Genomic DNA, 144,179 nt, shown 5'->3' on the forward strand with positions numbered 1-144,179 from the left:
TTCTCTGTACGCCACGTGTCTGTCCCCTGGAATAGGCTATATCAAAAGAACAAGCCAGGATAAATTTGTTATAGCCTGTGAATCCATCCAGCCCAAATCTCCTGATACATAAACAACACCAGGTCCAAACATCTTGTCACATCTGCTTTGTACACCAAACAGCTGGGTGCACAGATGCTTTGGTCTACTGGAGCCTCTTAGGCTGAGTGCATTCTTCTGTGTGCTTAGTTATTTGTTTTAATTGGTTTTGATGATTTGACTTAAATCACTTCAGATCTAGCTGGAGTACAGGTACTTTTGTGGCTGATTGTGACAGCTGCCACGGGCGCATGAGAGGCAAAACTTCTGGGTGAGAGTTCACCACAAGCAGGCCAGTCAGGAAACTGAGTTTAAGGACACTGACTTCAGAAGCAGAAGCATTTCTCTCTGAGCTAGAAAAGACACTTCATCACACGCAATGAGGCCCTGCCCCCTGGAGAACAGTGGAAAATCACACTTAGAAACACACAAACATTTTCTGGGGAAGGAAGTGAAAGCTAAATAGCTAAATTACATAACTCTTTGTATACATTATGTATAGATCAGATATACACACACATATATACATTTTTTTATATATATATATACATACGTGCATATATATTACATACATACGTATTTTTAATGACTGATAGAACACCTTGTTGATTTCTCCCTGCCCTTCCTCCCTAAACCCATTCTGTCATGCTACCACAACATATCACACCACAATTTACTCTCAAAGCTGTTTGAAGGCAGAATTGGGTCTCCCTCACCCACGTGGGTAAAAAACCAGAACACCAATGAGGACTATAAGTATTAGAGAGCATTTATTCTGAAAGGGGATATGCCCAATGGCTCAGTGATTCCCCATGCTACCAATCTTTTCATGATCCATTTGAGACTGGAAAGAGCCCTTTTGGAAACAGCACCTCCTCAAGCACCTGGCATGTGTGTCAGTACTCCCTCACTGGAAATATTGAACCAGTCCAATGTTCCTCAACTAACAAAAGCAGAAACAATCACAGAGTTAGACGGCCTGGCTTCTGGCCAACTTTAATTAATTAAGTTCTACCAAGCATCACACTTTAACCTCCAAAAAAATTTCAGTTCATATTAAAGGAAAATCTCCTGGGAAATAAGCCACCAAATCCCTGTCAGTACCTAATCCCAGTGTCTCCCATTGCAGGACAGTACCTCATAATTGCCAATTCAACCTCAGGCTGCTCCCACATGGTGCTGAGCCCACTCCCTCAATCCCATGTTTGTTTTCTCTATCCCTTTGGGAAGCTTCATGCTTGAGGACACACCACACGTGTCATCTGTGCCATAAGCATCTACGCAGAAATGACCCAGCTGGCACAGACCTTTGCAAGTTTTCTAGCAAGCTCCATAAACATGTGAACAGTTCTTTTTTCTTTTGATGTGCTTATTTTAAAATCTATAAAACAAAGAGGAAGGGATAGTGCTGGTTGGAGAGGAACTTTCCATAACTTGCAGGCCAGGGAAAGGGCTTTGTGTCTATTGCCAGTAAACAGGCAGGAGGGAATCCTGTCCTCTGTGTCCCCGCCAGGACATTGGCTCACCTCTGGTCATTCTAGATGCACCCTGACATTTGCTAAGTCAGACTTCTCTCATGTCTCCGAGCACTGTCCACGAGGCACCAAATTATTCACTTCTGTCTCCTGGGAACACCTCCCTGTCATCAGTCCTGTGCCACAGTGATACTGCATCACGAGTCACTTAAGATTAATTACAATTGCTCCACATTTACTGAACCTTGAAGGATCAGATATCGCTCCTCCTCCTCCTCCTCTTGCCTTGCTGTGATTGGGAACTCACACCGAGTCCAGCACAGCTACCCGATATTCTTTGAAGTTACCTGCTGTTATTTATAAACTTTGAGACCTTTGTAACATACTACTAAGTCTTGCTTTGACTAAATTTTTCATTAAATTTCATTTTCCTGATTTCTGACACAAACCACAGGGGAAAAAAAAATCAGTCTTGTTTCATTCAGTCCCAGAACTTGCACAAGGGAAAAGAGCACAATGCTGTCCCTTGATGTAAATGGTGGAAAACTACCTTTGCATTCAGCACTATTTGTGTAATTTTTTTTAAAACATTAGTGCAGCCAGTTAATTGTTGAGCTCACCATGCACCAGGAGCTGTACTATGCCACCAAATTAGAAAGGCTGATAAACATTTTTGCCTCGGGTAAATAATTTGCAACAAGAAATGTATTCCGTGAATGTACTTTCTTTTCTGTTCAAGGATTATCTCTGGGAATGTTGCTGTTTCCTGGAGATGGCTGTAATAAAAGCTAAAATTAACAAAATAGGCGTTACTATAGGCATTGCCAGTAATCTTGCAGGAAATGAAATAAAACCCCTCAATCTATGCGTATTTGTGCATGTAAGATCATGGTTTGATTTCCTCCCATTGCTCAGGGTAGTTAACCTCCATCACCCGAATCATCATGCAAATCAAACAGGAGCCTTGTGAGAATGCTAGTAAAGCATCTTGAATCTGTTCAGACACCATAGGCTTATCTTTATCCTTTGAAAGGCTGTATTTTGTGAGGCTGGGATGGTGCTAAATGGTAAAATTTCTACTTCACAGGGGTTTGAGTGCCAAATAAAGGTAATGCACAAGTATGAATGTTGCTATTTCCCGCTGTGGAAAGATGACTACATTTGCAGTGCTGGAGGTTCAGATGGGAATGGCAGAGAACGTATGGCTGATATTATATATTATCATTTTGTGTCAAGGATTTGGAATGCCATCTCATGGGTGATGGGGTGGGCAGGAGGGTGAAGATAGAAGAGTGTTAATAAACAACCTTATTGCTTCCTACTCCTCATAATTTGTTTGCTTTTTTACAGAAGAAATCCTCTTCGTACCTTATGTCAATCATAGCTGAGAATATGAACTATTTTTCATGTGAATAAATGAATGTGAATGTATGTGAATAAAGTAACATGCCATTTCCTATCTGGAAATTATGCATACAGTTCATATGGTGAAAATCCATTTTCTCCTTAAGCCCACATTGGTTTTTCAAATGCTGATGTTCTTGTAGACGCAAGGAAAAAAAAATTGCTAGTTGGCTTAAAGGAAAACAGTCAAGATTCGCAAGACCATCATTTGGATTGAGCGAAGTCCTTTTCCTTTCCCCTCCTTAGTTGTATTCAAACAGCCTGTCAGTTTTTAGCCTTCTTTCGAAAGTAACAGTCAACAGTCGTAGCTCTGCCATGCCCGGGGACCAGCAGCTCCCAGCCGTCTGTTGGCCGGGATGGAAACAAACCTGGGGCTGGGATAAGTGTGAAAATTCTCAGTAGGGAAGCAGCTGTGTTTTGATCCTCCCAGAGCATCTTGGAAACTAGCAAGGGGAATGATAATTATGAAGACAATATTATAATATTCACATTTAAATATATAGGTTTTATAGTTGCTCCCTCTGCAATATGCATTTGCTTAGGCACAAAAGGTCACATGTGTGCGAGCTGCATATGTTTTTCCCTGTGCCACAGCAGACAGGAATCACATGGATTGTATGTGAACATAGCTGTTACAAAATAAATACCCAGAATAGGGTTTGGGGGGAAGTTTGTTTCCCCATTCCTTGGTAAGCGCCACAGTCATATCAAAATTCAGTCAGTACCCACGTTTCTGATGCTGTGGAGTGCCTTGGAGCCTGCTTGCAACATGGAGGCTTGTTTTGAGCACAGCTGCATCACCACAGCAGATGGATGTACAACATCCATCACCTCTGCAAATGGTAGAAACTTACCCTATCCCCACAGATAATGCTGCATTGCATTAATTGGGTAACACCTGGTAAGAAGAAGGGGAATTGCATTGGCTGCCAACAGGGAAGAAAGGACATTTTATAGGCACCATGGACTACTGAATCAGATTTCAGACAGCCACTTTGTTTTGTAAAGTTTTAAGGCTTGGCCCACCCATGAAGAAAGACAGAGAGCTTCATACCTGCCTGATGAAACACACACTGAGAGCATGCATGCAATGCAGTTAATGTATTCATTAACTACACATATCAAATGGGCAATATCTGTACAGGACACAGGTAAATGTGTGCCTTGGAGGGGGCAGGGAAGAAAGGTGAACAAGAAGGGCTGATATAACACGTACCACATCACTCAATACTGACAGAAGTAGAACTGCCCCAGTATTTCTGTCAGTTTGATTCTCCTTTTAATTCCCCTCCGGAGCTTACAGTATGTTAGTTTTTGGAGCTTGAACTTTTACACCTGTTGTTTGTTCACAGAGTATTAACACAATACTCCCAGATGTGTCTGACTTTAAAACTTTGTGTTGTCATTAGGCTATTTCCCTTTCTTTTTGTGAGAGACGGACAATTAAAAACATTCCCACTATTTGTAAATTCTCCTTGTGAGGAACACAGCAGATTGCCTGGATCTTCTGCTTGTTGTTCTGGCTTCAGTTTCAGAACTGAATGCACTCCTTCTGCTCCGTCTGTTTGAGTTTTGACAATGCAAAGGATGAAGCTGGAGGAAGTCCCATATATAAGTGAGGTCTATGCTTCTGCTTTATCTCATTTTTAATTGAATTTCAATTGGATTCTGCTCACTTTTATGTAACTCAATGCAAGAGGATACAGAATTTTTGTAATACACTTTCTGCAACTACAAGTTTTCTCTAGTCACGGAATGATAACATAGAATGGGCATTATATTTAAGCACAGCTGATGTTTTCAACTAGTACCCTTTTCCTGCAAAATAAGTTGTTTTGCACACATTTGATTTCTAAAACATATATAGGAATAGCTAAATACTTCACTTGAATGCATTAGCATACATTTTTCCTTTTAATTAACTGCATGTTAATTATTCATCCAGAAGAAGACAAACTAGTGCATTTCCTTCAGCTGACTATGCAGTGTGCTTCTGTAATATGCCTCTTCTTGCTGGACAAAGGAACAAATCTTCACTTAGTTGATGTATGTAGGTGTTCCCCTTCACTGCAATGTCTCACTAGAAGCTTTTTCTTTCAATTGGATTTTTTCTACTAACTTCTACTTGACAGTGTCTTCTCAGCCTGTCTTTTTCTTGTAGGCTACGATTCTGTATTCTTTCATTTTGCAAGAGTACTATGATGATAAAGCCAGAGCTTCAATAAGCGCTTTTATTGTCAAAAAAAACCATTTCTGTAAGAAAGTCTATCAACACAGACACGATAACTTGTGATATTTCATACAGGTGACTTTAAAAATTCTTAATTGTGCAATGAGTCTTTTAGTTATTAATGAAATATTAATAGCATTCTTTTGTAGCTTCATATATGTCAAGTTTATTTTGTAGAATATTCTGCAATGAAGTAAGGAACACAAACAATCAGCCTGAAGTAGGAGTTTAAGTTTGCTTGAAAAGCCAGTTACACATTTCTCTGTGTATTATGAAACCAACAAACTTTTATTAGCAAACAACTTCACTTGCTAAGCACTGGTTCAAAGAACATATGTCATTATACACTCTTTTTATAAAACAAACAGGCAAATGTAGAACACTTTATAAGCTCATCTTGCAGCTTCTTTGAGTGTATAACTTAGCAGTTTGCAGGATTGAATACTATAAAAGAAATTAAAAATTCAATTAGAGCACAGCATTACAAGATCATTAGAAGTAAAGTGGTTGCATTGTGCTAACTGAAAAATTCTGCTGCTTTGGGGCGTTGTAACTATGCCTGCTGCTAGGGTGGACTACATGGGTGGACCTGTGAGTTAGATGACAGCTGGGAAATTCAGAATGTTTGTTCTGCTGGAAACACATAAGCCTAAAATTTGTGACTTGCAGTGTAAATTCATAACATATTATTAATTCAAACCATTAAAAAGAACTACTGATAAAAATCCTGCAAAAATTCTGCTATCAAGCCATGCCAGCTTATCAAATCAAGACCAAAAATACTGACCTGGTCAAAAACTATCAGTGAAGGAAAGGAAAGTTTACTGTAGAAGCTTGGATTCAAGCAGAAGAAAGGGAAGGGTCGACCTCCCCTAGTCCAAACCATAGAAAAACAGATTTCTGATCTGAAACAGTCAAGTGAGAGAAGGTCACCTTTACAACTGTGGCTCACTCAAACTTTGGATAAGCAATCCCCATGAGATGGGTCATCACACAGGGCTGCTGACTTTGGTGAAATGCCAAGCTTTCCCATGGTAACCTGTGGGGCAAATTGTTTGTCCCCTGACCTGAGCCTGTTCTCCCAACTTAGAGAGATATTACTAGGTTGTAAACCAAGTTTGGACATCCTCAGGAAGGATATAAATTGTCACTGAGGGTTTTTTGGTATGTGTACAGTGTTTTAGTGTATTGTCACCCATGTTTCAGGTGGAAGAGTTTGCATCCAGGAAGCGTGCTGGATATGCTGGCAGTTTTTTTGCCTTTGGGCCCAGATTATGTCCCTGCACCCATTTCTAAACAGCTGCATTATACAATAAAAAGGGAGAGCATTCCAAACCCTTTGGCATAGTCCTGCTAACAAAGTCCTCCACTCCCAGGACAGAGGAGGGCAGGGCTGGGCTACAAAGGCCCATTCACCCTCTTTGCTGCACAAGGCTTTGCAGCCATGCCGTCTGTGCAGCAGCAACAGTGAGAAAGGCTTATGTCCTCACAGATCCCAGCCTACCATGAGTTTTAGGGTGGACAGATGGAAGCCCCACTGGATCTAGCTGTGTAGAGAATGCAGATTAATTGCTATCTGACTGTCACAGAACGGTACCAATTTCAATTGCCTGGGAAGCACTGTCTGTTCCAAGCCAAAGGAAGAATAACATTTGCCTGATGCTATTACTTCTCTGCTTCTCCTGACTGCGAGAGGAAGAAAGAGGCATAGTACTGCCATGGAAGCCTATTTCCCCACTGAGGAGAAACAAAGGCACTTCATCCTGCATGTAATTTTGCTAGTCTGCTATGCCAATTACCTGTTTTTAAAGCACTTTTAAATTAGATTCAACTTAATTCTGTTTCATTTTCAGGTCATGATATTGTTTAGAAACATTATGGAAACACAGACACAATAAATGCTCTCTGTGGTTAAAAAAAGAGTGGGCTGAGGTTTTCATCTTTGCTGCTCACTGACGGCCCCTTCTCTTGGCTTCAAAGGAAATCCAGCAGTGGCCCCGAGTACCTCTTAGCACCTCTGCCCCTGGTGCCCACGTCGTGACTTCACAAGGTGGATGCATCTGTCAGCACATTGTGGGACCCACTTAGGCGGCAGCAAAGGAGCTCAAAATGGCCATGAGGCTTTGGTAAACATGAAGAGAGAGGGCGTGAGAGGCAAGAAGGGAGGTCTGTGCCTCCTGCTGCTGCCCTGCTTGCTGAGTGGTGATAACAGCAGGTCTCACCTGGGAAGTGCCAGGGGAAAGGTACGTGCTGTCCCCGCTGTCTCCCAGGGATGGCTGCCGGTGTGGCGGTGACCGGCTGCGTCTGGCAGATGGGGTCCTGGAGAGAGAGCAAAGCTGAGCTGCTGTGCAGGATTGATATGAGGCATAGTGCTAGCAGCAGAACAGAGGGAAAAGACCCAGCTGTGTGAATTTCCCTCTCTCTGAGACCTCTCAGGTCAGCATCTATTGAAAATGGTGTTGCTTATTATTCTGGCTCCCAGGCTTCTTTACTGATCATCTTGAAGACATTGTCTTGCAGCAGTAAAATAATATTTGCACAGTGCAGGATAAAACTGAGAACTCCTAGCTCTTCAGAAAAGGCCTAGTATCTTTTCAGAGCTTAGACAAAAGCTGGGGAGCATCTCTGTCTGTTTAAAATGATGGATGTGTGCACAACTCCATTGAAATTTATCTCAATATAAATGCAGTTAATCCAACACAGAACAGGTGTAAAGTCAGAATCAGGTTCCAAATAATTGTTCAAGTCTTGAAATTGTTACACATAAGTATGTAAGCCACACAAGTTTATTTTTATCATTAGCTAATGCAATAAAGAATTTATTTGAATTTTTCTCCTTGTAGAGGCATGTAATGTGCTTTAGTGAAGTAATCATGTGCAGCCTCAGGTGACTACTGCTTGTATTTCTAGTTTATTTTCTAGCCTTCTTTTCATTCTCCCTTATTAATAGATGTACTGAGGTTTCAGAGGAAGCTAAACTTTCTAGAAGCCATTTCTCTTCAACTAGCTGTGACACATGCCTGCCTGATGGATGTACGGGACCTGCTCTCTCTGCAGATGAGTATCTGATTTCATTGGGAGTCCTCGCTGACTTCAATATTGCTGAGACAGCTGCTCATCTCTTTTTTTTCCCCAGTGAGGAAGCACCATGTACTCACTCTAATTACAAATCCTATGATCTGGCCATTCTTCAGGTTATGCAGCCTGCCTGTAACTCTCCCTGCTGAGGTTTTAAAGATGATCTGGAAGTGGAACACCTGCTCACCCCAAAATATTCCATTTCATTTATTGCTTAGTTTTGTGCTGATAACACTTTGATGTCTTTTCTGGGGGCAGAGGGGTAAGAAAGTAAAAGGTTGTTTGTTTATTTCTATTTTCCTTTTAGGGAAAGGGACTGAGAAAGCAAAGTGATGACTCCCTGGCCACTGTTTAGTGTGAGAGGATGCAACATCCAACGTATGCTTTGTGGCTGGTCCTAACAGCTTTGCAGAGCCTCCTCATTTTTGATGGCAGGAGGAGTACTGTGGTTCTGATAGGTGCTGGTGGCTGTGGTGCAAAATAACTATTGTAAATGGTACCCACGGGCACCATGGTAAGGATGAACATGCAAAAACTGTTCATGTATTTGTGACTTTTCTAACAGTTACTGTTTGATGACTACCCAATTAAAATTCTTAAACAAATAGGTGGCAAATACCATTGGAAAGCCCGTCCCAGTCAGATGGAAGTGCTTTGAGTGTCTGGAGCTTAGTGATGGTGACAATACAGTTGAGTGTTATGTGGTGAGAGGCAGAGGGAAGGCCAACAGGACACATATCCTAGAGGCAGTCTGATACAGACCATCCAGCTAGGATGAAGAGGCAGACAGAATATTCTGTAAGCAGCTGGGAGCAGTCTCACAATCACTGGCCCTTGTTCTTGTGGGGGCCTTCCAGACATGCCAGATGTCTTCTGGAAATACAATACTGCAGAGAGGAAAGTCTAGGAGGCTCCTGGAGTGTGTAGAAGATAACTTTCTGACAAAGATGGTGAGGGAGCCAAGGATGACAGACACCCACTGGACCTTTTTTTTTGTGAAAAAAGATGGCCTGGTGGGTGCTCTGATGGTCAGAGGCCAACTTAGGCAAAGTGATCACTAAATGATAGTGCCCTTACTTCTTGGAGAACTAAGGAGGTGTGCCAGCAGAACTGTCACCTTGTTTTTCTGGAGGGCAGACTGTTTTTAGGAGGCCAGCTGTCAGAGTGCCTTGGGAGGCAGTCCTGAAGGGCAAAGGTGTCCAGGGAGGCTGGACATTCTTCAAGAGAGAAATCCTAGAGGTGTACAAGCAGACCGTCCCCACGTGCCAAAAGACGAGGCAGCGAGTTTATATGGCCAGTATCAGAGTCCCTTGAGATACAGTCCTGAAGGGCAAAGGTGTCCAGGGAGGCTGGACATCCTTCAAAATGGAAATCCTAGATGGATATGAGCAGGCTGTCACCATGTGCCAAAAGATGAGCCAGTGAGTTTATATGGTCAGTGTTCTCTGGTATGGTTTTCCCCAATATGGTTCATTTTCACTGTACAAGATGATGTTTTTGGCTATATGGAAGTAAAATTTCTTGATAAACAGGATACTCTTCCATGCTTTTACCTTGTCCTCCTCCCTCTGATGTTTGAAGCAATTTCTTCGTTGAAACAAATAGATAGCAGACACCATCCAGTAGATCTTTGGCTGGCTTTCATAGCTCTGTGTGTACCTACAGCCCAACACAATGTGAACTTGCACTCCACTTGTGCTACTCTGAGTGGTACTTCCACAAGTTTATTTTAAGTTTACTTTCCAGGAGATAGTGCTGACTGCCCATCTGAGGATGTGCAGAAATACACAATCCAAAGAAAAGATCCATTCAGTTAGCTGTTAGCATTCCTGTGTAGCTGAACAATTTGAAAGATACACTTAAAAAAAAAAAAAAAAAGCTTTCCTCCCACCCTTCCCTTTATTTTGGATGAACTCCATGCCCCCTAAAACAGTCTGGTCTTGGATGCTGCAATTTTACACGCTTTGTCCCCTGTTGCTGTTCCATCCTGACAAAATAATTTTCCTTTCTGACAAATACTTCTAATATGCATGTATCTGGGAAAGTTATTGTTTGATCCAGATGATTCCAAAATGATGTTATTTGTCTTGACTTGCAAGCAGCCTTGTGCAGATGGAATACCTTTGGCCCCAATCTGTAAAGCACGCACGACACTCAGAGTCATGCAGTTGTGGTTATTCCCTTAAGTAGTCTAATTTAAAAAAAGTCTGTGTAATATAAATCAATAAACAAGAATCAAATGACTGAGTGAAATCCTCAGCTCACCGAGGTCTACAGCAAAGCTACTTCCATGGAAGTGCAAAACTGCTTTATTTATTTTGGACCTCGATCTTTATTTTGCCGATTTTGACTTAAAGGAAAACTTTTTGCATTGACACCACAGTATAAAAACTACTGTGTCAACAGAACTCATGTCTTTGAACAGCAGGTGACAAGATTATTATTTCTACCTTGTCATATGAAGTTCATTTAGAGCCTGCAAACTCAGTTAAACCACACCATAAGGGAAACATCAATGTATACATTTAAAATGTGCATATATGTCCACAATATAGTAATTATTCTAGAAAACTAGAGAGGGATGCAGCAGAGCACGTATAAATATCCTCTAAGTCTAGAATAAATGGGGGCAGTAAACTGGCATATATTAATTTTTCGCATTATTGTTTTCAATGCCTTTGTAGCTGAACTTAGAAGCAGTGCAAAAATCTGCTAAGTTATTATTTGCACTTTCCTGCTCTCTGGTAGCATAATAAGCAACACAAAAGAGGAGCGTTTGAAATAGTCCCAGATGTTCGCCTTGCTAAAGCACTGCACATGTGTCGGCTGTATTTGTCGGTTGTATTTGGTATTTTTAGATTTCTTTGAGATCCAAAACACTATCAAACTCCAACAGCTTTTTCTCTGTGAATCTTCAATGCATGCTGTGTGGCACTCATTTGTGTTGTATGACGCCAAGGCAGGGGCTGAATAATCAGACACCCTGGCACATTGATAGATTTTCTGAAACTACAGGAAAAAAACCCTGGGCTTAGGAATGCGTTCTTTCACTCCTCTGGTAAGATCCATAGCTGGTAGTATTATCCCTAACCTATTATGGGGTTAAAAAGAAGGGAAAAAACCTCTTAATGCATTCTTCTTCCTTATAAACCACATAAAAATTTTTATATGCCTCCTGCCCTGATTCCTCAATGCTCACCCCCCCTTCCCCCGTTATAAAAAAATTATAGTGTTTCTCCTGGGCACCACGAGGTTGAACTGGAAAGCACATTTAAAGATGACACCTGTTCTCTATTTAGAGCAGATTCTGAATTTCAGCAGATACACTTGTTTCTCAAAAAATGCAGCAAAACATATTGGACAAGACTTTCTTCCTCCCTCCCAGGACTTCTCCATCAGGTTTTTCATATCTTCTCCTTCTCCTTCCACCTCAACAGCTCATCCCTGGTAGGAAGCACATGGTGATGCTTGTTTCCCACGCTGCTCACTGCGAACATTAAATGGCTGATGGGATCACCTTGTTACACTGTTAGGAAACGTGTGGTGCCTCTGAGGGAACCCACTCACAGCTTCAGGAGCCTGCAGTGGCTCGGTCAAAATACAAACTGACAACCAGGAGCTGTAGCTCAAGGAGAGGTTCCTCCCCACCGTGCAGCCACCCCTGAACCAGCATGGGAGGTGTTTTCTCGGCTATTTCCAGCTTTGGTGTGAGGAGTCTCCTGAGCTATTTTTATAACAGATTCTTTTTTTACAGACTCTGCATGCCCCTCCTGTACACTCTGTGCTGGCTGCCCAAGAGCTGCTGAGTGACAGACAGAAGGAGGGACAGTGGCCAGGGTGGTGGCATGAGCCAGCAGGACGTGTGACCCACGTGGAGTCTGTGTTACGAAGAAGAGCATGCCTTGGCAGGACTGCCTGGTCACTGACCCTACACTGGCTCAGATCACTCCTTGGTAGAAGATTCCTTTCTGGGAAAGGGTTCTTCAGATCCAGGCTGTCTGGGCTTTGAAACCATATCAGATTGCTGCTGCGAGGACCAACACTATTTGGAAGGCAGGTATTCACATGTTTTACAATGTCTTATTAAAAGGCAGTAGATGGTTCTTCTGTGCAAGTCTGAGGCTGGGACTACTGGCCCCAGCAGTGTGGCACATGTAGCACGTCCATTCCACCAGCGCTTATAAGCTGAAGTGGCCTTAATGGAAAATTCCCAGTATGACAACAAACCTTAGACCCCAAAATAAAAGAACTATAGGGTCATAAAACCATAAAAAATTTACATTGGAAGGAACCTTGGGGGTTTCTTGTCTCACCTCCTGCCTAAACCAGGGCTAGAGCAGGTTGCTCAGGGCTTCATCTGGTTGAAAAGACGAAACCTCCAAAGACAGAGATTTTCCAGCCCCTTTGAATCCATTTTCCTAAAATCAATGTGCAATTTTAAGGTATACCTCAGGTCTTCAGGTAAGGGTAGGACATACTTTACTCCTCTGTTTAGAGAACTACACAGTGACTCAGCTGCAAGTATTCAGGCCAGAAGTTACTCCTGTGACTACAGCAAATGAACGTGGCTAAATTCCAGAGGGTTTTCCTAGAGGTTTTACCAAGGCCAGAGGACTATAAAGCTACCAGCTATGAGGACAGTGTGAAAATATGCCCACGTAACAGAATCTGGACTAGCTGTACCTCTTGGATACTCACCAGCCTGCTGTGAGGGGATCCAAACACTGGATCTTCCACTTGAATTTTTATGAGGTAGGGACAGAGCCCAGACAAATGCCCCAAATGGCCCTGCTTGTTTCCTCTACCTACTCCCTAACACCTGCTCTAGAGACTTCATGGTTGGACTCCTTAACCTGTGTCCAGGGCTTATTTGTCTGTCTTATCTCGTATCAGTATTTCCACTCTTAAGGTTAATACTCAATTGCTGAATTCTTTAAGAGTTAGGGACTTTTTAATGGGAAATACGTACTGGTAGGTGCATAGAGCCTTTGTGTAGAGCTTCTGAACTTAAAGGAGTCAGTTACTTAACTCAGAATTACAGAGGACTCTATTAGTTCTTGCTGACTTAAAAATATCACTTTTAAGTGATCTTATTTTTAAGTCTTGCTGTCTTAAAAATATGGTGAGTGCTATATTTCCTTGGAAGCAGGGCAGAAATTTCAAACATTAGGAAGGCAGGACCTCCTATTATCCCACAAGGCTCTCACACAGGCCTCTTGTTCAGGAGCTGTTGAACCAAGACTTGACCTGAGAGTTCAGTTTGGAGTCTATCACAAAATTCATAATGAATTCTAAACATTGTGACAATTAAGGGTCTGTCTTGAAAAATTAGGGGTTTCAAGTAGCAGGGGAAATTCACAGTTATGTTACATTTTTAAGAAGAGGTATTAATTTAGCAAAATTTAGAAAATCTATGAAGTATTTGGTAAGAAAGAAATGGGAATGCCTCTTTATTGCAGCCAATAAAATTCCAGCAGCGTTAGAGTACAAATGATTCACGCCCTGATTTGGAAGTGAGATACTTGCATCTGTAGAATTGTGAGTGAATGAGCAAGTGAAGAGACATCTCAGCAGCAAGGAGAGCAGAGAAGAGCAGTGCTGGCCCATGTCACAGCCAGAGCAGTGAATGTAGAGCTGCCTGCTGAGTGTGTGCAGTTATTCCAGAAAAAAAAGACCGAAAGCATTGAGCTTACAAGCTCCAGTGTGTGCTGTGTATTGGGAGTTGTGGTGGTCCATTTCCTCCCATGCAGATGTGCACCACAAGGCACCAGAAAAAAAAAAAATCTTTGTTTGAGTTCTTTAACCATGAGTTAACATAAAAATTCAACCATTTATATCCTTTGATAAGGAATTGGTATGTGGGCAAAGCTCCATGTTTCCAATGAGAGTAGGATGAGCAACCAGCTGAGTCTGCTGTAGTCATTGGCTCTGTGATTCCCAACACAAAATTACTAAGAATCTTACTTGGTGCAATAAATTTTAGTCTTCAAAAATTCACTTCTTTTTTTTTCAATCAGAAAGACAGAGGAGATTACCGTCACTCCTCACCAAACACACAAAACAGTGTCAACATGGAACATATAATCTGATTTCATGGGTGACCTGTGACACCTGCAAATGCAAACAATCTGAGCCAAACCTTAGACTCTCTTTAAATCCAGCTCAGAGCTAATCAACAGAACCTTGGTCATTATCTGTCTCATCCTGAGGCAAATCTCTATGCTTGGCCAGATTAAACATCCACTAAATCCCAGTTTCTATGTTGATTCCGCCTCTGCTAATGATAAAGGAATCCTATTTCTTGTTTTAAAATATTAAAAATTACCTTGTCCCTGTAAGAGTCCTGTGAATTAAGGCAGTGTCCATTGTGGCAAACATTGTGGAGTGCAGATCCATAAAGGAATCAGAGGAGAAGAAGAGTTTTCTCAGTAATTCTCCAGGAAAGAGTAGCCACCAGAGGGAGAGAACACTCAACCCAATGATAGGACACTTTCAAGCTTACAAAAAAAAATTACAATAAAACACAAAGGGTTAGAACTGAGAATTTATGGAAATATACATTAGATGATCTTCACAGATGCAGAATTAATTTTTTGTTTTGTTACAAAATAAAATAGAAGGAGTATCTTAGGAAGCTTTAAGAAAAGCATAAACAACCCTCAGTGCATTTTTCTTTTTCTTGTTAGATGATCAATTTAAATGTCGAAGGAGACCAATTGGAAAATTATTTTAAAGAGTTAAATTGAACATAGTCAAGTGGAGCTTTTTCTCTTTGTATATTCATGTGTTTTGTATTCTGGCATAATTATTTTAAAACATGACTAAAATACAATGAGTTTTATTAAGATGGCTTTAATAAGGAGCACAGAAAATGTGTCTGTATGTAATAATAACAATGAGCCTCATATTTTACAGTTTAATTTGCTGGGTCAACATCTAATGCTTTTCCCATTAGCATTGGTGTGATTTGATGTGGAAAATAATCCCGTTTCCCAACAAACTTTAGGAGATAACAAATATTTAATGACACCCTATGTAGAAACAATAAATAAATTTGAGTTGCTCTTGGACTCCCGTGGAAAGAGGTTGTGAAAATTTTATAAGTTGGGAATTAATAAATTATAACCTGGTTGTTAAAATGTGAATCACTAAAGACTCTTGACACCCTTTTCCATTCTCTAATTAGAATTTAAAAATAAATAAATGAACAAATAAACTTGTCATGTTTAGTGGCTAACTTACTTTTCTGCACAAGTTACAAAAGTAACAGAAGTTGATCATATACAGGTTGCATATTTTCATTTAAAACTTATAATTTCTGGAAAGGACAGGAGCACAATAAAGGACCAGCAGGATAAAACATAAGCCATTTGTAAAAACATGTTGTAACATATAAAACAATTACCCCAAAAATATCCTGGAGCCTGCAGATACTTTTTAATGCTCTACATATTAAGCATTCATAAGAATTTTAAATGCAATTTTCATTTAGTAAAGGACAGCTATCTCAAAACACATCTATATGTGCCTTTATTTATGAACACTTCACTTTCAAATTCAGAATGAACAGAAATGAACAGCATAATGATAATACAGGGACATTGGTCAAAACAAGACATGTACTGAACATTCTGTGGAGCTCAGACATTTGTTTGGGAAAGATGGGAGTTATGTAAATGCCTGCCTGGCTCTAGCAGCCCCCTGGGTCTTCATAACCATCCGTCTCTGCTGAGCTCTCCCTGGGACTATGTGGAAGGACCTTCCAGGGCTGTAAGGATTCAGGGATGAACAGAGGGAAAAGGAGGGAGGGCAAACTCTTTACCCTCAGAGCAGAATGGAGGCAGCCTTCAAAAGTAACTGAGTCTGCCCTTGCAAAATCAAAGTCCATAATCTTGTCTGCTTGACCACACTCACAAGATATGAAGGACAAGACATGAAGGACTGTGCTAGCAAATAACATTAAAGATGATTGGGCAGGCCTTTCATCTTTCACTTAATGTTATTTTTCATGATCTGGCTAATCCTTGTGGCCATTTAATCATCTATTGTTTCTCCTTTTCTCAGTTTTTATGACTCATGATGTCATCATGACATCATGGAAACCTGCTCTACAGCTGAGCAGAACCAGACCTTACTTGCAGTAACCTGTGTCACTGTCTTGGCATGTCAGATTACTTGAAATGGTGGGTGCAAGTCTCCTGGCCCTGCGAGGCCAACCCAGACTTTCAGAGTAGATCCTGTTCTGATCTTCCCTTGTCCTCTCTCTCTGTGTGGCAATCGTTAGATCAAGAGGAATGTCTGGAGCCATTGAAGAAAACTGACAGCTGAATACAAATAAAACACCCAAAACATCCCAAAACACCAAATTTTTGAACCCGTGTTTGTATTATGTCCATTCTTTCTGCAGACATGCAGTCTATCTCAGATATATATTTTTTATGAAACTAAAAGAGGAGAAAATATTTTCCCATGGAATTGTTCTGCTTCTGTTACTCTTATTATGGTTCTAGTGGTTGCTGTGATTTAAATGATGAGCTGTATGTGATTATTGTTCCATTCTGGACAAGATAAATACTCTGCTGTATGTAACAGGAACATGGAAAAAAAAATTGAGAACCTGTCATGGCTGAACCAATTACCTAAGTAGTGGTTGTTTCTTTTAGTCATATGTTCAGTATATTTTTGTAACATGCTGGAGCATTTCCTGCTTTTGCATGCATGAGTGCTATCTTAATTCAGTCAGCTGAATTAATGTTATTTTCTTTAGAAAACAGATTAGAGACTTCAAAGACTTCTTGGTTGCCTCAAAATGTTTTCATAGGAGAAGGTAAATGAAAATAGATACTTTCTTTTTCTAATGAGACTGTAAATAATTTAGGTACTTTGCATCTACATAGACTTCTATTACCAGACAATTCAGAGACAAATTTTAAAACCTTAAAAATGACAATATTAATTAATTTCACATTTGGGGGAAAAAAATAAGGCTCATTCTTGATGATCCTGCATTGTTTAACTTGCCTTTTTTGTTAAAAATGAAAACATATTAACTTTCATACTTGTCTGTAATCCTCTCTTTATTGTGTCTCCCTAATAAGAAGTCTGTCTCCCACCTGGCCACCTGTTCTTGGTAAGGGAATTAGGCCTACCTGAATTTCCCAGGAGATATCTGTTGTAAGTTCAGTAGAAGGCCATGTTCCTCTGGCTCAGTTTTCACTGTTTTTTCTGCCACTAAAAATTTGCACACAATGATCTTTCCAGCAGCTAACCACTTGGTAAGGAATGTGCACCATCAGTCTGGAGAGCCAGTTCATCACCGGTTTACCATCACTGGTGACAATTGTGCCTCCACAGTGTCTCACAAGGCAGGGCCTAAGACTGAAGGAGCCACGAATCTCCAGCTCATTGCTCCCAGAGTTTTACCATGCTCAAGCCCTTTCTCTGTGCTTACAATCCCAGCACCCAGTTGCATAGATACCCATCTCTTGAGGTCAGAAGGTTCAAGCTTGTAATAGACCTTGGAAGCTTAATTCCTCATTAACAGCGCAAGGGAAGGTGGAGTTAAAAGACCTCCAGAATAGTCCTACATCCCTAGCTAATAGGATGACAAGCAGAGTTGATGGTGTAGGGAAGCTTTGATTTCTAATGTCTATGCTGTTGTCTGTAATGGGTAAGCAGAAGTCCTCCACAAATGTTAGCAGTTTTTTTCCCATAACTCAATGTTTGATAAAAATAAGATAAAAAAAGATCTGGCATTTCCTAGACTGATTTAAGAAGTAACACTGCTGACCAGAAAATACTTTTAAAAATATGATTTAAACCTTACTAGTGTATTTCAATTCAAGGATTAATTTTCTTCTCACTAGAGGCTCGGCATCACCCTGTTTGCAAAGAGTAATTAAAAAAATTCATTAGCGGGGATGGTAAATTCTTCTGCCATTTCAGTCAATGTTATAAGGTAATGTAGCCTGGAGCTTTGCACAGCTTGGCACTTGCTATAAAAGAGGGTATTTCTAATAAGATTTACATTTATTAAGACTACTGTGGCTGCTCCAATCTTGATCTTCTTCAAGCTAAAGGAAGAATTCTTACTGACTTGACACAGACTCTGACCCAAACAGCAGGACAGCTTGAAATAAAAAGCTGTCCTTATAGCATCCCTCATTTTACTGGGATAAGAAATAACTTTAAATCAGCATTTTTTCCCCACCACTTCTTCTTACACGGATATACAATGCACATGCTCATTCACTCATGGAAACAGTTGGCTGGCATGGTTCTTTTAAAATAAATTACCTTAAAATAAGTTAGGTCTGTACAAAATACATATGATACAAGACACAACAAAGGCATTTGATTTAGGACAAGTGCCTGGGCAAACTACTGTTTTCTTTTAGCAGCTGGCCAAAGCTCTTTAAGTTTGGATCCCTAACATAAAAGCTTTCCCTGTTAGGCATAACTGTGTAGATAGAGTCAAATTGAGTTATGTTTGTGCCTATACTGTGATGTGCACTCGTTGCACTCCTTTCCCCGATTGAATACAAGTATCAGAGAAAGATGCGATCCTATGTGGAATCCTCTAAGCCATGGCCTCCTACCTCAATAAGAAGAACAAATTCTAAGGCTGAATCACTCTAAACACCACCCAAGTTAAACCAGGATCTCTCACCTAACTGGATAAGTATAGCAGACATTGTGGAAAGGGTCAGCTGCTGAGATGTTCCACTGCCTTGTCTTGGTGTGGTCATCATGCATGTTGTTACCTTCATTGATGTTTTTCCTTTCATGGAGCTATGGGTCCCATGATACCACCTGACAACACACCTGACTTCATAATCCTTATTCAGGTTGAAGAGAACTTATTTTGTGATATTATTTTTAAGAATTTGCCTTTTCCAGACAATAGACTCTACAAGAAGCCACCCAGCTTTCTTAAAACTAAAAGACTTTGCATGCTGAATTTACTCACATGTTTAGAGAAGACAGAAAGTAAGAACATCAGCTGACTCTGTAGCAAGTCAGAATATTTCTTCTGCTGATGTAAATTGATTGTGGCTGCCTGAAATGTCTTTTTTCTTATGGTATTGGCTTGTAAGTAGAAGAATTCAGTGTGTCATTTTCACTCCCCTTTCTCTCAGAGAAAGATCATCAGCTACTTTCAGGGAGCCTTATTTTTATCACAACAGGTAAGTAAGGGACCAAGAAAAATTACCAAGTTCATCTGTACCATTTATTCATTTCTTGGCATCCAGCATTTAATTTTTCCTAAATAATTTTCTAGCTTTGGGAGTTGTACCAGAAATGCATGCAATACTGAACATACAGCACATCACAGAGTCTTCAACATGCAGTAAAGGAGAAGAGCAATCAGAAGCATCATTGGAGCTAAACACTGGATTTTATAGAGGCAAATATGTATAAATAATTGTTTTAAGTATCCCAAGTCTTTCTGCATGAAGGCCTATTTTTCACTCTGAGTAAAATAGCCAGACTGGTATCTGCTCATGAGCCAAGTCACACACTTTTATTTCTATTGTGAACAAGAAAGAGCTTACAAACAAAGATTTAATTCTTTAGCTGAATAAATAGTTTCTTGGCAGCAATTATAAGGGGCTCAAAATGCCTATTATGCTTTGATTATAATTATAATTCTCACTGAGTCATCAACTCCTATAGCAAGGACTGGTATTTTTTAATAATGAAGAACTGAATTTTTAGCCTTGAAGAGTTGTCTGCCCAGGACTGCAGAAATACATTAAGCATACAGCTAATATGAATGAGTGTTTTTCTGCACTGCCAGTATTATTGTATAGTTGGGGGAAAGGAAGTATGTCTATAAATGAGTAAGCTGCTTATAGCAAATACATAATATGATTGTCAACTTTGTTTCCAAATTATCTATGGATGACATCTCAGGATGCTTTTGGAAAAATTACCAGTGTTTTAAGGTATTCCCTTAGCTCTTTTTCAGCCACCTCTGTATCTGTTGTGCTCTTTCCAACTCAAGTTGCCCAGACACCCAACTAAATGCAAGTAAGATTAGTCTGGCAGATCTGCTCCATTCCTGTGGGCACAGCAGCTTTCAGTAACCCCAGCAGCTGGGCAAATTCTTGAGGAAATGGTCAAGAGTGCTACCTGGCTGTCACCATGGCAAATACTAATGGAAGTCTTTACAAGGCAATGTTTTAACTTTAGTGAGCTGGCATTTTTCAGCACATTTCTGTCAAATAACTCCATAGCTGCTGCATCTGAGACACCGCAGTGTTGCCACAACCTCACTGACAGCTTTTAGGAAGCACTTGAGTTCTGAAACAGCTTGAACAGTATCCAGGAAAGTTGGGAACCCCAGGAAATGCATTAGTTCTTTGTCTCTCTTTTAAAATAACATTGGATTGACATTAAAAAAAAACAAACATTCTTTCTGGAGTCACAGTGTTAGACTGTGGCCCCAAGCCATGACCATCATTGGCTATGAAGCAGAGAAGGATCAGCACGAGTAGACCTGGAAGCTTTGTTATTAAAGGAATCTGATCAGCTGAGCCAATATGTCTCTTGGAGATTCAGAGCAGAACATAGAAGAATGCTTTGTGCCAAATCAGTAATTAACTCTCACCTACTGCATCTCACCAGACCTCTTTTAGGAAACAACAGGGATAGCAGTGCTACTACTCTTTCATTTTTGTACTTGGACACTGCACAAAGGCAGGCAACTCCCTGCCCCAATGCTTTGGAGCCATGAGGGGCTTCCAACAAATCCCAGAAGGAAGGACTCTTTGCATCTTCTCTCTCTCCAGCCCCCCTCTCATACATATATATGTATGCACAATCAGGTCTTCATTTAATGGGAGTTGAATTTACAACACATTAAAACAGTGTGTGGTTTGTACAGAAAGTGATAATACGGATTTAATTAGTTTGATCTTGCTTTCTGTGCTAAAGCTGAGTATGTTTAAATTATTTTGTGACATTTCTTCTCTATTTGTTTTGTATGTATCATAAATAATAATACAATAAGTTTTCAGATGTCTTTTCTGGTGGCTATTAAGCTGTGAAGTAAAATGGGAGTGCTCAGAGGAAGACCAACAATAACTTTATTGTTACAGCATGTTTAATTCCAAACAAATCTGAAATATAGATGACTTTACAAATATTAATCCTTTCACCCATCTGGGAAATGCTGACACTTTTTGCATATGTCTGTTATGAAAACAAGTTCAGAAAAGCACAAGACAACTAACTGGGACCCATTTAACCTTACCTATTCTGCAAAATGTGAATGAGTAGTTCAGGCTAGTTGTGCTAGCTCTTCTTAGTGGAAAGCTAATATTACACACCATCCACCTCTGTGATCATCTGCACAAAGCCAAAGGAAAGGGCAAGAACACATGGCCAGGATCAAGGAATCGTGGGAAGACTCTTTTTCAGGTCTTTGGATTAGTTTAAACCAGCTCTAAAATCCTCACCTGCTTGTTATAGCTAGAGAAGTCCCTTGTTTCATTTTCAGGTGTGCTTTACTTTTTACCCCCTTACAAGTCCCTTGCATTTAATTCTGCAAATTAAGACAAGAAAATATCAGGCAGATCACCTGAGAGACTAGATATTTATAAAAATAATATTTAATTCCCTATTTCTTTGCAGGTAAGAACAAAAATGTATCATCAGTATAATGTTGCTCAGCAATAACTGAGCGGATGTTGACCAGCTTAGAAGATTTCTATATTCCAAATAGAATCAAACTGCCAGCAGGCAAATTGAGAAAACGTGAAAGAAAAGAGGAGTTACGCTGAGAAGACTTGACATTAACAGAGCTGAAATAAAAACTTTGAACTGAAGAGCTTTCTGCTCTCAAAATCTACCAACATCTCACTGGTTCTGGGTTGGAACAACAGAGAATTTCAGTGACCTGTGTGGCACCTAAAGGATAAGGAATTCTGAAATACCCTGAGTGGGCTCAGGAAGACAGCAGCATTCTTTACCTGGAAAAAGCCAGTCCAGGGCTACTATAGGGTTACAAGGAAGGAAGGAAGAAAGAGTTACTTTTGGGGACACCACAAAGACTGAATTTGTCATTCTCAGGGAAGGCAATGTACTATAGTAATAGACTGATTACTGAAACTCGAAGAAAATGATTAAGAAATCACTAAAATAATGGCACAAAATTTGGCACAAAATAAAAGTCTTGAAATTTACAGCAAGCACTATTGAAAGTTACTGGTGGAGAGATTATAAAAAGTGCAAATTCTAAAAAAAGCATAAAGGTAATCTACAGATATATTGTGGTATAATGAAGCAATGGGGTCACATTAAAAAAAATAGGTATCCATTCTGAAAAAATTCTATAGGACTGCACTCAATGAAAGGTCAATAGAAATGGAACTGACGAAGAATTAAGAAGAACATAACTAATAGATATAAATATATATCAGTTATATTTATTTATTAGTACTATTTATTTAGTTATATCAAATAAAAGGTGTATGTCAGTGTTTACCTAAAAGCACTCTGTAGACGAACTATGGGGAAAAAATATTTATTATTTTTACCTTCATGAAAGTTTTTTGAGGCATGTATTAGACTCCAATATTTCACTCAGTTATCTGAGAAGACAAACCTCTGTTTGATATTAAGCTAAATCTAAATCTAAATATAAAGCTAAAGCTAAATCTAATTTAATTAATCTAAATTAATTTTTTAAATTACATTTTTTTTAAATATAAATTTTCAGGAGTAAATTTGAGCCTTGGTAAGTCAGAGAAATAAATATTAACATAGTACTTCATCAGAAATTTACTGTCTCCTACTTAATCAAACCAGGCTGACCAAGCTGGTGTTCAGTTTACAGGACTCTTCATCAGATGTTGAAATTGATGTTTTTTCCACCTGCACACCAGATGGAACACAGGGACAGCGACCTTAGCCAAGGGCTGGTTTCTCACAGCTCTGCCACAGTCCACTGTCTGAGTTCAGGGCATGACCATGATCCATGATCAGGAGAGCCTGGAGGTATCGAGGGGACCTGTTGGTTTTCAGGGTGCTTTGGTGAGGAACTCTGCACACAGGCCATCTCTTCTTCTGGAGCCCCTAGTTTGTGGAAAAGAATTGGAGGAAACTGACTTTGTAGCTGCTATCAAGGGCTGTTTTTTGGCATTCCAGTGCCATCACCCAAGTCCTTCTGCATTTTTAAAGACTGTCCTGTATTTGTGGCAAGGGTGCACCCTCTAGACTAGCCCATGCTTGTTCTACAACCTGGGACAAACAAGACAGAAAACCATGGACTTGGAGCAATTATCTACTTCCCATAGACTCAGTAACTTTCCCAAGGGGCAAACTGTTGCATTCTAAATACAGTTCAGAGCAGGGGAATTTCATGCTGTATTTGACTAACTTTGATACTCAATATTCAGGTTATCGTGCTGTCTAGTGCATTGTGGAAGTAACACTTGATACTGTATTGCAGGAAAACACATGGAAATATATTTGTTCTCATATTGAAAAATTCATTATTGGCCTAAAATCAGGACATTAATGATTTGAAGTTTCTGTTTATTTCCTTGGGCACTGAATTCAGCTGTTATGATGAAGCTTTTTCTGACCTGCCACTATTGTTACCCTTTATCTTTGTGTCTTCCTACTTCCTTGCTCAGACAACAATTTCTCCTTTGCTTCATGAGTCTCTACCCTTGGAGACACCTTTCTCCCTGGTACTTAGCTTTGAAGCTATGTCCCTGGGGATGTTCATATGATGTACTCAACAGAAAAAGTCTAGAATTCTGTGAAACTTAGATGCCTTTGGGTTTCACTGAGATCCAAATTTTTCTAACATTCATTACCCTTTTTACAGGGACTTGGTCCTGTCATAAAAACCCAAGCCACCCCTTACTTTCATTATCAAGGACCACAGGAACCCAATGGCTTCATGACATTTTCACAGAAAACAGTTTGTAGTGATAGTCCCTAAATTCAAGCAATCTACAAGCCTTGTAGGAAACTCTGGGCATGTGCATACATGCAAATCATATGCAGAAAAACTTTCTGGCTACATATAATACTCTTAGATTTGTTTTGTTTTAGCCTTAGGTCTTGAATTATCTGTAGAATTGCATGAGTTTTAACTTACTTTTAGCAATTTTGCTTAAAGCTGTCTCTCCTACATCACAAATGTTGTCACATGGTTCCATTTTATCTGCTGTGTGCACACATTTTGCCGTTTTTGGTGTATCTTTCACAATCAGCTATTCCAATAAGTACTGTAGCATTTATGTCTGACTCATTAACCATGCAGACATTTCTGTTTCACTTGGTTTTGCTCTTAGTAAAAAAAACCCGTTTTATCAAAATGGTAAAGCTGAGCAAATAATTTACATCAAGCACTTTATCTTCCTTCTCCTTCTGGGAAATCTATGACCAGATTGCACCTATTTCTCAATTATTAATTATTTATACCTTTCCAACACCAACTAATTCATTTATTACTATATGGATTAATTACAGATATCCTAAACAGAAATTAATTTCCTTCACTCTATAATTAGTCAGCCAGGTCAGGTCACTTTGTCTCAGATCCCTGAGCCATGTCATGTGCAAGAATTCTTCACTTAGAAAAATGAAAATACTAGTGCCAGTAAAGTGGACAGCCTGTGAATGTTTACAGAAATACATAAAATGTTTCTTTCCAGGTAAATGGACTGTGTTTTGGATAACAACTTCCATTCACATTTATATGTCAGGTTGTGAGGATGCTAAGTGTGCAGTATGGAAGTGAGGCCTTGATTTGTACACTGGCACACCAGTGTACCATGTTAGTATTTGCAAAAGGTCTGAGTGACACAAAACTCCATATATAGCATCTCTCCCAAGTGTGGGTCTCAGATGTCACCCTCCCTCAAAAAACTGCAGTGAAATCAAGGTTGAACTATGGGTGTTTGTTCAGGCAACACCAGGTTGAAACCAGGGCACATCTTTCTGCCATGGTTTAACCCCAGCCATTCACCAAGCCCCATTCAGCTGCTCCCTCACTCCACTATCAGTAGGATCAGGGAGAGAACTGGAAGGGCAAAAGCTAGAAAACCTGTGGGTTGAGATCACACAGGATCACCAGGTTGGAAGAGACCTTCAAGATCATTGAGTCCAACCCATGCCCTAACACCTCAACTGAACCATGGCATTGAGTGCCACATCCAGGTTTTTTTAAACACATCCAGGGATGGTGACTCCACCACTTCCCAGGGCAGACCACTGCACTACTTTACCACCCTTTCTGTAAAAAACTTTTTCCTAATATCCAACCTAAATTTCCCCTGTGCACAGCTTAAGTTAGATAAACAGTTTAACAGGGAAAGCAAAAGCTGCACACAAAAGCAAAGGGAATCCATTCACCACTTCCCATGGGCAGGCAGGTGTTCAGCCATCCCCAGGAGAGCAGGGTCTCATCACATGTAATAGTGACTTAGGAAGACAAATGACATCACTCCAAATATCCCACTTCTTCCCCCCACTTTATATCCTGAGCATGATGCTACATGGCCTGGAATATCCCTTTGGTCAGTTGAGATCACCTGTCCTGGCTGTATCTCATCCCAGCCTCCCATTCATCTCCAGCCCTTTGCCAAGTGGCAGTACAAAAAGCAGAAAAGCCCTTGACTCTGTGTAAGACCTGCTCAGCCATAACAAAACCATCTCTATATTATAAACCCAGAGATCAGCACAAATACAAATTGTTGCCCCATACCAGCCACTGTGAAGGAAATGCCCTCAGCCCAAACCAGGACATCGACTTTGGAAAAGATCAACCTGCCACTGCTGCCCTCAAACAAGATCACCACTGGCATTAATTCACCTCAAAGGGTAGCAATGCTTCCTCACTGGTTCCTCTGAAGGCAACACTTCATGGAAATTGCTCCAGTCTACTTGTGAGCATGTCAGAAACAAGCCTGGATGTTCATAACCTCAGCCAGGTCTCCTTTCTGACAGATGCAGAGAGAAGTTTGGGGTTCTTCTCCTAAAGCACCACCCTGAATGTCCCTTTGGTGAGGGAGATTGCCAGTCACAGATGAAGAGCTGTGAGCTTCTCTCAGCTTCCTGTTTGCATGAAGACCAAATGAGTTTTGTCTTCTAAATAAATAAATTTTTTTAAATATGAGTAAGTCCTATGAAGTGCAGTTTAGTCAGTTGTTTAAAAGGATATGAGAATCTGACCATAGTTTGCAGACAAATATGTAACAAGTACATGATTTTAAAGGGGTCTAACAGTGCTAAGGTTTTCAGAATTTAACTTCTTCACCCACACCCATCCTTTGAGCCTGGTGTCCTCTTGACACACTCTCCAGGGAGCAGATCCCTCTATTAGTAGTTAGGGTGCTATTAGACCTGTAGTTGACACAGAAACAATTTGAAAACTGACAGGGCACTTTTCAACCTCTCAGCATGGGTTTACACTGTTCAGTTAATAAGCCAGTAACATTTCAAAGGGTAAGGAGAAAAGAGGGTTGAAGGCAGAACTATAGCCCCTATCAAGCACAAGTGCAGGAACCAATATCATTTCCAGCTTTAAAACAACGGTTTGTTTCATTACTTGAGTTAGCCTTTTAAAAAACATATTCATAATGGTCATAAAAAAAACATATTCATGATGGTCATAACATAAAAAAGATGTCTCTGGTGGAGCTGTGCTTTCTATCAGCACCCGTGCTGTCTGTGGTAATGAATCTGAACAGATATTTCTACTGAACTGCTGCATGGGATTGGCTTGCTGAAGTTGGCCAAACTGCAAGAGAAATTAATGCATTTGGGTCCATGACCTGCATCTAGAACTGGACTGAACTTTAGGTCACGTCTCAGCCGACAACAGATGGGAGGAAATTGTAATATCTACCTGATAATTTATTCTCGGAAAATGCCTTGAGTGGCAACAATCAGCGAGATATTTGTCTTCCTTATTCAGCAGTTACATATTCTCTGTTCTCTGCAGAACATGGTAATATTGTGGGGTGATTTCCTCACTGTCAGCTTATAAAAATATGACACTAATTTGTTGTAGTTGGAGTGGCTCTGCCGGGAACCCTTCCAAAACAGTCAAATACCTACATGGACCGACTTGGCTGCCTGGCTTACTACATGCACTCTAAATATGGCAGGGTGAGGCGTATTAGAACATACCAGCCTAGTCACCATCTCCCTGCTCTTGTACTCTTCATAGTAAAATCAATGCACATTGTGCTCTCAGGCTGGGGCTATTTTTAGGTGCTATTTTTCCACTCAGTCTGCAGCTGTTTTCAGTCACAAGCTTCTTTAACTAAAACAAATACACAGTCCTTGGCAAAGGAGTGGTTGTAAAGAGGACAGAAGTGTGCACATGAATCTTGTGCCTGCCTCACAGGGTTTTATGTAGGGAAGGTCAGAGGGGGGCAAAGAGGACCGCTGTGTCCTGGGAAGCCAGGGTGAATGCTCACCATCATCAATTAACACAATTTTCAGTCCTTTTCCAGAATGACTGATAAAGGGCAGGCTTCTCAGGGCTGCAGAATGTGGGAAGAAGAGAGCTGGAATGCTACCAGACCCTGCATTATCTGCAACACCTCCCTGAAAGATATACACAGACACCTTCCTTGATGAGCCTTTTGCCCTTAGTATGCACAAGCTCCTTTGGTAGACTATGTAATCCCATCAGCCCTACTGCATTCTTCTCATTTCCTCCTTCCCTCTCCACCCCAGGGAATGGAGAGAATTGAAGGAATGCAAAACCATCACATGGATGCCTCAGAACTAACTGGCCTCTGAATAAGGAGATGTGGCTTTTGGAGCATTTCCTAATATCTGCAAAATAGAGATCTCCTCCAGTTATAGAAAGGAAATTACTTTATTCTTTCTTCCCCATTGCTCCCCCTCTGCCCCAAGGCAGCATTGGAAGTCCCCAAGGCCAGAGCTGCAGCTTCCGTGTAGGAATGGCTTGGTTAGGCTTCCTGCTAATTAAGAGTGGAAGAGAGCAGATTGATCCAACCATGTCATTTGGTATTTGCGATTAATGTCATATAGGATACGTCTGAAGTCAAAAGGGCTTATCAGTAGTCAGCCAACAGCTTTCAGTGCTGTTTGTCAGGCTCAGGTGATGGAGAGGAATGAAATGAAGTGATTGTATTGTCTGAAGCCACTCCCATCCATCCCACTGGACATCTTCACAGTCTACTGTGTTACCAGATAAGATACTGAGAAGACACAGGTCTTGAGATGCTTGTTAACCTTTAATGCTGCATACAAGCCATGAACATTGAGAAGCCGTGTTTTCTCTTAGAAGTTTCTCATGTCATAAATTATCATGATTATGATGGTGAACATGAGAAGATGAGCAGACGACATCTTCATTTCTCCATCATCCCAATCAATTTGTCTGAGAGACATCACTGAAGTAAGTGGAATACTTTAGTGGATAGTGTGTGCTATGCTTGACAGCAAATGTTGGAGGGATTTGGAGCTCAAATTACAAAATCCCAGTTGACATCCTTAACCCAGCGCAGGGCACAATTCTGACATGGAATAAGGACCAGAGTGTTGTGCAGCTTTATTCTGTGATAAAAGAATAAAGTAGGCCCTTCACAGTGAGGCTGGTGCAAACAAAAGAAGTATAAGTTTAGCTTTCTCTGTTTTCACTAAGCAGAGTACTTGCTACTACATAGAAAGCTAGCTAGCTATGGTGGTAATTAGAAAAAGCTGCATCGTGAGAGACATTTATGCTCATCTTTTGACTCACATTGTTGAAAAATCAGCTTTTGGTAGGGTTTAGTGTTTTGTTAGAAACTTTCTCACACTGCTCTCACACTGTCCATTAGGAGAACTGCTGTCATCCTTCACACAGACTGTCTAAACCACAGGTGTGAAGTGCCTCTTTGTGCTATACTATCAAGTTCTTCAGTAGGTTTTGTATGAAAATCAGACACTTCTTCATGAAATCAGAAGTGCCCAGATTATATTTCACATGCGTGAGTTTCCTTGTTTTTATTAAAATTAAGTTTGCTCATTTGCCATTTTCAAGCTAGTTTGAAATGAGGATCACCTTGTATCCTAGGAAACACAGTGAGAATTTTATATGTGATCACATTTTTATCCATGTTATGAAAAAAGCAGATGGTAATTAGGTGCATTATTCATAGGAAAGCTTGTTGAGCGCAGTGTCTGTATGGTTCCAGCTTCGATTAGAACTTGTTTGGAAGAACTACTTCATACCTTTCAATTGCCCCTCATTAAGTGCAATCATTACTCTTCTGGTCCCAATGTGCTTTAATTTGTGCAAACCAGCATCCACAGTATTATATAGAAAAAAACCCAGCAAATTTCTGGGGTCCCTTTCATTCTACTTGACATCAGTGTGATCTTTCTGTCCAACAAAATTCATTATTATTTATTGCAGCCGCAAATGTGCCTTGTGAGAGGCCACTTGGCAGTAGGAGAGGTGCAGAGCTGTCATGTTTCAGGGACAGCACCTGGACCTTTGGAAGAGACGAATTCACCTCCATAGGTAGAGGAAAGGATGCTGAGAGCATTCTTAGAGGCTGGGCCAGTTTGTGTGAGGAGGGCAGGTGTCAGGATTCCTGCATCTCCAAGCCTTCCACCATGGACAGAGTGACAGAGCAGAAAAGATACAGCCATGCTGCAACAACCAAGTGTCTTCACTAGGACTTGTTAGCTCAACAATGACAGGGAGGCAGGACCCACCACACATAACAGCTCTTGTTTCTCACTGAAAAAATCTTGTCAGCCTAGCCCAGCCTTGCACTCGGGCTTTCTCCAGAGACTTCTCTGTAAAAGAAACCCAAGAAGTCCTCACAGATGGCACTCAGGCTTGGAGATCTCCATATGGAAAATATTTTTGGAAAGACAAATAACTGTAACTGAGTCAGACAAGGAGATTTTTTTTTCATACTGCCCCTGAAAATAAAGAGGGATAAGGCTATTGTTTGTCTGGTTATGCTACACAGAGGCTTCTGTAACCTTCCACAGCATGCTACAGAGGGCATATAAGGATGTTCAAGTGCATATTAACTCTTGTATCATGCAAGAAAATGTGTGTGTTTGAGAGAGAGGCTATTTGATCTTATCAGTACTGTAGATGCCTGTGTTATTTATTTTGTGGTTAGGACATACACAGCTTCTGCTACGTCATCTGTATTTGCTTCTAAAGAAAATTATTTGAGCACTTCCCTTAATGACAAACTAACACTCTGATGTCTTCTCTCTCCCCTGCAGTAGACAATACACTTAGACAGTGCCAACTGTGTCCTGCAGAAATAGATTGCTTTGAAGTAGAGCTCAATAAACAGATGTGAGGGTCCAAATAAACCTGGCAAAGTATACACTTGACAAAACAATGCAACAGCATATTTGAGACTTTTTTTTCCTGCATTTGAAATGTTTGCCAAGTCCCTGACTGATGCAGTACATAGGGTGGTCCACAAAGATTCAACATAGCCATCTTCAACCCCTGGATTCCCAGAAGAAAGGCAACACAAAACTGCCATAAAATAAAAATAATTTAAATTCAAAATCTCTGGTTTGCTAATGATGAAATTGAGGGAAAATGTCCACTTTCTCTTCTTCATTTAGAATTACTTCTCAGTTGAGTAGTCTACCCTTTGAAGTCTCACCATGATTTCCAGTAGAGATTTTTATCATTCATTTTCATGCTCTAACATAAAAAATTTGCTCTTCCCTCCAGTAACCCAGCTTAGGAGTGACCTTAAGGCTTGTGACAATATTTTTTTTATTCAACCTCTGGTGCCTCTGGTATTTAGATATCTGTATTGCAGCAACCTCTCAGACTGCCAAAGGCACACCTTTCCAAGCACAACATTTCTGACAGTGTTGTCAATCCCGTTTCACATGAGACCACAGATGAACCACAGGAAGGCTGAGTTCACTGTGTCCTTCCTCATATGATTTCCACCTACACATTAGCTCTGAGTTCCTTCCTTCCTTCCTTCCTTCCTGCCTTCCTGCCTTCCTGCCTTCCTGCCTTCCTTCCTGCCTTCCTTCCTGCCTTCCTTCCTGCCTTCCTGCTTTCCTCGATCCCTCCAGCCTCTCCAGGTGGTGGTACTAGCCTGTGTCACCTACTGACAATTCACACCACAGTTGGCTGTGAAGAAACAAAACCCGCCAATCTACAACCCACTTTAGTCATAGTGGTGCTGCCTAAATAATTAGACCTAATAATTAGGGACCTAAAACAGTGGGCATGGTGAGTGCATAAACTGCTTTCCCAGTATCACTATTTGTATCTAAATTCCTAACCTAGAAAAAGGCAAGACCATGGCAGGGGTGTTGGAAATAGATAATCTTTAAGGTCCCTTCCACCCCTAAATGTACTATGATTCCATAATCCTAAAAATACTCATTCTCCATCTTAATCATCCCATTTTCCACCTACCCACTTATCAAATCCTCTAGACCTAATTGCTTTTCCAGAACACGCATGTGACCCTGCTACAAGCTTATCAGCTGAGTTGAAAATACGAAGTGAAGCAAAACAGATGGAATTTCATAACCAATTACATACTACAGAGGGAACCATAGTGCGTAGGTTTCTCATTTTCAGGCTGAAGTCAGTCGTCTTGTTAAGCCTTCCTGAAGCTCTGACAGATCCCCTATGTTTTCTTCTGCAGGGAGATCCTGCATGTTGTGAGCATACTGAGGTCAGGCTGCGGGACTAAGACCTTGCTCCAGAGAACTCTAACCAGTGCCTCACCTTCCACTGATCTAACTGCTTGACACATCTTGTGAGACTCTTTTGTTATTACTGAGCCACCACAGTCTGATTTTCTGTGAGTGCCTGGTAGTGCCCTCTTATTTCACAGCTCAGTGAAAAAATGGAGTATCTACTTGTGATAACTATTAAACAGGTAGGAGATGTTAGGTTCATCATCACTAAGTGTTATGGACTTGTAAAAGATAAATCCATGCTAAATATGGGTGAGGAAATTCTATGGCAGAAGGGCATAATTATTGTGAAGAGGAAACTGCCTTGGTCCAGGCTTTCACTCCTGTTGCATCCGAGCTTGTGGAAATCAAAGTTTACAGAACTCTTAAGTGAGCAGACCTCACCCAAGTGAATTACAACAGAATGAGATAACACATAGAAGGTGAGAAGCAGGCTTAAAATATTAAGAGCCTGGGGATTTTTTAGTAAAGTATTCAGATCTCTAAAAATCTTACCTACTAAATTAATTCAAATGGGCTTGTGCAGATTTGCCATTCAAATATAAATACAGTGATGATGCAGGGGATCACCCTGTAAGAATCTGCACAGATCATCACTTTTGACATCTTTGTGAGTCAGAGAAGAGTCAAAGAGAAAGTCTGATCTGTCAAGAGAACTCCCAGTTTGGAGCACACTGCCCAGGGAGATCCTCAGGTGTCACCAGCACAGGCTACTCAAACGAGACTGTAAGATCTTCAGCACCTCCAGATATTGAGTGGCTGAGAAAAAACCCTCAGATTTATTATCCTACCACAGGACTGAAGTATGTTGCACTGACAGGTGTCTCACTGAGCACATAAAAAAATGACTACTGTAAGTGAATGGAAAAGTTGAAAAGTGACCTAGGATGGTCTTTTCAGAGGGATGTGTTCCCTTCTGAGGAGCTGATCTTTGGCTCTGTCCACATGCTCCACCTGAAGCCAGTGTGCATCACAGGGGAAAACAAAGAGGAAAAGAGGAGAGGCAATGAAAGATGGTGAGGTTAGGGAGGGATGCATCAACACTGCTCCCTTCTGAGCTGCACACCTTGCATGTGTAGAAGACAGGGAGAGAGAAAGCACCACGCTGCTTGTTGTGAAAGGCTACAGGGGGAAGAAGAAATACAGAGTTAATGTAAGAAAGATGTTTCTAGTTAGTACTGGTACAGCAGTCAATTGAATGTGTGTCAATTCCCTTTCTTCCTCTGTGCACTCAATATATATATTTAGATGTGAGCAGAGACGTTAATCTCAGATCCCAAATGCCACTTTGATAACTGCCAAGATTTGGGAGGGGCTGCTGTAGCAACAATAATGCAACGTTATGTTTTCTGTCCTGACGGACGATTGTATGTGAAGTGCTCCTGTCTCCAATATGCACAATATTTCAAACTTTCCTGCCAAAAATAAAAATGGAAAAATCAAGAAAGCCTTGAGGCAACAATAACTTATTTGACATCAAGTTACATGGGTTTTACATGTTTATTTCCTCAAATATTCAATTAAAAGCTTACTTACTGCGGCAGATGTCATATCACATGGTGCATATGCTCCCTCTCCAATACAGAGCAGCTTTTTAGAAATTACTGCCAAAATGTTGTAAGAACTTTTATAATGGTTTCAGGATGAAGCATAAAATGTAATAAGCCACACATTTATGTGCGTATTTTATTGATCATTTAGTACTAGCTTTCTATTTGGTGGGGGGGGGAGGGTTTGATAGGTTTTTCTGGGGGAGGAAGGAATTGTTTCCATGAAGAGAAGAAGACTGTTGGATATTTGAAAAATGGGCATTGCTGTTTTGTTATGAAAAGACAAGTGGAGAGACCTGAGTGAGACAGGTTTCTTTTGATCTGCTCTTATTCCTGAGTGTGAAACACAAAAGGATGCATGGCTACTAATATGAATTACTTCGGTAAATTTAGTTCCACTGTAAGATTTTGCTTCTCTGACAAAGATCTCTGAAAACTCTGTTGCTGGCTTTTTAGTTAGCTATTATGTGGGTAAAACCAGGCTGTTTTCCAAAATACTTGTCTGATTTCCATTCATAAATTAATGCATGTGTTAACCAAACTTAGATTAAATATTCAATAGGTGTAATGCATCTATATGCATTTATCCAAACCTAGCATAGCCACCTGTTATACTTCACAATGTAAGCCAGTATTTGGTGACTTTCAAGGAGAAATATGTTTTCTGGTTGACAGAGTCATCCATGCTGGAAATACTGCATACTTTGCCTCAAAATTTAAAATCAAGCCCTTGCTCATGGATGCTGGACTCCCTACACAAGGGCCTAATCAGCTGTGATGATCCTTTTTTTTTACTGTACAAGTAAAACAGCTCAGAGAAAACACTGAACATCATGCGAGCAGAGCTGTGAAAACGAAGACTGAAGTTAACAGCACTCGTATTTTTTGTGCTTGCTGAAGCCTTGTGTAATCCCAAGGAACAGGTTCCCTAGGAAATTATCATTGTCTTGTTCAGCAAAGGAGCGTCAGACCTAGGAAAGAGGGTGCGTTTTTACAACATGGCCATAACACGTGCCAGCTGACATGTTACACACAAGACTGGCTGAGGCAGTACTATGGATCTGTCTTTTTAGTGTTAGTGCCTGCTCCAGTCTCTGTAAACAACACATGTCAGCACTGGATCAATATACTTGAAATGACAGCGACTTATGGATTTTGAGGAGCTTTCAGGACAAAAAAACCCCAAATTTCCAAAGTGTCTTCACTGCAGAGCAGATCCTGACTGTCACCTGAACACGACACTTAGTTTTCTGAGGGCAGCTGTAGAGAGTCTTTTACTCTAACTTCCCAAAGCTTCCAGCACAGGACAGGTAGTGTTTAAGATTCTGTTTCACTTTGGCATGGGCTTCTGATCCTCTTCCTTTGCCATAAGAAGATAGGCAGGAAGCCCATGGCTGTGAGGCTCTCAAATAATTTCTTTCTCCTCTTCTGGAAGTGATTCTGAGCTGAAATTCCATGTTTGACTCCTTTTTCCAAAACTTCTACAGTGTGCAGAGACACCATGTCCAAGAAATAAGACTGAGCAAACTCACTTGTTTAAGATGAACAACACAAACTCTGTATTAAGGGTTACCCAAAATCTAGTAGTCCAACAGAGGGGAGGCTGCTGCAGCTCCATGTTTCCAGGTTCTGCCAGTAGTGGGGCTGAGTAGGTATTCCCAAGGTGCACACACAGACACATACACACAATCATAGAATTATTTAAGCTGGAAAAGAGCTCTTATATCATCCAGTCCAACCAGTAAGTCAGCACTGCCAAACCCACCATTACAGCATGTCCTTCAGTGCCCCATGCATATGCATATATACAGAAATATGCAATATAGATCCCTCCTTAGATACTCACACCCATCTTGTAGCTGGCACTTAGATCCCTCAGGAGCTGCAATCTGCACATACAAGAGCCTGAGAGCCACAGTCCTCCTCCACCTGCTGTACTCAACCCCTCTCTGACAGATACCTATACACACACTCACTACAGATTCCCCTTGGACATTCAGACCATCCAATGGCTGGCCCCTGAATCTCCCTGCTTCCCTGGTACCACATGCACAGACACACACACACACACACAGAGGCAAACAGGTCTCTCACAGGTCCAGACCTATGGTACCTCCAGCCAGAATTCTCAGCCAGCTCTTAGCTCCTCTTGTCTTTCCAGAAGCCATCCCACACCATCCAGCCTCTCTCACACCTGACTACCATGGCTGGACAAGTGCACGGACCACCAACCTCTCTGCACATGGCCAGAGTCTTGCAGCACAGAAGGCAGAGGAATACCATGGCAGGCACACAGTATTTGGTGCCATTTGGATAAAACTGGACTAGCCACTTAATCTGATCAAGTGCCAGATTTTCCATGGAGTGTTCTTTGGAGAGGATGATCCTTGGATTCCATGACTGGGTATGCATGTTTCACTTCATGCTGTAGGCAGGCGTTGCAATGAAAATTACCTTGTAAAGTAAGGATATATTTTTTTAAAGCACACAAGGTACATTCATGCATTTTAGAGTAATTTGCCACATTAGAATCTGGAAAAGGTAAATAAAAACTGCAAAAATATGTCCTGTCATGTAATTTTAAGTGAAATTTGAACTGATGTTTCCATCTTCTAAGATACTGTGGTTTACAACTTGATTCATTTAGATTAGATGGCAAAATTCAATTAAGGTGTACAATTAGATGAATGAGGGCACTTGCAAGTGGAGGAGTGATGTTCACTTTGTAGAACCCAGCCTCTAAGAACATGTTACTTATCCCTGGTTTCACATAATGATGAAACAAACCAAACGAAGCATTTAAAGTTGAATGCTACTTTGAGCATAAGGAAACAGACTGGAATTAAAGCAAAAACACCACATTTCACATATATACCAATCCCAGTATTACTGATTGTTTTTTAATGCATTCCAAGCTTGCAACTACTATTCCTTGGAGACAATTGGTCCTTTGTCATTTTGATAGAGAAACATACAAAAGAGACATGGGAAGCCTTTTCCATCCGCCCACGTTTCCCCATTAATTGTTCAACTGCTCCCTTCAGCAAGTTTTGAAAGACATTTTCTGGTTCAGTTTCACACAGATCCAGCATTTCTCATTCCTTTATTGACTTTTACACCACCATCTAAGGTGCTTCAGGGTTTGGAAGTTCTTCCATGACCCTATGTTATATGTTTGGGGGTTTTTTTCTCAGCCCACTTCACCCACTACTGTAGTTGTACAGGGTGTATTGCTCCAACCACTGACATTAAGCCGTAGTCCAGGACTGGTTGGTGGTCAAAACTTGTTCCTTGCTGATCAGTGTCTTTAATTAAGATCTGGTGAGATCAATGCCAGCAACCTTACAAGAAACTCTTGAGTGCTGACAGCAGTCGCGTTAGCACATTTTCTTTGGGAATTGCTCTTCTGAGTTATCCATCTCCCTGGAATGCTGGGCTGGGATTCAAAATGCGCATTTCTGCCAAACCTTGTGAGGGATAAGAAGGTTATACAAAATATGAGTCAGAAAAATAAAGCCTTTGAAAGAGTCCTGCTCCACAGATGCAGTTCTCCCAAGTTACTGTGAAATCCAAATTGCAGAGCAGAGCTGGGAAGGAAAGAAAGTGCTGGAATTTAATTTCTTGCACAAGACTGAAAAGCCCTTTGGAAAACCTAATCCCACAGCAAAGCTTCTACAAAAATAAATGGTGATTTAGAGTCTCTATTGACAGCAAAAATCATAGACCAAATATCAACAAGGGTGTCCTCCAAAAAGCATGCTTAGTTTATTGAGGAACAAAGAGCAGTGTCTATAACAATAGCTATTTCCTCCTGGGTCTTTTGGAAAAGAACACTGCCTACATCTCTCTTTCATTTTATCAAGGAATGGCTACTCCAGGCTCTGTCCAAAGACACAGGCTTAAAATCTCCAGTCTTAGAGGAACATTGTGGTCATATCTACTATGCAGCTCAGCCCATTCCAGTCTCACATGGGAAAATTCCTGCTCACATGCAACTACAGAGTGAACTCAATGGATCTTGGAAATAAATAAACAAAATAATAGAGCTGAAATGTTGGTTTGTCAGGCATGAGGAGCCTGGGTGCCAGGTTGTCTGTTATCACAAGTGTTTGTGTTATCCCAAAGATAGTTTCCATCTTTCATCCATACCCACATGGAAAGATGGGTGCTAGGTGTAAAACCAGCAGCTGCTCAAAAGTATTCTGTGGTTGCTGAGAACCAGTCCTTTGAGACACAGGACCTTGAACTGAAGAAGCAAATAGTATGCAGGATATTTTTCTTCATACAATACTCTATCCAGTATCCAATGAGAAATTTGGGTCCACATTAAGATATCTAAACTTAGGTTTTCACATGTCTCCAAGATACCGCTGCAGTTACTGGAAACTTGAGGGCTATTCAAACACACCTAAAACTCAATTGCTACACTTGGTCAGCTGAATAGCTGCAAAGCTAAATTAGATTTTAAAGTCTAAATCTGCAAGCTGAATCTCCCCCCACGGTGTCTCTCTGTGGCAAAGGGTTGGAATTGTACAGCAAGAAATGATTGTAGCAATAATCAGACTGGCTCTACCTCAAACAAAGAACTTGGTCGTGGAACGGCAAGGCTGAATATGTGTTCATACACTAATGAAACAGGTGATTCCTGCCAAAAAAAGGATAAAATGAACAAACAATTCTTCTCTTGATTTGACAGGTCAGTTTTAAGATCTTGTTACAAATACACTTTTTGATCTGGTTTATGGCACCATGTTCAGTGTGTGAATAACTAAGAAAGTGTTGCTACCAGCCATGCAGAACAGGAGATTGAATTACATTAGAGCTTTTTGGGATTTGTTTTTAAACAATCAGTGTCAAGGGGTGTAATTTTTTGCATGCCTCTCTTCTGGAGTATCTAGTAGTTCTCCCCTTTGAATTTACCTGTAATAGTCACTGATCAATTTTGGCTTTTCTGATTACTATTGGAACCTTCAAATATGTCCATATTGCAAACAGGATTGATAAGAAGGTTGATTTTTCCAGAAACTATACACAATTTTTTTGAGGGGAAAAACACACTGTAGTCTTGTGGACTGGAGGCAGAAATGTGGACACTGACTGGAAAATATCACTGGTGGGAAAGAATGGAAATCAGGAAAAATAGTTCTAGTAATTTAAAAATTAAATTCTAATAGAAGTGCCTAAATATATTGCAACAAAATACTGGAAAGGAAATATAACTTTCATATATTCTTGTACATTCTCAAAACTCCACAGAGCTCATATGTTTTACATGTGAAGCAATGACCTCTTCCTGCTGGTTTCAACTGATTTTACTAATAAAAGTTTTTCTGAGGTGAATGTATCTGATACCAAAGCCAGGTCTTTATAGACCAGAATAATTAAATGAATAATTCAGGTCATATTATGATGGAGAAATTTAGTAATAATATATGATATTGACTTAATTATTGTAAACTAACCTAAGTGATCTGAGATATGACACCTCTGGGCCTCCTTGTCATGGTACACAACCAAAGGGAAAACTTCTTTTCTCTTAAAAATGCATCTTATGGAAAACTTTTATTGCTTATATGATTAATAATTGAAGAGGATGTGTTCTGACCTGTCAAAGAATATTAAAAGAGATATCTGGAACAACCTTGCAAAGTAGTTCAAATGTGTGCAGTAACAGAAATTAAAATTACTTGGCCCTCTCATATCTTGAAGTCAAATATTCATTTATTGGAGTCCATAGTGAAAAACAGGTACTTCCAGGGGCTGACTCCTCTCAGGTGTTAGACAGTGAGCTGCAGAATTGTCTCCTGTTTCTCTACATTAGCTAAAGAGGAAGCTGAGATCACTTGCATAGTGAACAAAGTTTCTGTTTTAGGTGGTGTCATTAGCTGATCATTCATTAGCTGAATGAGTTCTTCCTTGACACTGTTGCGATTTGTAAAACAAACCTTCTCCTTGGGGAAAAACGCTTCCAGGCACATACCGTTGGTAGACTGAGCTACATCTGAGACTGCACTGTCCTATTCACTGATGCTGGTTAGATGAGCTTTGTCACAAGGTAGATGAAAACTCTGCTTTTTTGGTGTCTGAGACACAGGCTGGGAGTGAAACTGGCCCCCACCAGAGCCCTTGCACACAGCACACAGCTGTCACACGTGTGAGCTCCACCACAGAGCACAGCTCCCAGGAGATGGGGAACATGCTCAAAACAGAACTGGGCATGAGCACAGCTAATGAGACAGCAATGCACCAGGCAGATCCTTTCTTCTTCCTGTGTTTTGGGCCACGTAGATCAATTTGGAAGAATAACAATTGGTCTTCATGACAAATACCTGTAATATTTATGTTCATATGAGTATGTTCAGAATTAACATTTTTCTGAGTCAAATACATTTTTCTCTTGGAAATATTCTATTACTTAAAAGTCAGAACTGACATTATTGACACTCTGTTCCCTGTTTTTGCAAATGTTTATGCTAGAGATTTACATCTGGGAGGAAAGAAAAGCCCTGAGAAACATAGCATGGGATCTTGGCTACATTGAAATCAATGGCAAAACCACCACTGACTTCAGTCATTGCTGAGGAATTCATGCATACAGCAGCTCAAGCAACTGTGAGCATCTATGGTGTGATTTCTGAACATGAGCAAAAGAGACTGCCGTGGGTTAATTGGTACCTTCATGGTAATGCCTTCACTAAATCCAGTGTCTTCCCTTTTGCTCTCCTTTAAAAATACTTTCCTTTTAGAGACATACACCGCAATTTAAATTTGTTCTGCTGCTGTTCTTTGCAATACTGGAGGTGAATTACATGTACTGAGTGGATGATCTCCTCTGTAGGAAGTACAAGACACTGGGGAATATTTATCTGTCATTCTGAAGTAAACAGAGCTAAGAAGAAAAGACAAAGTGACCAGAACAGGGAAGTATGCACACTGACGGGATAACCCAAGCATTCTGGCTTTCAAATCTACCTGTTCTGTAAGTTTTTTTTGACTCATCTTGGATTTGCATTTCTCGTGTTTGGTTTCTGCCTATTTGGGAAATTTTAAAAACTGTTTTCAGATTCACTGAAATATGGGAAAAAAAACATGTTAAAAACCAAGTAATACATGAAATAATACTGAAAGTTAAACGTGAAGTCAATAGTCAAGTAAATAGCACAGATCAAAGGGGTTAAATTAACACAAAGGAAATAAGCACATTTATTTTGAGGTAACATAAAATGATCAGTAGAACCACTCAAATCAATGCAAAAAAATTGAGTCTGACCTGGTGCATCATTAAAAAAACAGATGAAAGCCCATCCTTTTCCCTAGGAGAAGATACCCTAAACTTCCCAGACACAGACACTTCAGGAGTGATTAACAACTGCATCAGTTGATCTTTGTGCAATGTTTTAGAGATCAGTCTCCTCACTAAAGAGGGAGGTTGATAGATGCATCCAAGATTACTCATTTTCAGCTGTTTCTAGTTTAACTAACATGTAAAATGCTATGTACAACAGCCATGGTTTGGAGGCATTGTTTCTACATTCCTTTTTTAATTTTAGCAGCTATATTTCTTCCTCTTAATCCCTATAATAATCCTGTTTTGAGGCATGATTAATTATTTAACTTTGCCATTCTCTCAGGGAAATTATAGACTAAATTGCATGCATGTTATTAATACAAAGCACCATTTTGTTAGCTAATTTAGAATTTCACACCCACATCAAACAGGCAGATGTCTATAATCTATTATTTGTGATCCCACTGAACTGCACTGAGCGGACAGAGCCCACACTCCTGTTCTCCCTCCCCGCTGTGAGGGCAGCATCCTGCCGTCAGGTCCCCTCGGAAACCCAGCCCTGCACACACTGCTACACCATCCTCTGAGTCTTCCAATTTCACAGCCTTTCTCCCTTAATGCCATGTTCCGTGGACACAGCTGGCTTCTCTTTTCTTTTTGGAAGTTTTTGTTTTAAATTCCTGCACTGCTGCTTGATTGCCATTGGATACACCCCGGCTCAGTTAATGCTTCTCGGTTTAACTGTGACCATTTCTGGCCCAGGTTTTGGCCCCCTCAATCAATGCTCGAATTTTTCCCAGAAAGAGGGGGCAAGGTAAACTTAAAATCTCCTCCCAGTTTTGCTTCTAATTTAGAAATGAAGGTTATATATTTATTTCAAAAGGTTACATGTCCCTCTTCTTCAGTTTTGGCTCTCACAGTCATTTTGTATTGCAACAAACTTCATTTTTAAGCCTTGTGCAGTACAATGTTGTTTCTCTTAAAATGCTGTTTAATGTAGCAACACAAACCTGGCAAGTGACCTGAATTTCACAGATCAACTGCAACCACACAGGAGACCTGCAACAAGAATGTTTTGTTTCCTCTCAATGTTCTAATTGCTGCCCATGATCCAACTGCTCCCCCATCTGACCTTGCATGCAATTTTCATCACTTATTCTTTGGAGGCTGTCTAGATGTGTGACATGTCTGCAATTCCTCTTGGTATAATGCATATTCAGCACCTGATCAACTGTGTGTCTCTGGGTGTGAGACAGTCTAAATGGAGCCATATCAAATGAATTATGTGATGTACAGGGTGTCTTCAAGTATGTCACAAGCTTGGTGTGCACGCCAGATTCGAAAGGCAAAGCCCTACTCTCTGTTGAATATTTTGCATGGACCATCTGAGAAGTCAGATGTCTTAATAAGAGGTTCTTTTTTTAAAGCAAGCAAGAATCTTTGGATAGGCTGAGTGGCTGGAATATTGGTACAAGCTGGTAAAACCTGATTACGTTTTCCATTTGTCACATTAACTTTCTTGTAACAGTCTTTTTTCTAGTACTTTTCTTCAGACACCTCAATTGACTGAGTAATACAAAGAGTGAGGGTGAGTGTAGGGGATGCTGCTGAGACTTTGCCAGTACTTCTGCAATTCTGCATATGTTTATTGTACTCTGCATCCACCAGACACTTTCTCTCTCCCAGGGCCAGAGCAGACTGCTACCCACAAAGCTTGGGTGCACTCTTGTTGAAACACATTACATTTCTCCTTTCATTCCCCGTGTTTTTTGTTTACTGTTGGAGCAGATAATTCTGGACAGGAGCTTTTATTTTCATTAAAAGTTAAAGATCACTCCATGAGTATGGATTAGCTTTGTGGTAAGTCTTAAAACTCTTTATTTACTCACGTTTCAGGCACAGTATGTTCCTTACATCCCATATGCCTTCTCCCTCAGGAGCAACAAAAAAAAATCAAGCTTTAACAATATATTTTTAGTATACATCTATATGTTACTAAATGTATGTGTGACCAGGAAATCCTGCTGCACATTTAGAATAAATAAAGACAATTAATATGGCTTTTGGGGGGCTATTTTTAATTTGTGAGAGGATTCTTTTTTATAACAGAAGAACAACAATCAATGACTGGTTCAAGAAGGCCAGGGTGGTCTGGGAGTTCTTTCTTCACCAAAGGAAGAGAGGGGATCCTCAGATGCATTTTCTCTCATTTTTCCCTAAACCAAGTCAGACAAGCCTTCATGGTCGGGGAAAATTCTCAGATCTTCTGGCTCTCAGGGGCAGCATCTACCTTATTTCGAGATCTGCCTGACAGACTTCCAGCATGGAAGATCTCTTCTTTTTTCAACTTCCCCGTCTGGTAGTGCTGGTATGGTGGGCCTAGAAGCCATCTATGGATGCCACCCTGCTTGATGGAGTCCATGTCCAGGGACAAGGTGCTGTTAAGATTTACTGGATGCTGGATGCTCCAGCAAAGGGCTGGAGAGACCTCAATGGACCAGATGCTGGCCCATGCCTTTTCAAACTTAGATGCTCATGTTCACTTCCACCAGCTGAAAATTCATAGCATTTAGTTCCTAAAATGTTTTCATTTGCCCTGTCCTATGTATCACAACTTTAGATATGCCCTCTCTCACACAAATACAGGTAGATGTGCTGGAACTAACTGGGAAAAGACAACATTGACCTGAATGAGTTTTCTATCAGTTCTACAGCTGGCCATATCTTAACTTTACATGAGAAAGCCACAGAGGACTAACTCTTTCCCCAAAGTCTGCTATTGCACAACTGCCAGCAGCCAGAGCTAGTATAACCCTAAAATCACATCTCTGCCTGTGGGGCATGCTTTCAAGGCACACAGACGTCCACTGATAGAACCTTGTACTGAAAGACGCAAATGCAGCTGCCATCAGTGGCAAATCCAGTTATCATTAATATTAACATTAGAAGAATGTTAATGGAGCAGCACATCTGGATATGTAGAAGAAAAACATCAGGACTAAGGAAGTGAAATTATATTTTCAGGAATGAATTATTCACCAAATGTGTACAACCAGCAGGGAGAGAACCACAGGCTGAGAAAAATATGTTCAAACTTACCAACAAAAATAAATACACTAAAGTATGATGTGAGCATCAGCTACATTTCCTAGGCAAAAGCTCCACATGGAGGCCTGAAATCCAACTATATTTGCATTTTGACATATTATCACTAGAAAAGACACAGCAATGCAGCCCCTGAGGCAAGGGAATTCAACATTGCCAGGCCATCTGGGCTTTTTTCTTATGGGTGGAAAATTTCTCTACTCCCAAATGTCCTACAGTATTGTATAGAGAGAAGTAAAGAGGGCAAATGGGGGATGCCCTGCCTTAGAAGCAATAAAGCTATTGCAAGGAATCATCCAGATAAAAAGCCTGCACTCTTGAGGAAAGTAGAGATGTTTTTGCACTATCTCTCTGAACCCACGTTGTCCACTTGCTTCCTCTTTCTTCCTAGTCTTGATGAGCTCACTATTACCTCCTGTGATCCTTCACAAAACTGTTTCACTTCCTCTCTCATTTTCTCTCTGAGCAGATCCCCTCTCTTGGATTTGCCATTACCCTTTATTCCAGGCACATCACTCCTACACACACACACAGGCACAGGCACTGGCACACACTCACACACAGAGAAGTCCTGAGGAGATATTATGATGAATTAGTCTTATTGAAGGCTGTAAACTGTGGAATAAATGGGAAGGGTGCTAAAGCTCCATGGGTCTAGTTTGATGAAGTAATTGAGGGCTGCACGTTGTTTGCTTTTGAATTACTGTGCTGCTCACAGAAGTTTCAGAATTCGGGGGGGAAGAAAAAAGGAAAGTGCTTTGAAATGCTGTCATGGGAATGCCCACTTTGAAGCTGTGCTAGGAAACCCATCCTGGAGTGTTTATGCTCCTGGGAAAATTCAGCCCAGATGTGACAGCAGAAACAATGATGCTTGAGCCATAGTTACAAGGCCTTGCCATGAGGGAGCACTACATGAGTGGGAATGAATGGAACTAAAGTACATTTCAATCAATGAAACTATGCTGATATGCTTTGAATCAAACAAAGAAACTTGGGTCTCTACTGATGCCTTCAAGGATGGCCCTGGGGCAATGCTGTTCCAGGAGAACAGAAGAGACTCACTTGATTCTCCATGGCATCTGTTACAAGACTGATGTCTGAGTCTGAACAAATACATGCCTGACTCTGAAGTTTAGGCATGGCCCATGGGTGTATGAAATTTTCCAGGCATATGTAAGCTTTGGAACTAAACAGAAACTGGTCTTCAGAATTACTTTTTGCTTATATACAACATGATACGCATACATATGTGTATACACACAAACATTTTAAGAAATTTGAATCATATATTTGTATAATCAAGCCTAATGGCAAAAGTACAAAGCTAATTATTTGGCTTGACGATGAATGGTAGGTGCTTGGTAAACGCAAAAGTATGTGGCAGATGCAAAAGCATTCTCTTATTTATACTTCATTACAGGAAAAGTGAACAGCATGTGAACTGGTGTGCCATGCAAGTGGCAGCTCACCAAGGACAGGAGGGAACTGACAACCCCGTGCTCTTCGCTGCCTCACTGAAGGTCAGAAAACAGCATAAGGCGAATTTCAGCCAGGCTTTGAAGAGGCTGTCATTAAGGCGGTTTCTATTTCCACAAATGAAGGCCACTGCAGTAGTTAGAGGGAGCAGCTGCAAGGCAAGTGGTGGGCAGGCTAGACTCAGACACTTTCAGTCAGCTATTATTCATGGATAAATGAAGAGGAAAAGTGACTTTATGAATTTACCAGCACCCAGTGCTGGTGGTCAGCAAGCTCATGCCGAACTGTTAAACAGGCTTTCCTGAATGGGACTGTGATTAGTTCCCTTTCACACTGTAAGCCTGCCATTTCAAAGCAGGTCTTTTGCCTACAGGATTCTGCCAGGCATGAAGCACAACCACAGACAACCTCAGAAGTCTCAAACCATCTGGCTATTTTGATTTTAATGCTACTGAAGATGTCTCTATCATCTCAATAGCAGTTTAGTCATCCATTTCTATCCTTACCTTATTTTTACCTACAAGGTTCTACAGTAAAGACCAGCTGGCTGAAGAAACCATTTCAAAACCCAACCACCATGACTGCCTTTGTTTTACACATCTAGTGGACATAAATTCTTGTCATTTTGGTTTATGCGAATGGCAGGATTTATTAGATCAGACAGGTCATTAAGTAATTTTTTTCTTTAATAATGTCTTTGATTCAGTGAACTCAAATTTATGCTCTGTTATAGTGTGCTAACAGCTATTTTTTGGCTAGGAAAGCTAGCAATAAATCTGAATTTAATAAACTGACAATAGATCTAAATGTGAAAGAGATTCAAGACACTAATTTTTCCAGTTATTTAAAAGCAGTGAATCCTTGCATAACTGCAAGACTAATCCCAAACTAAATGCATATTCTCTAAAAAATTGTCTCATTGATCACATCATACAATTCTGCTCAATATGAAGATTTTTTAAAAGCCATCCAGCTATTGCCCCCGTTGCCAGTGGCAGTGTGCTCTTTTCACCTGCTAGAAAATAAACAGAATTTGGGAGCACAGATCTGTACATGAATAAGCACACACACACCTCTGTGTGTACTCCTTGCTCTTTCTGTCACCCCTTTTTTCTGCATTTACATATATACAAACACAGAAAGAAGACTTGGAGCATAGTGGAACAGGTTTGCCAGCTAAGTTGTGGAATCTATATCCTTAAAGATTTTGAAAAGCCAGTAGGACATGGACCTGATCCACTTTGACCTGCTCAGAGTTCAGTCTGGCTTAGAGAAAGAGGATGGACTTGTGTCCAACAGAGGCCAGATCCCACTTAAATTGTTCAACAGTTTCATGAGCTCAGCAGCTTCCTGCTTTGTTCCACACTCATGGAACAAAGTCTGTTCCACACAGACATTTCAGTAGCTCCATGCACATACCCACAACTTTTCCACATAGGGAAAATCTCTGGCAAAGCCACAAAGGATGTGTCTGGGAACAAAGATAGAGTGGCTGTGCATGGCATTGACTAGACAGGTCTCAACATGCTCAAGCAAAATGCAGCAGCAGCAAAGCCACAGGGCACAGCTTCACCACAGAAATGTTCACACACAGGTCATGCCATTCCTCACTCTGATAATCCCAGCACCCTGGGAAGTTCATCCCATCCTGTCTTGTCTTTAAATTACTTGACTGAGGTATTATGTGATGGGCATGCATGCTGTATATGGGAATCACTCACAACTAGGAGTTTTAATGACATTCTAAATTCTGAAATCTCCTTCAGCTACATACTGTCATGGATACTTGAGGTCTCCCAGCACAGTCTTAACTAGACTTTTAAGATAAACTTAACTAGATCTTTACTTAGCTAAATTAAATTCTTTATATACATCAGATGATTGTAGGCAACTCAAAAGCTTTGGTGGGCAGACTACCTATGTAAGCTTTTTTATTGAAATCTGTCATCTTCCACAGTGTTTCACCTGCCACTCACATAACTTTGAAAGGACAGGGCATGTGCTGAGCCTGCTCCAGAGCACTGTAAAGCAAATACACCAGAACAAAAACCAAGACACCAATATTTTCCTTTGTCTGACCTAGATTAGACTCCTGTGCAACAGGGGTCAAGGAAGCAGAACTGCAATCATAAGGGAACTGTCTTGCATGTATGATGGGGCAGAAGACGAGGTAGTAACTACTACAAAGCAGACATACCCTCAGCCCTTCTCGAGACAGTCACAAGGGTGGGAATGTCACCTTTTGATATCTGAGCCCAGTGCTTGAATTTTCTTTTCACTGCTCTCCACTTTCAAGAAGAACCCCAGTGAATCACACTGTTTGGCTATAAAAAGGGAAACTAAAAGAAATGTCAAATGTCACAGTGGCTTGTTCACGTTATCTCTCTGTTCAGACAGGAAGTAGGAGTGCATCCCACTCATGGCGCAGACAGGGGAGACAGCTGCCTCCAGAGTCTCTTCATCAGAGGGGACTGCCCCTTTCAGAGAACCACAGGGTTGTTTTCTTTTCTTTTCTCCACACAGTTTTGTTTTCTGGCCTCTATTCTGCCAATCTAACTCACACTCTAGGACACAATGTTTTCGGGTGTCCTGTCTGTGAAATTTTGTTCTCATTTCCATTCCCATCCATGTTTTGAACCATATTAATTTACTCTTAAATTGTAGGGAGTGGCTGAGATAAAAAAAATTACATTTGAAAGCTGGAATGTTATCTCATTTAATGTAGTGGGTTAGGAACTGGTTGAAATCCATGCTACATGGGTAAAATGGCTCAGAATGCATTAATGCTTGAAGTGAAGGAATAAAACAGCCTTTCTCAAGCTAGGCTCAGACTTCTTCCTAGACAAGGTCAGCTGAAAGGTCTTGCAGTCACACACTCACACCACTCAGAATGAGCACTGCTGCAGATCCTCCATGAATGCTTCTTGCCCCATCTACATGACAGGCAGGGGTCTCCAGGTGTCTCACACACCTTGAAGGGGAGATAGCCTTGCAGCAGCTCTCTGGCCAAATCCTTTCATTCTATTCTCAAATGCATTCCCACTTGGTAAGGTTCAGAAGCTGTATGCAGTCTAAATGCTGAAGTACCTGGCAACTACAGCACCTATGTGTCATACTCTGTGTGTTAATAAGGGCTGCACAGACCTGGAGCAGACTGTGGAGACAGCTGCAGGATCACCTTCTCACAAGTACGACTCTCAGGTAAGAAACTATCAACCAGCCTCAGACAGACAAAGTTACTCTTTCTCTTCAGGAAGACTGACAGTCCAAATCATGCTCACTTTAGATGATTAATAATAACATGGAGAGAGCAGCTAGGCACGAGACAAATGGTGTCTTGAGCAGATCCCCTCCTTCGGGTTTTGGCCTTTAATGCTGAGGTTGAATTTCTCACGCTCCTACAGATAGGAAAGTAGTGTTTGCAGCCCAATTAGCCTGTAATGGCTCTTCAAGCATTTGTTGATGATAGTAATCTGGGCTTGAAGTCTTGGCATGTAAGGGATGCTTGTGATTGATTGTAGCTCACGTTGTTCTGCACTGGCTGCAGGCATGTAGAAAGGACAAGGGTCACCTAGTGCTATCACAAACTGAGGCCTCTGACATGAGGCATCCCTCAGACATGGACCCTGTTGCCCATGTGCTGAGCTTTGTTAGTCAGATCGTGCCAAAGCTCAGGCTAGAGAACTATCAGCTTTCTGAAAGAACAGCATTATAACACCACAGACAAAGCACTCTTATGTGCTTTGTGCTGTGCAAACTGAGACCAAGTGGTAAATGTGTCAGTTTAGGAGTGTTTTGGACCCAAGAAGCAATGGAATGTCCTTTATATCTTTCGAAATGAGAGCCTGTTTGGATTAAAATGATCTCCATGTAAGCAAAAAAAAAAAAATACCAGCCTTCCCATTTCAAAGCTGGCAGGGCTTCTTACACAGACCTCTATTCAAACAGTGTAGGGGAAGAGGAATAGGAGACTTTTTTGTTTAACTCAAATGACGTGGTGTGTGTTTCTAACATAAAAAGCAAGACAAAAAAATGAACTCTGTCTGAGGCAAAAGATTTAGAAGAAAAAGAAAAGTATGAATGTAGAAATCTGTCTGAACACAAAAGCAAAGAAAATGAACACTTTTAGTCATTGACAGAACATGCATTTTTATGAGTGTTAACAGCAATTTGGTGATGATTCTGATAATGACATCCTAGCCAGTTCAGCTGGTCTACAGGCAGAAAAAGAAAAAGCTGTATGAACAGTGGGATCTAAGAGGAGTCTTTCGAGCATGTTGTAAGAATAGTTTCAGGCATCTGGGGAAGATCCAAGATTGACAACCAAGTAGGGCTGAAAACCATGGTTGAAAATGAGAAGGAAATTCCAGCTGAAGAAAGGCAAATCTATATGTCACCTAAAAATAACTACAGCCAACCATCCTACCAAAGACCAGAAGCTCAGGAAAGCACTGAGGAGTGGCCAGTCTAACCCAAGTTCCTTTTTTCCAGAACCTGGAAAAGCCCCGTGCTGGACAGGACACTGTAGAAAAGGTCACTATGTACAATTTTGCCACAAAGATGAATGTAACAAAACATACCATTAAGATAAAATTGTCAAATATAACTTATTACCTCAGGTTTAATTGTCACATGCCCCTACTAAGAAATCTCCATTACCCTTTTTACTCTATGCCACTTCCACTCTCCTTACAACGAAAATGCTACCCTCTGGCTATACAAGTACCAGAATAATCTTCACAGTGCTCTCCTTTTCCCCCAGATGAAACTCACTCAGCTTCCTAGTTTTTTTGTTACTCCCCAAGAATTCTACTCACAAACTCAAAGCAGCCACCTGCCTGCTCTGCTTAAGCCCTTTTCTTTGATTTCTGTTCAATTCACACTTTTGTCTGCTGCTCTTCCCACTTCTCACCTCACTCAGTAACACAAACCCAGGGCCCACCTTGGCCTTACTCTCTCTCACATTTGACCCATCCTGGCTGCCTGGCTATGCCCACACTCCTCTTTGCTGCCCTCACAAGTTTCTCCTTCTATAACGTCTCATGGCAACACATCCAGCCTCGATGCTTCTCTACTCAGTTTTTACCTCTTTTCTCTGGCAGTCTGCTCCATGATTGTACCATTTCTAACCCTACTGCAGACATCCAAACAACTTCTCCATCATCTCCCAGCCCTAACAGAGATGTGCTTTTTCTGCTGTCACTGTCAATAAAACCACCTTCTCATTAAGATGCTTCTTTTCCTACTCCCTTTCTCTATCTCTTTCTTCTTTTTCTTCTCATTTCTGCTCCTTTGAACAACCCTGCATCCAAGCCCTTTCTCTGCTCCGAAGTTGTTCTCAGCCACAACTGTCCTCAGATTTGGTCTCCTGGGAAAGACTCCTTCTGCAGTTTCTCATTCTCTTCCCACTCTCACTCATCCTTGGATGTGGATACCTGTGTGCAAATAACAAGCCCACCCTACAGGTGTTGATTTCTTTGCACTTGTGTCTTTCTGTTATCTGCATCCATGCCCCAACCTCCCCTGTCACCTAAGAGGCCACCCTTCAAACCATGTTATCTCTTTGTTCCCTCTGCTGTTAAATTCCAAGTGTCACCAAATCTCTTTCAGCATTATCTATTGCTCTCACATACAACCCTTCACCTGGGGTCTTCCAATCCACCAGCGTTTGCACTCAACCCTTTGTGCTTTCCTCCTACCGACAGCTTCGCTGATGCTCTCTTGCTGCTGTGATTCTTTCCCCTCTTTTTCCCACTGCAAGTATTATACTGGCACTGGCTCAACTGCAACAACTGTTCCTCCAAGAGCAGGCTGACAACTGCCACTACGAGTTTGTTCTCTCCTTTTTCCATTCACCCGTTTCATGCAGCACTTAGCACAGTGGGCTTCTGGCCCACCAGCGAGGCATCTTAAGCACTGCACTGAATGCAAATATAATCACATGGCTCTGGAAGTTGTTCCTGCCATTCATATGAATAGCTAACTGCTTTTTATTAATTAACTTTTGGCCACTGTGAAGTTTTGTAACAATCTTTATGCTGCTTAAGACCAGGCCTCTCCTTCAGGAATGGTTAAATAATAGCACCAGCTGGATGTATCATAATTATCCCAGCCTCAGCACTGTGGAAATATAAGACTTCTGGTGGGTGGAAGCCATTGCCTCTTTCTTTTCCTATGTGCCCGGGCTTATCACAGGATGTCATTCAAGGTTAAAAAGCTTAGCATCCCTGCTGATCATGCCTTTCCCCCTGGAAAAAACATGTGATGGATACAATCACAAAGGGTTGTATTTCAGCTGTGCAGTCTGTTCAGGCTTGTCCATCTTTACCTTACCCGTGGTGTCCCAAAACCAACATGTGACCCTGTGCACGAGGCATTAATATCTGGGTTCCATTTTAGTGACACTGAGAGCATCAGATCATTGTTGTGAGGCCGCTCACTCAGAAACCTGGAAGCAAATGAGCAGAAACACAGCAATACTGCTTGCTTTACACCTCAGAGAGGGAGGCTGACCTTGGCTTTCCCATTTTTTCCCTTTTTAATGCTAAAATTGCTAGGGGACATTGACTTTAGTCACATGTGAGAACTCCCTGCCCTACAGTTGCCCACTTCCTTTTCCCTTCCTGTCAGTGATGCCTTCACAGTATGTTATGGAAAAGGCTGAATATATTTCTCTTCTTCTTAGATGCAAACACATGGAATTTCCATCCTGTGTCTTCCTCTGTACTTATATGCCTCTAAACATTTTGTCCCCAAGAACACCCATGTCCTCTGCAAGGCTGCTCTCAAGGAGTTCTTCTCCCAGCCTGTGCTCATGTCTGGGATTGCCCCAACCCAGATACAGCACCTTGAACTCGGACTTTATGTTTTTAGCAAAGACAATGTATATTCCCAGTGAAAATAGTAAGTATATGCTTGGAAAGACTGCCTCATCCTCCATTTGAGGATAGTTATGCCTCAGTTTATCCAGATTTGGGATTGAGGCCTCACATACTCCACAGCCAACTTCAGTGTAATTGTACTGGCAAAGTTCCCAGGTTCTGCAACAATCTGGTGGAGGCAAAAGCCAATTCTGCCACTGCTTCTTTTCTGCTGTAACAAAGGATATGTTTAATTAAATAAATATCAAGATTAACAATGAGGACAGTGCAATGGTATCTCTCTTACTCCCTCAAATATCCCTTTTCCTTTATTTAGCAGCCTTAGTTTTCAGAATATCCATGTTGGGGTTCTCTACATCAGTGGCTTTTGCCTGCATTGTGGCATTTCTGGGAAACACTCTCCCCCAGACAAAATCAACAGGATACTTTATGAAAGTGCTTTATGAGAAAGCACTTATAACAAAAACTGGTCTAATGATGTGTTTTTATTCCTAGGTTTAGGTATGAGCTCTCTATGCTGCCTTTCTTTTTACTCCCTGACTATTTGCATATTATTGCCTCTACTAATAGAATATATCAGTGTTCTCCTGTTTACATATCTCCCATTTATTTCTCCTTTCTTGCCATACTACTGCAGTTCTTAAAAAAATACAAACAAACACAGATTTTTGTTAGATAGATACAATGATTTTTTGATATAAGGTGAAAAACCCCCTTGAATTGTGAGCTTATTTCTGACCTTCTGAATGCAGGGCATAGCCTCAGCTCTGCTGATTGTTAAAAATGCAGATAATTTTAATGTCAATTCCTTGGGCAAAGTAACTAAGTGGCCTGCAGTACTCCTTTTCCTGGACTGACCTTATGATTAAAGCACTGCCAACATTTTACACATTTTCCTGTGGTCTGTTCCCCAGACAATGAAATCCAAGCTGCCAGATTTTTCATTAATTAGTTCTTCAGTGGATGGCAGAAAAGCAAGAAGAATATAAGCTCAGATGTGTTTGTTTACTTTACATCTGCTGCCCCTTAACCTCGGGTTCCACATTTCTCTAGCAAATAACATTTCCTCCATTATCTCATAACTACAATGCGTCCAGCGCTTTCCTTTTCATTCCTTGCACACTTTCACCCTTTGCCTTCTCATTACTTTTTTCCTGGTGTTGACATTAGGGCACCCCAATCCAGTGACTGACCCCCTTCCCCTTTCCTTGGGACTGTCCTTCTGCAGGGTGAAAAGGTGACTCCTAAAAACAAGCTGCTCTTTTGTGAACACAGAGTGTGTGTGAAGGTGGCCCTGCTATATGGGCCAGCTCCGGGAGGATGGAAGAGCTTCTGTCCATGTGCTGGAGCAAAAGGAGCCATTCTGTTTGGGCAAGGAAATTGCCCAGACCTTTCTGTCCTTTGCCTCACTGTCCTGGCTAAGTCTGTAGCTGCTGTTCGTGTTCCTGGAGAAGGAGGGGAAAGAAGGGAGAGACTACAGGAGATGCTATTAAAAAAAAAAAAAAAAAAAAAAAAAAAAAAAGAGGGGGAGAGTATTCAGGAATTCAGGAGAACCACCTGAACGATTAAAAGAGAGGTATTAAAAATGATTACAAAAGATATTAGGAAAAAAGTATTGAAAAAAGTATTAATTAAAAAAATTTTAAAAATAAGTATTTTAAAAAAGTGTTATTTAGAAAAAGCATTCCAAGCCCCGAAGCTGCCCCCGGCTGTGGCACGGAGCGGGGCCCGGCGGGCAGGGCAGCGTGCGGGGGCTGCCCGGGCACTGCGGCGGCAGCGAGCACAGCGAGCCGCGGGCACCCTCTGCTGCCACCGCAGCCGCCACCTGCTGCTGCTGCTGCTGCTGCCGCTGCTGCTGCTGCTGCTGCCGCTGCTGCCGCTGCTGCTGCCGCTGCTGAGCCCTCCGGAGAGCTCCCCTCCGCGGCCCTTCAGGAGCTGGGAGCGTCCCACCCCTCCCTATTACCGACCGCATCCCCCTGCCCTATTACCTGTTCTCATGGGGTGTGCGGAGACCTCAGTCTTTGGAATTTCCACTTCCCTGCCCGCAGAGGCACCACAGACCTGATCACAAGTACCCTCCTTCCTCTAACTAGGGGATGGTGCTATGCAGGGTCAGGAGTTGGACTCGATGAACCTTGTGGGTCCCTTCCAACTCAGCATATCCTGTGATTCTGTAAAATACAATCCTGAAGCCTCCCCATGTAGCAATCGCTAAAGACAAAAATTCCCAAAGGTTCCTATACATCTTAACCATCTCTGCTCTGTGACCAGCCACCCCATCATCACACATGCCCTTCATCTAAAATGCTGGAATAGGATAGGACCTTGTCTTCAGGGGATCACCTGCTGAAAACAAATGGTAGGTGTGCAGGCAGATCAGGTGAGAGATGCTAACACAGGAAGAGTCACACATCCTCATATGTGCTGTCTACTTTTGATTAGGTTTGGTAGGCAGTGCACCACTAAGACACACACAAAGACCTTATGCTGATCTAGTTGCAGATGTCCCTGCTAATTGCAAGGGATGTTGGACTAAGATGACCTTTAGGGGTCCCCTCCAACCCACACCATTCTATGATTCTATAAATGAAGAGTTATGAAAACTTCAGCTCACCCTCAAGCTGTCTGAGTTGGTCTGGCACAAGGCCCTGCACAGGTGTTGACCAGCAAAACTAATACTGCTGCTCATCTAGGCTAGGAACTGCATGTTGTCACCTCTCCCTTTCACCTTCTCTGCTGTCCAGTGGTTTTCCTTCTTCCCAGATACCACCCTTCTTCCAGGCTTTGCAGGACTTCTTTTTCCTTATACCAATTTTCCTTCTTACGTGCATGTCCCGTCTCTCCCTTTCTTCTCCAACATAGGAAGTTTATTGTGGAAGGCTGAAGGAGGAGAAAGCAATTCTCAAGAATCAATTGCACAACATGGGTAATAAGGAGAGGGGCTAAAAGGTGGCTGTCCTGGGAAGGACAGGTTGGAAGGAAGAATTTCTCTAGTGGTTCCTAAGGATTGTTTCCTTCAATCATGTCAGATGTCATGGAAGCCAGGGAATGAGCAAACCAGCTCATGTAAGTATTTTTTTCTGGGCAAAACACAATGTACTTGCTTAACAGCCCATAAAGTAAACATAAACGCCTAAGCCCAAGAATGTCATTTCAGCTAGGAGCATCTGTATCAACATCATGGTGACTTTGCTTGCCTCCTGTTACTGTGTCCTTGAGGTATATACATATATTATTTTTTATTCATCTTCATAAGTTTGGACAAGCACTGTACCCAATGCTCAAAAGTCACTGTAGCTCCAACTCTACAACACAGAGGGTATGTGAGATCAAACAAGGTAAATTCTGAGCTTGTAACAATTAATTTTTTAGCTTTATTCAAAAGTAGAATAAGTAACATTAATTCAGGAAAGCTAGTTACCATGTAATAATACCTAGGGCCCACAACTGCTGAATAATTTAGAGTAAACTTTGCATCCAGTGCCATGAATTATACTCTAAAAACAAGAGTATACAGTCAAATCAGTTAGTTCAGCTTGAAGTATCTCAGTCCTGATTCAGGATTTATGCCTGTATTTAAATCATATTCCCTCAGCCTGCATTTCCAACTCCAGCAAGAAGTGCCCATCTGCCTCAAGCCACACAGAGCTAAGCCCAGTACAGCCTTAGCTGTGCATTCCAGCCCGGGACTCATGTTTCCTGTATGATGCGCATGTGTCTCCTCCACACACATCAGTCCTGTTCAAATAATACTGCAACCCTGACTGACCTTTCAATATTAATGACAACACACTCTAGAAAGCACTAGGAGAGAAGTTTTCAAAGCAGCTGAAGGAGATAGATAGCTATCTTGTGGGATTTTCAAATGTGACTAAACAGGCCAATTGGCTGACTCCCACTGCATTCATGAAATCAGTAAGAGTTGAGTACCTAACTTCTTCAGTCATGTTTGGAAACCTTGCCACAAGCATCTGTGAAAAACTAAGAATTTTGGGACATTTGTCCTTACTTACAGATGAGGTCTGCCCAGGCACACATTAAAACAAACAAAAAAATCTTGCCAAAGCTGGTTAGAGCCTACCTAGTACCTAGTATATGAGAGTGCTCAGAAGAGCTGGGTAGCTGTAGGCAAGACATACTGAACCACCTTTAGCTTTGGTTCCATATGCTTTGTATCCTGGATTCAGACCCAGCAGAACCTGGGGTAGCACTATTTTAGTGAAGCCTGATCATCCTCAAAGCACCTACACGCAAAGAGGAACAAGAATCTAAAGCCAGAGTAATGAGCAGACAGCGCCTGCATTTGGAACAGCTGCTTCATGTGCTTGGTTTCCAAAAGAAAAGGGAAAAAAGAAAGGCTCTGTATCTCCCCAACTTGTTCCCCCCTCCTCCCCTGGGAACTTGGAGCATCTCTACCAGGTAGCCCGCAACCTGCAGCTACATTCCAGAGGCCACACACACCTGGGAGTGACAACAAACCATGGGCTGTGACCTGGTCAGCATCATTTTACCTGCCACTTCACAGGCATTGCAGGTGGGCCACTCTTTATTGACTACCTCTTGAACAACACATAGATAAAGACTTGCAAGAAGTGCAATTTCCAGAGAAGTTAGCTCTGGTTCAAGAAGTATTTGTTCATATATGCATGATACAGATGTCTTCATGGCAAAACTTTATTTTATCTTAAATGTTTTATTAAACAAGAGCTTTTCTGTCCCTTAATTTCAGTCTGCCGTAGAAATCATCACTAGCATGTGAAAAATGTTTGGGGAGGTCACATCACACGGGTCTTCCCCACAAATCAATGCACTGAAAACCAGAAAGCACCATGTATATTGCTTATCTCTCACTCACAGATCTAGATTAATTTTGAACAAAGATTTTTGCCTCTGCCACAACACATAGATAAAGACTTGCAAGAAGTGCAATTTCCAGAGAAGTTAGCTCTGGTTCAAGAAGTATTTGTTCATATATGCATGATACAGATGTCTTCATGGCAAAACTTTATTTTATCTTAAATGTTTTATTAAACAAGAGCTTTTCTGTCCCTTAATTTCAGTCTGCCGTAGAAATCATCACTAGCATGTGAAAAATGTTTGGGGAGGTCACATCACACGGGTCTTCCCCACAAATCAATGCACTGAAAACCAGAAAGCACCATGTATATTGCTTATCTCTCACTCACAGATCTAGATTAATCCAATTTGACCTTTGATTCATTTTAGCCACATGGTCAAAATGATCCATGTTAATCTGTCCAAAATTGTCTGCCCTTCTGTGCCAAGCTCACGCTTGCATTCAGAACCAGACACACATACCAGCGCTGATCCTCATCTTCTGGTCACTCTGAGCCAAGCCTCCACCTCCAGCAGCATTTGCATTCAGGCTGGAAGAGAAAGCATCGCCCTGGTGGGGAGCTTGATGTGAAGCTCCACATTTACAACCCTGTCACCAGACTAAATCAATGTATGCGGTCCATAACACTGTCAGGAAGGTAGGGAATGCCGTTCTGCATCTGATTAAGAATGATATATTCAGTCAACTCACATAATAATGTTGTTTTAGGACTAAAATGAAAAACTACTGGCAAATGCAATAATCTTTTCTTTCAAATGGTGAAGAGGATATGCAAATACACCGGAGTATAAAAACCTAGCGATCCTTATGATACAGGATCCTGGGATCAGGACAGGGATGCTTTACAGCCTGTGTGCTCTGCCTTTTGCCTATTTGTTGTTTATGCTTAGGAATAGAGCAGTGTGGGATGGGATATTTAGGAATTGTCACCACACGAATGACATATGGGTGCTGCCTGGCTCATGGCATCTTTATGATGGTGTGACTTCTAATCCAGACATATGCAGATTAGCAGTGGATTCAGTCATGCTGAAAGCATCCAGGGCTTCCTTTTAAGCACCAATCCCTTTCTGACTGGCAGCGATGTGACTGTCAGCTACTGTTTCCTGATGTCTCCCTCACATGACTGCTGAGAGCCGTGATACACCGCGCTCGGGTGGCTATCTCATTTCCAATCAGTGTACTGTGGCAGCAGACAGTAACGGGGGTTTCTGTTCCTGGATAGGTGCCACAGTGTACTTGGAGACATTTGCTGCTTGCATGTGAGTTTTGGAATCCCCTTTCACAATCAGGAGGTCTATGGAAAAAGAAATCCCTACCACAGCATGAACATAATACTGGCTCTGCGTGATGCCAAAAGCATTAATCCCCTTCAGCCTTAAGGCCGTGTGCCTATGGATTCCAAATGTCCCAGTTCACTCAGCACATTTCTCTCGACCTTATGCCTGATTTTTTGATAATTATAACATCACATGATTGCATGCTACTCTGTCCTTGAGTTATGAAACTGAAGCTTCACATTAGTAGAAAAATTCAGGTAAAATTTTTAAACCATGCATAGGAGAATGGAGAAGCCATTATTGTGGACTGCAAACCTGATCATACAGTAGCTTCTAAATTTGGGGATGAGTAGCCTTTACCTTGGAAAAATGACACTCCAGTTTAAATAAAAATTTCTGAGTTTGATTTTCATTGAAAGCCCATGGATGTCCATCTGTAACTCTCACTGGCAGAAGAGCTTCCAGCCCCACTTAATTCATGCCAGGACTCCACTTAAAACATTTATAAATGAGGAACAGGTGACTAAATGCTATGTTGAGAGGCACAACTAAATGCTTTTGACAGACAATACAAAGGCAAATGGTAGTAGGAAAGTAGGCAGTAAGAAATTTGTTACTGTGAGGGTGGTGAGGCACTGGAACAGATTGACCAGAGCTGCTGTGGCTGCCCCATCCCTGGGAAATGTTCAAGGCCAGGCTGGACGGGGCTCTGAGCAACCTGGTCTTGTGTCCCAGTCCCTGGTAGAGGGGTAGAAACTAGATGATGTTTTAGGTGTCTTCCAACCCAAACCATTCTATGATCCTATGATCACTTTTGGATTTGTCTTTTGTACCAAGTGCTGATTAGGTTTTGAGTTTAAAGAGTAAACCTGCAAACTAGAGCCAGAAATTTTCCTTTCTTTGGCGTACTTTGAGATTATAGATTTACAAAGCATTTACCTGTACAACACCTGTCATGGGAGGGAGTCCATTCAGTCCTGCTGCTGTCACTATCCTCTCTCTGAAAAGCTGCTTGGGCTGCTGCAAGAGATGCTACGGCATGAGGAAGCAGGAAGCAATAGGCAGCACACAGCTAGTGGGGACGACTGGTTATCCCACTAGGATTTATGACCAGTGGTAGACAAGGCTGGTGTCACTGTTCATGGCAACAAAGAGCAAAGTTCCACTTCTACGGCACAGACTCTATGTGGCAGCAGTGCATGCGCCGCACGTTCTGAAAATAAAGACACTCCCTTCCATGGGCAACACATCTGCCTGTCCATCAGTCCTATGGCCAGCACAACCGGCACACCTGTAAGAGAACACAACTCTTGCAAAGGCTCCTCACACAAGAAGAAAGAAGGAGAAGAAGAGATGCTTGCAAACTGTGATTTTATTCCCTCTCCCATCTCCGACTGATTTTTTTAAACTCTTTTTTGTATCATTCACAACATGTGAATGCATCAGTGTCATTGTGCCCTGGTTGTCCACTGAGCATAACTCAGACACTCTGATTGCTGCAGAGAAAGGAATCAGAGGTGATGCCAAGCAAATGTGTTAAAACAAACCACTAAGAACTGAAACTATGCAAACCATGTTTTGTTGCCTCCAATCTGGGCATTGCAGAATGGTTTCGGTTATTTGGCATGTCACGAAGGCCCAACAAATTTATGTCTTAAGGAATGTAGCAGGGGTGAGATCAGTGTGGTCATACAGAGACTTGTGAAAAGTTAGTAGAATTTATGTTTTGATACTGAAAGATCACCTTTCTTTTGAACTTCCCAAACAACTTGTCTGTAGAACATGTGAATTCAATCACATGGTTGATAAACACTTTAGGAAAATCACCGTTTTCTGCACTGTGTTATAAATGCAATTCTGCAGGACTGATGGAGAGGAAGCTTCAGGTTTCTCACTTTCCTTTGTATTACTGTGTGGGCACCACGCACCGAGATCAGCTGAGTGTGGGTCACAAGAGAAATGACAGTGAGGTTCACCACAAATCCTCCTGCCTGCTCTCTGGTCTGCCAGCCACCAGCAGTGTGGGCACCAGACACTTCAGCTGGAAGGGACCTGTGGGAGTCACCTACTCCAACACCCCGCCCAAGAAGGGATACTTCAGAGTTAGACAGTGGTTGATCAACAACAAAATGAAACCCGACAGAAACACCGGGGGTAAGTATGTGTGTTGAATGTACAGCATCAAATGGAGAATTCATAACAATTTCATAAGTACATTTTCACTTAACCACTACTTCAAAAACATATTTAAATGGGACACTGATACACGATCAGCTCTCTCAGGTAAATGCTGCCAGAAAACAGCAACTATAAGCTCTTCAAATTTAGCAACAAATTGAGCAAAAGAAACCTAATGCTTTAATCCAAACACAAGCAGCAGATTAAAATCCTGATACCATCATCAAACATAATAATGGCTTTCATGTTCTTTCAGATTTTTATATCTTTTTTTAGGAACTGTAATTTAACCTTGTTAAGTAGGAGTTTCTGGGATTTTTTGGTGGGGACAGGCTCTCTCCAGACCAAAACAGAGGCATACAAGGAGAGAACTGAGAGCAAGCATGTGCTCTTGCAGTCCGTGTCAGGCAGCTGAGGGTGACCGAATCTGCTCCTCATTTACTTCTGTACAGCTGGAGAGCTCTAACAGCACTCTGCCTGCTCTGCTCATATTTCCTTTTTACAGGGGAGAGACTTAATCAGAAAGCTGGAACAAATTGCACCTTTGGTTAAACCATCATGCATTCTAACCGTTGCTTCCTCTTTCCCGGTATCTGACATCAGAGCCATGCTGTTTGAGGAAGTCACAGTTGTAGCAATTGTTTCTAACCACTGCTCCCTTCTATTTTAGGCTGGCTGAGAATGATCCCATCCCTTTAGACTGATTCTGACTAAATACATTTATATCTACAACCTGTACATCAAGGACTTTTGCTTAGGAAGACCAGAGGACAAGACATTTCTGCACAGAATGAAGGAGCAGAAAAGAGAAGTGTGGCCTTTTAAAAAAAAATTCTTTTGTATTGATTTGAGATTCTTAACAACAACAGCACTTTGATTGATGCAAAGTCACAATGAAGTCACAGTAGACTTGGTGTGATGAATGCTCCTTTGACCTTTAGAGATGGTTGGCCTCATTCCCCCACTGCTGTGCACCTTGGGTTGTAATTTATACCTGTGGCAAAGTGGTTACCAAACCAGCATGGTAGCAGTTTATAGCATCTTGTGCAAATCACAATGCAAGGAACGAGGCAGGGGGAAATCAGGCCCAGTGCCTTCTCCCACAAGGCATCAAAGAGGGGATCTTTTATAATTTACTACAATACTGCCTAAGCACCAACTTAAAGCGAGGCCCTGCCAGGCACCCTGCCAACATGGAATAGTGGATGGCCCAATAGCTTGGCTATGGGGGGAAGCTACTGCTCATTAAATGAAGGTGTGTGCAGGGAGAGCAGCTCTTTGAGGCCTGAAAGGAACCAGGGCATTTAGTGAGTTCCAGGGCTGACCACAGGCACAGCAGCTATGCAGAGAGGCTGGAACCTTGCTAGTGCCCCTCTGAAATCTACTCTCCCAAGCAGATTAGCTTGTGTGAAGACACCTCTGTAAACATCTGCAAGATGCAAGAGCCCAGGAAACACAGAGAAGAATGACACAGAGGAAGCAGTTTTCATAGTTGTGCACATAAGGTGAGAAGGACAGTGCTGACCACATCTACAGAGCTTTGCTAGATCACTCCTAAGATTGCCTGACTCAGGTTGCCCCAGAGTAGAGGAACCTACCTGTGTCCATCCTGAAGGTCTTCAAGTGTCCCAAATACCTCCTCAGGCAGAGACCAGCTCTGTGCTCTCTGACCTAAAGTCAACATCCAAAGCTCTCCAGCTGGTAACACATCCACCATGGATGTGCTTGGGTCATCTCATCCCGAAGGCAAGTGCACCACAGCCACATTAAAACCTCATGACAAAGCCCTAAAATGGGGTCCCACTGAATGGCAGCCAAGATCACACAGTAGCAGATACAGCTGACTACACACAGGCAGGCCAGGGCTGGAGCAAAGGGAGCCGAATCCATAATCTCATTGCCACAAACTAAGGGCCAAAATCGGCCTTTTCTGAAGGGAACATTCAGGCTTGAACAGAAAGGAGAGATCTTATACAGAAGGTGTTTTAAACATAAGGCATCTTGATAGTTTGTCTTCCTCTTTGTGAGCAAAGCAGAGGAAGCTGAAGAGCAAGATCTGACCAAGGCTTACCAAATGAACATACAACTGTGCAGCCCTTTTTCTGTCTCTTAAATATCCTGCAATTCCCCAGTGTATAGCCAAGACACTAATTTTGAAGGTACCCAAGAGAAACTGGGATCTGGCTCATTTGTAGTGTTGTGACAGGCAAGCTTGTAGGAAACCTGTGTGCAATATTGCCCTGGACACCAGTGGCTCCAGCACCAGACAGGCTGTGTGGGAGTCCAGACTTTGTAAGGAAATGGAGGGGACAGCTAACCTCTGCTTCCACACACTCTCTCTACTTCCAAGACGCCTTCTTGCTTTCACAAGAACCCAAGGGACAAGTTTATTTAGCAGAAACTTGAACCAAACAGTGGTTTTGAATCAGTTATTTGTTCACAGCCCCTACTGCAGACCCAGACACGATGAAGCCTGTGAGGTGTCTTGAGCACGAGTCGGGGCAGTTTGTTCTGTGTGGTCCTTACAAGAGACAGCACATGAGTCAGCTGGCTAACCACTAGAAAGCAAAACCATACTCCTCATAAGCTTTCAATTAGAAACAGTAAATTAACAAAGCCACAATCATTTCTTAAAAGCTTCTTTTTCAAAGTAAGCCTTTTCCACTGTCCATTCTGAATTCTTAACAGGATCCTGAGGTGAGGACAAACTTCATCTCCTTGTAAAAGACTGGAGGTGAGAGCAGGGCCAAGTGCCACCTGGGACATCAGCAAGATTTTGGCTAGAAGGCATCTTGAGTTCTGCATTTCCACCATCTACTCAAGGCAGTGCTAGCTTCTAGGTAAACCAAGTTGCCTTGCAAACCTTCACTGTCTCTGTGGACAGAGACTCTACAATGCTTCAAAGAGACGTTTTTCAATGTTTGACTAAGTCTCCTGTGAAGAATTTCCTTTCTTTCACCCTGCACCTTGTGACCATGGCCTCCTTTTTTTGTGCTTGGCAACTTTGGTAGTAGCCTGCCCCTATCTTCTCTGTAACCCCTCCTTTAGATGGTTGAGCTCAGCACTTACTTCTCCACTTCTCCTTTTCTTCTGTGGGACAAGTACACCCAGTTCCCACAGCTCACCCCACTCTTGCACACTCCAGTCTAAGGCACAGGAGCATTTTACTCAAAATTAATGACACTACTCCATTTCTGTACAGGTCAAAACCAATGACCTCACCCCAACTACTCCAATGATAAAATCATTTGAGGATTTTTTTTCTTCATTCTGTATATGTTAAATGCTCACATAACCCCCACAATAAATTAAAAACTACTCAGAGTAATGTTTCATTACAAGCTGCATAAAATACAGCAACAAATGATACCCTAGCAGGTGACCATCCCTCACTGCTAGGCATTAAGCCCACTGCTTGGCCAGCTGAGCTACACTAAGCATCAGTTAAAACCTGCAGATTGATTAGACCCAACTGGCACCTGCAGAATTAATACCTGCAATTTTGGTCAGCTAGCTAAACTAATTGAACTGAGCAGCACACAGTGATCAGATTTCACTCCTTCTCTTTTCACACATAACTCCTGACGTCCTTTGCGAGCAGTTGTGAGAAACTGCATATTTGATTTAGTTTGAAATTTGATCATTTTTGCAGGTGACCCCAGCTTTTTAATGTAAACATGGAGATACTTCTTTATTCTCACTGGAAAACACAGAGGGTTTGGTTTTTTGTTCTACCTTAGGGAACTGCTATTGGATATTCAGTGACAAGCAGTTTGAATAGATAGATTTAATTTTTGCTCCAGCCCTGGCAACAATAACTATCCTTACAACTCTTGTAATTACCACCCAACATTTCACCCACAACTACACAACAGCCTCTCTTTCTGTATATTTAATCACCCTCTCTGAACCTCCAACTCCACAAATGGAGCTGCTGGTTGATTAGCAAACAAATAATCACCTGAGTGCCGGACCCAGACAGCTGCCCCGTGTGTGTGTGTCACTCATGACCCATCTGCAGGACTCAGCAAATGCCAGCTGCTTGTCTTGGAGCAAGCTTGGCAGCCAGGCACTGGACACAGAGAGTGGTGCAGGCATACATGCATGCCTGTGCCTGTATGTATAGCAGAGAAATAAGACTGAGGAAAGCATGGAAAATGTCAGGAAAAAAGGAAAGATTTTTATTTGCTCTTCTCTCATGGGTATTTTTTTTCTTAGTGTTTCTCAGTGCCGTAACTATCGCACCATCTGCTGAAGAGTAGTTTTGGTGTAAGCCCAGGTAGACAAAAAATGAGCTGGCTGCTCAGAACATGCAGTGAGAGGAAATTTGGTAAGTGGTCCTGACTAATGTGGTGTCTCACAAGTTTTATACTTTCTAAACACTACAAGATGACAAGCAGTTACAACTAACAAGATGTTTGGCAAAATCGCCTGACTAAATCAAATTTTTGCATTTGTTTTGTGAAGTGACTGTGCAGTTCAACAAAAGGTGGACTTGTAATAATGGTCTGCATTATCCACACAAAGACATTAATATTTTGATATTGCAGTCATCACCTTGAAAAGAAGTTAGAGATTCAATGCCAGCTTCAGCAATTATATTCTAGAATGCTTCTGAACTACATCTGAGAATTCTCACTTAATGATGTGATATTTTATTTTAAAATATACATTTAGGTGTGTGGTGATTATTAAAAAAAGTTATAAAGCCTACTCAAATCCATTGGCTTCTCTAAGGCTAGATCTTGCTCTATTGTTTGATTTTCCTAACAAAAATGGCATTAATACTTTGGTCGAACATGGATTTATATCAGAGACTTATTAAAATGAGCAGTGCAAAAATGAAAAAAAGTAAAAGACAGCACTTTAGAAACTAAGGACTTATTGGGCGTCCTTCCAGTTGGAAAAACATGATTAGGTTAGAGGTAACCCACGTTTTTTAACTAACCTTGAGAGAAACTCAACTGCCAAGTGTAGATGCACAGTAAAACTTTAATAATATATTTACTTTTTCTTTTAGGTATAAGGGAGATACTAACAAAGACTCAGTCAAACTGAGATGGAGAAATATCAAAATTTTCCCTTCTGTGTCAGTAACTCTGAAAGTCTGATCAGATGTTGCAAGCAGGCAAAGGGATGGGAGTAGCAATAAAAGAGCAGAAATATTTTGCCCATACTATGCCTATGCTGTACCTGACTGATTACAATGAGGGAAAGGGAGAAGGGCCCTCTGTCAATTACACTTATCTCTTTTGCCCTCATGCACCTTAAAATTCTCATCTATTTGTTCAGATTGTACTTTTCCTTCAGAGCAACAAATAGTCTTCTGTGTTTGCCAAAGGAGACAAAAAATCCCTTAAAGACACTCTCCTAGCTGAAATTGCCCACCAAACCAGAGAACTCCCAAGTTATAATCTATATGAAGGAACGCAAGAAACCTATGCAGAGCTCTCCCAAATATTGCCCTGGTAGGACAACACCACATCTATGTGAGGGAACACAAGAAACCTATGCAGAGCTCTCCCAAATATTGCCCTGGTAGGACAACACCACTGTGCCACCAGAATCTCTGCTTGTGCAAACAAAGTTGACAGCAAGCACAGGCAAACCTTCTGAAAGATCTAATATTAGAAAATGTACTAAGCTGCTTGATCCACATGATAACTAAATGCTTTGTGAACTATATCTGTACTGCTGGATCAAAACTTCATTGCTTCTACGTTTTTCCATCTATACCCTGGCATTTAATATTATGTATGTGAAATCAGCCATAATAATATTTGCCATAGGTGAGTGGTTACTAGAAGCAGAGGGTATCAACTGCTAGGAAAAACTGATAAAATCACATTTGTCTGTGTATATTAATAACAGGTAAGTGAAAGAAGAGAGAGTGAGCAGCACCCTGTCCTCTGGCTCTGCTGTGTACTGTTGCAGCACTGACTCCATGAAACATTTTGTGTGGATGTGTGTTGGTAAATCACAAGTGATACTGGATTTCTTAAAGCAGGGAAAGGGAGGATCCATAACCCCACCTATACTGGCTACACACCAGTGGCCACCCACTGGCACCTGCAGAGAGTGAACTTCTGCTACCTACAATCTGTTAGCACTCACAAAATTAACCCAACCCTTTTCTTCATAAAATAGTAATGCATGCAAGTACAGTAATCTCCAGTAGAACAGTACAGATAGGGGTGTGGGAAATGCCAAACTATGTCATTCACCATTTCCCTTAAAAATAGTGTTATGGGAAATAGTTTGAACAATTCCCTTCTTCTGAACAGAACAAACTGAACTCAGTTTGTGCCAGAAGGTCTTATAAGCTGGCATCCACCTACTGGGTCACAATTTATATCATCTGCATCTATGTGACGATTATACATTTCCTTCCAAATTGTTGATAAAGGTATTGAGCAACGCTGAGCCAAGAATAGCTTCTTATGCAACTTCAGTTCAAAATTTACAGCACTCCTCTGCCAGCTCTTCTAAAACTGAGATTTCAATCTGGAGCGTGCAAAGCCCACTGACAGTCCACATGCACCCTCAAAAGAGCAGCCAGACACAATTACAGCTCTGTCACGCTGCTTTCTTCTGGAGTCAGGGAGAGATTGCCCCAGAAGGTAAGAACTTACTGCCAAATTAGGGCTCAGTTTCCCACAGTGAAGGGAGAGACTGCTGGGTAGTTCCTGTCAAACACCCTCTTCTCCTTCCACCATTTAGACAACCACTTGACACACATGCAGGACAGCTCTTTTTCTTCTGAATATGCCACCATGGGTGCTTTCAGTATCACTGACTGCAATATTTGCTCTGTAGCTGAGTCACAGAAGTCACTACAGGATCAAATTCTTTAGGGATAGAAAGTGGAGAAGTCATATGAAAATAAAACTATAACATGCAGCTGAAAAAAGGGTGATCATCATAGTAAAATTTCAAGTCATTAACAGAAACTAAATGAGGAAACCTATAATCCAGGTAGTAGCCAATCAAAAGCAGGTGAAGTTGGAGCAATATGTAAAAATTAAAAGATAAGAGAGGACAGAATCAGATGACACCTGAGAGAGGAGCGCACATTTGAAAATGAAATACAACATAAAAGAAAAAAAACAAGGAAGCTAATGTAACAATGATACAAAGGAACAGAAACAACCAGATACAACTGAAAATTCTAGATAACAATATTCATAATCCCATCAAAAGTCCAAGGCAATCTCAGAAAATGGTATACAACATTTGGAAGCTGAATTCAAAGCATGTTGCTCATCATCAATGGCACTCTAGGGAAAGTAGGACAGGTAGAAAGGCAGACAAAAGCAAAGAACAACTTTTCCCCTCTTCTATGTTCATTTCACCATTGCATCAACATCTTTCCCCTCTTATGCATGCACACACACACATTCTCCATTTCTTTCCTTGCTCCAGCCTTTTGAATTCTGTCATCACCTGTCCAGGGTCTCCTGTAATATTTGTTCCTTTTGTGTACAAATAATCAGCCCAATGAAGCTTCTAGGATTCCTTCTAGATATGTGGCTACAGAAAAAATGTACTTACACAGACCAAATTAATGGTGAAGTTCAGCAAATACTAAAAAAAGAGATTGAGAGGTCTGTATACATCAAGGAGCTACTGTAAAATTATGAGCTGAAATCATATACCTTTGGATCCCTGGAAAGGGCTGCCCTACCACCTTGGTTGTCTTCAGGGGTTGAAGGGCAATTATCTGTTGAATGTTATTCTTAGAAAATGTTGCTTAGTCAAATACAAACTTTTGGGGGGAAATAAGACAGTATCAACAAGGAGGGCCTCAAATTTTGGTCAAAACTAGGAAGACAGGAATGCCAGGATAGCAAGTAATTTGCTTGTGAGGGAAATTCACATCACATGTGAGAGAACCAAACACAGGTCCCCGCTCTGCCTGATTCACAACAAGAATATGAAGGAAGCCAAGTCAGTCTTTCTGTGGTTCAGTGACTACTAACACAAGACGGAACAGACGCAACTGGAAAGGCTGTGAAAGTCCCACACACACTCCCTTGCAGAAGGTGCTGTCTGGAGACTAGGGAGGCCACAGCCTAGTTTCAGCTGAGCAGGCACTTATAATTACACTGAGCTACCTCAGGATTATGCGGAAATGCAGAGGGTGTATTTATAAATTCTCAGTGAGTTTGATGGCTATTCTGCACCTATTTTCATGGTCCTCCTCACTCGCAGCCCTCAAAAATGTACAATCCTGGTGGTTCCATTATAAACCTGCTCTGCTCTGTGAGCTCAGATGAACAATGCATTGGCAGAAGCAAGTTGTTTTTTTGCTTAAAAAATTGGCTTGGCTTTATTTCTTCTGCTGTTTTCTTTTTGTGGAAGGACATGGACTCTGTACTTCCTAACATGAAGGAAACTGAAGCAGAGTAAATGAGAAGTCCACAAGTTAGACTTCTCTAAGTTATGCTCATTGCAGCTGTATAATCTAGGACAAAGGTTAAAACCAATATCAGCAACAAAACCCAACCAAACACAATAAAGACACCTGATGGCAAAATCAAGAGAAAGTTTCAGGAGTTATGACTCAGGTACCAAATGATTTTACAAGCACATAACAGAGAAAACTTCAGCAGAAATTATTTCAAGCTCCCTGAAGAAGCATGAGAGGAACCTGCAGACAGGCAAAATACACACGCTAATACTGGGAAACAGAATTAATTATTTTCTCAGTGGCTATCAGGAACAAAAAGAGCAATGCTTCAGGAAACATTTCCTGGAAGCAGAAAAAATACGTCCTGATATTTCATGTGTCCTGACACATGAAAAAGAAAGATGCAACAACATTAGGACATTCCTAGAGATTTTTGGTTTTGCCCTGACCCAGAAGACAGTCTGTACCATCTTGATAATACTTAGCTTTGCATCTGTGCAATCACACGGGTATGTCCTCTTACTTACAGATGACGTTTACAGTAGAAGATCACACAGAAATTGTTTGAAAGGGACCTGTGGAGATGATTTAGTCCATCCTCTTCCTTAGTACTGTGGGTATTCCCCACGCTAGCTCCTGTCAAGCTGTGGTTTGTCTGGCCAACCCTTGAAAATTTCCTAGGGTGGAGATTGCACAGCCACCCTCAGTAACATGTTCCAGGCCTGCAGTACCCCTCTCATGGGTTTTCCCAGCCATGCAACTGGAACCTTCCCACGGCAATTCTTGGCTGTTGCTCCTTGTCATATTGTCCACCACTAAATGGCTGAGTTTAGCCCCATTACCTTTCCTGTTCCCACTCCAGCTACTGTGGGTTGTTGCCAAGATCACCCCACAGGCTTCTCTTCACCAAACTAATCCCTCAAACTCTGCATGTGTTCTTGGTCCTTTGCTAACCTGGCAGCCCTCTGCTGGGCTCCCTCCAGCTTCTTCACAATCTTCTTGTAACAGGGAGGGATGAAAGCGGATGAGAACAACAGCTTTCCTTGACCTTCTGAGTACGCTCCTCATAGCCCAGTGTGTAGTTTACTTTACAATGAATTATGGCTCAACCACACATGTGTCAACCAATTCACCACAGCCCTGAGGCCCTTTTACAGCCAGGCTGTTGGCTAGCCAGTACCAATGCTGGAGTTACTCTGCCAAGAATGCAGAGACTTGCATTTCTTCTTGCTTAATCTTTTGAAATTTCTGTGGTCCCAATTTTCAACTTTGTGATGATTCCCCTGGACTAAAGCTCTGCCATTCTGTGTGTCAATCACGCCCCCCCAACTAACACAGTCTGCAAATTTGCTAACGGTGCCATCTGCCTCCTCATACAGGCCACTGCCTTCTTGTCTTTGCTATGTTTGAAAATGAATTTCAAGAAGATGTTCTTTTTCAGTGACTGAGGTGACAGTAACAATCATATTGTTCCCTGGATTGTCCTTCTTGCCTTTATGAAAGACAGGTATTTCAGCCCTTAGCCTTTTTCCAGTCTTCATGGATTTCTGCAGACCACCTTGATTTCTCACATATGATAGACAGCAGGTAACACTTTCAGTGACAAATGAATCTCACCAAGCACTATGGATCTGAATACATTCAGTTGTAGTTGTACTTAGCTCATTGCTTCTTCCCAGCTGGCTATCCTCCATAACAAACAGTGCTGGTATAAATCTTTGTCTGATGCAAAAGAGACATTGGGGACCCTGTTTTGTAATGCTTGCCACTATGTTGTTCTCCCCATTCTTTGGCAGGCCTACATTCTCTTTGAACTTCTCCTGTAATTAGTGTCCGAGTAGAACCCCTTCTTGTCACCCTTAATGGCCTCTCCTTGACTTAAATCCAGCTGGGCCTTGACTGTACTCATTTTTATCAAAAAATGATAAAATAATGTCTTTATATTCTCAAATGCTATTTGGTTGCGTTAATGGCTCGCCATGAAATTCCATGCATAGTCCAGAGCTCCTTCTGCTGGAAGCCCATCCTGCACAATGGGATGCTTGATTGTTCCTCACCTCTCAGAAAACTGATTTTTTTTGGTGCTTTTGCCTTTTTTTTTGCCTTTTTTTTTCCTTTCAGTTTTGCTTGTTTTGAATCAGCCATCCCTCCTTTGCCCTTTTCCCCCTTGGCATCTTCCCTAGGAATTTGGCCTAACTAAACCAAATTCTATTCTATAAAGTCTAGAGTCCTAATTTTGCAACTTTTTTTTCCACTTTTCCTCTGTATGTTAACCTCAGCCATCTCATGGTCACTGCAGCCCAAGCTGCTATTTCTGCCAGACTTTTGGCTGGTTCTTCCCACTTTGCAAGCAGCTGGCCAAGTACAGCCCCTCTGCAATTGTATCACAATCTGTGAGCTGCATAGTCTACACCTTCTTGGATCACTCAGCAATGCCTACCTGAGCAGCTGAAATCTCCCAGGAAGACAAAGGTGCAGCCAGAAGAGTTCTGTATTTGTCTGTGGAAAGCCTCATCTTCTACATCTTGTTCGGGAGATTTTGGTCAGATCCCACCACAGCATCTCTGGTGGCACTCCACCCATAGGCCTTGGCTCTTGGCCCATACATCCTTGGATTTCTGCTAGAGCTCTGCTAAGTCAAAGAGCACCTTTACAGAGGGGACAGCAAGCCCACTGACCTTACCTAAGCAAACGAGAGCACTCCGGTCAGGATCCAACACAACTGCTAAGTCAAAGAGCACCTTCACAGAGGGGACAGCAAGCCCATTGACCTTACCTAAGCAAACGAGAGCACTCCGGTCAGGATCCAACACAATAATTTATGTATCTTTCATAAGACATCTCACCAAAAGTCTTGATATCATGCACTTTGTGTAAGATAGTGTTACACCAACTATTTACTTTTTTCTCCATCTTTTCTATACCACCTCTTCCTATAATTCTATTAACTAGTATTCCAGCTCTCTAGAATTAAGCTTTCCCGTTTATGTATCTTTCACAACACATCTCACCAAAAGTCTCGATATCATGTACTTTGTGTAAGATAGTGTTACACGAAGTATTACTGCTTTGGTTTCACTTTTTTCTCCATCTTTTCTATACCACCTCTTCTTATAATTCTATTCTAACTAGTATTCCAGCTCTCTAGAATTAAGCTTTCCTTCTACATTTGTATTTCACCCAACTGAGGTCCTATCATCCCTGGCATTAGTGAAACAATTATCTTTTAAAAAGTGATTAATAATATAAATGGGGTGAGTTTTGGGGTTGAGGTGCAGGAAAAGAGGAGTAGCAGGTTCCCAGTACTCGTAATTTGCAATTCATTAAATTAAAAAAATATGAACATGCTTTAAAAGAATCATAACAATTTAGCATCCTTTACAAATGTAAGCAAAATCACATGATCTAGTTATGGTCATTTATCATTATTAGGAACAGGAAAAACAGATAATTTTGAATCCATTCAAATGAAAGGGAGATAGACCTATAGGTGATCAGGAAGAGTGAATAGACTGTAATTATACTACTTATATTCAAAAATTCACTGCAAAATTACATGCAATAATTATGCCACTGTTTTACTGAAGCCAAAAAATGATTTTAAAATATCCTTTACTTACACTGATCACATTCTACAATACTTTATATGAGACCTAAGAGGATAAAAACAGATAAAGGCACCAAAGTTTTGGTACTAATCTTCCAACAGAATATCCTACTAGCTATTGTCGAACAGAAATTAATGACCCCAAAGAATATTCAAAGAAATAACAATTCCATGGTCTCCAGAGGGTGAAAACAGATGCTGCATTCCAACCTCTCCCAATACTGTGCTGCTTCTAAGTGGGCTTTTCAAGATTTAGGAGGCCAGAAGCATGGTCTCCAAAAGGCCTGCAGGGTTCAGGAAGTGATGCCTCTTCTTGAACCCATCCTCCCATGCTCATCACCTTCACCTCTCATTCCAAGCCTTTTCCCCTGCCAATAGTACTAGGAGGGGACATTTGCCAGCTTCAGGGGAAGCTGTTATTAAGAGAGTAATGACCCACCATGGCCCACCTGTCACAATAAGGTGTTTGAATTACAGGATGGTTTAAGTGACTCCTGGCTGATCCTGTGTTATCCAGACACTCTGCTCTCATATACTGATGCTTGCTTATGCCAGCAGCCACACCTACTTGTCCAGGGGGCTGTGATGCTGGATTCAGGTAATGGGGAGGGAATCATCCCTGTCTAGCTGAACTGCCACATCCTGGATAATTATTTTTATGGAGGGCATTTCTCAGACACAATAAGCAGTAAAATAATACTGAGATTTTAAGTCACTTCTTAACAACTTCCACTCTAAGTATGGCACAGTTCAGATGTCTTTCTCAAGTTAGAATTGGTATTTACACTTTAAAATGTCTATTAAAACGTGGTTCTTCAAGGAACAACATTAAAGCAAATATGATGAAAGAATTCACTGTCACAGCCATGAGTGACTCTCATGTGTCTGTATCTTCAGCTCTCTTTCCTCCCTCTGTTGCCTGAAAGAAGCATCTTTTCACCTCAGTTTTTCTAGTAAGTCTTCATGACGAGGAATAATAATCAAGGACAGAAATAGGTGGCTTTTGTGCAGACCTCTTCTTCATTGCTCTTGCCAAGATGAATAGTGCTGTCCCACTCTTTCCTGCCCAATGTTTTACTGATGGAAAACTGTATGCTCCAAAAGGTGATTTATTAACCTGCTAAACAACAGAGCCAAATGCTGTAGAGTTCCTGCTGTCAGCATCCAGCATGGTAGCTGGAGGAAGGTTTGTTCTCTCGTCTAATCTCAACGATCACTGCTGATGTGAGTCATGTTTCCCACACTGTCACTGATTCCTCACCTGTGTGATGTCTAAAAGGGGATTTTAGACACCATCTCCTGCCCCAATTACTCACACAGAGCTAGCACCCTTATGCACAGACAGATACAGTAATTAGACATGTGTCACACCTCAGGCTTTAAATACTGCTCCAACTTTCTCTCATGCAGGATTTTGTGAAACCACCTTGGATTTTCTGAGGGTGCAACACAACCATGGCAAATTCTGGCTGACACACCTTTTGGCCTTGAAAGTGATTTTTATTTATTTACTTGGGGTTTTTAAGCTCTTAAGGAGAAGAGTTTCTTTTAGGCAAGTACATGTAAAAGCAGGAAAGCAACAGACAGTGCCAGCCTGACTCGCACAGAGAGACAAGATCTTTAAAATAGTATTTCCGCTCCTTTTGAGGCTACAGTCTGTGGTTTCATCTGAGGTACCTGTGTGGCAACCTATTCAAATGAGCCCACAGAGAGTCTTGTATGTTAAAAGGAAAGAGGAATTTCCAGTGGAAAATGTGATTGAACGGAGAGATGTTCACTTGGACAATCTCTTACCAAAGCTCAGCAACCAACTAGCGGTATCTGCCAGTTTCTTTTTCCATGCCATGAGGCACTCTGTCTTTACTGCTTACATCAATTAGAACTCATAATGTCATTACTGGGCACATCAAAGCATCATGCCTCCCTTCAGAAAGGCTCATAAGTCTGCCCACTCACATTGTGGTCTGCAAGTAACTATGAATCCCCCAGCACTTAGTGGTAAGTTTCACACCTCAGGTCTGGGCTCTGAGCACTGTTTTTAGGCTCTTATGGCCCTGACAATTAGACACCATTCCTTAGGAACCCTCAGGCTTAGTCAAACATTCTCTTTTTTTCATATTAATAAGAACTACTTTTAGAACACGATGCTCACAATTTAGAATATAATTAAGAAAATAACCCATCTATTAACTGAATATTTCAGGACTGAGGTAATAGTACAAGACAGCATAAGTACATATGCATTTACAGATTTAAAAATAAATTGTCCTAAAAATTTGCATGTGAGATTTTTAGTTTCCCATGGAACTTGTATGTGCATGTATAACTATCAGAATCCCAAGGATGTTTTGTAAGCATCAAGCTCTTTTCTGGCTACAGGTACTAATTAAAACAATCACTGAATTTGTCAATATGCCATTGATGCTTAAGGGAAATGTCAGAGGAGACAGGGCCAATTTGAAAAGGACAAAGGGAATGGAAATATTATGGTTTAGGGTTTGGGGTTTTTGTCTAGGTTTTTTTTCAGACAAGTGTCATACCATTGCTCTTGGCTTCACTTCTGTAACATGGTCAGTTTTCTGATCTCCTGACTGTGTGTCAGGGTGCCATAGACACCACAACAGAAGTGACAAGAATGTGTAACTGGGGAGGAATAGTCAGCAATAGTCCCAACTTAAATGTTGTTTATCTGCAGCCTTAGCCTACAGTTGGTGAAATTATTCAGGAAAGTGCAGTAAAGGGATAGAAGTGATAGGTCACTGCTCAATGGCTTCTACATATCTTGTTATTGGGGACTGAGGCATCTCTGCCTGCTTGCCTTCAACTTCCATGAATAGCAGGGCCAATCTTAAGCACAGAGGACACAGCTGTCTTGGGTAGCAGGCTGACAACCAACCACAGCCCTGATGCCTACTCTGTACACTGGAGCTGCTGAGAGCCATGCCAACGCAGCTGCTGACTCCACTGAGAGGATGGAGTCAGAGGTTTCAACTGAAGTCTTCCCTCACCCTCTTTAACAACAAGTTGAATTCCCTAGGCTTTCCCTGCTCTCTCTTTGAGCAAGCTCCTTCCCCTCCTTTCTCTCCTCCCACAGCATGGGTCCTACCCCAGCATCTCACTTTGGAGGTAGCAGTGCCAAGAAGCCCCAAAGGACCTCTGCTATTGGGCTGTGAGGAGCCCAACCACACAGCTGTGAGCAGAACAGCTGCCATTTGGGAGTCCTACAATGCACAAACCTGTAAAGGCCAGGAGCTAGAGGCGTCCTCATCCCACCTTAAATGTCCAACTAGTGCAATGTGCAATTGATTGCATGCCTTTGGAGCCACTGAGCAGTCAGATCCCCAGAACTGCAGCTTTCTGCTGCACACTGCCATGGACACTGTGGTTCAGCAGCCTCAGGTTATCACTGCAGGTCATCAACCCAAACAGGCAAAATGAGAGTGCCAACAAGTAATGAAGGAGTATGCTGTCAGCTGGCCAAATGAGCCTGAAAAGAGCTAGAAGACCCTTCCACAGCAAGCAAAGGAAACTAGCCAAAAGCCACTGTCTTCTTTGGGATGGTTTCTGCAAAGCTCTGAAGCCAAGTGGCTTCAGATGCCACCAGCACAACTCTCTGTCCTGTTCTGAATCTCAGTAGTGGGGCCACCACAAAGAGCTGCTTGTGGAGCTCATCACAATAATGTCACAGAGAGGTTTTGTGGTTGGTTGGTTTTGTGTTTTGCTTTTTTTTCTTAAAGGTCAAAACAGCTGAAAATTGAAAAAATGGATTTGTATCAAAATAAAGCTTTGCAAAATTGAAGGCAAATGCAGTCATTTGTCCAGCTGAGTATATAAACGTAGTTTCCTCCTGTGTCCTAGCACAGACACATCTGAACTGGAAGCAAGGGTAATCTTAATAAATAGTATTAAAGCACATATTTTTAATTGAACTGGAGGGGACGGAAACAAAGAGCAGAAAGCTAAGACACCTGTTGCACGCCTCCTTCAAAAGAAACTATATAATACTAATTGCAAGCTGTCATAAAAACCCTTATAAATGCCTCATGGGCATTGGGTCAATGTGTTAACAATTTGGTTCATATACTTAGTGGAAAATAAAGAGAAAAGAACTTCAAGGTATGCTTGGTCACTGCAAACTTAAAACTTCAGCTGTATAATTTCATGAGTGTTTTTATGTTGTAAATTCCTTTATAGTTATAGGAAGAGCAAAAAAACCAACACCACTCCAGATCTAATATTGAAAAGGGAGTGAACAAAAGAACGATTTGGAGACGTTCCCCAGGAAGGAAGGAATTCTGGCTCTCTAAACAAAGGGCAACTTTTTATTCTCTGCTTTCTCAAGACAAAATTTTGTGTTTAGTCTCTCTAAAAACATCTTTGCTTTTCAGGTGATGTCTGCTTCACTCGCTGAGAACAGAAGTGTTAGGAAGGACAGCATCTGGGGAGAAACAAAGCCAGGAGCATTTATTGGAAAGCACTAACTATATCAGAAAGAGTACTTCAGATGCTGATTTAATTGAAATCAGGAATGTAGCTGGAGAAAAGAAACATTGCCAGTGTACCCTGGAGAGCAGTGCTGAAATATGTGCTACATTGACCACTGACAATCCATAGAGAGCTGGCAGGTCACACTATGCTGGCTCTTCTCCTTGTTTCCAGCTGCTAAATTACATTAAAGTCAGCTTAAAATTCATTAAACGCCTTCCTATTATTACTTTTCCATATAAGCAGTTGTTATAGCTGCTGAAGAGACATTGTGTGATGGTGACAGTGAAGAGAGAGGCCTGAGTAAATATGAATGGGAAAGGAGAGGTGATTTTGACCAGGAAAACGCTTGGGACCCTTCAGAATTTAACTGCTCTTCAAAAGATGAAAGCAGCTACACAGTAGATTGTGAATTCAGATGCTTAAATGCTCCAGAGATACGTTAATAGTGATTGTGGAGGTCACGTTTTGTTTGGCAGTTTTGCATAAATCCCGAACCAGTCAGAATGATCGCTCTGTGAGACTGTCATTGCAATGATGCTGACCCGGTGTCACTGATAATTACAGGTAATTTCAAGTGCTGTCATTAATTTGCCTTTTTCAATTTCTCAGCAAAGCCTTACAGGCTTTGTCCTGTATATAATAGTATTGAAGGTAATAAGATTTCTTCCATCAGGGATTTAAGGAATTGGATTTTACTCAGATTTTTTCAAAGGCTTAGTACTATTTCTTTCAGGTTTTGAAAAAAGTAGCTTTTTAGAAGTTTTCACCAACTTCACTGGAAAGTTTTTTCCACAGCAGGATAGAGAGGAGAGAAACTCAGGTGTTACCAGAAATACAATTTACAGAATTCACAGAATGACTCAATTGGAAGAGACCTTAGAGATCATTGAGTCCAACCAATGCCATAACATCTCAACTAAACCATGGCACAAAAGAGACCAACCCCCACCTGACTACAACCACCTTTCTGGAACTTGTAGAGAGTGATAAGGTCACCTCTGAGTCTCCTTTTCTCCAGGCTAAAAGGCTAAACTCAGTTCAGAAGGGAAGCTCCTTTATAGGTGGAAGTGGAGGAGAGAGCAGAGGTCCTTGCCTCCATGCCCATTTAAACGTTTTTGCTTATGTGATAACTTTTTTAATGAAAGATCAAAACCAAAAAGATTCCTTGCTTGAATTCTGGCCTTTAATGGCACGACACATGCAACAAAGAAGAATCAAGTGGCATGCCGTAAGTGCAGCTTCACCAACAGGACACAAATGGCAAGCCAAGCCCAGTATTAAATGGTATTTTGAAGTCAAAGATCAGGCACAATCCATTTGTTAGCTGCATCATCTGATGTACATGAGAAAAATATATCAAAGGGCCTTCAACAACACCTTCTAGCCTGACTGAAGGAAAGAACCCATCCATTTTCCTGGGAGAGCAAAGTATCTACTGGAGGAAAAAAACTCTTTTTAAATCTAAAAAAGAAGATATAAACCCTTTTTTTGTGACTCATATGACTTAGAGCTGTAAAGACTTTTTAAAATATATTTGCAGTTTCTGCAGGGAAGACTTTCAGAATAGCACCACTAAAAATAGAATCAATGTCTTTAAAGATTTACTGTCCATGCCCAGAAATCTTGAAAAAAGTAGAATATTAAAATGATATAGGTCCTAATAGAAAGCCATGCCTCTGCATATCTTATAATCTGCATAGGAGATGCAGAGGTCCATCCACTGGAGACCACTGCTGCATGCCATGCAGTTCCTCTGCATATGCAATTCCCACTGGTATCACACTTGACCCAGTCTACACTAGGATGATGCCAGCACACAGTAGTCATGTGTACTGTTACCTTATTCTGATCCTCACTAAATATTTGGAGCTGAATTTGGCTTGTCTGTCAACTCAAGTGCAGCAGAAGATATGAAATTCAGTCTCCTGACTGTGAGCTTCCTGTGAGTTGGGACTATAGGAGGAGCAGCCAAATCAGCTATAGCAAAGGTGAAGAAGAACAACACAAGAGTGATGGGAATCTTCTGAACCAAAGAGTCTTCCAGGGAACTCAGTTAATCATGCAGGTTTCTTCATGGAGTATCTGGCTCTGTGGAGAGAAGCGCTGCAGAGCCACCAGCTCTTTGGGAGAACTCATTTGATGTTCCAAGGTGGAGCTGTTCTGCCCCCGCATGGCAGGTCACTGGCAGAGCACGGAGCCAGGCCTCCGCTGAACGCTGACAAACCCATCATCTCATGGCAAAGCATGCCAAAGATCCTATGCCACATGGAAGGGACCCGTGTTAGTGTTCAGAGCATCATGTTCTGTTACAGCTGCACATGCCAGAAAATTGTAGGAGCAAGGCAGCTGAAAGGAGCCTATAAAAAATTAATGGCTGACATAAATACCAACCTCCAAACAAAGAACGGTCAGAAGGGAAAATGCAAGAGAACTGAAATCTGTGACTTATTATAGGCTTTGTGACATGTTCTCATTTGGAGTACTGATTTTAAAACATCACAAATTAAAGACAGGTTTTAGACAGGATGCAAACTTGGCTTCTGGAAGCAGAGACCATACCTGTATATAAAATGCAACTGGGAAGGAAGTCCTAATGATGCTAACTACTCCACAGAAGCAAAGAATGAAATACAGAGACAGAAACAGGAAAAGCATGGAGTTAAAAGTTTCTGTGGAGGAATCCAGAGAGCCTTTTAGGGGAAGAGAAAAACTATCTCAGTAGAGACAATTAATTCACAGAGCATGGGAAGTTCAGTTCTCATGGTGAAACGTTCCCATGAGACAAGACAGTCCATCCCATTATCCCCCAGGACAGCTTAGGCAACACCAGTAGTCACTGAGAGCTAAACAGGGTCTTGGCTGCATCCAGCTGACTCCTCTGAGAGTGGGAAGAAGATCGTGACTGTTTCCTGACTACATTCAAACAAATGTATAGAGCTTTTATGTGGGCAGGGGCATCTGGTTTTCACACCATATGCTACTCCTTTTGGAATGTAAGTATATAGCTGAGTAAATGCAAAGGGTTGTTTATATGATGAGCATGAAACAGTCTGAAATGACACCAGAAACCACTAGTAATAAATAAATTCTGCTTTTTGTCACAGGCCTCCAGATTCTCTTGGTAAACTTTTTGCTGATATGTTTGACCTAAGTGAGATGGCTCTTGGACATGGACGGAGGAAAACACCATTACTTTTTAACTACACTTGATACTTCCAGACATCTAAAATGTGACAAATTAAACAGAAAAACAAAACCAAAGTAAACCACAGCAAAACCTTACAAAATTCCATCACATCCCAGATGACATTCTCTCCCTGCAGTGTTTTCCATCAAAGATGCTACACCCATTCACTGGCAAGGTGGCCTCTTGCCATTCAGTGTAAGGGAGCTGTGATCAAGTGAGTAAACATTGCTCTTCATAAAAACCTGAAAAAATAAATATTGTAAGTGATGCAGAAGTGCAGAATTCAAGAGGCTTCAGTAACCAGCACTTTGGGATCCTTTCTGTCTTGAAAAGGTTTCCATCAAAACCCTTTTTACAGATAGCACAGTAAGGAACAGCACAGATTATTAGTATACAAAAGAATAAAGAAGAAAGAAGTTCACAGTCTGTGGTGACTGACTTTATTAATTGTAGGCTGGGAGAAAAGATAGTCAAAATATAAACTACTGAAAACAAAGGGATAGCATCTGCCAAGAGGAGATTACATCTCAGACTGAAACCTCTGTGCATCAGTGTGTATATACATGCGTACATATTACTTGCTAATGTTGGCTTCAGTGCATTTCTTACTAATCTTATTCCTATGAAATGAAAAAAATCATTAAAAAAATAATGTTTTCCTGGAAGAAGTTTGAAGTAAGATTTGATTGTGGTGTATTAGTTCTTGTTAAAGAGTACAACCAGTGACAAATAATATGAGTGATACAGGGAAAAGTCATACAACTGGCACGATGAATTTTCTTGACAAGAAATCTTTGAAGAGTGTCGTCCAGCAGTGAAAGACTGAAATAGTGCCAAACATGATACATAAAGCCAGGACATAGTGCAACTGTGCAGAGAAAGTGATACAAGGATCTGTTTCTAGCCAGGGAAGGCATTTGTGATTAACCAGTAGCTGGTGGACATTGGCCATTCCAAGCCATAATAACAACTTTCAATCAGACTTATTTTAAAGTTTCCACAGAGAAACATCAATATTGATGCCAAATGGATTTAGGAAACACACACCTGATGTATTAGGTATGCACATATACACATATATATTTCTGGGAATACACTTCCATATATTTAGGAGCACAAATTCAGAGCTACTAATATATAGTTATGTGATTAGACACGGACGTAGTTAAGTGGTGATATTATATTTGCATCTGTAACTATAGATAAAATTTTGGCACATTATAAAAACACTGATATATATTAGAGGTTTCTTTCTATATCCAGAAGAAATAGGACATACGTACATGAGATAAAGCTGTACGTAAATATCTGGCAGGCTGGCACTCTGAGTAGGCCTGAGCTCTCACTGAAGGCTGGGGCTGAATTAATGTTAGTTTCCTTTCAACCATGACAGGGAAGGAGGAGGGAGGTCTGGAAAGCACCATCTGTTTTTCCAGATTGCTGTTAATCTGCCAATAATTCATATTGGATATAAAGAATTAATGCTATGGAAGAACATTGAAAAATATACAAAGCTTTCCTCTTCAGCATATGGAGCAAAGACCAGCAAAGAAGAGGCATCAAGTTGTCTTCCTGGGCCAGGAGGGTGAAAAGCCCTCTGAAATTGGTCTCATATGTTAAAGAGAATGAAAACACAGACAGATGTGGAAGAGGAAGGGAATGTTCCTCTGATAATCAAAGAAAGAAACCTAGCATCCATCAAAAAAAGGCTTTATAAAAAATATTTAAGATTGGCTAAGCAACACCAAAAAAACAGGGCCCTGGCCCAGGCAATGCAGAGGAACAAATGATATCCCGCCTGTGGGTAACATTTAGACTATGATTTGTGAGCCCGTGATGGCTTCCCTGAGAACAAACGTTGTGAGCAAAAGGTCACACAAAGGGAGCCTGAAGCCACTTGGAAAGGGTGGCAAGGTGGCATCAGCAAGACAGCAAAACATGGGGTGATACATCTGAGGTTAGGCACTCATCCAGGCTGATTGTGGATTTTACATTGACCAGAAAAGGTCGACATATGGTCTGCTGGGAAATCCGCCAGCAAAACTACTGCTATTTTTGGATGGTTTTAATATAATTTTCAACCTTTTCCTTATCTGTGCAGCTTTATTAGAGAAAGGAGTGACGGTTACTACAAAGAGTGATCTCTACTTTTTATGGCACCTCTGCCGATGTTAATTTGAGCAGGAGTGAGCTACATACAGGTGACAATTCACTGAAATAGGACTGCTCTGCCCCATCTCTGCTGCACCTATCCAAGTAAACTGAGCATTGGCAAGCAATCAGCCTTCCCACAAAAGCATGAGCATTGTTTCTTGCACATCTCTGGCCCAGGCCAAATGACATCCTGATCTCTAGTAGCACTTCAAGAACTATGCAGGTCAACAGCCTCTCTACTATGCTCCTATGGCCTTCACACAAGCCCACATTGCATCTTTGGGGCAATTTGCCAGTTCCAGTGCTTGAATCCAATCAATACAAACAAGTATGAAGGCTTTTCCACGGGCAAATGTGATATTCTGGATCCATCCTTCTATTCCTCCCTATCCACGGTGGCAGAGGGTCTTTACAGAGGTGAATAACCAGCATTTCAAAGGCTGCCTTTGCATTCCTACACAGAGGTCCTCTGTGTTCCCATGCAGCATGAAATTGTCTTAAACAACATTTAATTTCCACACCAGAAATGAAAGGACTTATCTATGCTGACATTAGGAAAAGAAAATCACCCACCTCTCTGAGGACAGAAAACTGGTGCAGCAACATAAGTGATCTGGCAGCTCTTGCATAAACAGGAAGAGAAGAATTCCACAAATTTGATGACATGTGGTCCTTATTTTCAGAGTTGTTTGATTGACGAGTGACTGTGAGGGGTGCTGTATACAAGGAGCTCTGCTGATGGGCCCTGTGATCCAAAGCTGGAAGGAGCTCTAGACTGATATCACTGCTACCTGATGACAATTTTCTGGCTCTGGGGGCTATTTCTTCTGTCAGACATGCTGAATGCCATATCTCCTTCATTTCATATGTCTTTTTTTCTTAGGCTTTTTTTTCCCCTCTGAGTTTTCTTACAGTATAAAACGTGTGAATGGGTATGGGTTGTACTCTTAAATCATGAATGTGGTGTCTCTGTTTCACTCAAATTTTTACAATCCTCACTTTAGACCCAGTAAAATCTACCAGTAAAAAACTTGTTTTATTCTCCTCTCTGGTAAGCTTAAGCTGCAGGTTAAGAACTTCTAGAAAGATCAGTCTTTGTAAAAAGACTACAAAGGTGGCAGGGGCCAGAGCCTAATGCCACACCTTCAGACCCTCCATGAGTAAAAGCATGGACTAATGACTTGCCTTCCAGGAGCAGGACAAGGTTAGTAAATAACAATTTTTTTAACAAAATAACACAGTTGGGAAAAAACAAAACAGGTCAGATTTGGTATACACAAGAACTTTAGGGGATTCTTTACCATAAAGTGGTCACGGTTTAAAGCTTTAGTATTCTAGATACCAGCCTTTATTTCCACAGATGCACAATGAATATTAAGGGGAAAAAGTCGGCACATCATGTTCAGTTTACCCATGAAATGCAAAGCATAAATTCCAGAAATTAAAGTTCTGGCTATATGAAATACACTTATAGTCCATCTATCCAAAGTATATGTTGTTTAACTTAGTCATTTGTTTTATGAAAAGAAAATGAAAGACATCATTTCTATAGCTGCTTAATGTTTTATTCCTGGCTGGGTATTTGGACTAGGAAAACAACAGCTTTCCTTTTGGCTGTTAGTGCTTAATTATTCAATGTTAACAGCCAAGAAGTAAGCTGTTAGCCCTCCTCCTCTTCTTCACAGTTTTTCTTTCCCTTGTGGGTCTAAATCTGTCCTTTACACATATGAAGAGCAGTTTGAGTCGCAGGGATTACATTTTGGCCTCACAGGAAACAGCCTATGGCTTACAATATTTCCTCTTAATAGCCGTGTGGCTTGTTCTCCAATCTTTTAAAATAACACAGTAGCAGCTTAATTTCCTGTCTTTGATGCTCTCCTTTAAATACCATCACAGACTCCTTCACAGACCAGCTCCCAAGTTAAGCTCTCTTGGTACAATTTCTGAAATGTGATGACTATTCTACCTAAATCACTGTACACAGTGATAGACAAAGTAAATAAGCTCTAAATCTAGTGAGTTTCCTTCTTCCTGAGAAGCCTCAACAGCAGAAGACTTCACAAGACCTAACCAGATTGACTTTAGTAGCACTTAAAGGTTATCTTGAAAGACGGCAAATACTGGCATTAGAGGATGATGACTCCTTGAAACACCCCCAAATAACATCTCATACATTAAATCAGGTATTCAGTGTATTTGGGTCAAGTCCATGAAGGCCTAATCCAGTAGTGTCATCCAGAGGAATGTGTAAGCTGTGTTTTCCTAAAGACTCAAAAAAGTCATACAGCTTGCCTCTCTAGGATGAGGGCTACTCATGATATAACCACACTCCTTCCTTGAGTACAGCTTTCACCTTTACCCTCTTCTGGAAAAAAAAAATCCCTGGAAACAGATTAATTTGCTCCAGCTAAGCATAACAAAAGGTGAGCATGTACCCCTTCATGACAGGCCACCCCAAGATACTTTTGCTACATCAGTCAGGGATACATAGTTCAAGACTGTTCTGAAACCTTTTCTACCAAATAATTGCATTTAGGTTATATGATAGACTGCTTGAATTCCTATCAGTCTGATAAACTTGAAAAGTTAAGGGCAAAGGGAACACACCATATATACAAAGCCATGGTCTTACTGTGAGTCTAGCTGAAGTCTTAACAGCCTAATGAAAGAATCACTGATCCAGTTACAATGACACTAATGCTTCATAGCTCAAGTTATATTACTTAAAATTGTATATACACAAACATTTTAGCATCACAGAATCATTAAGGTTGGAAGAGACCTTAAAGATATCTCATCCAATCATCAACCCAGCACCACTGTATCACCCCAAAACCAAAGCTTCAAGAGTCACATGCAGATGCTTCTTAAACGCTTCCTACCTACCAGCGATCCTACCATCTCCCTGGATAATTTATTCCAGTGCCTGACCACACCTTCAGTAAAAGTTTGGGTTTTTTCCTAATATCTAATCTGAACCTCCCCTAGCACAATTTAAGGCACTTTCCTCTCATCCTTGCATTCGAAACATGAGAGAACAGATCAACCCCTACCTCATCACAACCTCCTTCCAGGGAGTTGTAGAGAGTGATGAGGTCCTCCCTGATCCTCCTCTTCATCAGGCTAAACAACAACAGCTCCCTCAGATGACCCTCATTAGACTTGTGTTCCAGACCCTTCACCAGTTTTGCTGCCCTTGTCTGGACACCTGCAGCACCTCAATGTCCTTTTTGCAGGGAAGGGCCCAACACTAAACACAGGATTTGAGATGCTGCCTCAACAGTGCTGAGCAGAGCAGAATAATCACTTCCTTTGTCCTGCTGGCCACACTGTTTCTGATATAAGCCAGGATGCCTGGCCCTTCTGCAGATCCTTCCTGCCCTTCCTCAGATCAACTCCCACCTAACTTGGTAATATCTGCAAATTTACTGAGGTGAACTCAATCCCCTCATCCAGATTATTAATAAAGACATGCAGGACTGGTCCCAATACTGAGCCCTAGGCAACATCACTTGTGGTCAGCTACCAGCTGGATGTAATTCCATTCACCACAACTCTCTGGACCCAGCCATCTAGGCAGTTTTACCCAGCAAAGGCTACATCTATACAGACCATGAGCAGCCAGTTTCTGCAGGAAATTGCTGTGTGAGATGATGTCAAATGCTTTACTGTAGTCTACATAGATGAGCCTTTCCTTCATCTACTAAGTTTGTCACTTTGTCATAGGAGATCAGGTTGGTCAAGCAGAACCCATCTTTTGATCTCCTAAACAGGCCAAAGTCTGCCTGTCGGAAGTCCAATGTGGCAGTGCTGCTGGCACCACTCCAGAATTGAAAACTTCACCAGAATTGAAAACTGTCATTTTGTGGTCGCTATGCCCAGGAAATACCAGTCAGAATTGAAAACTGTCATTTTGTGGTCACTATGCCCAGGAAATACCAGCCCATTTTTTTGGCGGTATGCTTTCCTTTCCACAGCACTCTGGGTCTTAACAAAGACAGCTTCAGAGCAGTGGGGGAGGAACAGTGAGCTCCTAGTGTTCAAATCTTTTGCCACTATGATGTTGATGGTTTCCTCCTTCTTAACTTGGAATCTGCTTGGAATCCTTTTTACATGTTTTCTAACACCCTCTGCACCTTGCTCTTCCTTCACTTTTCTGTAATTTTGTGTTACACATGTGTAACACTGTTACATACAGTGTGCAGTACATATGTCAGATACTTAGTTCTTTTTGGAATCCCTACCTGGTTTTACCCATTTCTAAAGACTGCCTTTCTGCAATTGCTTGCAAGGGACCTCTGGTGAAGTGTTCAGAGCCCTGGAGCCTCTGGTATCATCCTGTCCCTGTAGCCCACAAGGTGCTTTATTCCAGGATCACTCATACACAGTTCATTCTACAGAGAATAAGTGCTTGTTATTAATATCTTCCAGTTACAAAAATATATAAGGTTAGGTATTATACCACACAGTTGTACAAAGTGATTGAAAGCTAAAACAAAGTAATAGTTACATGGCCATTGGACAATCACTAATACAGGTAAATAAGCTAAAATAAATCTACAAGTAGCCCAGGACAAGTCCATAGGAAACCCAACAGGTTCAGAAGTCTTCACTGTTAATTGAGACAAAGCCAGTGGCCTCTTACAATAAACGGAACCACCTAATCTACTTGGCTACAAGGCTACAGCTGTTCCTTGAATCCTAGCCTTATGGTGGAGATCAGAAAGTACAGAACAGAAGAGTCTTCAGTAAAATTCTGAGCTTGAAAAAACCTCTCAAGAATTCATGTCTTCAAATCAAGTGAACCTCTGAGAAGTGACACGGACTGTGATGCAAATGCTCTCTTCGAGATGAAATACTCAATTCACACTAGATTAGAAGGGACTAGACTTCATTACTCATCAGTCAGTCTCCATGACAAATGTCTGAATTACAAATTTGCCATCATACAGGAAACAAACACACATTTTTATTCATTGCAAAAGAAGAGTAAAACTGAAGACTTCATGTCTGTGAAGAGCACTTTAACACTCTTTGGTTCAAATGAAAGCTTTCTTCTCACCAGAATGAAGTGATTGTACTCCTGATAGGTGCCCACTGCCCTTTCTGCAGCTCAAAATATGGAAATAAACAGTAGAAGTGAGTCTTCAGGACAGTAAACACAATCCTGTCTCTGCTTGCATATAAAAACACAAATGCAGATTTAGACTGAAGCTCGCTGTCTCTGACCTCTCTAGTTCCATTTCAATGTATTACTTTGGAAAGTGTGTTACTTTGAAAAAAGTGGTTGTTACTGATTATGTAATGAAAGAAAGACACCTATGAAATCTACATAATTCTTAGCTCAGCCTTTACTCTTTCATTTTGTTTTTTTCTTGTGAGGTTCTCTTTTTTCAAGAGAGAAATTACTATCAGGCATGGAATCATGGAATCTCATAGTTCATGAAGAGGCCATGTGACCTTTACACCTATTACCTTCCAAAAATATGAGATTGTAATTTCATGCTAACACGCTTCTGTTATTTTCAGGCAACTTCAACACCATCATTCTCATTTACCTCTAAGCAGAGTCACTACAGAATTTGGTGAAGAAAATTCCAGCAGACAATGTTGCTGAGAGAGCTGTTAATCAGGGACCACTGAGCTAATCCCTTCAAACAGACAGAATGCAATCCTGGACCACACAGACTGACTTCCAAGATCTGCTCTGGGTAGTTTAGCAAATGTTCTCATGTTCTTTGTCTACAACGCTTTTCTACAGAAAAGAGGAGGCCAAACTTTTCAGGGCTTTGTCTTTCACTTGCAACCTCTCCACCATATCGATTTGAGTGACTCATCTCAAAATAAAGGGAACAAGTGAAAAAATAGTAATTATATCTGCAGAATTTTTCAAGAATCATAATTTCCCCAAAGAAGTTAAGATTTCCTGTCTATCCTGTGTAGTGTAATTATAGTAAAAGCAAAGACACTTGCCTAGAGATACAAAACAGATTGGAAAAACCCTGCCTTTGTGATTGAAGAATGTCTCCACCTCTTAAATACTGGAAGTTGTTATTGATTTCCCCAGCAGATGGAGTAGCATGTACAGTTTTGATGATTCCTGCCGACTTATTTATGGGACTTATTTATTTGCAATGCATACTGTGCTTTTCCTAATATCCTGGAATTCTTCTTGGTTCAGCCTACCAAAAAAAATCAAGCTCTGAAGACTAAACAATGTAGCTGATAAAACAAAGAATCTTCTTTTTCCCCATAACTCTCCAAGACCTTTGAAAATCTGATGTAGCTTTTATTGAGGTTCTGCTTTATCTTCAGCTCTTTGTGTGCAGCAGAGCAGCAGAAACATAACAAGTTTCAGAGGATGCAGACATTCATCTAGGTGTCAAAAAGGCTCCACAAAAATCATATGGTCATAGGATAATTCAGCTTGGAAGAGACCTTGAAAAGTCATCTAGTGCAACCCTCTGTTACCTACACCTCAAAGGTAGGTCACTGATGAGATCATACCAGGCTTCCCAGGGCTTTATCCATCAGATCTTGAAAACACCCAATGGAAAAAGGAGCCTACACAACTTCTAGGGACTACCTTGGCTCAACCATTCTCATGGTGAAAAGCTATCTCCTTACAGTCAACAGATCTCGTTTCAACTTAACCCCATTGTTTCTTGTCCTCCTGTCATGAAAAGACTGCCTGCAACTCCTTCATGGCCTCTGTGTAGCTCTAGGAAGGACATTATTAAGCCCCAATTTATCACTATCTTTCCTGTCACCAAGTGTGATCACATAGGGTGAGAGGTGGACACAAACAATCTGTGCTGTAAAGTGACACACTGTGCCACTCTCCTCCTGTATCTCCTCATGCTCAGAGCTTGTGCACAGGCTAACTCAGATGGACTTCATACTTTTATCCCAAGCACAGCACTACATAGAGGAATATCTGTAACTTAAGGACCCCAGAAATCCTGAATTCCAGCCTGACCTATGTCACTAAATTGATATACAAAGAAGATTAAGGTCTTTCATTTCTACACTGCTTCCATGCAAGGACAGCATACATCTCACAGAAAAAAAAAAAAAAAATATTTTCAAGGTTCATCCCATCTTAGCAAGTCTGGCCTGAGACAAACACTACTATTTCTTCATTAACGTGACAAAAGAACACACTCCCTAATGCACAGAGATCAGTTTTAGAAGCAGATGTGATAAGGTGGAACTAACCCAATGCTTTCATATCAATTTGTTCTTTCCTGGAAAAGGCAGGATGACTCTAGATCCCCTCAGCAGAAATCCAAGCAGTGCTTTCTGGCAAGGAACAAAGGTGGGCACATACACAAAGAAATTGGGAGTGACACTGATGCAGTGCAGAAATGAAAGCAGGAGCAAAGCACTGGCATTGCTTTGATGGAAGCAGCTTTATCTCACACACAGCAACAAAGAACATGACCTATGATTACTGCTTTCTCAGCAAGCAAAGGGAAACTGCCTGTGCAAGACCAACCAAGACCAAGGCCAAGTCAGTTCTTCAGTGAACTACATCCAGACTTGAGCTACATGGAATCACAGAGTTGTAGAAGGGACCATAAAGAACATCTAGTTCCAACCACCTCACCATTGACATGAATGATGTCCTCCTTCAAAGCAAAAACTGCTACTTTATCAGGAGGTTAATAGGAAGTGAGCCCAAGTGTTATTATTGCTTAAAACAGAAAAGAACTTAAGGGGTTAGTCTGGTCAAAGTTTGAAGGCAGAAAACTGGGAGAATAATGAAATGATGGTGGTATAGCTTATTGCTAATAGCTAGTAAGTAGCAGTGGTTCTTAGTGCTATAGAGGTTTTACCCAGCAGCATCAAGTGAGGGTGAGAAGGGAATTGTAGGATGGGAAGCACTGCATGAGAACTCTTCTCTCACAGAAGGTACTGGAAATATTTAGCATGGGTGTGCTAATTAGGCACTGCAGTTACACTTTCAAATCTGGGACCTGATGGTGTTAAATGCACAGTGAAAAAATGAGACTTTGTATGCGAAAGTACTGCTTTGACTCCATACATTTGCTGGTTTACAACAGCACAATGGATTTACACTGGAATGCCAGAACCCATGGTGCCATCATTCTCCCACTTTAATCTGCCTTTGCAGGTTTTTCACAGTTGGGTACTTCACAAAGACACTTAGAGTAAGATAGGATGCTGTGTTTGGAATGTATGCCAGTTTTTATGACAAAGTTCCCTGTAATCTGATCCATGAATTATCAGTAGAAGTATTGTTGCCAACTTCAGCATTATCTGAAAGCCACTGTTTTACAGTAGATGGTGGAGGAACAGGGTCTGGAGCATAAACACAATTGTCTCACAGAACTTTTCTACAAAACGTGGTGATTAGGCGGCCTTTTAAGATATCTTTTTTCATTACCTGATGCTCGTGCATTGTAGGGGTAAGGCACAGACTGACTTCCACCAACACCATCTTCCTAAAGTACAGGCATATTTACATTTCCTGTGAATCAGCTACAGATTTTACTAAATCTGGCACAACTACACCTAAAACTTCACTGCCAAGAGGTGTCTTTTTATACAGGGAGGGAGCAACTGCGGTACATATCCCAGTGTACCCTCTCAGACAAGACACGGGAAGTTCTTATGTCTTAAATTAAGGAGTTTGATCTATCTGTAAAATGCTTTAACACTGTGTTGCCTGCAAGAGCAGGGAAAGTGAACTTTGAGACACTGGTATTATTTTCTCCCACTAAGCTTTGACATCTATACGGCAAAGAAAAGCCAGCTGTAAACATCCAAATATCTGTACCCAAACTCCATGGACAACATCCACACTTCAGCCACTACACAGGACCTGGCTGGTCAGCACTGGCAATTACCTGGGATTATATGAAGACAATTCTTCCTCAACACTTTTAGCCTCTTGTCTACTTGAGAATGAGGTGAAAACCACCCAGCCTTGAGACTCTAGACAGACAAATGTTTCAGGAGAAAGAACTAGGTCTCTCATCCTGGTTTGGACACACAGGTGTCTCATCATTTGGACACACAAGAATCACACAAGTATGCAGTGGTTTTAACTCCTTTTAGCAAAATATCTTATCGATCCTTATTTATTGGCAAAGAAATACCTAGAAGAATTGTTATAGTTATATTCCTAGAGCCCCTTTTCCTTTCAGAGAATAGTCAGTTCAAGGGGAAAACGAATACAGGGTGACTACATACTTGGAAGTTTTCTTCCTTCTTCTGGATTCACTGGGAATGCTAAGAGGAAATTCAGAAAAGCACACTTTTCAACTGAAATCATACCAGATATCAACTTTTATGTGTTGCTCTGGCCACCTAGTGCATGTTGTAAGCATCTTCTAGTACAGTCTGTGTGAGATCTACACATAACAGAAATGGTGTAGGCTATTGAGAAGTTAGAACTTTATATAAATCAGTTTATGAGCCAGCAGATAGATCTGAATGCACAGGTGGTGAGTGAGAAATGAATAAGCAGAAGGCCTGGGAACAGTGCCTAGTGAATTTTGGGAAGGCACTCTCAAGCACGTCTGAGTTTTCACTTGCATCCTCCATGCATGAGGCTAGAGCCTGTCCTTATGTGAAATTCAGTATCTCAGTGCCAGGATTACGCTCAAGCCCAGACATATCAGGTTTTTTGAGGATGGCCATAAACAGGGACAGAAGCTTGAAGTAATGCTGCAGTGATGCAAAGCCACTGTCATGCTGCTGGCAGGAAGGCAATTGGTCTCATTATCTGCATCTTCAGCAAGTTTATGAGGACACCAGATTTTACAAAGTGGTAGCTGGTGGAGAAGAGCCCTGCAATCTCAGAGACCATGGCAGTATGGAAAAATAAGCCAAAAAAAATTTCTGAAGTTCAGGACAGACAAATATTAAGTCCTGTATCTTGGATGGAGCAATTCCATGCAGTGAGACATGGCCTCACTCTCCAGAGATCAGCTCTGCACAAAATGTCTCAGTGGCCACACTGGACATGAACCAGCAGCACACCCTTGCAGCAACAAAGCCTAACCATGGAACAAGATGCACAACTGGCATGTCAGCAAAGCACTTGTAAAGATACTTCCTTATTACACACTCATTTGGAAAACTGAGTTTTGTGCCCCTAGTGCAAAAGAAACACAAATTAGAGAATCTAGGAGAAGGGTATTTAGATGGTCAGACACTGGTGCACATGACACACAGGGACAGAGACAACCAGGTTTGTTTAGCTCAAGAGGCTGAGGGTAGAACACAAGCTGCTGTCCCCAGCTAAGGTTAGAAAGCAGATGGAGCTAGAGCCCTCCCAGCAATGCACAGCAAAAGGACAAGAGGCAATCACTGCAAGGTCCAACAAAGAAATTCTGATTGGATATAACAAACAATATCTTCACCAGAGACTGGTCAAGCACAGAGGTGGGTACTCAGAGAAACCCCTTCCTTGGAGATTCTCAAAATGCAACTGCAGAAGGCCCTCAGCAACCTGATCAAGCCTTGATAATTACTCTGCTCTAAGCAGGGAGCTGGATCAAAGACATCCACAAGTTCTTACCAAAGTACATTTTGCTATGACCTATACCCATATTTCCAATACTATTTCACACTGTCGTAGCTGTCTATTATTAAGAGCTGGTTTCAGTGTGAATTTCAATTTCATGGAAAATGTTGGCATTTGCAATTATTTTTCATCGTAGTTTCAATCAATCAAAAAAATTTGCTTTCAGATTAAAGAAAATTAATAGTGCTAATTTTAAAAAGATATTTAATATTACATTTCATTAATTTTATTCATCAATTACTTTTTGAAGTAAAAGGAGGGATATGGAAACAGAAATGGAAAAAAATTAGAAAGCCATCTACCAAACCCCACAACTGCATCAAGTTCAGGTTCACACTGAATTACAATAGTTTGGTCCTTCACAAATTTCTGTGCAGTTGTATCATGCAGTTATGTTTTCTCCCTCACAGATGTCTCCCTGAGGTGAGGAACACATATGTTCTCCTTCACTGATTACAACAAATGCCACACTCCAACTGCGTGGCACTTTTATGCAAGTCGGGAGTAACATTACTTACCAGCCAATCTTGGGAATTTAAGGCAACATTGCTTTAGGTTCTGTTCGTATTACCTTACCAGCTATTACCTTACCAGAAAAACAACCAAACTGAAAGGTCTCTCCGAATAGTGTTTGATAATTAAGTGATGTTGGGAATGCAGCCCCTCTGAAACCAGAGCATAGTAACCACAAATTTATTTTTTATTTTGGAACCATTTCACTCAATGTCTAACCTCTGCAGAATGTGTAAGCGTATTTTCTATCTCTCTGTAGTATCTGAGAAAAAAAACAGGTCAGTGCACTTACTCAGTGATAAATGCATGAACAACAAAAAAAAAATCACACTAAACTAGCTGGAATTTCATTTTTTTCACCTTTTAAGACAAGCCGCTCTTTCAAGGAAGCAGTGCATTGAATGTTTTGCTTAGTTCTATTTTATGAAATAATATTTTATGAAATAATAGTAACTTCAAAGATTTTTTTAATTTTGGTTTGGTCAAAAAGTCACAGATACTATTCTGAAAGGCAGCCGTGTGAAAAATCACTCAAAATAAGAAACAAGGAAAATTATTTGCAACCTGCTGCCACGTGTGATAGCAGTACCAAGGCTGTGGTGATACACATCTGAACTTGAATTTTTGACTTAAGTAAAATGGGTCTGTCCTGTTCATTACTGTTACTGCCTGGCATATCTCTGCATCAGAGCATTATCCTACTACATGGCACAATTCAGAATCTTCGGAGGTCTCCAGAGAAAAACAGATAAAGCACAGAAGGAAGAAAGAAGATAACAATACATGTCAGGGATGAGGTATACTCAGTAACTTCACACCGGCTCTTGCTTAGCCTGCCTTTCCTTCAGCAACTTCTGAAATCATAGCAGAAATCACAAATGCTGTACAAGTTTCCCCTCAATTAAAAAAAAAACCTAAAAGGCAGAGCTCTCCTTCAGAGATCTTAAGCTGAGAATCATTACTATTCTTAGTATGTTATTACCAAAACCAAGCTTAGAGAAGTCTTCCATGAAACACACTTATATAAACAGCTAATACAAAGATGTCAGTACAGCCTTATTACCAAAGCAGGACATATATAACCAGTTAGACTTCGAAGTCATCTCTTTCTCCAGGAAAAAAACATAACCAAAAACCACGGGAAAGAGCATGTGTGTGCACGTGTGTGTGTGTTGAGCAGCAGAGCTGGCTTCTAAGCAGATGGCAAAAGTAAAAGGCAAATCTGAAACACCAGAACTAATAAAGCCCATGTACCTACAGATCAATAGCTCGTGGGTGATCGATTGCAGTGTGCAAACACATGCAAAAGCAAAGGTTAAAGTTTTCCTATCATAAAGGCATTAAAAAAGTCTCTCTCCCCATTTTATTCCTGGGTAACAAGTTAAAAGTGTAAGGCTTTTGCACAGCAGGAGCTTTGACCATCTCCCTTTTCTATCAGTTACCTATTTCATCCAACCCTCAAGAACACTGTCTGTCAGCTTCTAAGTCACTGCTAAATTAGACTGAACCTGCTCACATACTCAGATTTATTGTTGGGGGAAGGGTCGGGGGAGAAGAAAAGCTTGAGAAAGATGAACTCATATGCAAATGAAGCATCTCCTTATAAAACCTGTTCTTCAGCTGAGGGATAATGGAGTCTGAGGTTGTAAATAATTTAAATCTAGGATAAAGGTTCTAGTACTTTATAATCTCTTCTATGGAAACACAAGTTCTTCCAGATATCTTGAATCTTTATTGCAAAGGAGGCAAAGTAAAGATCTTTGAGGACTTAAGAGCCTTCTGCAGCACCTAAGTAAAGATATTTATAACAGTCAGCTCAGTCAAGCTTGTATTTTAATCGCATACCAGTGGGCATAAAAATCCAAAATCTTACTAATTCCTAGTCACCTGACACAAAGCTTTTCAAATGACTGTTCTTTCTTCTTTTTTATCTACTACTGAAAGACTAGTTTTCTCTATCAGAGATTAGCTACTGTTTATCAGTATGGCTATAATTTATGCACCCAGGCCAAACAGAATTTCATTCACCATTAGCCAAAATTCTGATAAGTCTTTGTAACCTGCATTTCTTTATCTGTACCTCTCTGGGGCTAGTGTTAGATAAACATCAGTTGCAAGACTCCACTACAACTTGTGTACATGAAACACTAAGAATATGAGAATGAATATACAACACATTCATGCTAATAATTTAAATAATCACAACTTGGAAGCATACAATAGAGAAATCTGGGTTTTAACTAAGTATAAGGAAAATAAAACTACAGATGTTTCAGCTAGCTGCATCCAACTTAAGTATCACCGGAGGTAAGCTGACACAAAATATACAGCCAAGCAAGGTTGCAAAGTAATTTGTGCAAAATGAGAGACATTAGACTCTTTTGACATTGCATGCAAAAATCCATTATACAGGCCATTCTAGGAAAAAAAAATTTAAAATATTTAAGCAAGGACATCACTGTCAAAATGGCCAGCATTTTTATACTCAGTTGAACTAAATGTATTAAAATGTATTAAAAAATTATCAAAAGGCTGTACAGCAATAAGTCTTCCCCCATCACTTTTCCAAGATCATCATCAATTCCGGTCTTTAGAAGCAGAAGGACACCAAAAGAGCAAAAATATGAAAGGCTTTAAATGGAATTACTTGATGTGAGAAAATAGCTTTTAGGGCCTGGAAGTGTTTAAAAGAAAATTGTTTCCTACTGTATTAGAAAACAGTCAAACAGTATATTAGAAAACATAGTAAAAAAGAGGTTACTTACTTTGATATTACTGTTATTCCTTATGCTTACACTAGAGTATTCCATTCCTTTTCCTTTGAGCACCACAAATTAGCTCAGTACAGTCTGTTCACATGGTCAGCAGAACAACTGACCTGCATTTGGTCTTCTCTTCACATTTTCTTGCCTTAAAATGAAATTGACGTCTTTACAGAATTTATTTTCTTGCTAAGCAAAGCATTTAAGTGGGCCATCACCTTCTGAAGTGATGAACTACCCCTCCTATTTACTTTATTTTCCCTTGTGTTTTAACTTCCCTTCCATATGGATAGAGATAAATGATTTATGGATCCTTTTCCCTTTGATACACAATTCATTTGTATGAGTTTCCACCAATTTAGTCTTCTGCTACACCACTGCCTTTGAGTCTCCAAAATTCCCTGCTCCTCAACTTCCAAACTTCTAAAAACACCATTCTACTATTACATTTTCTAAGATAACTTTCAGTTTTCTGCTCCAAGTTTTCTATCTTTCTCTCCATAATTACATTAGGTACTATGGCATTAGCACAGTCCAAAACAATTTTACCTCTGTAGCCCTCAGACCACATTCCTCATTCTTGTTTTAGTTCTGAACAGTTTGGTCTTTTCAGAAGTAATGCTAATTTAAGAACTGCTTTAAGGAAGGTGATAACAGAGGCAGCTTCTACAACATGCAATTAGAACTTCTGTCAAGACTGCAAGAATACTGCAAGAATTCTAAGAATATTATTTTCCCATAACAAGCTGATATTCACCCAGGACTCAGCATGAACAGCATGCTAAAATGATTCTATCCAACATCAAGATCATATTAGCAGTGAGAAATGCTAATGCACAAATATGTAGATATCTTTGAAAAGAGAAGGAAGAGCTGTGTGACTGTTCAAAAGGAAAATACTGAACATCCAGAAGTAAACTGGAGTGATTACCTGAAGCAACACTTAGCTGTATCTCAGACTATTTGCATGTCCTGTTACTTGAAATGCAGTCACTGGTTTTCCAGTTATCCCATTCCATTCAATTCTCCTTGAAAGAGTCTGGACCTGTAGTCACTGAATCACAGAATATCCTAAGTTGGAAGGAACCCACAAGGACCACTGAAGTCCAACTCCTGGCCCTGCCCAGGACAGCCCCAAGAACCACACCATGCGACTGAGGGTGAAAAACGTCTTTGATAGCCATGCATTATTCTTTTTAAAATCAGTTAGGTACCAGTTCATGTTGTTCCTCAAGTGCAGCTTGAAAAAACAAACATATAACTTTTATGTATAATGAGCACTGAGTAAAGTTTAACTTGCATTTAGAAAATAAATTAAATAAATCCAGCTATTCTTTCGGAGTTAAAAGAACATGGTACAGCACTGGTACCTCAGTTTTATTTCAAGAAGGACGTTGGTTACCTTCTCATGTTTGTGAACCTGATTTTGTCACAAAAGAAGATCTTCTAGCATAAAATTATATACCAATGTATAGTTTGGAAGAATCTGATTTGAACTATCAAAGATTATTTACTCAGAAATACGGCTATTTATGAAAACCACTAGTAAAATGTGTTAGTGGTGGTATACTGGAAGAGGAAAAAATACAGTTAAGACTGTTTCTATTTCCATATACAACTTTTATTGCAATACCCGTGTTCTAAGTGTACAGATACAAATATAAAATGACCCATGACAGGCTTTAAAGCTGCCCAAGTAGCGAACTGAGAAATTAATTCAGTATTATAGCCAAAGTTGACAGGACTTCAACAGGTGATAGGAAGCTTCCCCAGTCTCTCTCCAAGAACAACCAGGATCCACCATAGTTTTGGTCCAAGATGTATGCTTTAAGTTGGCAGCTGAGTCTAGGAACGAGTGTATTTACCCCAGATGTGCAGCATAAACACAGAAGCAATAAAAAGAAGACTCATGACCAAAACTGGAACAGGTCCACTAAAAATAAAGAGAAAATGCATTAACATAAAAACGAAGTCTGTCTTGCCCATTATCAGCCAAGTGAGCTCATCAGTTCATATGAAATTGTACAAGAAAACTCTTCTTCCCTTCCCAAAGAAACACCTTAAGGCACACAGAAATGAGATAGTCATCTCTATCAGAAACTGCTGCTGCTGCCACTGTTTTAAAAGACAGTTCTATACACCCTAAATGTTACATTAAAAAAGCACAACAACCCCCCCCCTTGTTAAAAAAGCCATTAATGGTTCATTATTATTCATCACAGTTTCCACAGTCTCTGGAAAAGTATCCTCTGTGTTTACAACTCAGATAGCCAACTGAGCAAAAATGCAGTCCAATATAAAAAAAACCAACAGAGTCCTCTAGCGGCTACTAAAATTTTGGCAAAAACTTCTCATTAGCTGTTTTATTTTAGAGGTTTTGTTTCATTTGAAAACAATGGCAGCAGTGGGTGAGAGACAGGACCTCTGCTTTCTTGAAAAACATACACAAAGTGGCAAAGCTACATCATTAAATTTTTATCTAAAATGAATAAATTAATTTTTTTAATTCTTACTTTCATATATTGTTTAGAAATTTCACAGTAATGTTTTTAAAAACAGGTTACTCTTATGGTCCACATAGATAATTCCAATCAGCTGTTTCATGCTGTTCTGAGATGCAACAGATACATGAATACACACACTCAACACTCCTTCATACCACTCATTTCATACAATCTCATTTTTGATTTTCAACATGCTATTGGGAAATCTGCTATCCAGCTTGTGTTACCCTCCAGGGTACAGTTTATAACCATGTAAATGCTACCTGATTACATAGGAACAAAAATGAAACTGAAAAGGGATTCAAAGAGTTTACTGACATGGTTTTTTTCTATGAGACCATGATCCACATACTTGAAATTATCACAACTGTAATCTTACATTGAGTTTTAAAACTCAATTATTATCTATCGTACTTAGACTTATTTGGGTATGGAGAATCTGGAACGCAGACATAAAACATTTAGCAAATAAACCAATAACAAAATAAACAAAGTCCACATACATGGTGACTATGCAAGCAACTCCTTCAATGGGTATCTTTCACTAAGCAAGAGAATGTAATTCTCAAACCTTAGCATTTTATACATATAAGTGTACTTATATTTTTTTATTTATGTATATGTATACATGTGAGTTTATAGCCTACATAATATAAATTATAATTTATAGTCCTTACACTGTATCTGAATTACTATTTAATTCATTTGAGCCTTCAGCAGTAGGAACAGGTAAGCTGCTCTGCCAAAGGCACACAGGAACAAAGCAGCACCACTAATCAGAAGAGAAGTACACGGAAATAAACAGTGGGAAACACTGTGTGTTCAGTGTTTTTTAACATGAAGATGACCTTGAACTCCTAGAGAAAAATCAACTCTTCAATGCTGACACATGTATCTCATTTCCTCCAGTCCCAAAGAAAACCTGTTGAAACCCTGCAATTCTCCTCCACACACCTGCATCTTCTCAGCCCAACACAAACAAATAAATGGATTCAGACACCTCTAAGTATATGATATTGTGCATTCTCAGAATGTCTTTCATAAGGCTGCATACTGTACCACAAGCACAGGGAAGCTGCCTATAGCTCTTTAAGCAGGAAGGACCAAGACAAGATACGGGAACCACAGGTAACAAGTGACCCAAAAAGACAAAAAAAGCTTGGGTTTAGTTTTCTTTTCAAAGCATGCAATATCCAAGCTTTAAAGATAAAAACATCATATCCCCTCTCAGCCAAATCCCCCATAGCTCTCTTTCACTAACAAGTGTTTTTAAAGGTACACACATCTTGAAGTATCTTGTAATGCAAATAAAGGATCTTTCCTGAGGGGAACCAACTTGCCTATTTGACACAGTTATTATTTTGAATATTGACTACAGATACAAAAACACCCAAAGCATCAATCTAATTCTGCACAATATAAGATAAATAAAACTTTTTTATCTAAAGCAAAATTCCCCTTCTTGTAGCTACTATGAATTAACCTGTTATCAGGTGGTTTTACGCATTTTTTCATACTAATGTTAAGAGCTTGCATTTTAAACAATATGAAAAAAACGCCAAAAAAGCCCACCTACCACCACTACCAGGCTAAGCTTTCCCACTGCTTTATGCAGTAGTGATCATAACCATTTCTAAAAATGGTTTCTAAAAAACAACTTCAGCTGAAGCACTTCACTGAGGCAATCACAAATCTTTCATAACCCATTCTCATTTAAAAGCCTACTAAACAGGCAGAGATAATAACAATTGGTTGCTTTGGAAAAAAAAAATCTAGAAAGCTGTAAGCAAGAAAGTTGCTACCCAGCCATGGCTCAGAAAAAGTTACATCTAGTGTGGGGTGCTTTGTAAAACCAACTCACTTTTATAGATTTGATTCTTTCATTAAAAGCACGACCATACAGTTACCCAAAGTAGCTTCCAATTAAACCACTCCCAGCACTCCAAAATCTTAAAATTGGTAATCACTGTGACACAACATAAATGGGAAAATCTGTTTACTTATCTGCTTGCACTGAAGATGTGAACAAATGAGTGGCCATTCAGCACCAAAAGTGAAGTCAAAGGATTCACAAGGAAACTTAGCAAAATTGTTAAAGGTTGTATCACAAGTCTATTAAAAAATCATAATGCCCTTCTGGGTTTTTTTCTTGTTTAGTGTAATTTATTTTTTTTTAATTGAACTTTAGGACACCAAATAACAGAGAAAACAGTTGCACTGCCTATCTGCATAGATTTGCTCTAGAACACTATTGCTGCTCATTGTCTTTGCTTTGTCTCCCTTCTGTACTCAGAATGGAGTAAGCAAGGCAGAACAGCACTACTTTGATGGTTTGCTGGATGCAGTTTGTTTTCTAAAGTTTCAAGTACATATGAAAATGAAAACACATAAGACAACATGAAAGGAAGGACTACTCATGGAACAATTACTAAATAGCCTATCACCATGCCCTACCCCAAATGTGCAGCTAGGAGCAGCCCTCTTGAAGAGCTCCAAAAGAAAATATTAATGGATTTGAGGAAAAAAACAAAGCAACAGGATCAGCCCTGAGCATCTCAAGACTTTTCAACCCAGTAAGAACAAGAGCTCCTGAACTGTAATTCTACAATAAGCACAAATTTCCACTCAGGATGTAACTTGGCATACACTCATCAGCTCAAATACACCTTCCACTTTTGTTACACAAGTATTAGGCTTAAAAGTTTGTTGGGAAAGTCATCTGAATGACTCGAAGTGGTCAAAAGAGTAAAAACTTAGGCTCTCTTTATAGTTTAAGGGACATTACTGGTATTGTCCATAATCTTGGAACATTCAACTTGTGAAAAGGGAGATATACAAGACTATTTGCTAGGCAAGTTCAGCTAAAGTAATTTATCTGCAGCTTTTTAATAAAAACACCTGATGTGACCATATGGTGTACCAGTTACATTGTATTTTCAAGGTGTGCACAGGATCATAACATAACTATTATAAGAAAAAAAAAAAAAACAACAAGATTTTTACTTAAAAGAGAACGAAAACATGCACACAGATGCTTTAATTCATTGAGACAAGTGATCTTTCTCAACTTCAAAGTGATTGCTTACAGCCTTCGAAGACCACATAGGGTAAGATTTAGCAATTGCAACTTGTACCCACCTTTTTAAAACCACTGTATCTTTAAGAACACCTTCTCCAGGGTTACAGATTAAATATGTCATCCCAACGCAGCAAGTTTTCCCATGCACACCAGAACACTGACAGATGTCAGTGTTTTATTAATCTGACAGATGTCAGATTTTTATTAATTCAAAGACTGCAAGACTGTGTAGGCAGGGGAACTCTACGGCCCTCAAGCCTGCCACCACAAGCTTTAGCAATTACAACTTGTACCCACCTTTTTAAAACCACTGTATCTTTAAGAACACCTTCTCCAGGGTTACAGATTAAATATGTCATCCCAACCATCAAGGCAGCAAGTTTTCCCATGCACACCAGAACACTGACAGATGTCAGTGTTTTATTAATCTGACAGATGTCAGATTTTTATTAATTCAAAGACTGCAAGACTGTGTAAGCAGGGGAACTCTACGGCCCTCAAGCCTGCCAACACCACCCATTCACCCAACTTACACTTTGAGCCCTGGAGAGTCCTCAGTGTAGAACCGCCACATCCCACCAGTCCCTGTGGACGTGGCACGGCCTGCACTCCTTGTCCCACAGCTGGCATTTTTCCTTTAAGGGATAACAGAAGAAAACAAAGACCGAACAACACATTAGTAGTCCACCAGCTTCCAGGACCAAGCAGCCCATGAGACTCTGCAGAAACAATATACTTCACAGAATCAAGTAGTTTGGGAACGACCTCTAAGATCATCAAGTCCAACCTATGACCCAGCACCAACATGTCAACTAGACCATGGCACTAAGTACCATATCCAATCTTTCCTTAAATATCTACAGGTAGTGACTCCACCACCTCTCTGGGTAGCCCTTTCCAATGTTCCATCGCCCCTTCCTACTGATGTCCAAGCTAAACATCTCCTGGCACAGCTTAAGACTTGTGCTCTCCTACCCTGTCACTAGTTGCCTGGGAGAAGACACAGACCCTCACCTGCCTACACCCTCCTTTCAGGTGGTTGCAGGGAACCATAAGGTCACCCCTGAGCCTCCTTTTCTCCAGGCTAAACACCCCCAGCTCCCTCAGCCCCTCCTCAAAGCACTGGTGCCGCAGACCCTTGCCCAGCAGCGTTGCCCTTCTCTGGACAGGCACCAGCCCGTGCTGCCACGTCAGCAGAGGGCACCGGCCCGGCAGGAGCTGTCCCCGCCGGGGAGCGGCGGCGGGCACCCACCTCTGCCGGACGGTGGATCCCGCGGCGCGGGGAGCCACAGCCTTGCTGGGGGAGCGGCCGGAGGAGCCGACGCTGGTGGCGCTGGGGTTGGGTCCGGGCTGCGGAGAGAGGAGAGAAGCGGGAGGGGGTGAGAGGCGGCGGGCACTGCCGGCGGGGAAGGGGCGCCTCAGCCGGCCCCTGCCTGGGGCACCCTCTCACCATGGCGGCGGCGCTGGCTTGGCTCGGCTCGGCTCGGCTCGGTCTCACACACGCTCCGCTACAGCCGCTCCGGCCACGTCCCCGTCCGCATCAGGCTCCGCCCCGCGCATCCCGGGGCCACGCGGCTTCCCCGGATACTGCCTGAGCAGCGGCAGCCGCTTATCCCCGCACCCCTCGCTCGGCGGCCGCGTTGCGAGACCGCTGCCCCCCGTGGCGCCTCGGTCGCGCCCGCTCCTCGCGCAGCGGCCGGGCCGGCGCGGCACCGCGGCGAGCGGCGCGTCGGGCAGCGGCGGGGCCGCCCGGCGGGCGGGGCGGGCGGGAAGGCCCGGCAGGAAGGGAAGCAAGGCTGACGTGTCGCACCGGCGCTGCCGGGCTGCGCATGCCACCGCGCGGCTGCGGCTATGGAGGAGGCGGAGGAGGCGGGAGGAGCGGGCCCGTCCGTGCTGTTCCTGCACCCGGACCTGGGCCTGGGCGGCGCGGAGCGGCTGGTGGTGGACGCGGCGCTGGCGCTGCGGGCGCGGGGCTGCCGGGTGCAGATCTGGACGGCGCACTACGACCCCGGGCGCTGCTTCGCGGAGACGCGCGGGCTGGCGGTGCGGCGGGCGGGCGGCTGGCTGCCGCGCAGCCTGTGCGGCCGCGGGCACGCCCTGTGCGCCGCCCTGCGCATGGCCTTCGTGGCGCTCTACGTGCTGCTGCTCAGCGGAGAGACCTTCGACGCCTTCGTGTGCGACCAGGTGCGGGGGGACATGGACATGGGCATGGGAGCGCCGCTGGCCCCACTGGAGGCCGGGATGCTGGTGGGCTGCTCTTCACAGAATGACAGAATTGTTAGGGTTGGAAGGGGCATCTGGTGATTATTACTCCAAACTCCCTGCCAAAGCACGGTCACCGACAGCAGGTGTTGCAGGAACGCATCCAGATGGGTTTGGAATGTCTGCAGAGAGGGAGACTCCACGATCCTCCCTGGGCAGCCTTTTCCAGTGCTCTGCCACCCTCAGTCTAACGAAGTTCTTCATGTGAATGTAGAAGGTCTTGTGTTTTAGTATATGGCCGCTGCTCCTCATCCTATCACTCCTCATCCTGTCACCATCCTATCACTGGGCACCGCTAAAGAGTCTGGCAGCATCTTCTTGAGATGAGCTCCATCTTTGAGATATTTATATTAATTAATCGTCTCCTAGTCTTCTCTAGGCTAAACTACCCAGTTCCCTCAGTCTCTCGTAAGAGGCATGCTCCAGAACCCTGGAGTATCAAATCCCCACAAAATGGGATTCATTATCGGGTGTGCAACAAGCCAATAAAGACACACTCAAGAGACATGGATTGTTCATTTCAGAGCTGTGCAAGCCTGGCTGCTCCACCGTGTTCCACAAATTAAGGACACCCCATCAGGCTTTCTGTACCATCTTTTATACATGGAAATTCAGAGTCAGTAACTTCCCAAATGTGGCACCTCATAATGTTGTGATTGGTTAATAATTTCCAGAGAAGGGAAGTGAAGCTGGAGGATGATCTGGATCTCAGGTCTTATGACAAGTGGCTGAGGGAGCTGGGATGTTTAGCTGGGAGAAAAGGAGGCTCACGGGAACCTTATTGCCATTATAACTGCCTGAAAGGATGTTCTGGCAGGTGGGGATTGGTCTCCCTGACACCTAGTGACAGGATGAGACAACATAGTCTTAAGCTGCACCAGGGGAGACTTAGCTTGGACATTAGGAAGAATTTTTTTGAGAGGATGATTATACATCGGAATGGACTGCCAAAGGAGGTGATGGAGTCACCGGCCCTGAATATATTTAAGGAAAGGCTGGATGTGGCCCTTTATGCCATAGTCTAGTTGACAAGTGGTGTTGTGTTGGGTCATTGTTGGGACTCTGTGATCTCTTTTCCAACCTGATTGATTCTGTGATTCTGTGCAAGTCACATATCCCCAGTTAACTTCTACACTTGCTTGAGGAAATTGTCTTCACCTGAGCAGGGGTCTTCCTGACCTGTGGGTGTGTTTTAAACATAGTTTAGCTATAGGATACATGGACCTTGAGCATTTTGCGAAGTTAGCAATGTATACATAGCCATAAATCAACGTCTTGATTTACTACATCTTTAAAGCTTGTTAGTTCCAGGAAGTCATTGACTAAGGGATGCTAGCTGCTGACAGTTCCACTGATGAGGTCTTCTTTCTTGATGATTAGGCTTGAAAGTGTACAAAGATCTTACATCAAAGAACATCCTGACTTCATATAATCTTGACATATTCCACATTTTTCAATTTAACTCTTATGTCCTGGAGCAGCTGGAGGGAGAGGATGCCATTGCTGCTTGGAATCAGCTCCCAGCACCCCTGGTAGTGGTAGAAGAGGTGCTTGGAGACATCCTGGGATGGGACCTTGGTGGGGAGCAGGGAGAAATTACAGGGCCACAAGAGGTCCTGGATGAAGGAGTACAACTTGATGTGCTTGTGTGGGGGAGAGGGAGAAGGCACTTGGCTTGCAAAGCAGCGGCTCTCTGATCATGGCTTTGAGGTCGCATGTACGCACTGGTGGCAGTGTTGTACAAACAATTAACAATTAACCTCTCCTCTTGTCTCTCTGGTTGCACTAGGTGTCTGCCTGCATTCCTATACTCAGACTGGCCAGAACCCGTAAGAAGGTTTTGTTTTACTGTCACTTTCCTGATCAACTCCTGACCAAGAGAGAATCTTTCCTGAAGCGCCTCTACAGACTGCCACTCGACTGGCTGGAGGAGTACACGACTGGCATGGCAGACTGCATCGTTGTGAACAGCAAGTTCACTGCCAGCGTGTTCAAAGACACGTTTAAGTCCCTATCACACATAAACCCAGACGTCCTGTACCCATCGCTCAACATCAGTAGCTTTGAAGAAATTGTTCCTGCAGACATAGCTGATCTGATACCGAAAAAGAAAAAGTTCTTGTTTCTTTCCATTAATAGGTATGAGAGGAAAAAGAATCTGGCATTGGCTCTCGAAGCTTTGCACGAACTTCGAGGGAGACTTGATTCTCATGAGTGGGATGAAGTTCACCTGGTTATGGCAGGTGGTTATGATAAGCGAGTTCTGGAAAACGTGGAGCACTATGAAGAGCTGAGGAGACTTGCAGCCAAACTTGATGTAAATGACCATGTAACTTTCCTGAGATCATTCTCAGATGAACAGAAAATCTCTCTTTTTAGTAATTCTGTATGTGTGCTTTACACGCCAAGCAATGAACATTTTGGCATTGTCCCTTTGGAGGCAATGTATATGAGATGTCCAGTTATAGCAGTTAATTCAGGTGGTCCTTTAGAATCAATCTCACATAATGTTACAGGATTTTTGTGTGATCCTCTACCAACCCAATTTGCTGGTGCCATGGAAAAAATTGTGAGAGATCCTCTCTTAAAGGACACAATGGGAGCAGCTGGGAGAGTGAGAGTTATGGAAAAATTTTCTTCAGAAGCTTTCTCAGAACAACTGTACCAATACATACGCAGATTAACAGAATAAAATTATATTCCTATGTTATATTTTACAATATTGTGTCTCTCATTTGTGTAGGGGACTAGTATTCATTGTGACTAATGAAGAACTAGGGATATCTGAATGTCCTTCTTTTGCTTCTTGTGCTGCCTTATGTCACTTGACACATAGAAGGAGCAAAACACGTCCCACTGTGTCATTAGAAGGTTAAAATTTTCATGTGGTACACTGCTCTGCCATTGCAGGAGTTCTTTTGTGTACTGTGCCTTGGAAAAATGCAAAGTTTAATGGCAGTAACTTACTGCAGGAAAATTACTGCATGTTTTATTTAATACTGTATGGAATGGCTGGTTCAATTTACAAAAATTGGATTTGTCCAGGTAAGACACACACACACTTATTTTTATGTATTTAAAATGGTCATCAGTAATTTGTAAGTTAATGGGCTGTCTCAGCTGAAGTACAGAGAGAATTGCACAATCCAACCAACTGCATGTTTCAAAAACCCAGCAGTGTTAGGAATATGAATGGTATGGCTTTTAAATGATAGAGCATTACTGTGCTTGTCCAGTTGCATTATGTAGTCACACTGGGTGTCAGAAGAGCACATGTGTGTGAGCAGGAGGAAGTGACACTAGAATAACAACAAGGATATCAGACTGCCTCAGGCAAAAAGGTTAGTGCTGAAAAATGAATGTTTGTTCGTTACCTGCAATGCTTGAAGACGTAATTTTACTTTGGGAGTTTCTGGTTTGTAGATACTTAAATGATTTTCCCTGTGTTTATCATTTCATTCTAAATGACAGCACACTTTAAAAAAAGGTCTTAATCTGGACCAGGCAATAAAGACATTTTATTTTGCCTACTTTAGTGGCAACTTTATGTTTTCCTGATGCAGTGAGTGCATACATGACAGTACTGTGATATTTTTTTCCCAAGCTGGTATGGGGAAAGGAAAATATTTTTTGTTCATCTACCTCTCTTTTAGCGCATCCTTATTAGTTGATGGTTCTGTTTCTTATAACGCACATAATCCATACAATTAAGTTTTAAGTGTGAAAATAGATCCAGTGAAATCCAGTGTTACCTATTAAATACAATTTGCAGTGTGGTATGAAATACAATTTGTGGTCTGAATTCTGCAATTTCTATGTAAGGTAGTTTCAGACATTTCCACATTAGTGGTCTCTTCCCAACAGAGAGACCATTTTTTTTGTTGCTTAGGACCAAAAACCACATCTCAGTATGATTATAAGGCTTTTATTTGAAGTAAAACACAAAAATCAAACAGTCTGTCACTGTCTTTAATCAAGAAGTTGGAGTACTCTAATTTTTATTTGTTATGGAGTGAGAGCACATGATCTCACAGGCCCTGTTTCCTACATTGCTATTCAATCAGAAAAACTGGCAAGCCTAAATCTATATTCTTTCTAGCCTGTTGCTGCATTTCTATTCCATTCCCACCCTTAAAAGTTTTCCTAAATCTTTGTGCAACTTTTTCATCATGGGTGTGGCCATGGATGACTGAAGGACCAGAAAACTGTGGTCAGATAAGCACCCTCGAGACATGTCTGGCCTCAGTTTTGAGTTCCATTTAGAAGGTACAAGGTGGTTGGGGCCAGTTCCTGTGCTTGATTAGTCTGTGTTACATTCTCCTCAGTTGTGCTGAAGTTAACCTGGAGCCTTAAGAGACACACTGGTGATTCCTGTGCTTGCTTAGTCTGTGTTACATTCTCCTCTCTCAGTTGTGCTGAAGTTAACCTGGAGCCTTAAGAGACACACTGGTGCAGGCTTGCCAGCGTAGCTGCAGGGGTAGCTCTGTTTCTGCTCCAGCCTTGGCCTCCAGCCCTTTCCTGAGCTATGTTGCTGGCAGGCATGTGCCTAGTCCTGTATCCTGCAGCTTCTGTTCACTGAATTTCATGGATTCCACTTGGATCTGACCTGCCATCTGGCATTTACCTGGTGATCACTGTGACTGTCAACAGCTGCTACTGTCACCAGGCTGCCCTGCTTGGGTACTGTGTCCTGGTTGGTGAGGTCACTGCCCCATGATGTGATCTCCCCTGACTTTTCACTGTCATCCCTTGCAGAGCAGCCGCAGTCCTGCTGCTTCATGGCAGGTAGGTTGGGCCACCTCAAGCCTGAGGCTGCCTGCATGGAGCCTGGCCTTCAGGCTCCCCATCAGCTGCAGATTAGGCTCAGATTGCTGCAGGAGGCTGCAGTCAATGTGTAGAAGTGTGACAGAGCACTGCATCTTGAGAAATCTTGATCTGCTTTCTATCTTGAGAAACCTGATCTAGTAAGAGATATCCCTGCCCATTGAAGGAGGGTTGGATGATGTGGTCTTTAAAAGTCCCTTCCAACCTAAACCTTGGCATGGTTTTATGGTCTCCCAGAGCCATTCAGTGGGGACCGCACAATTATTAGTTAGATGTGGCTAATCTTTTACAGCTTATCCAGGTACCATATATCCCAAGGGACATTAGGTGATCAGTAATATCCAGAGCAATGTGGATTGTGACTGTGTGGAAGACAGTGGCTATGGGGTCCAAAACCAGATGACTTAATTTAACAGTTTTTGGAGGGACCATAACTGCAGTGGCCAAGCACTGGAGTGCTGGAGCTCCATCAGGGGAAGTAATAATACACAATAAATACACAAATCACTTGACTCTGGAAACTGGATGCAAAAAACAAGCCCCTTTAAAGGGGCTTGTGAGTCTGTGGGTCTGTGACTCTCAAAATGAGGTGGTTAGGACTGACCTACCCCAGAGCTTGGGCCAGTCTATCAGTTGTATTCTGGTGGTAGGCTAGAATAGAAGCACCACTGTTGGTTCTTCTGTTGCCTCAAGAATGCACTACCACTCCTCAGAGGCAGCTTGGATTGGCAGGTCCTGTTTGTCTCAGATGGAAATTTCCTATTTGTGGGAGTGATCTGTCTAAATAAAAAGACATGGGGGCATGGCTCCTGCTTTGGGCTTGATTGTGGGACAGTATAGCCCCTATCCCCCAGAGACATCTGCTTCCGTAGCAAAATGCCAGCTAAGACTTTGGTAGGACAGTAAGGCAGGATGTGGTGACTGACTTTTTCTGTCCCTGAGGAGCTTTGTGTGCTCCTCATGCCCATGGGAAGCGGGGGCCCTTCCAAGTAGGTACCACTAGAAGAGCCATGACACTGGAAAAGCCTGTTTTGAATCATCAAAAGAAGCTGGCAAACTCTATAAACACTGCACTTCCTGCATGCTAGAAGGGAATGAGTGGAAAAGTCCTTTCTGAACCAGATAGAGACACTATGAGGATCTTGTGGTACTGTTTGACCTCTCCTGGGCTCTGACCACCTTCCATGGATCCGCACATCATGTGCTGCATAGTCTGCTTGATAACTGTGTAGTGGCATTCTCAGCATCCTCACATTATCCAGCACTCAAGAGGCACACAGGCTGTCCCAGGGATGTCCTAAGTCACTTTCAGCAGAGGTGACTCCACGACAAATCCCAGAAATCAGCTCTTTTCAACAGCACAGGGTGGAATTCCTGGCACACCTGGTGGACCCTGACTACTGGCATGTTGATCCCAGATAGGTTGAAGCCACCTTAAAATGGCAGGCTCCTTTTAAAAATGAGGAAGCCCCATACCTTTTTTTGACAAAAATATGGAATACTGGCAGTAGAGGTAGGGTGTCAGGTCAAGAAATTAAATCTGATTGTTCTTAAATGTTTTCAAATTATGCTGTGACTTGTGTTTTTATGTTCTCATGAGCCCTGAGGCTCAGTTGATTAAAGCAGGATAGGCAGTAGAGGTAGGGTGTCAGATCAAGAAATTAAATCTCTGATTGTTTTTAAATGTTTTTAAATTATGCTGTGACGTGTGTTTTTATGTTCTCATGAGCCCTGAGGTTGGCTCAGTTGATTAAAGCAGGATGCTAATAATGCTAAGGCGGTGAGTTTGATCCCTGCACGGGCCATTCACTTAGGAGTCAGATTCAATGATCCTTGTGGATCCCTTCCAAATCAGACTATTCAGTGATCCTGTGAGGGTATTTTTCTGTTCTCTTGAGCATCTCTTCATCTAGTCTCATACTGTCATGGAATCATGGAGTGGTTAGGTTTTGAAGAGATATTAAAGACCATCTTGCTCCAACCACTCTGCCATGGGCAGAGTCACCCACCACCAAACCAAAATTGATTGCTCAAAGCTCCGTCCAACCTGGTCTTTCCCTGCTGCTGTTTAAAAGACCCACACATGAAAACAAAGTTTTAGGTTTACAGAAGAAAGAGACATAATTTCTGAAGTGCAGGCTCTCAGTTCTTTATTTTATCACAGCATAGCTTTGTTTCCTCTCTACTTCCTCTCCTCCTTTTCGGAAATCAACAAGAATTTAGATTAGGGACATAGAATCCAGGATGCTTTTTGTCAGTGACAAGCTTCCTGTCAATTAAATGGAAGCAGCTCCATCATGAGAGACAGTAAGTACCCCCATATTTTACAAGTCAGCATGTTCTAGGATATACCAAGTACATTTTGTTGTGCTGTCTGTAGACCAACACAATAGGAGAAAACAAGGCTGACCATTGATGAGAAAACTGGCTGACCAGTTTCCAAAAAGAAACTGGTTTTAAACAGTAATGTTTGTATCTGTTTTGAAGGTACAAAACAGGTACTGTTTCTGTTTCAGAAATCCATACTTTTCTCTCTCTTCTCCTTTATTTAAATAAATAAATAATTTATGACAGTTTTCTTTAAATCAAATTGCATATGCCTTTTGCAATCTGCTTTCAGAAGAAATATTAAATATTGGACTAGTATTGTTAAATAAGTTATCATTAGTCTACAAGAAAATGAAAGTTTTAAATTCATATCCCACCAGTGTGGTGTGAAGGATAATGCAACAAAAAGAAATTGGCAGCAAGGAGGATCTCTTCTCTTCTCTTCTCTTCTCTTCTCTTCTCTTCTCTTCTCTTCTCTTCTCTTCTCTTCTCTTCTCTTCTCTTCTCTTCTCTTCTCTTCATATCCTTCTACCTTGTCTTACACCTCAAATGAATAAAAAGAAGCCAAATAAAGAAGTCATTTTAAGCATAATTAGAAAAATAAGGGTGGAGTATGTGCAGGGTATTAGGTGTAAGTAGAGAGAGGCAAGGTGAGAGGCAATTAGGCTTTAGTTTTTTTACTTAACAATACTGTGGGTTGGAATGTGCAAAGACAGAGTTGTCCTTCTTCAATTACCTTTAATCTAGTCAAACAGATAGGCCACAAAAATAATTTAATATGCATATTTTTATGCACTCTTTTTCAGGTTCTAAAAAGAAATCTGAAAATGTTGTGATTAAGCCAACCTGAAACTGCTGCTTTTTTTACTTTCCCCTCCCCCTTCATTGCTATTTCTTTACAATTTTACACAATATAAAAAATTTATAGATTTTAGCATTTGCATGGAGTCTATAAAACCTCATGCTACATTATCATATTGGTAAACTTTATTATTTTTTATTATGGCTTTATTCTCTCTCATGGATGAAATGGCTGATATTTTATTTTGAATTGTAATTTATTATACAGTTAGTATCACAGGGGTATTTTTAATGAAACAATAACTGCAGAATACTGAAAAAATATAGTATTAAGGAAGGGGTATATTCAATAACATGAATGTTAACACAAACAGTAGAGAAGGAAAGGCATTTTAATTATAGTTATCCTTATCTGCTTTTATGGTGGAAGTAGAATGTGTGTCCCAAAAAGAAATAAATTAGGGGTTGGTCTATTGATTTATGGGTGTGCAGTTCTTTAGTGCCCATTATTCTATGCCCAAGATTAACTGGGGTGGTTCCAGATTTTTGCACTGTTAGTCATAGGAGAAGACCAACAAGTTTTACCTCATGAACTCCGAGACAGATCTATTAACACTATAGTATCTTTATGACTCCAATTTCTGTGCACTGAAAGAGAGAAAAAGTGTAATGACTGACAAAATGAAAATAGAAATAATTTGGAGTGGTTTTACATGGAGAAGGGGAGCAAAAGTTGCTAAGTCTAAAACCCCATATGTAAGATAATCAGTCTTGGGGAAATTGGTCTTCAAACAATCTGCTTTACAGGCACACACAAATATCTTGACTTAATGAACTTTTCCTCTCACAATTATGCGCAGAACTCCTGCGCTGTATAGCCAGCTTTGTGAAAAACAAAAATCTTGTCTGATTCACTCTTTTAAAACCTGGCCTAGGATCAGCCCTGAAAACAAACCTACAGCTGAACAAGGTGCTGTGTGTAGTACAAACCTCATAAGGATTGACTGCAGGAAGACATCCTGACCACCACCTCCTGTAGGAACACAGGACAAGAGGATGGAGAACAGTGGAGGCATGAAACCTGGCTGCAACCTGTCTCCCATTGGCACCCCTCTTTTAGCATCTGGCAGGAGACAGAGAATTTACCTGCTTCATTCCCCTTTTAACCGCTGTTTTCTTAACAAACTGAAAGTCAAGAAGCCTAACATGACAAAGGACATACATCTGGCAGGAGACAGAGAATTTACCTCCTTCACCCCCTTTTAACCCCTGTTTTCTTAACAAACTGAAAGTCAAGAAGCCTAACATGACAAAGGACATCTCAGTGGGACCTAGTGATGAGTCTGGCAGGGCACTTGATGCCCCACCAAGGTGAGAGAGGTCCAAGCAGAGTTCCTACAAGAGCAGTGCAAAACATGAAGTGCCCCTATTGAATGAGGGGGTGGCTCAGCAGTGGTCAGGGAGAATGAAACCATGTTGGTGCTGATAAAGGAAACATTGTTCAAATAGGTCAGGGAGAAATCCAGGACAACCTCCATTCCCAGGTGTCTCAGTTTCTCTCCCATCAAACCTTTCTCTTACCTCTCCCATGTCTGGATTCAGTCAGCATAGAACACCCAGGGAGCAGGAAGGACCATTTGGTCACTAAGGAACAGGGAACCAGGAGCTGTGTGCCATGAAGTGGGCATGCCACAGTGTCCAGGAAGGTGAGCAGGGCAGACCTGGAGATGTGTGAGTTACAGATCATAGCAGTTGCCCAGCTGTGAACTTAGCAGAAACGAAACCAGAAAGTAGTCTTTGATCTGAGAAAATGACTATCAGCTGGGTGAATGCACTGGCTGTGGAGCTGCTGGTTTTGTTTGCTTAATTAAAAAAAAAATGCATATAAAACAGCACAACTCAGTGTGGATTGTAACATGAAAATAACAAAAGTGATGGTCCAAATACAGTAACTTCTTAGAAAGTCCATCAATACTTGTGATTAGGAGCTGGAAACTATATTAGCACACAAATAATACTAGACATAAGCATTTGCTTTCAGACAGATCCTGCTGAAAACAGAACATAAATCTAATCTGATTCTTGATTCATGTTTGGACCTCTTCTGTTTTTTGGCAAAATCCCAAACCATGGAAAAATTAATCAAGAAACCACCCTTAGACCACATAGAGTGCTTGAAGGGCATTAAAATACACAACTCTCTTCCTGAAACAGTTCCTGTCTGAGGAAAAATGTATGCACTGACAGAAAAAGCAATATACAAAAAGAATTCTGCCAAGAAGGGATATTCCATTCATCCAGTACCGGTGTCTGATTTAACAATACTTAATGGAGAGGATGCTTTGTCACCTATTCCAGCAGTATCTAGTTTTCTGCATAGAATTATTCTTCTAACACATTAGTGGGAATTCAAGACAAGAAGTTGGCACTTTTAACTTAAGATACCAATTTGTGATTTACTGTGAATAAAATCTTCATCTATGAATTTTTAATCACTAAAGCTATATGTAAGTTCATGATAGGTGAGAGGGTAAAATTCTCCATATTGCATTCCTGCTACATTTCATAAGTAATCCAGGATGCTCAAATCTCAAAGTACTTTGTGTATACATGAACCCACTGTGGAGAGCTGACCTTTTGAATGTGAGAGGTCCAGTCCAGGCTGTCCTCCATGGGGATAAAAATGTTCACAGTAAGGCTGCCTTCTGCCTGTGTATTCTTAAAGGGAAGTCAGTTCCTGGAACGTGGAGGTTATGGGGTTGTTAGTGAGACATTTCTAGAGGCTGAAGTAGATATCAGAATTAAATTTGAAATATTCTCTGCAGTGAGTAGGGGCACTTAAAATTTTGCAATTGCTTTGGGTTTGCAGAAAAGTTGTTCAGAAGAGAGGAAAACTACTCTAAACCCAAGCTGTTACTGTGCTGATAGCAGCCACACCTCAAGTCCAGAAAGGCTATATTGGCATTGATATCTTGTGTTTGCTGTCTCTTCCACTCCCTGTCCTCTTGTGCAGTACTTTGGACAAGGGGACAGGGAGTGCAAGTTTGCTTTTACTCGGTTTCGTTTCCTCAATCCCTTTGCATCTGGATTGTTAATTGTGATACAGGAGACCCCTTCCTATTATGAAATACTCAGGAATCTGCTCTCATCTCTGTTTCTTCCTAGAATGGCCTTTGTGGTCAGCATGTGCAAGAAGAAAGGAGCAGAAGTTGTTGCCTGTTGTGATTAATGCTTTGTGTAATTGTACGTGGCATTGAGATGCTGTTCTCTTACAAGGGTGTGAAAGCCCTACAGAAGAGTGAAAGAAAGATTAAATCTGCAATACACTGTGTTCTGTGAGACCTCTTCCAATGACCATGATATGAATTTGGAAAAAAAGATCCCTGGTGTTCACATGCCAGTATTCAGTCACTGCAATATTACAGCTGCTTGGATGGAAACTCCTCTGGATAATAAGCAGATGATAAACAGGCAGAAAGATCAACTCCTTTTACAGCTTAATTCAAGTCTCCTCTCTCTTGCCTGCAGGATTCATCTAGTTTTCGCCTTTCTCCTTTAAGAATCCTTTTATATCAGATTCTCTCACTCAGGCAAAGATCGAGGCCATTTACAATGGCAATAGAAAGTTGATTAAAACAAATAACAAAGATTGTAGTTTCAGTGAGTTTAAAAGAAAACCCTTAAGAGCATTAAATGGACAAAGCTAAGGCGGGATTTAAGTCTGATCAATTTCAACAGTAGGTTTAATGTTTTTCCTTTCCATAGAACTCTACATCTTTGTTCCACCACATTGACTCTGGGCTCAAAATTCATCTTAGAACCGTGATTCATGTTTTTCCTTTCCATAGAACTGCTGTGGGGAATAAAGAGTTACTCCATGCTCTGTCATCTTTGTTCCACCACATTGATTCTGGGCTCAAAATTCATCTTAGAACCGTGCTGTTAAACATTGATGCATAAAAGGTCCAAGCAATTGATTCCCAAAGTTCACGTAAAATGACAGGCTACACCAAGCTTACAAAGTAACCAAGCTCACATTTGAAACTCTCACCTCCCCAAAATACTCAAATTGGCCATTTTACTGTGGACAGGGACAAGAATAAAACTGATTTTTCTAGTTTGAAATGTTGTTTGTATTCCTTCCTTAATAGACTCCCTTTGCTAATTGCAAAGAATATTTCAACCCCTACAGAGGAAAAGAGCAGGAGAAATGGATGGGGGTGGGCCTACAGCCAGAAAGTTATCCATAGACTTTCAGACGACATCTCATTTAAGCTGATGAAACTCACTTTCATATGAGTTGTGACATAACCATGGCAGGAACTGACAAGTGTCAAAATTTGTGGAACAAATAAGATTTCAAGTCCCATTCCTCTGTACCAAAGAAGAGCCAGCAAATGCTATACATTTATTCTGCTTTTTCCAATGGCAGTAACTCCTCTCAGCAGCTTCGCTGGCACTCTGAAAGCACATCCAATTCTCCCATTTACTTAGAATAGCTGCTGATATTTAACCTGAACTTTCCTGGCTTTTCCATAGAGACACCTTCCTAAATATCACACTGCTGTGGGGAATAAAGAGTTACTCTATGCTCTGTCATCAGCACTGGGGGTTCTGTGCAGATTCTGGAGCCCAAGAAGCAACCTCAATGTTCTACTGGCACACTAGTGTCTTAACACAACAAACCAACAAGCGTGGACCTTGGCACAAAGGAAAAATAATGGTAAGAAAGAGACAGATGTAGGTATAACCAGATCAGGGTGTCAAAGTGTAAACAGGGAAATTTCCAGCTTTTTCCCCCTCACAGTCACGTACTGCACTGGAGGATACTGTGACCCCTTTCAACAAATCCAATCCTGTGGCCTGTTTTTTTCCAGAATAATGTCCACCTGAATGATAGAGATGAACCACAGTACAGGGTGTCATCCTTGGAGTCCCTCTCATCACCACACACAGTGAAGACAAGGAGGGGCAGTGAGTGCACCAGGGGGGTCCCTATTGCATAAGGAGAAAAAATGAGAGAGAATTGCCCTTGAAATTCTGGCACACTTTCAGCTACTTTACAGTACAGACAAGGCCTGGGACCATAAAAGCCCTGAGATGTGGGCAGCACAGGCTCACACCAGTCTGCTCACTCATCCAAGTAACAAAAATATACACAATCCATCTAGGACAGAATGATCCATCTAGGACTGTTCAACTTACCAGCAGTAAATAGTTTATCCAGTGTCTTATCTGCAGCCACCACAAGCAACAGAAATCTCTTCATTATTTATTGTTAGTAGCTCATGATTTGACATTTAATTTAAGTCTTTCACTGTGTCTTGCCCAGAAGCTTTAGCATTATAAATAGGGAAGCACTTTCTTTCCCATTTAAGAACTAGCCACAAGGATTTTAGATTTAGATCTATTTGATGAACCTTTCTGTAAGGCTTGCATCATGTTGTCATAAATGGGTGATGCTCAGAAAATTTCAGGCTTCTCTGTTATGAGGAAAGTTACCTAATTGCTGAAGGCACTATTGCTTCAAGGCATTTATCCATGGACAGGCATGTTTCCCTAAATACTGTAGAGATTAGGAAGTTTTTTCTTTTGTTTGCAGTTGCAAGCTTCTTTACAAACAGCTGGGTGGTTTTTGACAGATTTTATTTTCTTTCTGTTCCAAAAACTTCCATGGCACTTGGGATACCAGGCATTTTGACACAGGGAGCAGTCAGGCTGCCCACAGACAACATGCCTTTGGCAAATCCGTGTTGAGTGGTGATGATTGCTTTCTTCTACTTGCTTTCTTCCACTTCACATACTTAGGTGTCCTGCCAAGAGGATGCACTCTGTGATCTTCCCGGAGAGGATTTTAACTGTGTGCTTTTCCTACTGAATTTCATCCTTACTCATGCTGCTTTACCTTTTACAATATCTGAGATGCTGTATTACATTTATTTGTAGCTTCCATTCTCAAACCAGAAGATTAATGCCAAATCCAAACATCCTCCAGAGGCAAAAACTTTCCAATAAACAGAAAAGTAAGAGGTTTCTTTTAATTTAAACAGGCTGTTAAGTCCTAGAGGAATCTAAAAGAAGCAGCCACCATTGCTCTTCAAAGGAGCCTCTCAGTCTTTTTAAGCATGGTCTGAAACCTGTCCATGCATCTTGCAGCTGGCACTGAGAAGTAAGTCAGACCATCTGGTCTTCAGAGCCCTCACCTATGTAACAGATTGACCACTTTGTCATTAATTGCTTTTTCAAAGCACCATAAAAGCATTTACAGCACTTATGCTTACACAGGTACTTGCTTGTATTAGTGTTTGAAACCTCTTTGTCTGTATTAAATGCTTATACTATACTTATTAACATAATGCCTGAGTAGCGTACTTTATATGGCCTAAAAATCTGGAAAAAGGAAGAAAATATTCCCTTCAACTTACAGGCAAGGAGAAGTCAATATATTTTAAGCTCTCTGTGCTTAACTTCTGTCTTCTGACAAGACTTGCCCTTTAATTTCTGAAAACAGTACTTTGTTTCTGTTCCTTGGACCCTGCAATGCTGACCACAGACGCACATTGTTGGAGTGTGCTCCTTGGAAGCAGAAGCTGAAGTCTGGGACATCAGGAAGAGATCTGGCAAGTCACATAAGCTGATACCATCACAGAATTAATGTCTCTGGCTTGGACTTGAGATGGTAGGCACCACAGACTCTTCTTCCTCCTCCTTCCTCTGCCAGCAGCTTCTGTGTGGACTGGACCCACCAGGCCTGCCCTAGGATCTGCTGGATCAGGTTCTCTGGCTGAGGAAGCAGCTGGCCCAAGGAACCTGAGCCGTTCTGCTCAGCACTTTCCCTGGAGCACATACTGACCTTATCTATGTGGGATCTGTGAACTAGAAGTGACCATACTTACATAGACTTACTTCATGTTTGCAGATTGTGTGGTTTGAAATGGCTTTATTGAGGCACTAATTGTTATTATATATGAATAGCAGTGAGAACTCGGTGTTGTGGATAATAAGACTTTGACCATTAATTCTATTGTTTCAAATTTTATTTTTGTTTTCAACAAGTTTCTTCCAGAAAAACGTATCATCTTATATTCCTTAAAGTGAGGGGTATAACTTATTTGTAGCTTGTATACTTGATCTATTATCTTCATGAACCTGCTTCCTAGATTTTAAGTCTTCCTAGAAGACTTAAAATTTTTCCCTCAAATCTATATATCTTGAAGATTGTATGAACTGATTGAGACTCTTTTCCTTCCCAGAGGCTGAACTCCTGTATTCTGAGGTTTTGTTGTTGTAGCTGTGCATTGGAAGACTGCAACCTCAAGGTCAAATGGAACTCTAACTTGGCAGATAACATAGTTTTGTCACTTATGTATGCATTTTGTTTTGCAGAATAATATATAAAGGAGCAATTCATCTTTACGTCCATTTTCAGGCTCAAAAAATCAAGGAGCCTGCTGCTGACATTTATTTGTTAGCTGAAGTAACTTTCCATGTTTTGTAAAGACATTTAAACATAAGGAAAGCATCTGCAGTGCAGGAATAATGGCTTATATGAAATATAACATTATATGAAATGTTTTTGGAATAAAATTATTATTTCTCTCAGAACATTAGCACTGGCTATTCCAGGACATCTTTCATGTACCACTGTCCTTAGAGCCTTGAGAATTATGCCTAAGCATCCATTTCAGTCTGTCAAAGGCATGTGGCAGGTCAGGATAGGAAATAAAAGAAATTAGTGGGAAGCTCAGTGTAATAATGAGGACTTCCTTGAAAGCAGAGAACAAATGGGACATAACTCAATGTCTGAGTGGTGCTTCTGCTCCTGGTTCCTATGGTGCTGCTCTGGAAGGGCTGAGTCCTGATCTGGGTGAAGGCTCTGAGCTTGAGCATTCAAGGCAGGACTACTCCCTCTTTTGCAGAGTCTGCTTTGAGCAGGGTCTCATTTTATATATGTTTGGACTATGGAGTAGAGTCCTGGATAAACTACAATGTCAAGAGCGACTGTGCTCTCCAACATAATATTAAGGTCAAAAGCAGAGGTGCCACTGTGGGGTATGATCCAGTCAAAGGGAGCTCTGAGGAGCGCAGGCTGGAATTTGGATGTGCAAAATGGACATTAATAAGATTTTTGCCGCCTAACTCCATTTAAGGCCCAAACTTACTCTTCCCAGGCTACTCATTCAAAGGTTTTTTTCTGGATTTCCAGCTGGAAGTTCTGTAGAATTTTAGCTGATATGAGTATGCAGTGCATACAGATGTTAAATGTGTTGTCTTTTTCATAGCACGCAAAATTAAAACTTCCAAGACTATAATTTTCTGCCCCCAAAAAGAAAGCCACCAGTACAACTTTGTGATTTGTTTCATCTGTAAAGCAGGGATGGTATCTTGCTCTTGGCAGATGAAAATAATAAAATCCAAATGAGACACATAGAACCTAATCCTTAAAAAAGATGACATATAAAATATTATATAATTTATCTGTAAACTTCTTTTTGACGTGGGCTATAAAACTTCTGGGTCAATCACTTCCCAGTCTTTTCCTGGCTATAGTAAATTTTACTAGTAGAAGACTGATAAGTTAAAGGAAGTGATTCCTCCCTAAGTTACACACTCATGAGTACTCATCTCTGCCTTTGAAAGGCAATTATTAATTTGAAAGGCAATTAATAATTATTAATAATGCAATTATTAATAGGTATTCTAAAAAGAGCTCTAGAAGTTCTTGAGAAGCATTAGTATTTCTTTCTGAGCAAAGTGATTGGTTATACAATTAGAGATTGACTAGACACATACCTAAATAAAGTTAGAAGGTAAAATTCCTTGGATATCAGAGAAGTGTTCCTACAATCCTCTGATTTTGTAAGTTAGCAACACCTTTTTATCTACTTATAGCCTAATGGTAGGGTTTTAATAATGAGGGATGTGAAGAAGGTGAAGCATCTCCTTGGAGGTGCATAGATAAAGGACAACAACAGACGTAATTTGCAGAATTCTGACTAGATACACAGGGGAAAAAATATCACTGTATGGGTGGTCAAATAATGGACCAAGTTCCACTGAGAAGAAGTGGAATCACCATCCATGGAGACACTTAGAACTCAACCAAATGTGTCTCAGCAAATAACAGGATAATTCTCTGGCTGGACTGGATGATCTCCAGAGCTTCCTTCCAGCCTAAATTTCTGTACGATTCAATGATTACGACTACATGAAGACCTCTTTCACATTCACATGAATCATGTGATGTCAATGCATGAGCTCATATCAGCCCCTTGATATCATAATATCAGTCTTTTGGGGTTCTTTTCTGTTATTATTTTACACTGTGTCAATCCTCACAGACACTGGGAATTTTTAAATCAGATAATTGTGTTTGCTGACCTACCCTAAACATGGCAATGGTCATATGTTAAATGTGATTTCAGTAACTGGTTTTTTGGGAGAGCTTACCTAATGAGAATTGTTAGCAAGATTGCCAATTTTTTCATAGCAAATGTGCCTTTATAACTAATTAAACTAGTGCTACCTGTATTGTGAAGAGTTTTGCCATTTTTGGCCTATCTAGATGGCCTCTTATTCTGGTGGAGATACTTTGGAAGTGTCTTGGAATATCTGTATCAGTTATAGGCAGCTTGCATGTATTTCTTCTTGGGTGAAATGAAAAATTTAATTATACGAAAAAAATGCAAATTGCTGCCAACTGTGTTAACTGTGAGAGAGTTGCATTATCTTCTAACATAAATTGTCAGTGAATTGAAGAAAAGACGTTTTGGAAGCTGATCTGATTACTGTCAGGGAAAGTGCTCAAACTCAATTGTTGGCAAATGTCCAGTACCCATCACTGAACGATCATCACCTCATCATTCAGTCTTCTCAACTGACATGCAAAACAACATCCAAATATTCATTGCACATCTGTGCTGGACAGATTATGCATTAGCAATTCAAATCAATTCAATGTACAGGCAGTTTCTGTAAAGGCGTCTGTTTGGGTGAGATGCCTTGTTGTCTGGGATGGATAATAAGGCAACTCTGTCTAATCTTGGAGAACAATCAGCCCATCTTGAGAAGGTGACTGACTACGTATGCTCTTGCCCTGACAGTGCTAGAACAATGCCCCCATAATGCACTTGACTCAGCTGGTAATAAAATCTACCTTTGATTAGCAGCCATGGCTTGTGTCAATCACTGCATGATGTACCATTGTCCTCTGGTCCTGAACACAGTTTATTTACAGGGAAACAAAAGCTTTTTGGATATGGCTGCTGCCCAGAGATTGCAAAATAGATTGAGCTGTCAGCCTCACACACTAGATGAAGATTAATGAGTTGTGCAGACAATAAATATGAAGCAATGACCATAAATATGCTAATAGGTATTATCCATATACACTATAATTGCTACAAAAATTAAAAAGTAGTGTAAAGGAAATAGGTCAGAGGGTGACAGATAGATAATCTTGGATGCTGAAGATCTTTGGTTCAGTCAGATTCTCTACAGGTTTATTTCCTTCAATTAGACCCTTCAAAAGATTAATTGTTTAAAAGCTGTTTGAATAATCTCTTTTGAAACAGAGGTTTATGGGAAAATGTTTATAAAAAAGTGACTTCAATGGACATGTTATTGAAATAAAAAAAGGTGACTACCAAAAGCAGAGATTAATGCCTCCGATCAGCTGCCCAGCTTCACTGTGAGGTAAATTTCTAAGTGTCACCCTAGTGGGGACTGCAAGGAAAACATACCAAAGAGACACGTCAGTTTATATCCACAAACACAAGAGATTAAGCTCCTTCCAAGCAAAATATAGAAGAGTTGCCTGCACATTTGATTGCATTGGTTTGTTTGATGTTTTAAGCTTAGCCTATTTTTCCTTTTTTTTTTCATTTTTTCCCCCTTTTTAATTTAAGAAGAGAAGAATGCCCACCACTCAAATTTTTAGAGTACTTCCAATTCAGCCTCTAGCTTTCCAATTCCTTTCAAAGAGCACATAGTCTAGATTTTTGGCACCCATGGTTTTTATTTGTACTTGGAACTCAGAGACTTAAACTGTTAGCTCTGTATTCAAGTTCTCCAGCACCTAAGGCTACTGAAATTGTAATGACGCTGAAAATAAGGGGCAGTCATACTCTTGGTATTCATGGCTTTGACTCTCTGGTCTCTCAGGCTTAGAAGTGCCACTGGATGATTTTCAGGTCAGCTCACACCTCCCACCTCCTCAACGATTTTTTAGTTTCTGGAATGGGGCACCTAATTTACCTAGATATTCTCCCAGGTAAAATTTACTGTTATAATGCCAAGCTCTGTGATAAAAATGAATTTTTTTTTTTTTTTTTTTTTTTTTTTTTTTTTTTTTCCCATACTTTACCTAGAAGTTGCATCCATTTAGCTCTTAAAGTATCGCTGCTTGTGTTTTGACAAATAGTCCACAAAGACTTAAAACTGCCTGACTGCTTCTGTGCCAGTCTCCTTGAAAACACAGCTGGACATTAACTACACTTGCCTAATATCTTGTTATTTACCCTTTCTAAAACTATAAATGCCAGTAAAACACAGCACAAAAAAGTAATTAAGTAAATAAAGGTAGGGAACCATTTAGGAAAATGTTCACACAAAGCTGCTCAGTCAAAGGAGAAGCACACCTTTCTGGAAGAATCAATGGAGAGAGAGACCTCTGGAAGCTGCAGGTTCAAAAAACTGTGTTCTTGTTCCCAATCCCACTTCAGCAGTGACACTGTGTCTTTCTGAATTGGAGGCTGTGATGTCAATGTCACACGTTGCCAGGGCACAGCAACGTGCTGTCCCACCAAGGGAGGTGAGCACAGCAGATCCAGAGATGATAAGGCAGATTGAACCAAGAGTCCAAATCACTGTGCAAGTTTGTAGGGGAAAGTCCAAGGCTTCTCTTGAATTCCTCCACTGGCTTTCCTTTCCTTATTACACTGAGTTTCTTCATCTTATTTTCATGAGACTTCTAGTAATTTCTTCTTTCCTTGCTTATTTTCTGATGTCTCTGCCAGTCTGAATTGCTTTGAGACCCTTTTTTTTTGCAATAAAATTTTCATTATATCTAGCTTTAATTCTTTTTAGTTAAACAACTTTTTGTGTGTCCATTATGATTTGTGGTTTAGGACTGAATAAATTGACACCTCATGTAGAGTCTCTGCAGCTTGTAGAGCCTTCATTTTCCTTGGCTTTGCCAGACTTTACCATCAATTCCTAGTGGGTTGTTTGCAATATTAAATAAATTATATTAACAAAACACTGAAAGTTTTTTACTATTTTTGAAGGAGAGATCTGCAGAAATATGTACAAAGAAACTGACATTTTTGGGGTTTTTGTGACTTTGAAGAAGGCCTGTAGCATTCACTGTCCTCTTCTTATGTGGAATTTTTACCTGCATTTAAGCTTTAACTTTAGATATTTTATAATGATTTTATATTATTATATTAATTTAATATTTTATCATAATTACAGAAGACCTAATGCAAGCAGAGTAGAAAACAAAAATAACTGACATTACAATTAAGGAAACTAACATACATGAATTAAAGAAAAGTTGAATGAAAGAGAAGAGTTAAAAGATCACTGCAGCTTAGGGGTGCATGAGCCAGATATCCCACTGCTCAGATAAACAGCACATATAAGAGGAGAGGAACAGACTTCATAGCCTTGTTTTATAACCCACCGTGTACAAGATACAGATATCACACTATGGTGAAAACACTATAGTTTTATTCTGTATATTCCCTCTTTGAGAACCATGCCTGTGGTAGTGTGACTTGATCAGATATTCTTCTTTACCTAAGGGAGGTCTGTAGATTTTAATGAGCCTTATTTAAACTCCTGGCTAAGAAAGGCTGTGATAAAAGTGTGTGTGCCATTTGAAAAGACCTGTTCATTAAAGGAAAAGGCTCTGCTTTAGAGGGACTAGCATGAAGAAGAACAAAGCATCTGTGTCAATCTGCTCATACGATACAAGGTCCCCTCATGGTTTCTTCCATATAGAAATTAATTCCAACCATCCATTGTTAGCTGGGTTCTGATTTCCAGCTCTGTGTGAACCAGTGCTTTCAGGGGTAGCTGTACCACAGCTGAACTCTGGGTATGGTAACCAACCCTCCCAAAGTCTCTGCATGCCACCACTTTACTGCCTTTTTGTCTCTTGTCTTTACTCAGAGTTGTAGGAATTCTTAAAACAGTGCAGTACCTTCTACAGATGCAATTCAGTGCAATAGGGTGCAGTGCAAAAGAGTTAAGAAGCAAAGCTTTCAGCTGCATCAGTTGCCAAGCAATGACTCCTGCACCAGTAATTTGTTTTAGTATCAAAAGAGAAAATTACATGGCTTGCCTAAATTCCATCCTGGCAACAGCAACAAAAAGACCTATTGATAAAGTCCAGTATCGTTTCCTGGCTGAGAATAAGTTTCAGTTTCTATTCTTCCTTATCATGGCAGCAGTTTCGTTTCCTCACTGTCAGCTGGAGAGTGTATAAAAAGATGGACTGAGCAGCCTCTGAGTGTTTCCCTGGAATTCTCACCAGCAGAAAGCAACATGTCTGACCAGAACGTCCGCAACGCTGGCTTCACTCCCTCTGGGATCACAGGAGGATCCCTTGCCTCATCAATGATGTCCCAAGAAGCCAGAGCCTCTGGGGGAGGTGTGCCTTCTGGAGGCCCCACTTCTACTCTCCAAGAAATGGGTATGAGCAATTCTGTGTGTGACTCTGTGTGTGGTTTTGTGGTTCAGTGCATAGGATCAGACAGCTGTTTCTCCTTGAAAATTAGCTCGCCAAATAATCTCTTCTCTCCTACATTTCTGTATGGCACTGAAGAAAGAAGATTCCTCTATTTAACTGTGTGCTATGAGCAGGATATTATTGAGTGTGTTTTCTGTGGTTGCACATAATATGCATGAATGAACATAGAAATATTATTCATGAGGTTTTGAACAGTGTTTATTTGAAGTTTGTGCTATCTCTCCATTCTGCTAGGAATCATCAAAAATATGAAGAGTCGTGGTAGCAGCAAGCAATGATGCACTTATGCAAGAACATGATCTGTGTAGCTATATTTCATATAAATTACCTGATTTCCCTTGCTCTTTACTCATACACATCCACACAGGGAGAACTCCTAAAACCTTATGCAAACTCTGTAGAGGAGAGAAATTAGCTGCAGTCCAAGAGACAAATTCATGAAGGGAATGTATACACATCCTTGACATCCCCTATCTAAGTGCTAAAATAAGGCATAGCTGCCCTTCACATGAGCTAACCTTGCAGGTGTTTGCTGTTCTGCTGCTGGCTGGGAGCAGTCCTTGACCACATTACTCTTACCAGCCTGGCACTTGTTTAACCCTGGATCCCATGGGATTTGTGCACCAGGTATTCTCCCTGCCAGACCTGCCTGTGTGACCTGATTCAGCAGGCATCCTCTGAACAGGCATGCCTCCACAGAACAGTGCCCCATGCAATCCTGCTTTACCCAGCAGCTCAGTATTAGCTCTCTGACCTTGGATAGAGGCTTCAAAACCCCTTCTGCCCTCGGGGTCTCAGGCCCACATGTCCATGTGTCAGAGGTATGCCAGCAGGCTGATTATAGGTAGGCATCTCTGGCCACTGGTCTACTACTTCCATAATCTGAAGGTAGAAATCTGAAAGATGGAGCTGAATGTGACTTCTTCAGCCATAAAATGGGTGGTTGACCAGGTGAGCTGGCCAGGGTTCAGATTCAGGGCAACTTTTAATAGCCAAAAGTATGTTAAGCTTGATTGAAAGGAAAAAAAAGCTGGAATTTTATTTTTTTTTAAGATATTATTTACATTGCCAATATTATTCATAGAGTGATGCCCTCTAGGCATTGAGTGAATAGGTGACATAAGGGTCATTCAGAGACATACTGCAGGTGACTCCTATGCAGCATTTTTTAATTTTCATATTGTATGACTTGAGTTTAGGTTGCCGAATACAAGTGTTTATTGAATATTCGGTAGGAAAGAGCTTAAGGGATAGTTGCAGCCAAGGGACAGAATATGAGAGAAAGTCAGGAGAGGAGGGGGACAGAGAGAGTGAAAAGCAGAGAGAAGAGCTGCTCTCAGGCACCACACTGCCTTAGCAGCAGAAACCCTGATAGGCAGGAGATGCCAGTTGCTCACTGTAGTGATAAGTTAGTCAGCTGCACAAGCTGCCTTCTGTTACAGACCAAGGTGGTACAGCACACTCATAACCAGTGGCAAACTCTTCAGTGGAGATGCTCTATAGAGAGCATGAGCTGCCAGTTCTAAACTAAAACACTGAAGATTTCTATCTCTCTGTGTGCTGAGAATTTTTATAAGACACAGAAGCAAAATAAGCATTTAACTACACCTAGTTTTATTCTTCCAACCTCTGTGTTAACTATGAACTTTTATGAAAACCACCATTTTGGTGAAGAGAAGTCTGCATGAGTCAAGGAAACCTTAGCCATGCCGACAGGAGATACTCCAAAAGAGCTTTTATCCATGTGGAAAATGCTAGCTCTGTAACATTGCCAAGACAGGTGTGAGCTTTGGCTCCCTGCAGCAGGAGAGCTTGCCACACATTCTTTGCCTGATTGAGAGCTAAAAGGGCCTGATTTCATTTCCGCAGGTGCTCACTAAAATCTCTCCAAACACATCTTCTTAACCTTTTCATTCAGACTGTAACCCTTCCTCCCCCCAGAACAAACATGCTCGAAGCAGCGGCTGATTCTGCAGTGGGGCATGAGTATTGTTCAGTGTCACTTTACAGAAGATGTTATAACAAGCTCATCACCAAAATATTTGAGCATCCTCCAGGAATGCTTAAAGCATTATCACTAACATTTGTCATCACTGATGCTTTGCTTCTCTCCAAGAGGAGTTTGCAAAGGAATGTTTTGCTTGGGGCTTATTTAGACTGAGACAAAGATATACATATTAATTGGCCACTGGCTACCACAACTTGTGGTACTTGAATTTTACAGGTATCTATTACAGGTTTATGTGAGGGAAAGTGAAGTGAAAGGAGCATGTTCATCACCTGGAACAGAAAGTGCAACAATTCCTAGTTTCTATGGAAGTTTATTCCACAGTCCTTAGGCAGCTCCACAGAAAAGTGCAATTTTAGCAGAGGCAAATTGTGCTGAAAATATTTTGGAGATCCAGGTTTATCAAAAACAGTCTATGCAAAAGCCATAGATTTTTTTGTTGTTTTGGGGGCTCCCCAACAGTGCTGATAATATCTTTTCCCCAAGGTGGCAACTAAAAAGCAGTAGACTGACAGAACACATCAAGTGATCAGCCGTCACCTTGTCTTTTGACACATTTGCTAGCCTTGAATTGAATTGTTTTAAAACACAGTAGTTTGTAATTGTCCTGTAAGGTTGCTTCCTTTTTTGTCAGTAACATAACCTTTGTAACTATTCTAGGTGCCAAAGGCACAACACACTCATCAGGTTACACCAGCAGTGGGATCTCTGGTGGATCCAGAGCCTCCGACACAATGTCCAAGGAGGCCACAGCTCACGGAGGTGGAGTTCCCAGGGGTGGCACAACTTCCACTGTCCAGTCCATCGGTAAGTGAGAGTCCTCTCGATAAAGATGAATTAACAAATGACTTCTGAGCAGGCAGCAATACTTCAGTTCATTTACTGTACATTTACTAGATGAAGGGATGCAAGTAACAGGAGTGGCTGCTTTGTATTTGAAACAATATTTCTAGTATTTGTTTCTTTAAACTTGGTGGGAAGATGAAACTGGGGAATTAGTTGAAATAACTATACCACAAATTTGCAAAGGTATGAGTGGATAGCAGAGTCAGAAATCTGAAACACAGTGGCAGAAAAAAAAGCCCAATGGACTTTTAGATTATGCTTTCATCAGCACCACAGTGGCAGTTCAATAGTTCTTTTTCAATTACACATTTAGGATTAAACCAAGGGCTCCACACTTGAACACGCAAAGCAGATATAGTGGCAAAAAATAGTGAACCATGAGGATGGAGTTATCAGACTGACAGACAAGAATCACTAGTCTATTTCTTGGGGCCTTTCAGAACAGCTTAGCTTTCTTTCCTCTGAAGGAAATTCATTGGGCCAAAACCACAGGAATCTGTCTGCACTTACCAGCTCAAAGCAGAGAACAACAGAAATCTCCCTCATTACTCTGCCAGGTTAATGCAAACCAGACCAGATAAAAAAAACCAAATTATGAGAGAACCTAGTCTATACCTGAATGCATCAGTAAGGATGATAATTGTGTTAGTAGGATCCTGTGGGGTTAGGAAGAGCCTTGGAGACAGGATTGCAGTTCTTTATTTCAAAAAGTGTCTTTTAAATAATAACAGAGACCTTTGATTTCTGACCTGGGAAGGTTTATAGCCAATGCTTTTATGGTCTGCATATTTTCCTGTGCTGCAACTTTGCTTTTTATTGTCCTCACAATTTCTCTGCTTTTCTCCTTAGCCATGGGTGGAAAAGGAGGAAGACACTGAATAGAAGAAAAACATCAGTCCAAACATCAGCCCAACTCTGCAAGCAGCTCATCCTTCACCATGAGCTTTGGCAATTTCTTCCCTTCTATGATCTTCCTCTTATGAAAGGCAAAACCTTCCATGTGCACAAATAAAGATTCTGTTAAAATGATGGATTCTTGCATTAAATTAATGGGGACAGAGATGAGGGCAGTTTTCTCCTTGATTAAATATTTTCTGAAGCACAGACAAACAAAATCCAATAGAAGTTAAGCTACTTGGACTGCAAGGCTTCCTTAGGAAAATCCTGGGTTTAGCAACACTAGGCTCTTCAATTGTGAGTAGCTTGCTATGTTTATTTTACAAAAAGTAATTACAGTGCAAAAGTCACCCTGTTGTGAGAGAGAAACATAGAAACATAGAAACACTCAGTAAGAGGCAGTTCCTTCTAGAGCTACTACTAATAGGTTATCAAATTAAATTTCACTTAATAAAGGAGACACATATGCAAACAAAAACAGGTCCCAGGATTGATTTTTGTATACCTCTAGAGCTTTTAAGGTCCCTTTCCAATAATTTCTAGTCCCAGTTTTCTTGCAGCAAGGTGTCAGCTTTGTCTCAATCAGACTGAAACTTCCCCTGCAAACTTATGATAGGTGTGAACAGGTAAGGAAGAGAGCCCATTTTCTGATGCTGGTCTCACTGTTGGGACTTTTTGCTGTTCCTCACACCTGACTCCTTTCCTTCATATATGCTCATACAATGATGTACCACCAAATACACGTAACATTGTGCATTCCATATGCAAATTCCCATATGCAAACTACACCACACTTTCATCTTCCTTCTGTTTTTCTGACTCCTCATCCTCCCTACTCTATCACCCCCATCCCTCTGTATTTCAAACAAAACCACAGAGCACAGCTTCTTCTTCCCTTTCCCCCCTCCAAGATGGAGGGAGAGAATGTCACACCTTCAGGCCAGAAGTTAGGAGGTGCTGGATTTGGGGACCTGCAATCAGGGATCTTCTCTGATGACTCCTGTAACCCTGCTTGAGCATTCTCATCTCAGCTGCATTTCTCCACAGCTGGGAAATGTGTTTGCTTCCATGCACCTTAAGCTGTCAGATATGGACTTCTCCCTGCTGCCAGGGCACCTTCCAGAATGCACATGAGAAGTCAGCATTTGCCTCCTCCAACATTGAAACAAAGCTGAATTATATATTGAGTGGTGAAATGCTAGCATGGAGGAGAGACTAATGAAGAGGAGAAGAAATGTATCTTCACTTGCTGTGCTTCCCAAAGCATTAACAGGCAATTAAAAAACAAAGGCTTCATTTCATGAGCTAGAGCTGCTGTCCTAACAAGGAGATATCTTGGGCAAATGTTTAAATATAACCAGGAATTGAATTAATAAAATTATAAAAATATTTAATTTTAAAGAGACCTTGGTGCCAGGAGAATGAGGGCAGCTCTCTAATCTAAACTTTTGTTGAGGAAGGGTTAACCTTAATGACAGACTTCTTTGCTTAGGACTTTGTCCCATCAGATTTTGAAAATCTTCCAGGAGAATCCATCCTACACTTTCCTTCCTAAATCCAACACAGCAGCCTGGAACTACTAAAATACATCTGTGATCTACCAATAGATCTTTTTTCCCCCTCTATGACCTTAGCACTGGCATGATTCAAAGCCAGGAGGTCTACTCTGGGTTTTTCCCATTCAGAAGTTTTTCTCCATGTGCAAATGACAGGTTATGGTTCCAGAGAACAGCAGGGGCCTTGATCCCCACAAGGTGACATTCAAACAACTGCTCAGCACTGATGATGATGATAAATGAGTCATAAGGATGAAACCAGTGTAAGAATGACAATAACTAGTATAAAAACGCAAGTACATACATAACTCATCAGACAAACTGAAGCTGTATTATCCAAGAAACAACATGTGACCATTTCAGGGCAATTAAAGACCTTGCTTCTTATTCAAAGGGGGGAGATTTAAAAGTGGGTTTCAACTTTAATGTTGTCATTAGTTGACCTCAGGTATTTTTGTCTTGTTAAAAAATGACTCACAATAGTGAGAGCTGACAAAGGGTACTTATGTCTAGAAGAAGGAAACCAAAGCAAGGATGCTTAATCACTTATCATTTCACTTTTCAGCTTTTATGTAATTCTAGTGTAAAAGTTTGAATTATTTTGCCATCTTTAGATCTTGTGTTGAGAACTAGCTTAGACAGCTTTGCCAAAGCAGGGAGAATTCTCAGCTGCATTCAAAATCCCTTCACTGAGTCAGCTCTAATAGGTCTGCAGGAGAACAAAGGTACAAGCATCCCCCTGGAAGCCTTCCTTGCAGATTGCTTCAGCTAATTCCTCTGCACAGAACTACAAATGAACTATTTACATATTTAACAGAATATAATTGGAAAGGTCAAAAACAACAAATATTGCAATTTGAATCCTTCGTGTCTCTCAATCAATCTTTGCACAACAAATAGATGGAAAGAGAGAGAAAGGAAAAGAGGCAGCAGCGTGTGATTACCAGAGCAATAGCACTGGAGCAAGACACTGCAGAGAGCACATAGCTCTCTGCACAGAAATCAATTTCTCCCATGGGATGAGATCAATAGTTGTCTGACAGGACACTATGCAGGCAATTTAATAGCGTTTTATCTAAATGAATCTATTCCTCCCCCCAACTGGCCTCACAGTTCATAAGAAGTCTCTCTTAGTAAAATAGATTTATTTATTTTTTATAATACAACAGGCAAGTGTTTATCATTCTGAAGACATTGCCATTGTCTATTAAAAATCATTTATCCCAATTAGTTACTCATCACCAACCACTCTTTCCCAACATCTTTATTCTAATTAGCTAACTCATGGACACAGCCCATAAAAATTACTTTCAGTTACTCAGGAAAAATTTTTCTTACCCCAAAACATTCTAAACTAAATATCAGCCTTTCAGGAAAAATAAGCCCACATAGCAGGCAAACTCAGTTAACTCAAAGAATTATTGGTATCTGAAATGACATTTTTATGCAATAAAAAAGCTTATTTATTGAGGAATTATTTATACACAGAAATTGATTGTCCAGTGGATCTATTTTAATAGTGCTTAATAAATAATAAATAATAAAGTCAATCTGATCTTATTAGTGGATATCTGTATGAAGTAAATGATAATGAATGAGAAACCCTAATAAGCATAATTCCAAGGATGGATCTTTGTCACTCTGGGAGTTTGGTATTGTGCCCCAAAGGCTCTTGTAAATCCAGCTGCAGTTCTTGCTCATCATTTAGAAGATTAGGGGCTGATAAGCGACAGTCAAGCCTTATTAGAACAGGCTAAGGCAACAGGAAACATTAATTGGTAATTTAATGCACAAGGAGACATTAAATGCCTGCATTGTGGTTCAGATGCTGTTTCCTCTATTGATTTCTCCACGTCTTGTTCTATGAAATTCTCACAAATTCCTGGTGGAGAGGGTGTAAGACAAAGCCTCAGTTTAAAAATACCAAAACACTTTTGTTATTTCCTGGGGCTTCTCTTTACCCCTTGTGTTAATGAGGGGCCCATCAGTAGCCCTGCTCTTGCAAGCAGAAGAAAGAAGACTAGTCTCTTGTCCAAGGATTCTTCCAACAAAGGAGGGGAGAGATCCAAGGTCTAGTAGCTGTCTGCAATGAAATGCTCTCTCACCATCTCACTTGTTCTGGTTTTCTTCACAGTGTGTGTATAGAGCAGGAGCCCTGCAAACCTGGGAGGGAGCTCAGATACTCTTTTCCTCTAGAAAGCTGGGAGCACTTAATAAAACCCCCTTCTCTTACACTGTTTGGGAGGAGATGTAGAAATGGTTGCTGGACTGATCTTCATCTGGAAGTAAGGAAGATGAGAGGAAGGTCTTGAAATAGCTGTTTCTTCTCTGTCTAATGCCAGAACGAATCCACTTATATGGGTGGATTTGCTCTGTTCCCTCAGGGGTGGATATTGGTGGCTGGAACACCAAAATCTCTCCGTTACTTACTTGGTCCTGATTTGGGTGCCATTTTAAGACTTCCTTCCTAAAACATCTTTTCCACAGCTGAACAGAAATGAAAAGAGGTGATCTGACAGTGTAAAAAATTCAACATGAAAAGGGGACAGCCTTTCCTTTACCTCACCGACCTAGGCACTCTTTGTTTCTCATTTTCTAGTACTGCAGCTTGGGTGATCAAGGGTGATAATTCATGGACACTTTTTTTTAATAATTTACTTCTGCAGCAACTTAAATATTAAAATGCATTTTGAAAACATGCAAGCCTCATTAATTTCAAATAAACATTGTACATTGTGCTCTGTTTAACAGCATTCAATCCCACTCTTTGTAGCCACGGTCTCTCCCTTCCACCCCGCAGCCTGGCACTGTTCCTGCTGCCAGCAAGTTTCCCCATGTCCATGGCATGGGCTGGGAGACCACTGTGGGCACAGCACCCCTGCTCTTCAAGCTTCCTCAGGACTGTCACATTTGAAATTGGTGTCTTCTTCACACCTCCCCATGTCTTAAGGGAGGAAACAGCCTCTCTGACTTTATTTAGCATAGCTAAAGTCATGGAAGCCTTGGTAGAAGAGACAGGGTCCACCTACAGCCCCACAAATGCCCTCCAGCACTCCATTAATTGGTGCTCTAGTTGCACCTCCTCAAGGATTGACCCAAACACCGTGATCCAAGACCGACCACGGGACCAGAAACCTGGAAAAAGACCAACACATTCCTTTCAAACCAGTGACTGGGTGTCCAGTGGCTGGGTTTCACAGGTCAGTCCCCAATACTCCTTCTGTGGGCTCTCATTCCACTGAAATTCTAAGTGTTGTAACTGTTGTGAAAAGCAATAAAATTGTGCTGACAACCCAAAATTGTTTATTTCCTCAGAACCCCACACATTAAAGAGACACAGCTAATAATTGCCTTTTAATACACAGTAATTTAAAAAATCATCATTATTATGATAGTAATTAACAATAAATAATTCCCCATCCTTCTCTGTATCTCTTTGGGGTAATACCAAGCATTGAAATATAACCTGGTTTTGTGCTTATCTAATATAGGTAGTATTTTATGCAAGCTATCTTCTTTTTACCCATTGTTTAGTGGGTGTTGTTTGTGGTGTTTTTTTAAGGAATACCTGGATGTGAAAGTAAATAAACACACACAATTTCCTCAATGTAAAACAATTTCATAGAAAATATTGTTGCTAAAGAAATTATGTATGCCACAAAACCAGTTCTTGAAATTCAGATGTTGCTTTTTGCAGTGTTTTGCTATTGGAATTTCCACCCAGCCAAGATTTTTACTGGCCAGTTTTCAGCTACCTCTGCAATTTATGTTTATACATAAACAGCTCTGATTTTAATTGCTATCAACTTCTTATACTTGATAGATGGTCTTAAACATTTTTTGCCTCCAGAGACTGCTTACTTTGCCAAGTATTGACACACTTTCAAGATTTATACTTCTCTGAGGAACAAAGTTTACAATAAAATGTAATGTATTCCGTGGCTGTGAATGGTAATGCTGCTAAACAGTCCAAAGATATTTCACAACAGATAGTTATTTTCCTCTCACATCCAGCACTGCCCTCCTTTAGTACTACTATAGATTAAGGCTTTTAAAGAAAAATCAGATCCCTAATTTGCCTAATTTAGTGTTTCAGAGATCCAATATGACTTAATTTATGTTTCCTTCCACTAGAACCATTACAGGACTAATGATTACACTTTTATTTTTCCTAATAATTATTTTAAGAGGCTAACTCTTGTGGAAGGGATTCATTCCCTTGTGGGATTGGAATAATCCCTTTCAGAGCTCAAATATCATACTGCAGCCAGAAAAAGGAGTGGTTACAGAACTGTAGACTACAATGTCAAACATACAAGTAGTTACTAATTATTGGACAGACAAAACTCAGTAGATGATTGAAGTCACATCTAGATTTAAATATTTGGATTGGATCCAGTTTCCTGGTAGCAATCATGGGTCACAATGCCAGGAGAAACCCCAGAAGACAAGGAAGCGTTCTTAGAAATAATGCATCAATTTGTACCACCTCCATGAAACTGCTGTGGCATTGCAGCAGAAGTAGCATCATCAGGCTCTAGCAGGAGCTCTTGTAAAATCAGCTGAAAAGATCTTCAGCACTGAAACAATTCACAGATGTTACTTTAGCAACAACGCACACCTCTCAGCCTTCTAAGAGTACACTTTCAAGGGAGAAGATTTAATTTTCTCACTTTATTTCTTTTCCTGCCATTTAATCTCTTTAATGCACTTTTTCATATTAATCCATTTTGCAAATAGGTTGCACAGCTCCTTTGTGTAGGCATAAGAAAGACATCTCTGAGTTGCTCAAAGGTGAGCAAATATCCCAGCCATAAAAGGAAACAATCTCCAAGCATTGCACCGCCCATCTTCCTCACTGACCAGGGAATGGAAAGGATGCAGTCCAAGAGGATCTGTAACTTCCTTGGGATAAGTGATGATGCAGACTGTACCAGCTGAATGTGTTGTGAAGTTTTGAATTTAAACATCCCAGCCATTGGTGATACCACAATTCCACATTACTTGGCTTCTGTGCTCAAGATGAAGAAAACATTCCCTACATTTTTTGTAAGAAATACTAAAAATTCTAGGAATGGTTTATTTTGCCAAAGTGACAATTTCTGTAATTTCAAATTTCCTTGCCCTGGTTCTCCCCCTCTTACCCATCTTACAGAGCAAAGAATAGCTTAAACTGCAGACAGAATAAAAACTGAGGAAGGCGTAAGTATAAAATTTTATGGAGACAGAAACAAGCAGTTGCTTTAGTCTGCTAATAACCAGATACAGTAACAATGAATGATAATGATCAGAAAACGGAAGACACCAAAAAGGAAAATATCTTTTAAGATTTCAACCCTGTAGGAGAAAGCAATAGAAACAGAGATCAAATTTAGTATATGATTCAAAAAGCATGTAAGTGCTAACTTATGCACTTACAATCTTACTTAAGCATTTATGCACAAATGCTTAAGAAGTTTTTCGTGTTCTGTCAGCAAGAAGTTAATTTTTTACTTTGGCACAGTAATCTGTGTTGCAAAGACTATTTTGCAAAAGCATTAGTGAATTTTCAGCAAAAATTTTATTAGGGAGTAAATTAACTCTAGAAACCTGTTTCAAGATATCTAACCAATAATTCTTCTGTAGTGCATTTTATTTACGCTTTTTAGTGCTAGGATATAAATCTGACGGTAATTTTGCACCAGTCCAATAGAGGACTTATGAAAGACAGTGAATGAGATAATTCATTTCTGATTATTCATGTTTATTTTATCTTCAGCATAAATAGATTTTGAAAATAATCTTTTCCATGGCTGGTGCTTTTTTGACAAATTTTAAACTATATGTGGAATATTCTTAAGCAGAAATATATTGAAAATATAAATGTATTGTTATTTTTACTCCTCTTGGCTCTTGTGCTTAAAAATGTTATATACACAAGGAGGTTAATTGCATTGTGATTTTCAGATAATCTGTTTTTAAACTACTGACTTGGAAACTGTGAGATTAATAGCACTGAGAACATCTAAAGGTAATAGGATTACAATTTAATATTAACTAAGTGTTTCTTGAGGGTCTGCTGTAGCGGTGCCTCATCTCTGGGATCCACTAGAGTAATTAGTCTGTAGTGGCATACAGTGGTGATGCTTGATAACTGCAGCTTTTCCTGACACAGTTAGGATTTTCCATTCACTGGCAAATAGTTTTTATTTGCAATATCTCATAAACAGGCACAGAGCAAGCTTGCCATGCTTTTGCCCTAGGTTGATGCTGATTAGGGAGAGACCGGTTCTCAAAAAAATCAAACCTGAAGCACCAATCACAGCTGACAGGGCAGTGAAGTGAGGGGTTTGGAGGCTTTTCTCCTGTTGCTGGAGGAGCAGGTTTTATCTGTAAACAGGGCAGTCAACGGTGGGCAAGCTCATTAACATTGAAGAAGGTGTTGTTTACACCAAGATCAGAAGTCTGATGCTGGAGTAAGGCTGAAGTACAGCTAGGTCAGCTGAGGACCCACATGGAAGGATGGCAAAAAGACACTTTTTACCTGGCATCACTCTCCCTGCTCTCCCAACAGGAAGATACACCGTTATCATGGGGATGCCAAAATGAGGAAACAGAAACAGTGCATAGTAAACTAATGTTTGATATTTACAGGGTCAGAGGGTTAAACAATAAATACTCATAAACAAAATGTTATCTTATACTAAGTACTAATCCTTAGGAGCTCAGACATTCAACAAAGTGCTGCATGACAGCCAGGCCCTGCCAGCCCCTGAAGTGCAGTGACCTCATGCTCCAGGTCACACAGAGGGACCTCTGCCCACACATATGGACATGTGCCTTCCCTGCTTGTGTGCAGGCCCGAGTGAGCCACATCTAGGAGAGCTTTGTATACTGGGTAGCAAAATGAGAACATTTAAACTGGAACAGTAGGCTGGCAAAAAAACCCAAACCAAACCTATAATCATTTGAGAGGGGGATATTTTACTGATCTTAGTTTGCAGGATGTCCTCACAAAACATAAAACTCAAAAATTTGATGTAGTTCAAGAGCAGCCTTCTGCAGAATGTTAGTAAGGTTTAAATGCTTGTGCATTTTGGAATCTGTTTCAGATAATGAATAACTTCTGGCTTTGATTACAAGGATCCATTCACCTAGAACATTCAGATCTACACAGGAGCTCATCTGCTGCTGCTTCCACATCAAAGTAGTGTTATGCTCAGTATCAATCCCTCCCATACTTTCCTTCAGTTCAGCTGTTTAGTTTAGATTTCCAGCTATTTTTACCAGTAATTTTTAATCCTCTGCTTGCTAGGAAATGTCTTTATACCAGTAGGAAAACTGATAATTATGGAAAAAATATAATGAAATACAAATAGTGAAAATCAATAACAAACCCATCAATGTAATACACAGAAGATAAACAAAAAAAGAGGTAGTCACAATTTCTTTCAATTTCAAGACCACTGAAGCTTGATGGATCTCATTAGATTAGGAAATATGAGCCTACCTTATTCTCACAATACTCCCATGAGGCAGAAAATTTTATTTGGGAGCACCTGAGTGCATGAGGAACCTGAAGAAACTCCACAGCCATACAGCAGAGGAGGGACCTGGGATTTATCTGGTGGCACTGACACAGAAATTTTTTCACAGAGGCTCAAAATTTAAAGTCATTTAAGTCACATTCAAGTGAGTTAAAATTTCACCAAGCTATTTTAAGTTGCTCATGTGATAAGAGCCACCGACTATCACCACCGCTTGACCCTGTGCTCCCTCCCTGGTGTATCCCAGGGTCTGTGGGTGATCACTGCCAAAATCAGCTCTGACTGTGCTGCACTCATACACAGACTTCCCTTGTTCAGAGTCCTTTGTTAGGAACTCAGTCCCACAGCATCAGAGACACCCAGAGGAAATGGAAAACAAATTGCCCATACCAGTGAAACATTCAGTAAAAATGTGTAAGCATCTGCCAAGAAACACCAGGTGAGAGGGAAGGTAAGACGTGTATTTATGAGTGAAAAAGCAATGTCATTGGACCTTTGGACTGAAGAGAAAAGAACTCCTCAGCAAGGGGCAGTCAATAAGCCTCTCCTGAGAATGTACAGCACCTGGGCACAGAGCTCTCCTTGTAACCATGTCTGAACCACACTGGGTCATAGAAACACTGGCCAGAGGGACTTCCAAAGGTCATGTCCCACTCAAGGTGGAAGTTGAACATGTCAGCTTTGCCCAGCCAAGTCTTGAAAACTTCAAAGGATGGAGAGACCTCAAAATATTTTCATGTCATAGCCACTGAGTTCAACAGAATTCAGAAATTTAGACGCATACAAAATCTGTATTTGAAACAATAAGACTAAACAGTTCTTCTACTGTTGGTAAAAATATTTTTTGAAGATGAAAAAAATGATTTTTGAAGCTGTGATAAGTCAATAGGGGCAACCTGTATTACAAGATTATCAGCATATCTTGTAGAGGCCAGCCAGCTCCTTCTGCCCTATGCCAGGCAGAGAAGCTTCTGTAGGTGCACTCGTGCATCTTTCTTACCCCTTGAAAGCAGCAGCAGAGCAGTGACAGGGAGCATCCATTACAGGACTAGAACATGTGCCTGCAGTGCACAAAGAATTGTTTAATGGATCCCTTCTCATGATATTTGCAAAAGCAAGCAGGAAGGCATTCTTTTCATGCAGAGGGAGAGCAGCACAGCCCACCCAGGAGTTGTTTTTGACCATTGCTAGTGGTGGTTGCCTGCAGTGAGATAGCTAACAAAAGTATTAAACATTGATACATTTCAGTGTGCCAATTGACTGTGCATTTTAAATAGACTCTGGTATTCTCTCCTAGTGGAAAGATTTATTTTACTTTAAGAATATATAGGGCTGTGCATTCAGTACTTTTTCTTTGTTTAACAAGCAGCTCTCTTGCTGAAAACCCAGTAGACCACAAAACCAGTCAGGGGCTTTTATCCAGGATGTCTGACCCATCGCCTGACAATAATTAGTTCAGGTTAATTACAGCAAATCTGTAGATTTGCAGCCTGAAATCATCTCATCCCCTAAGCTGAACCCTCCAGAGGTTTCTTTTATGAGCTCTGCATCCTAAGGGTGGACTTAAAGTAATGAATTTGTCTCTAATAAGATTCATAGGTTTGTTCCCTAAGCAATGGTGTCAATTATAGAATCTAACTCTGATGGCTTATTTTGCTGAAAATAGAGATATTGAGAGTTTTTAATGAAGCATACAGGATTGTTAACGCTTTTGTTTAACTCTTTGCATTGTTGGAAAGCATAAAAATACAATTATGCAAAATATCATACCACTTTCTAAGTATTTCTGTGTGTGCCAATAGCTAATTTCCTTCTGCTCTATAATGGAAAAGGTTAATGTAATGACTCTGAGATTTCATTTGGAGATGTTCCAGAAGAGTGTCTGAGTATTTGCTGCACTTAATGGCAGGAAGTAATAAGTGAGGTTATGTATTGGTGAAAAATATTTCATGTACCGAGAAGATTAATACTGGAGAGAGGCACATGGGGCACAAGCCTGAGGCTTCCTCCTCAATTCTGGCACAATATAATACGTCCATACTTGATACGTGCCCTTCTGTAGTTAGCTCTTAATCATTAACAAAGCAGACAGTAAATCTCTGGGGGACGTGGTATCGGGAGAAGAGAGGGAACCAGATGTAGGATTCTCCGCTCTCCTGCAAATGAGTGGCAGACACCTCCACCTGGGAATGCTGGACCAGATGGTACTGGTACCAGCAAGGTGTCTGCATGGCAAGATAATGCCATAAGAACCTTAAAGGGTTTGACTCTACCCTGACTATTCCAATATCCACACGAATTTTTTGGCATAGTTATTGTTCTTAGGAATATGAACCACCATGTCACAGCTTCATTTCAGCATTTTATTTCATATGAAACTGCTTACTTATGAAAAATTTAACATCATTGCATATGAAAGATTTATCCCTTTATTTCAAAATTTTTAAATTTACTTTTAATTGAGGTCCTATTCCTGCTTTCTGAGTCAGTGCAAGTCACAAAATTAAGGTTTCAAGCTCACAAGAAATAGCTCCAGTCATTGATTTTACTAATTCTAACAACTAAATTATTATTTTGCTTTTAATAGTGACTTTTTAAAAGGACATCTAGTGATAGGACATGGGGGAATGGCTTTAAAGGAAAAGAGGGTGGGGTTAGATTAGATATTAGGGTGGTGAAATACTGGAACAGGTTGCTCAGAGAAGTTGTAGATGCCCCATCCCTGGAAGTGTTCAGGTCCAGGCTGGATGGCACTTTGAGCAACCTGGTCTAGCTGAATATGGCCCTGCTCATGGCAGTGGGATTGAAACGACATATCCCTAAGGTCCCTTCCAACCCAAGCCATTCTGTGATTCTATTCCATGATTCTATTAAAGAAGGGGCATTGTTCAAGGACCCTCTACACCACTGGAATAACATTTTTGAGGATGGAACTGGAAGGGGTTAAACATGGCAGTAGTCATCACTGGGAGGGGATATGTCTAAGGCAGTAACTGTTCACCTACAACAACTCCTAATACTTAAAGCACAATTTATTTCAACAAGGTGAATTGCTGGAAAATTTAAGCTGGCTGGCCACTGCTGGCAGACTGCCACAAGAGCTTGTTCTTCTTCCTGGCCAGGAGTAGCACCAGCAGGCCAATGAAAGCTACTTTTTCAGAAAGACTTTTAGGTCTGCTGTGGTTTCTCTGCACTTTCAGCTGAGTTGATGCACTTAGAGGGTTTTGGGTCAGACTGGTCTGGCTGACACAGGGCATGGACACTGAGGACTCTGTCCCTCCTCGCCTTCCCCATGTCCAGGAGTTCACTGAATTCTCACATTTTGCTGACTGCTATGCATAATCTTTCACTGATCTGCTCTAATGAAGTCTATTTCAGTGCACACTTTAAGCAATAAAGGTATCCATTAGGAAGAATATTAAGGAAGGGAAATGGAAATGGAAATGGAAATGGAAATGGAAATGGAAATGGAAATGGAAATGGAAATGGAAATGGAAATGGAAGTGGAAATGGGGAAGGGGAAGGGGAAGGGGAAGGGAAAGGGAAAGGGAAAGGGAAAGGGAAAGGGAAAGGGAAAGGGAAAGGGAAAGGGAAATGGAAATGGAAATGGAAATGGAAATGGAAATGGAAATGGAAATGGAAATGGAAATGGAAATGGAAATAGAAATGGAAATGGAAATGGAAATGGAAATGGAACTGGAAATGGGGAAGGGGAAGGGAAAGGGAAAGGGAAAGGGAAAGGGAAAGGGAAAGGGAAAGGGAAAGGGAAAGAAAAGAAGATAAAAGAAAAGAAAAGAAGAAAAGGAAAGAAAAGAAAAGAAAAGAAAAGAAAAGAAAAGAAAAGAAAAGAAAAGAAAAGAAAAGAAAAGAAAAGAAAAGAAAAGAAAAGAAAAGAAAAGAAAGAGAAAAGAAAAGAAAGAGAAAAGCACTGGAGATAGAAGATTAGAAAGAAAACTTTCTCTAGATTAAGCACTGATCAGATGCTTCCAGTGACACGCATTTTTTGGCTGGAAAGGGCTGGAGCACTGTATTTGATTTACATGTCAAGGCTCTGGATAGAATAATCTCTTCCTGTCCTTACCTTGACCTATAAGATTTTTGTCCTATTTTTCCCTCTTTTTGTCCTCTTTTTCCCTCACTCCCCTTTCTCAGCAAGACCCTTGCTGAGGAGGGGGAGTGAGAGAACAGCTTGGTGGGCACCTGACATCCAGCCAAACTCAATCCAGTGCAAGTACCAAGATCTTAACTTTTAATGGAAAAATTACTTATCTCATCTTTTCCCAATAAGGTATGGGATTGTGTTTCTGGAGAAGGAAACTCTGAGAGCCCAAAAGGATTGATTGCTTGTCTCAAATGGCAATGCTTCAGCATCAGCTTCTGTTCTCTGTTGCAGGGCAGGAATCTGAACCTACAAACTCAGTGTTTTACAAGGGTGTCCACTCTGCTGGAGGGAAGGGAGGGTCCACATCAGCCTATCGGTAAATGATGCTGCCCTCTTATTCATGCAAATAAATAAAGACAAGCTATTGAAGGCTGTGCCTGTAGCCTGGTGATTCCAACATTTGTCTTAAGCAAAACATGATCCTGGGACATATGGCTGGGGGGATGTCAGAGTAGGAGGATCATATCAGGAAATTTTCTTCTGATGTTGAATGAAATAAAAGTTCTGCAAACATTCACAACGGTCATAGTGCAAAAAATTTGTTTTTCAGGTGGCCCTGTGGATTGACAGGTGGCATTAATTACTCAGAAGGCTGCTTTGGCCATCTCTGAAAACATTTCCATTACAAAGTTATCAAGCAGTGGTTTAGGTAGGGGAGGTACACAGTGTGATCTCTTCTGTTAAACCTGTTAACTCAACATTGCAACATATTTTGCCACACAACAACCCTTCCCCATGGAAAGACCACAGGAAAGCTCAGGTGTGCAGACTAGCCATTGTTCAATCCTGTCTTGCAGTTGGAACTCTCCTCATTTGGAACCTGTAACCTGTTAATTGCCTTACCCTCATTTATATGATAAGTGGTTCATTTCCTTTATTGTGATTGAATCCCCTCCCTATATTACAAGAAAACTGGAGCTGCAGAGAGTGCTTGATTGGATTTCATTGCTGTAGGCCATTTCTTAAACAGGTTACAGGTTGACAAACATGGAAGGGGGATCAATAACCATCCTTTGCCTCATTGACAAGCTAATCTTTTCAGTAAACATTTCATCAGTACCTGCCATTTGTATACACACCTGCCTCATGAGGATGGAGAAAGCTCTGCTTTATAAGGTTTAGGTAACTAATAAATGAAAAGACAAGAATATAAATTGGGCAAATCGTTAAGATAGCATTTTTAGGAAAATGGCCTTTTATTGCCTGCAGAGTATAACCAAACACATTTCCAACCACTCTTAATTTTAATTAGGTTGCATTACACTCAGAGCTGGTGTCAGGTCCTGTTTCTTTAACTCTCTAACTGTACTGCTCTCTTGGAAAGGTCTGTCTCTCAGCCCAAAATCTCAGACTTGCCAGAGCTGAAG

At 41.0% G+C, this 144,179-nt stretch overlaps 3 protein-coding genes across 4 annotated transcripts; 2 read left to right on the forward strand and 1 right to left on the reverse strand.

Annotated features, from left to right (window-relative positions):
* Positions 1-22,993: 22,993 nt before the first annotated feature.
* Positions 22,994-103,446, reverse strand: SEC61B (SEC61 translocon subunit beta). 2 transcript variants are annotated; one of them, XM_039711053.1, is made up of 4 exons: positions 103,297-103,435; positions 103,099-103,196; positions 102,380-102,481; positions 22,994-23,346 (listed from the first exon to the last, which is right to left on the reverse strand). In XM_039711053.1, exons 1-4 carry the CDS (start codon positions 103,297-103,299, stop codon positions 23,292-23,294), a joined length of 258 nt encoding a protein of 85 aa, XP_039566987.1. In that variant the 5' UTR covers positions 103,300-103,435; the 3' UTR covers positions 22,994-23,291. The 2 variants fall into 2 exon arrangements, with proteins under 2 accessions (XP_039566987.1, XP_039566986.1); XM_039711052.1 differs by lacking the exon at positions 22,994-23,346 and adding an exon at positions 97,861-98,196 and having other exon boundaries at positions 103,297-103,446.
* A 177-nt stretch (positions 103,447-103,623) lies between these two features.
* On the forward strand, positions 103,624-107,639 carry ALG2 (ALG2 alpha-1,3/1,6-mannosyltransferase). Its single transcript, XM_039711051.1, has 2 exons — positions 103,624-104,030; positions 105,898-107,639. Exons 1-2 carry the CDS (start codon positions 103,698-103,700, stop codon positions 106,798-106,800), a joined length of 1,236 nt encoding a protein of 411 aa, XP_039566985.1. The 5' UTR covers positions 103,624-103,697; the 3' UTR covers positions 106,801-107,639.
* A 17,847-nt stretch (positions 107,640-125,486) lies between these two features.
* LOC120503047 (interferon alpha-inducible protein 27-like protein 2B) lies at positions 125,487-130,039 on the forward strand. The gene is made up of 3 exons (XM_039711178.1): positions 125,487-125,760; positions 128,486-128,632; positions 129,521-130,039. The coding sequence occupies exons 1-3, from the start codon at positions 125,613-125,615 to the stop codon at positions 129,547-129,549; spliced, it is 324 nt and encodes a 107-aa protein (XP_039567112.1). The 5' UTR covers positions 125,487-125,612; the 3' UTR covers positions 129,550-130,039.
* Positions 130,040-144,179: the final 14,140 nt, after the last annotated feature.

This window comes from Passer montanus, unplaced genomic scaffold (genome assembly GCF_014805655.1).
Source record: "Passer montanus isolate IOZ18808 unplaced genomic scaffold, ASM1480565v1 scaffold24, whole genome shotgun sequence".
NCBI classification, from domain to species: Eukaryota; Metazoa; Chordata; class Aves; order Passeriformes; family Passeridae; genus Passer; species Passer montanus.

Coding starts and splice junctions, on each gene's coding strand:
- ALG2 (XM_039711051.1), top strand. CDS start 103,698: ATGGAGGAGGCGGAGGAGGCGGGAGGAGCGGGCCCGTCCGTGCTGTTC. Junction 104,031..105,897: donor ACGCCTTCGTGTGCGACCAG/GTGCGGGGGGAC, acceptor TGGTTGCACTAG/GTGTCTGCCTGCATTCCTAT.
- LOC120503047 (XM_039711178.1), top strand. CDS start 125,613: ATGTCTGACCAGAACGTCCGCAACGCTGGCTTCACTCCCTCTGGGATC. Junction 125,761..128,485: donor TTCTACTCTCCAAGAAATGG/GTATGAGCAATT, acceptor TAACTATTCTAG/GTGCCAAAGGCACAACACAC. Junction 128,633..129,520: donor TTCCACTGTCCAGTCCATCG/GTAAGTGAGAGT, acceptor TTTTCTCCTTAG/CCATGGGTGGAAAAGGAGGA.
- SEC61B (XM_039711052.1), bottom strand. Junction 102,482..103,098: donor GGATCCACCGTCCGGCAGAG/GTGGGTGCCCGC, acceptor TATCCCTTAAAG/GAAAAATGCCAGCTGTGGGA. Junction 98,197..102,379: donor GACTCTCCAGGGCTCAAAGT/GTAAGTTGGGTG, acceptor CTTTATTTTTAG/TGGACCTGTTCCAGTTTTGG.